The 144179-nt window shown below is 37.2% G+C and overlaps 1 protein-coding gene across 4 annotated transcripts; it reads right to left on the bottom strand.

Annotated features, from left to right (window-relative positions):
* Window positions 1-8055: 8055 nt before the first annotated feature.
* On the bottom strand, window positions 8056-81730 carry FBXL4 (F-box and leucine rich repeat protein 4). 4 transcript variants are annotated; one of them, XM_034962566.3, is made up of 10 exons: window positions 81534-81730; window positions 68810-68927; window positions 61785-61902; window positions 60556-61139; window positions 51468-51813; window positions 39507-39751; window positions 33241-33403; window positions 14569-14640; window positions 9387-9699; window positions 8056-8418 (listed from the first exon to the last, which is right to left on the bottom strand). In XM_034962566.3, the coding sequence occupies exons 4-10, from the start codon at window positions 61065-61067 to the stop codon at window positions 8255-8257; spliced, it is 1815 nt and encodes a 604-aa protein (XP_034818457.1). In that variant the 5' UTR covers window positions 61068-61139; window positions 61785-61902; window positions 68810-68927; window positions 81534-81730; the 3' UTR covers window positions 8056-8254. The 4 variants fall into 4 exon arrangements, with proteins under 4 accessions (XP_034818457.1, XP_034818454.1, XP_054969951.1 ...); XM_034962563.3 differs by having other exon boundaries at window positions 33241-33454; window positions 81534-81729; XM_055113976.2 differs by lacking the exon at window positions 68810-68927.
* Between the last annotated feature and the right edge of the window lie 62449 nt (window positions 81731-144179).

Genomic DNA, 144179 nt, shown 5'->3' on the forward strand with positions numbered 1-144179 from the left:
GAAACCTAAATGTCTTGATACATAACCATTTTGGGAAATTGCTCTGTGGTTGTTTATATGCCTTTTCTGTACCCAGCACCCTTACCTCAACTGTGCCTAGCTCAAAGCTATCAACGTATTATTGTTGTCAATATATATCAATTAAACAGATGGACGGGTGTTTTACCTTGTGTCATTCATTCCATCCTAGCTCACCAAAAGTAGTTTGGGCCTAAGAACTGTGGAACAACTGAAGAACTATAGTAATGAAGGGACTGGTTTCTACAAAAGGCAAATACATGATACTTTATGAGTAAAAGGAGGAAAACACTGTATCAAATTTTGGTTTAAGTAGCAAATCAAACTTTTAAGTAAATCTTAATTTGGAGGAATTATTGAGAAGGCAGAAATAAATAACAGAGTGTAGTTGCAGACTCCTGTAATCTCAGGGTTTAGAGTGTAGTTGCAGACTCCTGTAATCTCAGGGTTTAAAATGCACCCAAGTTGATGTCATTTTATAGCATGTGGATGGATTGTTAAGAGTTCTGTACACAGACAGAGAGCCAAATCATGAGTGAACTCCCATTCACAATTGCTTCAAAGAGAATAAAATACCTGGGAATCCAACTTACAAGGGATGTGAAGGACCTCTTCAAGGAGAACTACAAACCACTGCTCAAGGAAATAAAAGAGGATACAAACAAATGGAAGAACATTCCATGCTCATGGGTAGGAAGAATCAATATCATGAAAATGGCCATACTGCCCAAGGTAATTTACAGATTCAATGCCATCCCCATCAAGCTGCCAATGACTTTCTTCACAGAATTGGAAAAAACTACTTTAAAGTTCATATGGAAACAAAAAAGAGCCCACATCGCCAAGTCAATCCTAAGCCAAAAGAACAAAGCTGGAGGCATCACACTACCTGACTTCAAACTATACTACAAGGCTACAGTAACCAAAACAGCATGGTACTGGTACCAAAACAGAGATATAGATCAATGGAACAGAACAGAGCCCTCAGAAATAATGCCACATATCTACAACTATCTGATCTTTGACAAACCTGAGAAAAACAAGCAATGGGGAAAGGATTCCCTATTTAATAAATGGTGCTGGGAAAACTGGCTAGCCATATGTAGAAAGCTGAAACTGGATCCCTTCCTTACACCTTATACAAAAATCAATTGAAGATGGATTAAAGACTTAAACTTTAGACCTAAAACCATAAAAACCCTAGAAGAAAACCTAGGCATTACCATTCAGGACATAGGCATGGGCAAGGACTTCATGTCTAAAACACCAAAAGCAATGGCAACAAAAGCCAAAATGGACAAATGGGATCTAATTAAACTAAAGAGCTTCTGCACAGCAAAAGAAACTACCATCAGAGTGAACAGGCAACCTACAAAATGGGAGAAAATTTTCGCAACCTACTCATCTGACAAAGGGCTAATATCCAGAATCTACAATGAACTCAAACAAATTTACAAGAAAACAACAACCCCATCAAAAAGTGGGCGAAGGACATGAACAGACACTTCTCAAAAGAAGACATTTCTGCAGCCAAAAAACACATGAAAAAATGCTCACCATCACTGGCCATCAGAGAAATGCAAATCAAAACCACAATGAGATACCATCTCATACCAGTTAGAATGGCAATCATTAAAAAGTCAGGAAACAACAGGTGCTGGAGAGGATGTGGAGAAATAGGAACACTTTTACACTGTTGGTGGGACTGTAAACTAGTTCAACCATTGTGGAAGTCAGTGTGGCGATTCCTCAGGGATCTAGAACTAGAAATACCATTTGACCCAGCCATCCCAGTACTGGGTATATACCCAAAGGACTATAAATCATGCTGCTATAAAGACACACGCACACGTATGTTTATTGTGGCAGTATTCACAATAGCAAAGACTTGGAACCAACCCAAATGTCCAGCAGTGATAGACTGGATTAAGAAAATGTGGCACATATACACCATGGAATACTATGCAGCCATAAAAAATGATGAGTTCATGTCCTTTGTAGAGACATGGATGAAATTGGAAATCATCATTCTCAGTAAACTATCGCAAGTACAAAAAACCAAACACCGCATATTCTCACTCATAGGTGGTAATTGAACAATGAGAACACATGGACACAGGAAGGGGAACATCACACTCTGGGGACTGTTGTGGGGTGGGGGGAGGGGGGAGGGATAGCATTAGGAGATATACCTAACGCTAGATGACGAGTTAGTGGGTGCAGCGCACCAGCATGGCACATGTATACATATGTAACTAACTGCACATTGTGCACATGTACCCTAAAACTTAAAAGTGTAATAATAATAAAAAATATATATATGGAGAAATTAAAAAAAAAAAAAGAGTTCTGTACACAGGCGATGGCTCCTCATCTAGGCTGGTAATTTCATAGGGGCTGTGACACAAACCTATTTACCCAAACCTTCCATTATATTCAGCAGTGTCCTGAAATGATCAATTTTGAAAGTGAACTAATGAGATACTCAAACTTATTTTATTACTCTAAAGTACAGAATACAAACCACAGAAATCATTAGATATTGAACAGCATTTTTATGTAAATAAAATTAAAATATCTCAGTCGTCTGTATAGACAACTTCATTTGTAACAGAGACTTGTTTTATCTTTAGTGTATTCTACTCTATTTATCTGATACGACTATTTTGCTTTTAAATGTTTTCCTTAAAATTTTTATAACTAATACTTCACTAATTACTTTACCAAATACATAGATTAAAATATCCCTAAATGTCAATTTTAGCAGGACTACCTTTTTCCTTTCAAAATGTAGTCAAATATACCTTTAACAGTATTCATATGCACAAAATTTAAGCCAAATATTCAAGCTTACAGGCAAAGATCTTGAGCACACTTACTGCTGTGCCAAAGGAATAATCTTGGCCCCATCCCTACTTATAAAAAATATATAATAAATCATGATCTTTGATTAAAGCAAATGACTCTTAACAGAATGTGAGCTATTGCCAAAAAAATGATTCTAACAGCTATGGTTTTACACTCACAGCCTAGGTTTCTAGTAGTATGTTGTCAAAAAAAGCAAATGAGGTGATGATTGGCAGTTAATGGTCATTGACAAGATTTTAAGGGTAGTTAAAAAAGTTTCTCTGAAGTATCAATATCAAATGTGCTAAAAGGAGAAAAGTATATGCAGCACTGATGTGTCAAAAATGACTTTGAAAATGTAAATTCCTGTGTCTGTAATAGGTATCCTTTAATAGCTGAAAGTAACAAATGAAAAGCCAAACATTCACTATTAACATACATGGGGCCTGACACAGTGGCTTATGCCAGTAATCCCAGCACTACAGGAGGCCAAGGTGGGAAAATTATTTGAGCCCAGGAGTTCAAGACCAACATAGGCAACATGGAAAGACTGTGTCTCTATAAAAAATAAAAAAATTAGCCAGGCATGGTGGTGTCTGTAGTCCCAGGTACTCGGGAGGCCGAGGTGGGAGGATCGCTTGAGCCTGGGAGACTGAGGCCGCAGTAAGCTGAGATCATGCCACTGCACTCCAGCCTGGGGCAACAGAGTGAGACCCTGTCTCAAATATGTAACACACACATACATACATAAATATATACACACATACATGGTAGCCAAATGGAAATTTTACTGACTCTTTGATTAGTGTCATTACACTTCACATATGAGTTTTAGTCTTCAGTTAATTCCTGGGAAATGCCAAAAATAAAAATACTGCCACAGAGAAATTAGTTTTTCTCTGCTACATATTGGCTCAAAAGTAAGCACCTGAATATTAATTGTCTACATTTTGTATTTTTAAGATCTTATTTCAAAACAATTTACATTGAGAGTATTATTTATGCTCTTAAACAGGATCAGGGATATCTTTATTTCTAGACTCTGGGAAGATAATTTACCTGAGCAAAATGCAAAGATAAATAATTATACAAAAATTTAAGTCAGTTGTCAAAGCTAACAATGCATCACCTGGCTTCAAAATTTAACAAACAAAGAGTCTACATAAATATCTTTCTTGTCTACACATCTTTCTTGTTATGGTAAACACTTTGTTTTTTCTAACAAAACACTGCTCTTCATTTTAAAATCTAAATGGCAAAATGAGAATGATAACAGCGAATTAACAGGTTTGAATGTGGTTTATAAAATTAGGAATGGGCAAACATGGATTAACTGACTCGAAAATACTCTGGAATAGGGGTCACAAATTTGGTCCACAAGCCAAATCCAGCCAGCTCATAAGAACAGTTTTACATTTTCTAATGGCTGAACAAATCTAATGGCTAACACAGTAGTATTTTGTTAACACATGAAAATTATGTAAAATTCAACTTTCAGTGCTCATGAAATTTTATTGGAACATGGCCACACTCATTCGTTTAGGTATTGTCTATGATTGCTTTCACATTAGAATGGCAGAGTTGAACAAATGCAAAGGAGACTTATGTGGTGCTGTCATCATTTTGCACTGCTACTTGGCACACTAAAAACTACAGTAATGTAGTTACCAGCATTCTGAGTGCCACATATGTTGTCATACCACAATATTTTTAAATTTTTTATTACTAGTGCTTACCCATAACATCAAAACAAGAGAAAAAAAGAAAAGTAGACTTGAAGTGACATTTTTAAGGCACATTAGTATATGAATTTTTAAAAATCAGATTAGATGTCAGAGTATGATGTTTAATATGCAATGTCATTATAGCTGTTCTTAAAGAATACTATAGGGAGGTCAGATGCGGTGGTTCATGCCTGTAATCCAAGCATTTTGGGAGGCTGAAGTGGGTGGATCACTTGAGGTCAGGAGTTCAAGACCAGCCTGGACAACATGGTAAAACCCCATTTCTACTAAAAACATTAAAATTAGTTAGGTGTGGTGGCATGAGCCTGTAATCTCAGCTACTTGGGAGGCTGAGGCAGGAGACTCGCTTGAACCTGCAGGGTGGAGGTTGCAGTGAACTGAGATTGTGCCACTGCACTCCAGCCTGGGCAAAAGAACGAGACTCAGTCTCAAAAAAAAAAAAAAAAAACTCAAAAATGAAAATAAAGTTGCAGCCAAAGTGACTCAGATGTTAACCAAGCAAGGAAAACATTTTACTAACGATGACTAAATTGTGTTTGATTCCATCGGCTGAAGGACTGTGTCCAAAGTAAACTTAAGACTATTAAATTAGCCTTTTGTCAAGAATGGTTGCTTAAAGAATTGAGAACACTGGGAACAACATCAACAGTCAATAAAAAACAAGGCAAATGACCCTGAGTGGTTTTCCTTGGCTCTTGATGAGTCAACAGATGTTGCTGACACTGTCTAGTTATTGCTTATTTGATAAGTCAATGCCAATGTTGAAGTGACTGAAATTAGTCTCTATGAATTATCTGTGTGGCACAATTACAAGCATGAATATTTTATAAGAAGAAAACACAAATTTCATGCAACCTGAAGTAGAATCTGCTAAGATGTGTTACAACTGGTGGTGTTAAAAATGTGTGAAGCAAAATGATTACGTTTGTCAAATTTATAAAGCCTGTGAAAAGGTAAGAAGGTATTTAAAATCTATGGTTATTTACTGTATTATTCATCAGCAGGTACTTTGTGGGATATATTTGACTCAATTTTGTATTACTGAACTACTGGTATCAATGGTGAACTTCATTTGCTCTCATAGTTTCTGATAGATTAAACATCAATGGTTCAGTTATCTTTTGTCAGATACAGAAGATGAATATGCTGATTTGCCCAACCACATTGGCATAATAGTGTTAGTTCTATCGTGAGCTTTTGCGTTCAGGGCTGATATTGACATTTTTCTGAAAAAGAAGACATGTCCTCAACCACTATTATGGAACACTGAATGGCTTTGGAATTTAGCTTTTGCTCAAGACTTAATAACATTTTGAAATGAATTCAAGCCAAAATTACAAGGCAAAACGTGTTTACATGCAAAACATAAGTCATTTTGATGACAACATTGTTTGAATTACAAGTAACAACAAGCTGCTTTACACATTTCCTGTGCTATCAAAAGGTAAGACAAAGAAGCGGGATCTCCACTCTCACACAAATTTGTAGCTCACACTATAGTGCCTGCAGTATTTTTTGGAGTTTGCAAATGTAAAGGAAATTTCCATTTTTCAAAATCAATTTAACAGTGCAATTGAGGAGCTTCTGCCTAGTCTTCAATTGGAAGTGATTAAGCTGCAATGTAATAACATGCTAAAAGGAAAATATCCAGAGAAGAAGTAACCTTCCAAGTGATGAATATGCTCAACAAAAATCATATTCTCATGGATTAATGTAAGTATTTGACAATACCTATCTGCAAGGAATTTTCAGAAGTAAAATACATAAAATCTTATTACAGATCAGCATTAACAAATGAGTACTTACAATCAACTTTAATGACACGAAACCTTAACTTTGATCCTCCCTGTAAATATTTAATTCTTTTCATTAGTAAACCCATATTACAAAAAAAATTGTTCTCAATTATTGTTTTGAATTTTGTCAATAAAATTTTCGTGCAAATTTTATTTCTCTCTAGTTATTTAAGTATCTACATAACAATCTCAGTTTTACCTCTTAGCCCACAAAGCCTAAAATATTTACTATCTGGCCCTTTATAGAAAAAGTTTCCTGACCTCTGCCCTAGAGCCAGAAGCTACCCTGAACACTTAAAAGCACAGGTTTAATGCAATGCTTCAGAAGCCAGATGGCCTGGGTTTATATGTTGGCTCTGCCACTAGCAGCTGTATGATCATAAATAAATTCTTCAATCTTTCTTTGCCTCAGTTTCCTCATCTGTAAATGGGGGTAAGTAATGGCATTTATCTTACAGGGTTGTTGTGAGAATTGAATTAGTCAATGCAAAGCACAAGAAACATTCTCCTCATGTGACTACTGAACACTTGACATACATTGTTTTGTTAAAAAAATGAATTAATTCTGCTACTCAGAAAGTAGACAGAAAATATTTTGTGGCATGAAAAGGCACAGCTCTTTTGAACACAAAACTAATATTAACTGTAGTATAACAAAATTCATTGTCCTGTTAAGTGCAAAATCATTATAGTCCAGCATCCACACACCCTAGCATGATATATATCTCTCTATATATAATATATATAATTATATATAATTATATATGTATATAATATATACATGTATATTACATATAATATAAATGTGATATATAATTATATAATATATACATGTATATATTAAAAAATCATAAATGTGGGTATATATTATCTATAATATATATGTATATATAATATATACACATGTGTATATATAATATATACACATGTATATATTATGTGTATATATATCTCCACATTTATGTTTTTTTATATAATTCAGAAACCTCAAAACTTTACCTTTCACAAAATGTTAAGGCATCTGCTTCTAACAGTTGGAAAGCTTTTTTTATTTAGTAGTTTACCTCTTATTCTTGATTATACCCAAATTTTTATATTGGCATTATCCAGTAGTGAAATAGACAAAAATATCAGAAGAAAAGTGGAAACACTACAATTTTTTTTAAGAGAAAGGGACTTGCTATATTGCCCAGGTTGGAGTGCAGTGGCTGCTCACAGGTGCAATCATAAGTACACTAGAGTCTCAAAATCCCATCTCAAGTAATCCTCCTGCCTCCACCTCCTGTGTCGCTAGGACTACAAGTGTGTGCCACCACACCTGGCTAGAAAAACTAAAAATTTTCCAGTTGAACAGTTAATCCAGAGAAATAACCAAACAGCTGGAAAAGCATGTCTCATTCTCCAACTAGCTCTGACCATTTTGTACATACCGAACAAAACACTTGCCAGGTCACAGGCTTAATAAGACATCCTTACATGAAGGTGTAAAAAATTAACTTTTTTTTTGCATAAATGCCACAATACTTTATTGCTCAGTGTTCCTCTGAAAATAAGTTAGCATGATTCCATGTTATTCTTTTATCAATCATATTATTGACTAAAGCATATCACTGATTAACATAAGGTAAAAATAATATCAGCCACTCATATTCTTGAAGAGAAATGCTTGCAGTATTTTATGAAAACATTTGTGCACATTTTTACTTGATTTAATGGACAATTTCATATTTTTCTTTAAAATCTACAAATGTCTTAATTCTTACCATTAAAACAACTAAAAACCCAAAATCGATCCCAAAATTAAACCCCAACAAAGCACATTAATTTTAATACAGAACATATATTAAGTCACTGAGTAAAGCTCTTTTTTATGAACACTTTTGGAAAGCTTGCATTCAGTTCTAGCACAGCTCTGTTATCAATCTGCGAACAGAAGGACACATCAAGTAAAGAAAGATCTTTACAAGATTCCAGGAGTTTTCTTAAGGATGCCGGACTTACCATTCTTGTTCCTATTTAAGGGAAACAAAACAAAACAAAACACCTTAAGTATAACATTTATATAATGTGCTAACAATGAATCCATCCATGATTTATTGTTTGTAATGAACTTAAAATAACCCTTTACAAATTAAAATCATTTTTTCAAACATGACTTCATATTGAAATGGTTGTGTTAAAAAAGTAAAAGTTGAATTTTCCAGCCAATTTAGCATCTAGGACCTGAATCTTGCCAATATCCTACCCACTATCTTCATTCCTACCTCCTACCCCTTCAAATCAGCTCCTCCAGACTTTCCTATTTCTGTCACCCCAGTTCAAAATGGTTTTCACCATGCATTTGATGTAAAATGTGCAAGTGCGATATGACTTCACAAAGTATCAATTGTGTGGACAATGATAACTACTGTGACACTGCTAGCACCCCTGGCTAAAAGTAAGAAGCAACAAAATTACACAGGGTTCCTTTCTGATGAATGCAGCAAGGATTCAAGAAATCCCAGAGCTGGAAAAGATTTTCAATAGATCTGCCTGGGGTAGAACTATTCCTAAACACTAGAATTATCAGGGATAAAGATTTCACAATATTCCTTAATCAAGAATTTTAATTAAGAAACTTTAAAAAAACTAGCTTGAATTCATTATACAAATGAATTAATTTCTTCTCTCCTTAATAGAAATAGAGAGCGCAGCTCATGTAAATTCTCACTCTTACAAGTAGACCAAGAATTAATGGTTATAGTTTTTTACAGTTTCAACTATAAAATTGTTATTGTCCTCACTATTTTATTGAAGTACATATATAATTATTCCCTATATTAACTGATCTATCTTGCATTTCCTATCAAACCAAGCCATCTTATCAGGACAAAATTTTTATTGTATTCAAAAATTTTCTTTTTCCTAACAAAAAGTCTGAGATTGGCTTTTCTGTCAAGGAAACAGACATTTAAAACAAATTTATATATTGTAACCTTACCTAATATGTCCAGCTGCTGTAACCTGGTACAATTACATGCCAATTCATCAATGTCTGTGTCACATACAGATCTGTTAGCTGTAAGAAAGAGTTTTTGCAAGTTTGGGAGCTGGCGTGCCAGTCTGGTGAAGCACCCGGTGCTGCTCTGCAGAGTTGGGCACCAGCCAAGGTCAAGCTCCTCCAGTAGTGGACACCCAGAAGCCAGTTCTGCTATTCCATTCTCAGTAATATTCTTACATCTCCACAGATCCAGGGTCCGGAGTTTTTTACACTTGGCTCCTATCATGCTAGCTATCACATCATAGTCTTCAATCTGGAAATCAAATAATTCCAATCTTTTACATGTTATGCTCAGACATGCAAACTGTTTAGAGTAAGTCAGATTCTTAATTATAACCTATTGCTTTGCTTCCATGTAAACAAATCCACATCCTTGTTAATACAGATCTGCCCACTGACCTCACGGATCTGCCACTGTTTCATAAAACAGCCAGGAGTACTCATTTATTTAAAAATCCATTTAAGAGAACTCCAGACAGAAGATGTTAATGAATTAAATCCCAAAGCAGTCTGATGTCTTCAGTCTCTCATGAAGAATTAAAGGATTATATGTTCTTCTTTTATGCCCACCATTTCAACCTTGCTGCTGCTACTCATTGACAGCACCTACTTTCCTCCATTTTATATATGGCTAATATACTTTGGCAAGTATATATGATCTCCCTGATGTGCATCTGGTAGGCTCTAAAATACTATGTGGAAATGCTGATAATACTAATAAGGATACTAGTTTTGGGTTAAATGAGGCATCTGGGGACTGCATATACAACATGAAAATAATTTAGATTACAATATGTTAATCAACTGTCAGTTATTGGAGGTGTCCAGTGCTTACCTCATGATTACAGGACAAGACTCTACTAATCAAGGATTAAACATTTCAGTTATTGGGCTTTACATGCTTTAATAATGTTTCTTTAAATAGGTTATTTTAAGAGGTTCATTTGATTTTGCTAAAATCAGATATTAAAATTATCACCAGGAAAATTATCAAAAGGAAACAAAATAGTAAACAATTACAATGATTATTTCTTTTTGTTCTTTTGTTTAATTGTATTTTCAACAAACATCTACGCAGCACTCCAGATGCTAGGACCAGCAGTAAACTGAAAAAAGGAGACCCTTTCCATATTTCTAGGAAAGACACACAGACTAATTAAGGAAAAAATACATTCAAAGAGTGACATATAGTGGGAAAATAATAAAACAGAGTGATGTGAGAGTGATCAGAGTGTCAGGGGTTGAGGGAAGAGGTGGTAATTGCTGAAATCTCCAGGAATGAGGTTGATGCATTCGAGGAACAAAAATGAGATCCATACAGTCCAAGGGTGGTGAGGGAGAGGACGGGCTATGGAGGGCAGAGTCACGCAGTGGCCAGGCCATTTAGACCATGAAGGAGTTAGATTTTTCTTTCAAGTACTAAGGAAGTCAATGGAGGGTTCTAAGCAAAGGACATATTATTATTTACATAAAAACTGACACAAAACCACCTCTGGCTTCTGTCTGGAGGATGGGCCTATAGTGGGGAGGAACGGAGAAGGAAGCTCATTGAAGAGGTCTGCAACAGTGTAAAGGACAGATGACAGGGACTTGGATTAAGGTGGCAATGGTGGAATGGAGAAATCTGACAGATTTGGGGCTGCATTTTTGAGTCAGAACCAAAGGCTGACAGATTAGATATAGAGGTAATGATTTCTGAGGTTCTGGATGTCAGTGTATGTATGGTGGAATCATGCGGAAGTCTATGAGAAACAGGTTTGGGGGAACATATCTCCTTAAGTGAGTATACCTGAACAATACAAAACTGTGGGTTTGATAATTAGGGCAGCCAATTAGCTTACTTAGAAAAAAAAAATTTAAAAACTTTATGAAACCCATGATTCTGACTGTGCCCAATTTGTGCCTGGGCAATCTCAGCAGCATTTGAACAAATTCTCTACTAGCATAGAACACAGTGAGAAATTTCTTCAAGAGTTTTTTGTTGTTGTTGTGAAATTATCACAGCACTACTCATGCCAAATTCAGGGCTGGGAAAATAAAAACGAAACTAAATACTTTTTACTGGAACAAAGTCAACCTATCCCTCCTTTATTAACTATAATTCCTTCTAAATTTTAGATATTATGCAGGACTCTTTTGTCCCCAAAAATATTAGACATATTTATTTTCTTATTCATTATCTAATTTTAAAAATAGGGCAAATGTCACAGAGGAACTATCAGCAAGAATTTAAGTGACCTGACCAGGATCACATAATTAGTAGGAAACTTAAGAAAATAGCAGGTAGGTCTTAGGATTCTTTAATTTAGGCAACTTTAAATTACTTCAATCAGCATTATATAATAGTGGAATTTAAACTTTTTAAAGTCATTTTTAAAAGTAAAAAGAAATAGATAAAATTTGTCTCTTTCCCAATCAAGAGGAAAAATAAATATTTCTAAGTAGTCCTAAAAACATGTTTACGGCATTGACTAGAATATTCAGGTTTATTACAGGTGAGACACTACTCCTCAGAAGTTCTTGTCACTGCAAATCTGTCTAACTGGCACTTGTGGCACAAAGATTAGTTTCAGAAAAAAAGTGACACAACTAATTTAGTATCTACATTAAACTCACTACAGAGAAAGTATGCCATGAGGTGAATACTCAGTGAAGGTATATAATAGATCACAATCACCATGGGAAAGTCAGCACAGTGCTCTATGTATGTATACTGTGAACAGCTGCTTCATAAATATCACAAATCTAAACATTGCTATTATACTGACAGTCAACAATAAAATGTAATATGGAAAATGTAATATAGAAAAATGAGTTCAGTAGTCAGGCAAGGTTTGAAAACACTGGTTTTAGCAAAGGTAAACAGTTTCTTTGTTGTAGCACACACCATTGTAAAACTCTAAGACCAGGCTGGAGTGCGGTGGTATAACCATAGCTCACTGCAGCCTCAAACTCCTGGGCTCAAGCAATCCTCCTACAACAGCCTCCAGAGTAGCTGGGACTATAGGTGTGAGCAACCATACCTGGCTTCCTAATTTCATTAGGAATCTCCACTCCACCCCCAAATACACAGCCTTTAAAATTGATTATCCTTTAGAGGTAATTTTCCATGGGTCAACTCTGGAAAATGCTAACTTAAAATAATACAATTTCAATTATAAGCATATATATAATTCCAACAGTAAAGAGTCTATGGCCAGAGGCTTGATTTTCTAAGGAATGTTGCTCCAGTTTAAGGGGAGGTAAATAACAAGCAGAATAAGGTACATCTAAGCAAAGTTAAATGGTCCTTACCAATCTAAAGAGAGCAGGCTAGCAATAAGGAAGATCCAAGTGGCAGTAACTGGCTGGTTTGTTGTGACAGAAACTGCCATCAAATGTCATTGGGCCCATCAAGAAGAGTCACTGAAGAGACCCACAGAAGCCTATCAAATGGCTTACTATGGAAAGAATTTGACCAGAAGTGAGGAAAATCTAGTGGGCTCCCAAGACTGTTTCTAGAGACTGAGATGGCCTGAGCCCATACTTAGGGTTTAATAAGACCTAACCACAAGATTTTAAAGACCATGGGGACACAGAGATAAATATGTCATCATAAGAGGCCTACTTAGTCTACACTGCCAAATCTTGAGGCATTTCTGAAGCCACACTGAGCTCTAAGAGGTGTTCAAATGGTACTCATTTTAGGTCAGGGACCCTGTCTATTGACTCTAATAAAATATTTCTCAAAATGTAAGGTTACTTAAAGCAAATACTCCCTAGCATACCAGAAGTTTTCTAGAATCTTGCAATCATTTTGCTAATTCAAGTCTTCCTACTAAGTGAATGCAAGACAGAAATGGAATGGTCTGGGGATCTCCTAAACCTACATTGTTTTAGGGAACAGGGGAGGAAGTGAGGAGGAATGAATTCTTCCAGTCAGTTACACTGGAAGATTCACTTACGGTAGGTGTGCACACAAACACACACATGCACACCTTCTCCACACAAGATTTCTATTTTCCTTTATATCTCAGTATTATTTAAAAGCTATATAATTATGTGGTTTAGATTAAAAGATTTAACTCTTTCCATGAGGTCTTTCAAGGGCACATAAAATCGTATTTTAAATCTGGAAGGACTAGGCTGGGCGCGGTGGCTCACACCTGTAATCCCGGCAATTTGGGAGGCCGAGGTGGGCGGATCACAAGGTCAGGAGTTCAAGACCAGCCTGCCCAATATGGTGAAACCCAAGACCAGCCTGCCCAATATGGTGAAACCCAAGACCAGCCTGCCCAATATGGTGAAACCCAAGACCAGCCTGCCCAATATGGTGAAACCCAAGACCAGCCTGCCCAATAGGGTGAAACCCCATCTCTACTAAAAATACAAAAAAATTAGCCGGGCGTAGTGGCACATGCCTGTAATACCAGCTACTTGGGAGGTTGAGGCAGGAGAATTGCTTGAATCCGGGAGACGGAGATTGCAGTGAGTCAAGATCGCGCCGCTGCACTCCAGCCCGGGCAACAGAGCAAGACTCCATCTCAAAAAAAAAAAAAAAATCTGGAAGGACTTTGAAGCTTATCTAGTCCAACAGTCCCTAGGCTTTCATATTTCACAGACCAGTAAAATTTCCACACACAAAAAAGAGTTCCAACATAGGGTGTTAATCTTTCTGTTTTGACCAGTAAGGACAGTAAAACAAACACAAAAACAAACAGATAAAATAAACCTATTATCATTAAAATTTCAAGAAAAGTATCTCAGGATTTAAAAGCTAAAATGAGCTTAGTGAAAAACTTACTGAACTATTGGCATTTAGGTATGACTAACACCTTAGTTTGTGAAGAAACCTAGAGAGGTGATTAGCTTGTCGGAGACAACATCTGGCTTGAGGCAGAACTATACTCTATTCCACCACGCTATACTTCTCTCCTTGCTCTCATGGATAAATAATGTCAGTGTTTCAAAGACATACTTTCCAATTTAAGAAAAATGTTTGAAAGCAAGGGACAAAGAAGAGAACCATAAATCTGAAAAACTGTGGGTGTGTGTGGGGTAGGGTGAGTCAGGATACATTTCACCCATAGGAAGAAAAAGAGAACAAGTAATTGAGTAGTATAAAGAATTCTCAAACACTTACCATGACACAACTGCCTAAACTGAGGTGCTGAAGCTCTGAGCAGAAGTTCAAAATGCTGAGCAGTGCTGTTTGCTGCCATTAGGGACCACATCAGAGGCAAATATGGAAAGTGAATGAAAGTGAAACAAAGAGAAGAGGTCAATTAGACATTAAAGGCTGTCACTGCTTTTCCTGAAATGCAGCTCAAAAGCTAGGTTACAGAGTCCACAAATGCCATTTAATGAGTCCCCAGAGGCTCCACCATTGATTGGCTTGGAGTCAAGGTAATCATTACTAGTCTCCATGTAAGTAATCACTTTGTATATGGTTTTGGATGCCCTAAAGATACCTATATTCCCTATGACCTCTCGGTTCATTTCCCAAAGGTAAGCAATTTGAAAGTCTGGCTACAATTGAACAAGACAAGCTAAACCACTCCTCCCTCCAAAAACAAAAACAAAAAGACAAAAAACCCGCAGCAGGCTGGTAACACTCCTGAAGAATGGCTGCAGCTCTGACATTCACTGATCAGCTGCAGCTTGATGGAACTGCCAATAGAGTCACCCCAAATCAGGATTGAGCTGGTGACTTTAATGTCAAAGGATTCTCTTTGCTGACAAGGATACCAACAACCATTGAGCACCTGTCAGTAGCAACATGCTAACTGAAATATATATAATATGTACTTTCTAGTCATGTTCCTGCCATTTAAGCCCATCTATCCTGTGCAATGAAAATGGTCTCACCACTAAAGAAACCCAAAGACTGCTACATAATCATGGCACCCTAAAATATTTTTTTAAACAAGTCTGCTATGAAAAATTGTGAAAAACAAAATAATGCAAAATATTCAAATTTCTAATTTTTCTTTTATCAATTAAGGAGAAAACTATTCAAACTTACATGGCAAAATATCTTATACATTTTTAAATATATTTAAAAATTAAGATATTATACAACTTCTGTAAAAATCTGTTCCAAGTGATCAGAAACTAAAAACTATCAGTTGAGGGAAAGGTGAAGAATGTGTCAATGAAAATGTAAAACATTTGGTCAAATCCCAGATAAAGATTCTCATTGAGAAAATAAAGTAATAAAACATTTCTCAAATGTAAGTTTACTTAAAGCAAAAATAATAATAGTTACAATAGGCCACAGAGGACTATTATACTTAAGTCTAATTATTTCATTATTGAGCATTTCTTTGAATTTAAACAAAAAAAGTTTATATTGATTTTATACTTAAGTTTCAACATAACAACATTTACAAAACAATCCCATGTAGCTCTCAGAATGTTAACATTAGAAAGGGTATATTAAGAAAATTTAATTTTCAGGTTCTTCACAATACTTAGCCATGTTAATTAATTAACAGACAGGAACATAACATTAGGTTTGTTTTTTTTTTAATTACAGGACCATATCCATATTAAAAGGTTGTTTTATAAGATTTTCCCTTAAGTAAGATCCAGAGAATATTAGAATTTTTAGAAAGAATCTCATAAATTCTTGTTGGTAAGAAATTTTAAATTAAAAAAATACACATACATACAGATAAATACACACATACATATAATTCACAGAACTTGTTTGGTAATTTATTTTTAAATTACTTACTATGAAGAATCTCAAATAAACAAGTATAGGTTCCAATATAACACCCATGTAGCCACCACTCAGTTTTATCAACTCTTAACATTTTGACATTCTTTGCTTATCTGGCTACATTGTTGTATGGCTCCATCCATTCATATACTTCCTCAGAGGTAAACTTTATCATGACTTGGTGTTTAAAACATGCTTGAAAATATATAATTTTCCAATACATTATGTATCCATAAGTAGCACATAATATTGTTCTACATGGTTTCTATATAAATGGTATTACGATGTGAATATACTTCTGCATCTTCTTCATCAGTGTGAGGGATCTGTCCATGTTGATACATATAGCTCTAGTCCACTAATCTTTAATGAAACTTGTTTGGTAATTTAAATTACTTACTATGAAGAATCTCAAATATACAAACAAGTGTAGGGTCCAAAAGAATGCCCATAATAACCATGTAGCCACCACTCAATTTATCAACTCAATATTTTGTTTACCTCACTACATTTTTGTATCCCTCCATCCATTCACGTACTTCCTCAGAGGTAACCTTTATTATGACTTGGTGTTTAAAACATGCTTGAAAATACACAATTTTACTATACGTTATGTATTCATAAGTAGCATATAATATTAACATTAGAAATTGTATAATATTCCATTATGCAAATATATAATAGCATACACTCTCATTTGATTGATATTTAGTTGCTTACAATTTTCACCATTACAAACAGTGTTAGAATAAACATTCCTTTATGTGCTTCCTTGTGCATTTATAGAAGAGTATTTCTCTAGAGAACACACCAGAAGGAGAATTTCCAGGTGTTTATGTATTCTTTGACTTTATTTGGCTTTGCAAAATAGCTCTTCTGAGTGCTTAAATTAACCTCTTCTCCCATCAGTACTGTAAGACTGTTAGGTCCCCACATCTTTACCAACATACGTAGACTTTTCATCCTTTTTAATATCTGCCTGTCTCATGAGTACAGAATGGTATAATTTGCATTAGTATGATTACTAGTGAGACTGAAGATCTTTTCGTATGTTCATTGGCCATTCATATTTCCTGCTCTGTAAATTGCTTAATCACATCCTTTGCTGATTTTTCTTTCCATTGGGTTGTTTCTTCCTTCTTGACTTCTGGAATTCTTTATTCATGCTGGATACTAATCTTTGTCAGTTATATCAGCTATAAATACCTTCTCTGAGGCATGTCTTTTCACTGTTCACTGGATTTTCTGAGATGTGAACATTTTAAATTTTAATATGACTATATTAAATGTGCCATTAATCCTTTTCCCCCTTATGTTTGTATCCTGTTGTTTTTTCCAAAAAGTTCTTCTTTAGCTAAGGAAGAATCTAAGATTCTTTTTTTTTAAAATCAGAGTTTTAGAGTCTTTCTTTTTTGCACTTAGGTTTTTAACCCAACTACAATTGATTCTTATATGGTAGGATATCAAATTTCATTTTCCCCACATTGTTCCAGTTTGATTTATTGAAGACTTCATTGTATCCACTGATTTGTAATGCTTTCTGTCATATATAAGGTTTCCATATACGCATGAGTCTACTTCTGGGTCATTTTGTTTCACTGGTCTATTTTCCATTCCCTGCACCAATATTTCTGTCTTAATTATTATACTTCATAAGTCTTTAAATCTAGTATGGCAAATAGCTTTTCCTCATTCTTCAAACATCTCTTAGCTGCTGTTGGCCCTTTGCTCTTTCATGTGAAATTTAGAATCACCTTAAAGGTTTTAGTTTTTACCTTTTAGAAATAATACAAAAAGATTAATTTTTCTTAAATTAATCTCCCCTCCATGGTCATTAGTTAATTTACTAGCATTTTATCAATTTCTGTGTCATAATTTTTTTTTATATCTGATACTTCCTTACAGAATTTGTCTTTTTGTTGAGAAATATTTTTAATCGTTCTTTTACTGTCTACAGGTGATAAAATCTTAACAACAAACATTTATTGAGTACTTATTAACACGTCAGGTAGCATTGCTGTAAATTCTTTATATATATAAATCCTCACAACAATCCTATTCACTCATTCATTCATTCAATAAACAGTTATTGCATGCCTACTATGTGTTAGGCACCGTTTAGGCACTTGGGATATAACAGTGAACAGAACAGTTAACCTATAAGGTAAATACCGTTATTTACCTATCCTATCATTATAAATGGGGAATCAGAAAGACAGAAACTTAAATAACTTAGTTTAATGTTTACCCTCAATCTTTTTTTAAAATAAATGTTATTGTGCATATTTGAGATTTTTCCTCAATCTAGAACGAAAGTTTAGCTAGACTTCGAATTTTCGATGACAGTTACCTTCTTTCAACACTCTGAAAACATTACTCCATTGCTTATGAGTCTCTTACTTGATAAGAAGTCTACTGTCAATCTAATTGTTTTCCTCTGCAGGTAATATATCTTTTGTCTCTGATAGCTCTTGTCCCTTTATTTTTGATCTCCTGCAATTACATCACAATCTGTCTAAAAATGTATTTTCATTTATTTTGTTTAAAACCCCAAGTGCCCATTTTGATCTGAAGACTCATATCTCTCTTCATGAAAGATAATGATTCTTAACAATTCTCTCTTCAAATATTACTTTTCTACCATTCCTTCCATTTTTTTCTTCAGTAACTTCTATTCAATGAACACTGGAGTATAACACTGGAGTCTCCTAGTACCAGCGGTTAGAGTGGTTTGAAAAATATGTCCACGTGTTATTCTATATGCTTTCCTTCCAGAGGTAGAGCTTAATTCCTCTCCCTTTGAGAGAGTGGGCTTAACTTAGCGACTCACTTTTAACAAACAGTATATTGTAGAGGTGATATAGGTCACTTTCAATATTACATTTATGATGGTTAATTTTATGTATCAGCCTTACTAGGCCATGGGGTGCCCAGATATTTAAACATAATTCTGGGTGTTTGTTTGTTTTTGAGATGGAGTCTCACTCTGTCCCCAGGCTTGAGTGTAGTGGCACAATCTCAGCTCACTGCAACCTCTGACTCCCTGGTTTAAGCGATTCTCCTGCCTCAGCCTCCCAAGTGGCTGGGATTACAGGCATGTGCCACCACACCCAGCTAATTTTTATATTATGCAGAGATGGGGTTTCACCATGTTGGCCAGGATGGTCTCGACCTCCTGACCTCATAATCCACCCACCTCGGCCTCCTAAAGTGCTGAAATTACAGGTGTGAGTCACTGCGCCCTGCCAATTCTGGGTGTTTCTGTGAGGTTGTTTTTGGATGAGATTAACATTTAAATCAGTAGACTGAATAAAGCACATTGCCCTACCTAATGTGGATGGGCCTCATCTGATCAGCTGAAGGCCTGAATAGAAAAAACAGGCTGACCCTCCCTCAAATAAGAGAGAATTCTTCCAAATTCAGGAAAAAAAACAATGTCTGATGGCCTTCAAACTGGGACGCTGGTTTCTTCCTGAATTTGGTTATAAACTGAAACATCAGCTCTTCCTGGGTCTTAAACCTGCTACCTGTCAGACTACAACTACACTGTCAGCTCTCCTGGGTTTCCAGCTTGCCAATTCGTCCTGCAGATTTTGAGACTTGCCAGCCTCATATCATGTCAGCCAATTCCTTATAATAAATATCTTTATCTCCTATTGGTTCTGATTTGGAACCCTCCTAATACAGTTATAAAAAGGCTGTGGCTCCTGTCTTGGCTTCCTCCCTCCCAACTTGATCCCTTGGGGGGAAGCCAGCTGCCATGTCATGAGGACACTCAGGCAGCCTATGGAGAGGCCTGTGTGGAGGGAACAGGGGCCTCTGGTCACAAGCTGAAGGGGAACTGTAGCAACATCCCCCTGAGTTTGGAGGCTGAGCCACCAGCCATAGTCAAGCACCAGTTAACAACCTGGCTGCAATCTCCTTAGAGACCCTGAGCCAAAACTACCCAGCTAAACCACTCCCAGGTTCCTGACCCACAGAAAACGTGTGAGATAATACATGTAGGTTGTTTTAAGCCACTAATTTTGAAGCAATTGATATATAGCAATAGATAAATAACAGAGTCACTAGTATATAGTAGGCACAATATATATTTATTAAATGAGTAGGACTGCCTTGCCTTAGGAGTAAATGAGAGAGAGAGAGAGAGAGAGATTTATTGATTGAGATTGTGTGGGTGTGTATAAAACTTACAGCAGTGTCTGACATACCTTTTACAAATCTGAGTACATTCCTCAGACTTCTCTTCTAATTTAGTAATCCTGTGTCCAATTTAGAATTTATCACATCTATTCATTATTTCCTAATGACTATACTTTATTTGCTAGATTTCCAATCAGTTTTTTTCACAACTATGTGTTCTTGTTTTAGTCTATTTATGTTTCAAAATTTCTAGTTCTTTTTCACAAGGTACTTTCACTATTTCTTTGAACTGCCATCTCCTGACCCCATCTTTTTTTATTCCTCCTTGTCTAAGGGTCTTGCACATTGCTCCCTTCTAGAACCAGGACTTCTGCTGAAGGTATAGAGGTCCTGCTCTGCAGTGGCACTGCGGATACTGCAGGACCAGTAGAAGGCTTAGCTCAGTTCTGACCAGGAGGCATGGCCAATACCAGGTCACTATATACTTTTTGGTATATCTGCCCAAAACAAAATCTCTTCTTTCTCTAAGACTTCCATCCAAACTCCTGGGTGGGGTGGCTTGGAACACTGTCACCTAGCTGATTATCCCCAGACTGGGACAATAAGATTCTCATGATACAGTTTGAGGTAAATTCCCTATACAATCAGTTCTTTGAATTAAAAGTAAGAGTAAGGCCAGGTGTGGTGGCTCACGCCTATAATTCTAACACTCTGGGAGGCCAAGGAGGGAGGACAGCTTGAGCCCAGGATTTCAAAACCAGCCTGGGCAACATGGTGTGAACTCATCTCTACAAAAAATGTAAATAAATAAAAATAAAAAAAATTAGCCAGGAATAGTGGCACATGCCTGTGGTCCCAGCTACTTGGGAGGCTGAGGTGGGAAGATTGCTTGAGACCAGGAGGTCAAGGCTGCAATGAGCTGTGATCATGCCACTGTACTCCAGCCTAAGCGAATGAGCAAGAACCTGTCTGCAAAAGAAACAAACAAAAAAAGTAAGATAATGGTAAGAAAAAATATTTATTGTCAAGAATACTATATTAACCTGTCTGGACTGTTCTTCAGAGAAATCACAACTTCTGCTTATTATGTATCTTAAAGATTGTAACTTTAAGGCACAGACCTAACAGCATATCCTCCTAACTCACTTTTGAACTGAAGTCTAATTATGTATGTCTAGAAAACATTTGTGAAATGGTAGATGCATTATTTTCTCTGGGAGAATTTCAAGTCATAGAAGAGAAATTCACAGCAAATATTTTACAGTAACTTATATCAGTCTGTACATTAAACTGGGAATTAAAAAATCATTTAATATTAGAACTATCATTTTTAAAATCCTCAGCTTGAAAAGGAATTAACATAGAACAAAAGAGATTTATGTTGAATGATATAACTGATCTTTGCTGAATAAGAGACGTGAGATCAAATGCTGAGACCAAGATATTGCGAGATGGAAGTGATGGTAATGGAAAGAACAATGATGACCTTGGAAGAGATACTGTGAGGAATTAACAAGAGGTCAAATAGAAATAAATCAAAGGGCTGACAGGTAGCACTGAGGTGAGTAAGCACAAATTAACACAGTTTCATGGCTTTCTCCAGCAAAGCTCATCAGCAAAAGCCAGAGACTCTGGGAGTACCCAGGTTTAGAGAACATGCCTATGGAATCAGTTTACAATGTCTTTAAATCCAGTTAACCCGTTTCCTCCTAAAATATCTTTAAAATATTCTTTCTCCATGCTATTAGTATTCAGAATTAAAATGTTGTTACTGATGTCAAAGCAAAGAGAATAAACTACAGAGAAATTAACTCTTCATTTCCAGATACAGAAGGACCTGATTTTGTAGAGACCACCAACTCAATAGTTTGGAGCAGGAGTTGGCAAACTACTGTCCACAGGCCAAATCCAGCCTACTGCCTGTTTTTGTAAATAAAGTTTTACTGGAACACAGACATACCCACTCATTAATGTATTGTCTGTGACTGTTTTCACACTACAACAGCAGGATTGAGTAGCTGTGATAGAGCCCATAGGGCCTGCAAGGCCTAAAGTATTTACTACCTAGCCCTTCACAGAAAAAGTTTGCCAATCTCTACTTAGGAGAACAAAACAATTCTACTATAATGAGTATATGCAGCACTGCTACATATCTAGAACACACAAATGGATGGATCAAAGCTATATTATTAGGTGTACTGTGAAAATGGCACAGTATTTTATTTACTCAGAAATGAAAAGTGAAAAATTCTATGAACCTCTTATTTAAGACATAAAGTATCTTTCAGGTCCCCAAGTCTACACATTCTGCTGGTTAGGTCTCAAAAACTCATTCAATAGAAGTACAAGAGTAGTTCTACAAAACTAAAATATAATTAAAATAGCAGCTTTAATAGTGCAAGGCAGCAGATTCATTTTCAAATGAGTTTGTAATTTTCAAACAAAGGGCAACCTTACTTAAACAACTATGGCAAGGCATTCACTAAGGAGTGACTGGGTCCATGATAATTTCTTCTACAGAATTACCAAAACATACTCTAGGTGCATGCTGTCATCTAGCAGTAGAATACATGTTCATAAACAATGATTTATTTACATTCCACCTAAAATCTACCTATTAACCCTGTTCAGCAGCTTCAAAACCCAATGAATAACTTCAAGTAATAAATTCAACAACTCCCCACACATAAGAAGCATACGCTTCTTAACCTGGGACCAAATTGGAAGAGTAAACACATAATTAAATATTCAAGTCGGTCACATGACACTCAGCCATTGTGAAATGCCAAAGGTAAAGAAGTAAACAGCAAAATATTATAACAAGTTATAACTGGAGAGAAAGGCAAGAGACAAGTTCAACGTGAACAGTTTTTATTAATGCAATTAGGCAAAAACAACTGTAAAGCATGCTTATAGCATCAGGGTTCCGGACCTTCCTATACAACTCAGGAAAGGACTGTAAAGGAATTAGTCCATAAACACCATACTCCAATGATTATAACAGGAGGAAGACTGTTTCCCCCTACTTTCACAACTGCCTTCTTGTTTGTTTAGCAAGTTTATTCCCCCTAGTGTCCTTTAGTGAAGCCTCCAAATACTCAGACTACTACAATGACTACAATGACTACTGCTAAGAAAATGATTTCACTGCACTTTGGGAGGCTGAGGTGGGCAGATCACTTGAGCTCAGGAGTTTGAGACCAGCCTGGGAACATGGCAAAACCCCATCTCTACAAAAAATACAAAAATTAGCCTGGCACGGTGGTGCGTGCCTATAGTCCCAGATACTTTGGAGGCTGAGCTAGAAGGATCACTTGAACCTGGCAGGCAGAGGTTGCAGTGAGCTGAGATCACACCACTGCTCTAGCCTGGGTGACAGAGTGACACCCTGTCTCAAAAAAAAAAAAAAAAACAATGATTTCAGTTTCAAAAACAGTTTTAGTTAGTGAAATGATGGATAACAGATGTGGAAGTATGGTGTATGCAGATATGAAGTGCCATTCAGTTATAAAGAATTATTATTAATGCCTTTACTTGTTAAGAAGAAATTTATTAATAGATAAAAGGCATGAATTCAAATTTTCATTGACAGCTTTTTAAGAAACGTTACCCATAAACTTTATAACTTCCCACCCTCCAGGCTTCTAAAGTGCTAAGCAAAACTACTTAATAAAAATAACCAATATTTATTATACTCAAATATAACTTTTAGATAGTCCAGATTTATAGCTTAGAATTATATTTATGCATACCTGTACATTTTATAATATACTGAGCCCTTGTATAATCAGTGTATGCAGTAATATGTTTGCTATTTTACATTAATGTAAGTTTTTAGCTGTTACAACTAGTTTATGACTTTTTTTGCTCAGTGTTAAGAATTGTTGGTTATCTTTAATAAAGAATGTAACCCTTAATTATAACACTCAATATAGGACAGTAGGATTCCAAATTAGTATTCTCCATTCTAAAACATGATTCCTAGAAAGCATATTAATAAGGGACAGGTAACAAGTGTACATATTACAGACAAAGACTAGCTAAAATATAGACTAGTTATATAACGTGATCAGAAACAAATGTACTTTCATTGATTATACTACATTTCAAACACATCAGAGCACTATCTCAGAGTAAGGTGGTGAAATTTTATAAAAGTATATTCACTAAATGAAAATTCATAAATTTGCATAACAAATGTCTCCAAAGAAATCCTAAGAACACAACCACTCAATTACTGGAGTGTAAAATACATGTATAAGTGTAAATCTTTCTCTAATTAAATTTTTTTGGGCTCCACTCTTCCAATTTCAATAAACTTGGTGAAGAAGAATATAGAATAAAAGTTGAAAGCCATGTGCAGTGATTCATGCCTGTAATCCCAGCACTTTGGGAGGCTGAGGCCGGCAGATCACTTGAGGTCAGGAGTTCAAGACCAGCCTGGCAAATATGGTGAAACCCTATCTCTACTAAAAGTATAAAAATCAGCCGGGCATGGTGGCACACGCCTGTAGTCCCAGCTACTCGGGAGGCTGCAGCAGGAGAATTGCTTGAACTAGGGAGGCGGAGGTTGCAGGGAGCCAAGATCGCTCCACTGCACTACAGCCTGGGCATCACAGCGAGACTCCATCTCAAAAACAAAAAAAACAACCAAAAAAAAGTTGAAGTATTTTAAGACCTATTTAAAGTACTTGAAACTAAACATATGTAGAAATAATCACCATTTTAGAATATTTAAATTCAATTACTTTGTCCAGATTTGCTATGAACCATCTACTAGAAGTTATTCTTTTATACAGTTCAAATACACAATACGGTATAGATTATATACTGATACATAATCACCTTGAAAATAATATTGTCTTTCACAACTTTAAGATCAACATTGTGGTGGGGAGTTAGAATTCTGACAGATCTCTAAAAAGAAAAGGCTAAATATCATAAATTGCAAAAATTAATAAAGTTCCTTACACTGCCTTTGAGGAAAAAGAAGAAAGTTCTCTAAACCTAACTGTAGATGTTTAATAGCTACCCTAGACCACAGACTCAGAATTTTAGCTCTAACATACAAGTTTCAGTTTAAGGTTCAGATAATTTGTCAAATTCTTAAAATCCTTGTGTGTGATGAAACAAAATCTAAGACTAAATGTTCACACACCTTTGCCTTGCCCTGCAGTCTCATTTTGAAGCCTATTTTTATCACTGTATTGGATCTTTCCTACAATAATATAGTCGAATACATCTTTCCTCACAGATACTCGACTGATCAATTTGCATAACAACCTACAATGGATGCAGAGATTTGCAGTCAAAAAGACATGGGGCTGGATGTGGTGGCTCATGCATATAATCCAAGCACTTGAAGGCTGAGGCAGGAGGATCACTTGAGCCCAGGAGGTTGAGACCAGCCTGAGAAACACAGTGAGACCCTATCTCTACCAAAAAAAAAAAAAAAAAAAAATTTAAAGACATGGCAGTTTACATATTACAGTCCTATAACTTTAATTTGGCTTTCCTCAGGACATGCCAACTGTGAGAGGATGGGTTAATCAGCCATCTCTAATGAATGGTGTCCTTTCCAGGTAGATTTCTTACACCTGGCTTATTGGTCACTGTCATGGTTGTGTTTGATAAGGAGTCTGCCCCCATTAAAAGATGATCTTCCCCACCTCTGCACTCACAAGTTAGGCTTCTTGACTGTAACTGGACTACAGTCCATTCATTCAGGGCACACATACTCACCCCACCAAGTCACCTATTCCCATTGAAAGTTCTACAAGGCCAATCAGGATACAGAAATATAGCCTAGAGACACATACCAAGGACTCTAAGAAAGTTTGTTAGTTTTATCTGTGATAATTAAACTTATTATCAGCTATTAAAACTACTGATTCTTGATTGTGTTTAAGAACAAAGTAATTACTAATATCTTTCTGTTTTACATATTATCTAGCTATATTAACATTTCTATTTTAAATAGACTGCATTTTAGATGACAACTAACAACATCCTGCATTAGTTAATTTAGGTGACCAAAGCCGGTTCTTTCTATTTTAATTTCTCACCCTCGTCTTAGTTACCAGCACTGGCTCTGTAAGTGAGAAGCCACCCTCTTCATTTGCCAATCAGTTTGGTCTTATAGTCTGACTTTGTTAGTTGCAATGGCTCTTTTAAAAGAAAGCTCATCCCTGCTCTACTTACCAAAATACAATAATGTATTGTTTAAATCAAATAAGAATGCGGTAAGGAGACCACCATATACGCATGTCAGAAAACAAATTCGTAGCACTAAATTAAATCACACTCTTTCAAAAGACAGTTAATATACCTTTTGTAGAAAGCCCAGCTGCTTTCATTAACAGTCAGGCTGGTGTGCAATTTTACTTATATATATGTTCTGCCAAATAAACTGGCACAGAAAGAAAAAAATAGGAGAGTGTTAATATCCTACAGAAGTAAAGATCAACTTCTTTTGTTGTCTTCTAGTTCATGAAGATAAAAGCAGAGGGGTCCTTGAAACTGTCGACACAGCTGAGTAGGCCAAGTAAACAGATGCTGAACCATACTTATGGATTACTGTCATATACTAGTCCCCCACAATACCTATAATCAGTTTTTTCACTTCTTCAGATTCTTTCAATTTATGCTCTATCATTCTTGAAGTGAGGCAATCAAAACTGGATGCAGGTGTTCCATTTATAACTCCAACTTTTAAAAAACACTCCTGGTTTTCCAGTCTGCTGCTAAGCAACAGAATAACATTCTTACTGAGCTACCTATCATGCCCCACTTTCACCCCTGACTCCAGATTTTTTTTTCCCCCAAACAGAGAAAAGGTAAACACCTTCAAACTTCTAAAACTAGTCCAGATTGTTTTAGTACGCGTGGGACTTATCTTAAAGACACTCTCATGCACTATGTTAAAAAACTTTTCTTATGCTATCCTATACAAGGTGTATTAGTTTTCTAGGGCTGCTATAACAAAGTATCATAGACTAGGTAGTTTAACCATCAGAAATTTACTTGCTTACAATTCTGGAGGCTAGAAATCTGAGATCTAGGTGTCAACAGAGTTGGTTTCCTCTAAGACTTCTCTTACTGGCTTGTAGCGGGTCATCTTCTTCCATTGTCTTCACATGGTCTTCCTTGTGTGTGTGTCCCCTAATCTCCTCTTCCTTAAGGACACCAGTCATATTGGATTAGGCTCCACCCTAATGACCTCATTTAACCTTAATTACCTCTTTAAAAACCCTGTCTCAAATACAGTCACATTCTTAGGTACTGGGGGGTAGGACTTCAATGTACGAATTTCAGGGAGATACAATTCAGCCCATAACACAAGTATTTGAAAGTACATTACAGATATATGCCCTTTTAGGGGCAAATTATGTCTTTCACTTATAATGCCCCAGGGGTAAAGGGTTATTATGTTTTCAACTTATATTCAAATGGTTCACTAAAACAATTATGCATATAGTAGGGGAACCTGGGTGAAAATACATAAGAAATCATTTTTTTTTCAATTTCTCTGTAAGTCGGAAATTATTTCAAAATAAAAGTATTTTCAAGTATTTAAAAATCAATTTAATGTGTCCGATTTATTTTATTTTTGAGACAGGGTCTTGCTCTGTCACTCAGGCTGGAGTGCAGTGGCACAATCACAGCTCACTGTAGCCTCGACCTCGTGGGCTCAAGTGATCCTCCCACCTCAGTCTCCTGAGTGGGACTACAGGGGCATGTCCAGCTAATTTTTTAAATTTTCTGTAGAGATGGGGTCTTGCTATGTTGCTTAGGCTGATCTTGAACTCCTGATCTCAAGTGATCCTTCTGCCTCAGCCTCCCAAAGTGCTGGGATTACAGGCATGAGCCCCTGAGCCCAGCTGAATGGGCTAGATTTTTACAGCTCTACTTTCACGAAAATACATCATCATGTATGGTTAAAGAAGTACTTGCAATCAATGCTTTATCGTACATAATAAGAATCTTATGAAAAGAAAAGAACCAAAAAGACTGAACTTAAGTCCTTTAAATCATTATAATACCTAATTATTTCCATGCCACGGATGGTAGAAGAAACTAAGCACAACTAAAGTGTCCTTCCTGTCTAAATTCCCATCTGTTGCAGAAAGTGCTGTCTATTCAACTCTAAAAGATCCACCAAATTCAGGAGGAAAAAAAATTACCCTATTTACCAACCCATTTCACGACAGGGCATAAATCTCAGCTCAAGAGTAATTTCTTCTAAAAAGGTTTCCCAACACAGATCACCCTCCAACTAAGGACAAGCCTGTGACAATGCGAGCATATATTTGGGCTTACTGTATACCCGTCCACTCTGTCTTTTATTGATGTAATAGTATGTTGTTCTTTACTAGGCATGTATTTAATGCTCTGCGTCTAATGAAATTCAACAAATATATGCCACTGACTCTGCACATAGCTTACTTAGTGAATTTTCTTTGCTAAATTTATAAGACATTTGTTATTTCTCTGATGAAGTCATTTTTCATTGTAATCCTAAACACATCTAAAGAAAGAAAAAGATCTCATGAAATAAATTAAGAAACCAAGTTGAACTATATTTTACTATCTTATTATAAGGCTAAAAATTCTGAACAACCACTGATGCAGGGAGGGACCACATCAGCATATAAGACAATTCTGACCCTGCCACAGTTCTATTCTCCTGAGGTCTCATTCTTACTGAGTCATCAGGCCTGCTGCATGCCTGGCTATGGCTAACGACTTAAGAATACATCACCTAGCTATCAACAACACATCATTTTACATGTCAAAATTATTTTGAGGATTATCTGTCTCAATGCTGCTCTCCATTACAGTATAAAATTGAGAGTAGGCCTATATAAACTACTTACTTAAAGCAGTTAATTATGTATTGATTCTACAAACTTTCACTTAAATGTTTCTAAATGTAATTTGAATAACAAATTGTGATTTATAAATTCAGAACAACTAAGACTTCAAACTAAGCTTGTTCATAGTAAAAAGACAAAAAATCCATTTTCCTGCAGAAGATATTTATAAAACATAAACATAATAGTTTGTATTTTATCATGGATTATAATGTTGTATATGTTAGTTACTATGTTGTATCTCCTTACCAACTACAAATTAGAAATAGTAAGTAGTAAAGAAAATCCTTGTTTTAGGTAAATAGCCAAGCTATCAGAATAACTACTATTCTATGCTTTTATATATGTTATAATTTTAACTACAACACCAAGGCCACAAGACCTGAGTTCAAATCCTGACTCTATTGCTTGTGCCAGCAGGCAATTTATTAATCTTTTGAGACCTTAATTTAATTATGTGTAAAGATGAGAGTACCACCAACCCTATTCAGACTGGTGTAAAGAAATAATAATGCAAAATATCTAGGACAGCCAACAGAATATATTCAGTAGCTTTTTCCCAAACTTTGGGACTAAAAATCCAGGTCTTCAAAATCCTCAAAAGCTTTATGCACTATGCATACGGACTTGTCTAAGTCTTGCAAAATGGCATAAATATACTATATTTATTAATGCAAATTATGTAAAGGCACATAAAATGTAACAGTATTGTATCATAAACTGGTCTCTGTGAGGTTAATATGCTATAATACAATCCATATTTTTAATACTAATTTTTGCTTATTTTAGAATTTTGTAGGGTTCAGGAAAACAGGGTTAAAGCGGTACCAGATAATTTGTAGCCCTTTTAAAACAAAATAACCTCTCCAAGAAAACTGAAATTATTATCTTCTTTTTCTTTTCACGTATGTCCTTAGAGCAAGCAGAGGCATTTGAAATCAATTACTGCTCCTTCTTCAAAACAGAGTCTAGAATGAGAATATACTGCCAGTGATTTTGTGGAACATTTAAAGAGAGACCAGTCTCCTACACCTTGTCTTCTCATTCTCTGTTTGCTCTCATACACCATCATTAGGTGCAAGGTAAAAGGAGTGTGTGTATCAAAGGAAGAAGGAGGTGACATAACGCTTTGCTTAAGTGACAATGGAGGTGTTTACAGATTGCCATGAATACTAGTGCTGTAGCTTCTGTTTTTAAAGAAATCAGCTGATTATTTTGCCAACTCTCCTTTTTCTAATTTACTTAGTGCCCATGTGGGACTCTGATACAGATCCCAAGAATGAGGAGACAATAAGAGAGTGAAGTATAGGTAGAAAGCAATGAGTTCGGAGGCATTAAAAGTAAACACTGCCTGGGTAAGATTTTTCTAAATTTCACATTTGCCATTTATATCACTAAAATAACAGCATCTTTAATTTTAAGTCAACCATAGATCACTGAAAACTCAGTTTTATAATTTTTTTCTACATATTCAATGTCAGAAAAATTGTGTAGTGTTTATATTTTACCAGATGAGCCAATAAAAAAAATTTAATAGGAAGTAACAGAGGGTACAACCTAAATTTTATTTAATATATTCATACAATGATTTTACATCTGTATTTAAGTAACTGAGGGAAACCAGAGCTTATGCTATCTAGACCTAGGTACGTATGTATAAATTTCTACTCTTCAGATATGAAATCTTCTTAATCCTCATAAATCACACTTAAAAAATTTGGTCATATCTATCAGTCTGAAACAAATTTAAGAAAACTGTAGACTAATAATTCTCTGACACTTAGATCACATTACTATACAACATTTCAAAAACATCTCATGGGATATATTTTCACAAGCCACAATAGATATAAGATGCCTAGCAAGTTAATATTTTTTTGGTTTTTACCCTATTTTTCTTCTCAAAGGCTCATTTAATAACTACATTTAATAATTATGCATGCTATATTTCTTATTAAACAATCAGAAAATTTTAAATGAGGCATTTAAATCCTCCTTGCTCAGAGGATTTCGTTTATAGTACTTAGGCCCATAAAATAGTAAATGTGCCAGTAAAAAGCAGGTATGGCATAATTTCAGAATGAACAGTCCTACCCAAGAAAAGATAGCTAGCAATTTTATACCCACACAAATGGGGAGTCATTTCACCACAGACCAATGAAAACACAGGCTAATATCATCTGGCATTCAGGGACAATAATTATTTCATTTTACAAATAAAAAATCTGGAAATCTGAGACAATGTCTTCACCTAGATTACCAAGCTTATTGCTGGCAGGGCTAGAACTAGAATCAAAGTCTTCTCTCCACCCTGCCAGGTCACCTGTTGAAGTCTAGCTAAATATTTTGCCCAAAATTGAGAATAATGCCATCTTAATTCATTCGGTGTTGCTATAACAAAATACCTGAGGGTGGGTAGCTGATAAAGAAAAAGAGTTTATTTAGCTCACAGGTATGGAGGCTGGGAATTTCAAGGGGCATGGCACTGTCATCTGCTCGGCTTCTGGTAAGGGCTTTCCTGCTGTGTCTTAACATGGCAGAAGATCAAAGGGGAGGCAGACAGTGCAAAGAGGCCAAACACAAAGGGCATCCTTGCTTTACAACCACCTGCTCTCTTGGGAACCAAATCATTCCCAGTCTCCCAAGTCACTGGTATATCATTTTGGAAAAGTAATTTGGTTATCTTTATTCATTTACTTAACAAATATTTACTGAATGGCCAATCTTTACCAAGTACTATTCTAGATTCTGGAAATATGGCAATGAAAAAGACCAACAAGGCTTCTACCATTATATCCTAATGTGAGAAGACAGAAAATAAGCAAGAAAACAAGTATCATTTCAGAGAGTGACAAGGATGTTAAAAAGGAAATAAAACTTGATGATATGAAGGAAACAAACTAGAAGGGGTGCTACAGTGTCCAGGAAGCCATCTCTAAAAAAATATGCAAGTTGAACACTGAGCTGAAAAAAGGGCAGCCATAATGAGCTAGACAAACATTCCAGACAGGCAAAAAAACAAAAGCCCTGAGCTGGGACCGGGTCAGAACATTCAAGGAATAGAAAGAAGGCCAATATGCATGCAGCAGACGGAAAAAGCATATGACAAACAGTATGTACTACAGGGGCCCAGGTACATACTCTTTAACCTAGCAATACCACCTCTAGGACTCTATCCAACAGCAGTAATAATAAGTATGTGTAAAACCATGCACAGGCTCATGGTGAAACCCCGTCTCTACTAAAAATACAAAAATTAGCTGGGCATGGTGGCACGCGCCTGTAATCCCAGATACTCAGGAGGCTGAGGCAGGAGAATCGCTTGAACTGGCCAGGCGGAGGTTTCAGTGAGCCGAGACCATGCCATTGCACTCCAGCCTGGGCGACAGAGTGAGACTCTGTCTCAAAAAAGAAAAAAAAAAGCTATGCACAGAAGAATGTTAGTGCTAGGTAGTTTGTAAAAGGAAAACAACTGGAAAAACTAAATGTTGATCATTTGGAGAATGTTAAATAGATTATGGTATAACATACACTATTACAGTAAAAGAGTTAGATAATATATGCACTGACCCTGGAAACATGTCCTAGAGATATTATGTGAAAAAGCAAGTAGACTAATATATATGACATGATTCCTTTTTTAATGAGACTCATTAACTATGGTATTACAAATTTTAACCCCCAAGTCTGGTCCAGGATAAATACCACTTTGCTTCCTCCCACTGCAAGCAAATGTCCTCTTACATACTATCCTCCTATCTTTCTCTAATTCATTCCCTGCCAGCATTTTGGCTTACCTCAACCAACTGCTTATTTTTTTTCCTGGGGACATAAATAGCATCACAAAAATTTTAAGAGCATAGAGAAGAACATTTCCTTATAATTTAAAAGCATATTAGGTTTGAAATAACTTCACAATGACTGAATCAGCTCTATTGATTTCAGAATAGTCAGAAGGCATCATAAACTTGATTTAAAAATAAAAAAACACATTATTATGAGCAATTACAGAAAACCAAATCTTCAGTTGGCTACCATAATAGCAATGATGAAAATTATGAATTACTCTCACCTCTACTTTTGTTCGATAGAGAACAAGTCGTTTAAGGCTGCATAACTTGGCAATGTGGTTGAAAGCTTGAGGTGGTAGCTTATCACAGGAGGAGAGATTTAAGGCCTGTAGATTTGGACACATCTCAGAAATAACTTCTAAGCAAGTTTCATTAAGAAAGTGGCTGCAAGACAATTCAAGGCGTACTAATTCAGATCCACAAACCTTCAGAAACCTGCCAAAACAACATTCCATGTGAATTTTATAAAACTAAAAGATATTTTTGCAAGAATTTTGGAATTTTAGCAACTCTAAGTAGATACATTTGAAAGAATAGATTTCTATTAGGGAAAATGTAAAATTTGTTTTGCTTAAATTCTTATTCACTGCATACTGAAATATGAATGGTTAGGCTAAAAAAATCAACTTGAGAGAACAAAATGAATTCACATCATATAAAAAGTCAGCTAATGCTAAGTGGAAAATTAAGAAAGTAGAAGATATATTTTTCCCACTTACCTATAATTCACATCTGAGTTGGTAAAGCCAAAAAACAAAAACAAAAAAAAAACACAGCAAAACATAACAAAACTCTAAACTCTTGGGAGATATTTCCCCCTCAACAGTATCCATCAAGTACTGGATAATATATTTTGAACACTGCACACGAAAGTGACAACTTATTTAAATAACCTCAAAACAAATCAAACTAGGCTCCTCTCAGCTCAGAAAATGTCTATGTGGGTTTAACTACAGCACTGTTATGGTACTTGCAGCTGTTACTATTTAGCAGCTAGATTGCTTGATATTGAAAATATTCAATTGCAGCTTTACATAAAATATATAGAAATAAACCAAGATGAAGGTCACAAAATGCTTTATCAGAGTAGTTACCACAATATTTATGTCAGTTAGGTTATAGTTGGGGGAAAAATAGTCCTGTCTATGATCATCCCCTGAAAACAATCTAAAAGTAAACATGAATCTAGGAGTATTTGAATCCATGAAACTTTATCAACTAAGCAAACTGAACCCTCTTAACAGTGTACCAATTATGCCTGTCCAGGTCTCTTGACATAAATCTTCCCACCAGTGTCACATCAGTAATATACTGTTAGTCAATTTATGCCACATCTTTATTCCTAAATGATTTAATGAGCTTACAAATACACATACAAAGTAAAATTGACTAAATCAGATTAGTTGTGTAAATAAAAGAAAGTAACACTGGTTAAAAGATGGAGTTTTTTGCATTGTTTGACTAGTTCCTAGCAGAGACCTTGGAAAAGGCATCTACTCAAGTCTTAGCATTTCCTCAGCTATAAACGCAGACTTGAAGTATGTAACAACATTCACCACACTGCCTCGTGGGATTGAAGCTGAAATACTACGCAAATGCAGTTTTTAAAGGTCAAAGCACCCCATAAACATTAAGTATAAGTTAAATCTTGGCCAAATCACATTTAAACAATAAAAAAATTCAGTTGCTGCAAATTTAAATATTGTAAATAACCCAGTAGCCTGCACATCTTATTTACACCTGAACACCCGTTTATTCTAAATTCAAACTTGTATTATTTGATTTGTGACATTTCATACAACTGCACACTCCTTCCTTAAAACTCTGACACTCCTCACATAACTCCCTCTCTTGGATCTCCTCCAACCCCTCTCACTGCTGCTTCCTTTGCTAGCTGTATTAGCTAAACTGCAGTCCACATGAAGCACATTCATTCATTCATTCAACAAATATGCCTGAGCTTCTACTATCATCCAGGCAATAGTCTAGGCACTGGGGAGACAGCAGTGGACAAAACAAAATCCCTGCTCTCATGAAGCTTACTAATGTTTTGAAGAGAGAAGGAGATGATAACCAAATGAGTAAAGTAAGTCGCAAATTTGTGAAAAGTGCCCAGGAGGAAATAAAAGCAGGGAAGGGCAATAGAAAGTGTCAAGGATGGACAGAGTAGTCAGAGAAGCTTCAGAGATGTGGTGAGTAAAACCCTGAAGGAAGCGAGAGGGTGAGCAAAGCAGGTATCTGGAGGAAGAGCATTCTAGGCAAAGGGAAGGGCAGTCCAGGGCAGGATAACAAGCAGAGTGAAGAACAGTGAGACGGGGGATGCAGGAGGCGCAAAATGATGGCGAGATGAGTAGATCAGAGATGAGGGACAGTTGACGTAGTGTGTGTCACTATAAAGACTCTGGCTTTATACCAGAAAGCAAACTGTTAGGAGACAATAGGAAACTTCCCAACTTGATTTAATGAATGATGGAATTTGAAAGCAAAATAAGATAAAGTCTATACCTATACTACCTTTCTGACTTTCTTTCTCTCAAGAATCCCATATTGCATATTTTTACTCTGAGCAGATTATTTAATATCCTCATATTATCTCTACTTAAATTTTCAAAATGTATACTACCTACCTTTTCATATCTACATCCCAAGAGGGCAGAGACAGTAGCAGACTCAATTAGCTGAACACAGCTCTTACTTCTTTCCTTAATGCTTCTCATGCAGGTTTTACTTTAATGCATAATTACATATATGTATTTTTTCATCTCAACTGTGCCACTGATCATTTGAAAGGAGAACTCAGCTTGTTTACTTCCTGCAGTCAATTCATTCTACATTGTGAATGCTCACAAAGTATTTTTTTATACTGAAGGTTTTATGAGAGGACCTAAGTTCAGATAAACAATCCCAGACTAAGTCTCCTGCTATGAGAAAAGGAATCTCTGGAGAGAAAAGTAAATTGCTTATCATTATGAGGTGATTAATTTGTCCAAAATAATACAAGTACATAAGAAGCAATTTACTAAATGGTAACTTGCACCCTAAAATAATTAAGATCACATGAATGACTTGAGTTTACTTATCACAAAATAAAAGGTAATAGTCCTCAGAAATTGCCTGAAGTATAAAAGAGGAGAATTAGATATAAATATCTATGACTTCTAAATTCCTAATCTCATGTTTTTTTAGCTGACCCTCACCGAGTTTTCTAAAACAATATATTCAAGATAATTTTAATCCCAAATAACTTGGAACATTATTTAATATAGCTGATCCAAAATAAAGCCATTAAAAACAAAACTTCCTGCTTAACTGTATATGGGTACTATCCAACAATGATAGAAAGAAGGGAAAAGACCATCTTAAAATGGTCTCTACTTTCTAGAGTTGACAATCTAAGACACAACTGTATAAAATATAGGCAGGCAACTGAATAAATATATTAGTGGGAAATAAGCTCTTTATACCATAAAACTTTAGCTCTATGTCAAAATACCTAATAAAGTTCTCGAATCTAGAACGCATCCAAGAATGTTTCCTAAAGGAATGAATATAAACTACCGAGAACAAGTAAGAGGAGTTTAGAGTAAAAACCTACACATAACTGAGGGGGAGATCAAGGCCATTCAGCAAATATTTGAAGAAAAATGGTAGGGAAAAAATGAACCTAAGGCTTTTTGAACAGAATGATACAATTAAGTTCTAAAGCACAAACAGGCAGGCAGGGAAAGGAACATCTAAGACTTCAGGGAACCATACTAGAAAAGTGGAATTATAATAGATGTGATTTTAATGAGTAATGATATGCATGAACAGTACTCAAAGTAATAAATCACAAATCTGTAGCTAGAATAGGATTTTAATAACTGATTAAAAGTTTTAAGTTCTCTTTATTCCAATGTAACCTATTTCTCCACTATTCTGAATAATAAAAATTCTTAAAAAGTTATTTAAAATCTAGTTAAACAGTTCTAACTTGTGAGATAAGGCTTTTAAGCAACAAAAATAAACTGCATCCAACTTTTTCCCAAAGATTTGTTCAAAAAGCAGCTCATCAACATTGGTCTCTAGTTTTTAAATGTGCTTTTCTTCTTTAAAGTATTACAAATAAGTCTTCTTCATAGTAATGAGCATAAATAGACCATACTTATTCAAAGATTATTCATTAATAATCAAGCCATGCATATTTATTGTTTATTCTGGGAATGCTGCCTACAAGCCATAATAACTATCAATTCAGCAGTCAAGTCATGGGGGCCAACAGTAATCAGTAGGCAAAACTCCAATATGCCCCGCACAAGAAAAGGTTCTCTCTCCCTCTTACCTCAACTTTTTCTTTTCTTAATGGGAATAGTGACTACACTTAAAGGAATGCCATCAAGACTTATGATTTTACTGGCTGAAATACTACAGTAAAATATGAGAACTTAAATTTATATATGGCTTTTTCTGATTATTCAAACTGCTCTACAGCAACTACCCTGGGTGAATTGAAAATGGAAGATAAATTGTGGGTTAGAAAGTAGATAGAAACTCTAACTTTGCAAAAGATCTTTATCCATTACTGGTATGGCTAAGTTTTCTTCTTATAAGTGATGTTTCTTCTCAAGCGCCAGAAGCTGCATAAAGTTTTTAAAATTGATTAATATTAGCTTTATATTTTACTCGTTATTATCACAGTCATATGCAGCACTTTGCCAGTACAGCTGGACTTCAGCCATTCACGACTAATATTTTCTTTAATGTCTACACATTAGTTACTACCCTGTTACTCTGTTTATAAAAATAAGGGATATGTTTATATGTTTATCTTATTTTTTATTTTTATTTTTATTTTTTTTTTATTTATTTTTTTTTCATTTTTTTTTTTTTTTATTATACTTTAAGTTTTAGGGTACATGTGCACATTGTGCAGGTTAGTTATACATATGTTTATCTTAATATCTTTATCTTCTCTGTAGCCTGAAGACAGGAACTATATTATATATCTCATGTCTCTGTATATGATCAACACCCACTACAATGCCTTGCACACAAAGGGTGAAAACAAACGTTTAATAAATTCTTAATAATGGAAAACATTGGGAAAGAGCTATGAGGGTAATTAAAATACCCTAATGGTCTACATAATGTAAAATAATGCTTACTGACACCACTTGTTCTGTTTTCATATTCAGTTAGTTTTGGTTTATGATAATGTATACTCTAAATATTCACAGACTTCATTAGCTTCAGTTCTTTCTTGGTCCTATTAGCAGAGAAAAGAATTTGAAATATGTGTGTTTGGGGCAAAGGGAAGTAGAAAGGACTAAACTGTGTTTCACTGGACAGCTGCCAAATATCTAGCAATGAACCCCTTCTCCTGGTTCAATTTCTGGCAGAAAAGAAACTCAGTGCATCCATGGTTTCAACATGTGCTACTAGCCATTACTACTTGGTTTATTTTTCACTTTGATGCATAAACTATCAAGCTCAGTATTTGGAACACATTGTTACTATTTCAAACATCATTACTTCATTTAAATCTAACAATATCAAATCTTTATTTCTGGAACTGCATCTTTATTTTTATAATCTAAGTTGAGGAAACAAGGCTCCACATACGAATTTCTAATTCATAAACCACTGTTCTAGAATGTACACTGGGGATATGTGTAGGGACTGCTACAGTTCACTTTTTATTTTTTAAAAATAGAATACAAGAGTATTCATTAATTAAAAATAACAGAAAATTTCTCTAAAGTTTCTATTTCTTCATTATTTAACTTCAGGAAAATGCTGGGATTATATGTAACATACAATGAGAAAAACCATGACCAAGGTTAGGAGAAAAACACCTGTTTCTATCCTAAGAAAAATTACTATGGCATTACTAAATGAATATGCACTTGTGCAAGCTTTCAAATGCTTAACAAGTGACATTTAATAGTAAGGAAACTAAATGCTTAAATAGAAAGGAGCGGAAACACCTGGGCAGGTCTGCAAGTGTGGTCGTCTATTTAGCATGCAACTGCATTTTCAACATAATTAGTTTAAATGAGCTTCTAAATCTGGGTGATGTATTGCACATGTAATTAAGATTTAATTAAAAATGTTCTATAATAAATTGTTTTCCATTTCTGACAAATCACATTAGAGAGGTAGATTTTGATTTGGAAATAGTTTTTAAAATGTGTTAATCATCTGTGCTGCAAATATGAAAAAGAAGAAACAGGAGCTCTGCTGAAAGTTACTTGGGATTTAAAAAACATGAAGTAAAGGGTATAGTTTCCCTTCATATTCATATAAAATTTAGCTGAAGAGGATAGTGAAACACTTATTTTTTTATAAGCAGCAGCATTCTAAACATGACACTCAAAATATATTTCCTTTTTATTTTTGTAAGTACATGTTACATAATTTCAAACTTTTATTATGAAAACCACTACATAATAAGTATAACCTGCTGCTGGGGGGAAAAAAAAAAACTTCATCAAGGCTTTGTACTAACCTGCTAAATCCTGCAACAGAGATGAAGCCTCTATTGCCAGTCCAAGATAAATTAAGCCACTGGACAAGAGTGCAGCGAGACTGTAGAAATTCCAGAGAAGTGTCACCTAGTTTTGCCCAGTATGGTTGCAGATTGAGGTGGATGTATTGCAGAGGATCACAGCAATGCTGGCTCAGTAGTTTGCAAGTCTGTGCTAATCTACACAGGTCTGGTAGTGTAAGATGATTCAGAATCAGTTGAATAAGCTAAATAAGACAGAGAAACCAAGATCATCAAGAGTGAAAAGCAGTATCATTCTATGAAACATATAACATGATCTAACAAGGAATAAAAGTGTCATACATTTTATAACAATATTTTCACATAGTAAATAAACATCCAACAGAATTATCCAAATAAAAGAAATCATACATGCATTTGACTGTAGTGCATCTCAAGATTGTTCAAAGTATACTCACCTCACATTGCCTACTCATTTTCTTAGGTGCAAAGATACACTTTGGTAATCTATTGACTAATACAATTTGTCATACTCAGCATTACTGAACAGCTACTACGTGCCAGACACTGGCGACAGAAAAGAAAGAGTGCCCATTCTCAGAGTGCTTACAGTCCAGTGGGGATTGGTAAGGACAATGATACGTTTTAATAGCTTTGACAAAAAGATACACAGAATGCTACTAAAGCCTAGCAGACCTAGCTCCAAAGTGAAAGTGTACAGTGTACCTGTGCCAGGAACACTCAGCTTTTAAAAAAAAAAAAAAAAACTTTTAAGTTCTGGGGTACATGTGCAGAACATGCAGGTGTGTTACATAGGTATACAAGTGCCATGGTGTTTTGCTGCACCCATCAACCCGTCACCTACATTAGATATTTCTCCTAATGTTATCCCTCCCCTAGCCCCACCAACCTCCCACAGGCCCCAGTGTGTGATGTTCCCCTGCCTGTGTCCAGGTGTTCTCATTGTTCAGCTCCCACTTATGAGTGAGAACACGCGGTGCTTGGTTGTCTGTTCCTGTGTTAGTTTGCTGAGAATGATGGTTTCCAGCTTCATCCATGTCCCTGCAAAGGACATGAACTCATCCTTTTTTATGGCTGCATAGTATTCCATGGTACATATGTGCCACATTTCCTTTATCTAGTCTATCACTGATGGATATTTGGGTTGGTTCCAAGTCTTTGCTACTGTGAATAGTGCCACAATAAACATACATGTGCATATGTCCTTATTGTAGAATGATTTATAATCCTTGGGGTATATACCCAGTAATGGGATTGCTGGGTCAAATGGTATTTCTAGTTCTAGATCCTTGAGGAATCACCACACTGTCTTCCACAATGGTTGACTAATTTACACTCCCACCAACAATGTAAAGACATTCCTATTTCTCCACATTCTCTCCAGCATCTGTTGTTTCCTGACTTTTTAATGATCACCATTCTAACTGGCATGAGATGGTATCTCATTGTGATTTTGATTTGCATTTCTCTAATGACCAGTGATGATGAACATTTTTTCTTATGTTTGTTGGCTGCATAAATGTCTTCTTTTGAGCAGTGTCTGTTCATATCCTTTGCCCACTTTTTGATGGAGTTGTTTCTTTCTTGTAAATTTGTTTAACTTCTTTGTAGATTCTGGATATTAGTCCTTTGTCAGATGGATAGATCGCAAAAATTTTCTCCCATTCTGTAGGTTGCCTGTTCACTCTGATGATAGGTTTTTGCCGGAACATTCAGCTTCAAAGAGTCAGGGGCAAACCAGGTGAAAAGAGAGTCTAGTGGTAAAGACTGTGTTATGAAAGCCTCACAGAGGAGCTTGGATTTATCCTGAAAGCAATGAGGAGTCCTGAAGGGTTTTAAACTAGGGGTTTTAAACTAGAGTGACATGTTCACATTTGTGTTTCAGAAAGATCATTGTGGGCGTGCTACTGGGAGCAAGGAGGCAGGAAGAGAAACCAGCCATGGGGCTAATACAGAATTCTAGGAAATAGGAAATAAGGGGTCTGCTTAAGGCAGCTGGCAGTGATGATGGAGTAGCAAACAGATACAAGAATTATTAAGAAGGCAGAATTCAAGAGATTGTTATCTCTAATTAAAATTATCTTCTTGAACTAGTCCAAGGTTTATTTTTTCTAAACAGTTGGGGGCTTCTAGTTTCAAAGAACTGCTTAAATAGCCTATTCTGAACTAACAATTATAAAGAAAAAGATATTAAATATTTGCTAAATGTTAAAAATCTTATTTAGATGAGAGAGGGTTTTTTTAAATTTAATGTATTTATCTAGCTAAACTTTTTGTTTTGCAATTAACCTAAATGCTCTTCTTCAATTTATTTTGTTATCTAGGCTCAGTATTAATTTCAGGTCAGAATTTCACTGTTTTAAGCCAAAATATCACAAAACGCAGAGTAACAACAACATGATCTTTAAAATAAGTTTAAAGAGGGTGTAGCCAGAATCTCCCTTACTCCTGATGTTTCTTAGTAATTTTCTTAGTAATTTACTGACTTTCTAATCTGCTCCTTGGCTATTAATTCCCACTTGCCCATGCTGTTGAACCCAATCTCTCTCAGACACTGCAAAATCCCATTGTAGTGGTCCCTATACCTAGAATGATTGAATAATTTTTCTTTAACAAATCTCATCATCCAGATACACCTGTTGATGTGTAAAATATTACACAAACAAAAATCAAAAATTTCAAGTAAAAAGTAAACCCAAACATTAAAGAAAGGTCTAAAATAAGAAGTTTCTTCCTCTCTACACTCAGTTCTAACCATCCCTCTCCCCAAAGATAATCATTGTTTTTCTGATCTCTTCCAAATAAATGTGTATGAAATTGTGTTCTTGAATTTGCACTAAAAGAATGATACTATATACACCATTCAGCAACTTGCTTTTCTCATTTAATGATATATCTTATAGATCTTTCTATATCTGCACATACAGACCCATCTCCTTCCGTTTCATAGAAGTGACATAATTCAACTAGTTCCTCATTGATGTATGTCCTGCTTTTTTTCCTATTGCAAATAATACTGCAATATCATTGTGTGTATGTATTATGCATGTATGTTCATCTTGGCAAACTCTGAAAATATATCCTTATAGTAAATTACATGCATTTAGAAGTTTTGATGCAAGTGGAGAATTGCCATTCACAATGTTCCCATCAATTTATATATCCATAAAAATTGTATGAAAGTACCCTTTTGCTTATATCCTAGACAACACTGGTATCAAAACGTTTTTATTCTGAAAGACAAAAAAGGAAGAAAAGATATAAAACTGTTTTTATTTGTGTTTCTTTTTTTTTTTTAATGACAGAAATATAACACTTTCCCAGGGGAGTTGTCAATACATTTCCCGCTATCCTCTTGACCTGTTCCTGGACTCTATTCTGTTCCATTTATCTATATGTTATTTCTCCCATATCAGTAGTCCTCCAAGTAAAATAACTAAGTTTTTTAAAGCATATGTGTTGGAATGTCATGGATTGTTTGACTGCAAATGAGAATCAGGACTAATACTCCTCTATCACACTTCTTTTCCAGAATGTTCCTGAGTATTTTCATATTTTTAGGCAAACTTTTCAATTTTAAAAAATTCTGTTTGCATTTTAATTGGGACTTCATTGAATACACTGATTAAGGAAAACCAATATTTTTACTTTATTGTATTTTCCTACTCTAGGGCATGTTCTAATTTTTTAGCAAAAGTAAATTATCTGCAAAGTCTAAAGTATCTGTGACTCCCCTTGACTAATTTGGCTGTATACTGGACCACCCTGAAGATCACTGGCTGAAGGGATAAAATGCAAATCCCTTGGTGAAACCCAAACAGACCTCTATGACGCAGCAGAATAGACTCCACACTGCCAAAGACAGGGAGTCCCAATCACTGTCATCTATGTGCATGGAGCTGTGCACTGAGGCAGCCCTGAGCCTCCATCCAATTCCATCTCCTGCAGCCTCCCCTATCAAATCCTATGCTTTGGTCACACTGAAATACTGGAGTTTCCAAACAAGTCACACAGTTTCACTTCTCATCTTTGTACCTTCTCTTCCCTTTGCCTCAAGTGTCTTCTGGCCTTCATTCAAATTCTATGGGTCAAGCATTTTATCAGGTCTGGATAAAATTCAAAAAACTGTTTAAAATGTATTTGCTGAAATTATATTTCTATTTTACAGTTTTTGCAAGTGGGTAAGAATCAAAGCAGCGATTCACTCTCCTCCAGATGAATTGCTCCCACTGCTGCAACAACAGACCCTCCGCAGAGCCCTGAGGAGCAACACTGTCAGTATCTCATGCTCCTCTCTCTCCCCAAACCCAGCTTTTCCTTCATCTTTCCTCCCTCCTCCCAGTAAAGGCCAGTTTTGTCCAATCTGTGAAGCTCCTTTTCCATCACATGAGGTCTGGGTGGGATCCTGGTCCCATGGCTTAAAGACCAAATTACCTTGGACACTTAAATTCACCTTTATGTGGCAACTTTAGCTACTTCACAGGATGTGCCATGGCATTTTAACTGTAATATGTTGGAGAGGCATTATAGTTACTATTACTCTAAGACATTCAAAAGGCTATCTTACTGTTTCATGAAAGGTAAGCTATTTGTGTTATTTCCATGAAACCTGAAATACACATCAATTTGGAAAAGGGATATCTAAGTTGGTTAAAATTTGAGTCTATAAAGTTTTCTTAAAAAGAAAACTGATATACATTTTTAACCACACAGTAGTTTTCAGTGGGAGACAGAAATGCTTGGCCCTACTCTCACCCCTAGGAATATTTCGAAACTGGTGGGGAGAGGTTTTCGTGTCACATGGCCCTAGAAAGCTACTAGCATTTGACATCTGGGAGCCTGGGATGCTAAAATACCTCAGAAACACCCCAGTAGGGACACACCGAAAACAAGACTTCAGACTAGACAAACAAAAAAGTATTAATAATTCCAGGCCGGGCACGGTGGCTCATGCCCATAATCCCAGCACTCTGGGAGGCCAAGGTGAGCGGATCACGAGGTCAGGAGATCGAGACAATCCTGGCTAACACAGTGAAACCCTGTCTCTACTAAAAATACAAAAAAAAAAAAATTAGCCAGGCATGGTGGCAGGCAGCTGTAGTCCCAGCTACTCGGGAGGCTGAGGCAGGAGAATGGCGTGAACCCAGGAGGCGGAGCTCTTGCAGTGGGCCAAGATGGCACCACTGCACTCCAGCCTGGGCAACAGAGCGAGACTCCATCTAGAAGGAAAAAACAAGTATTGGGGGGGGAGGAGCCAAGATGGCCTAACAGGAACAGCTCAAGTCTATAGGTCCCAGCGTGAGCAACGCAGAAGACGGGTGATTTCTGCATTTCCATCTGAGGTACCGGGTTCATCTCACTAGGGAGTGCCAGACAGTGGGCGCAGGACACTGGGTGCAGCGCACCGTGCGCCAGCCGAAGCAGGGCGAGGCATTGCCTCACTTGGGAAGCGCAAGAGATCAGGGAGTTCCCTTTCCTGGTCAAGGAAAGGGGTGACAGACGGCACCTAGAAAATCGGGCCACTCCCACCCGAATACTGCGCTTTTCCGAAGGCCTTAGGAAACGGCACACCAGGAGATTATATTCCGCACCTGGCTCGGAGGGTCCTACACCCACGGAGTCTCGCTGATTGCTAGGACAGCAGTCTGAGATCAAACTGCAAGGCAGCAGCATGGATGGGGGAGGGGCGCCTGCCATTGCCCAGGCTCCCTTAGGTAAACAAAGCAGACTGGAAGCTCAAACTGGGTGGAGCCCACCACAACTCAAGGAGGCCTGCCTGCCTCTGTAGGCTCCACCTCTGGGGGCAGGGCACAGACAAACAAAAAGACAGCAGTAACCTCTGCAGACTTAAATGTCCCTGTCGGACAGCTTTGAGGAGAGCAGTGGTTCTCCCAGCACGCAGCTGGAGATCTGAGAACGGGCAGACTGCCTCCTCAAGTGGGTCCCTGACCCCTGACCCCCAAGCAGCCTAACTGGGAGGCACCCTCCAGTAGGGGCAGACTGACACCTCACACGGCCGGGTACTCCTCTGAGACAAAACTTCCAGAGAAACGATCAGACAGCAGCATTCGCGGATCACGAAAATCTGCGGTTCTGCAGACACTGCTGCTGACACCCAGGCAAACAGGGTCTGGAGTGGACCTCTAGCAAACTCCAACAGACCTGCAGCTGAGGGTCCTGTCTGTTAGAAGGAAAACTAACAAACAAAAAGGCCATCCACCAAAAACCCATCTGTACATCACCATCATCAAAGACCAAAAGTAAATAAAACCACAAAGATGGGGAAAAAACAGAGTAGAAAAACTGGAAACTCTAAAAAGCAGAGCGCCTCTCCTCCAAAGGAATGTAGTTCCTCACCGGCAATGGAACAAAGCTGGATGGAGAATGACTTTGACGAGTTGAGAGAAGAAGGTTTCAGACGATCAAACTACTCCGAGCTACAGGAGGAAATTCAAACCAAAGGCAAAGAAGTTAAAAACTTTGAAAAAAATTTAGACAAATGTATAACTAGAATAACCAATACAGAGAAGTGCTTAAAGGAGCTGATGGAGCTGAAAGCCAAGGCTCAAGAACTACGTGAAGAATGCAGAAGCCTCAGGAGCCCATGCAATCAACTGGAAGAAAGGTTATCAATGATGGAAGATGAAATGAATGAAATGAAGCGAGAAGGGAAGTTTAGAGAAAAAAGAATAAAAAGAAATGAACAAAGCCTCCAAGAAATATGAGACTATGTGAAAAGACCAAATCTATGTCTGATTGGTGTACCTGAAAGTGACGGGGAGAATGGAACCAAGTTGGAAAACACTCTGCAGGATATTATCCAGGAGAACTTCCCCAATCTAGCAAGGCAGGCCAACATTCAGATTCAGGAAATACAGAGAACGCCACAAATATATTCCTCAAGAAGAGCAACTCCAAGACACATAATTGTCAGATTCACCAAAGTTGAAATGAAGGAAAAAATGTTAAGGGCAGCCAGAGAGAAAGGTCGGGTTACCCACAAAGGGAAGCCCATCAGACTAACAGCTGACCTCTCGGCAGAAACTCTACAAGCCAGAAGAGAGTGGGGACCAATATTCAACATTCTTAAAGAAAATAATTTTCAACCCAAAATTTCATATCCAGCCAAACTAAGTTTCATAAGTGAAGGAGAAATAAAATACTTTACAGACAAGCAAATGCTGAGAGATTTTGTCACCACCAGGCCTGCCCTACAAGAGCTCCTGAAGGAAGCACTGAACATGGAAAGGCACAACCGGTACCAGCTGCTGCAAAATCATGCCAAAATGTAAAGACCATCAAGACTAGGAAGAAACTGCATCAACTAACAAGCAACATAACCAGCTAACATCATAATGACAGGATCAAATTCACACATAACAATATTAACTTTAAATGTAAATGGACTAAATGCTCCAATTAAAAGACACAGAATGGCAAATTGGATGAAGAGTCAAGACCCATCAGTGTGCTGTATTCAGGAAACCCATCTCACGTGCAGAGACACACATAGGCTCAAAATAAAAGGATGGAGGAAGATCTACCAAGCAAATGGAAAACAAAAAAAAGGCAGGGGTTGCAATCCTAGTCTCTGATAAAACAGACTTTAAACCAACAAAGATCAAAAGAGACAAAGAAGGCCATTACACAATGGTAAAGGGATCAATTCAACAAGAAGAGCTAACTATCCTAAATATATATGCACCCAATACAGGAGCACCCAGATTCATAAAGCAAGTCCTCAGTGACCTAAAAGAGACCTAGACTCCCACACAATAATAATGGGAGACTTTAACACCCCACTGTCAACATTAGACAGATCAACGAGACAGAAAGTTAACAAGGATACCCAGAAATTGAACTCAGCTCTGCACCAAGTGGACCTAATAGACATCTACAGAACTCTCCACCCCAAATCAACAGAATATACATTCTTTTCAGCACCACACCACACCTATTTCAAAATTGACCACATACTTGGAAGTAAAGCTCTCCTCAGCAAATGTAAAAGAACAGAAATTATAACAAACTGTCTCTCAGATCACAGTGCAATCAAACTAGAACTCAGGATTAAGAAACTCACTCAAAACCGCCCAACTACATGGAAACTGAACAACCTGCTCCTGAATGACTACTGGGGTACATAACGAAATGAAGGCAGAAATAAAGATGTTCTTTGAAACCAACAAGAACAAAGACACAACATACCAGAATCTCTGGGACGCATTCAAAGCAGTGTGTAGAGGGAAATTTATAGCACTAAATGCCCACAAGAGAAAGCAGGAAAGATCCAAAATTGACACCCTAACATCACAATTAAAAGAACTAGAAGAGCAAGAGCAAACACATTCAAAAGCTAGCAGAAGGCAAGAAATAACTAAAATCAGAGCAGAACTGAAGGAAATAGAGACATAAAAAACCCTTCAAAAAATTAATGAATCCAGGAGCTGGTTTTTTGAAAGGATCAACAAAATTGATAGACCACTAGCAAAACTAATAAAGAAGAAAAGAGAGAAGAATCAAATAGACGCAATAAAAAATGATAAAGGGCATATCACCACCGATCCCACAGAAATACAAACTATCATCAGAGAATACTACAAACACCTCTATGCAAATAAACTAGAAAATCTAGAAGAAATGGATAAATTCCTCGACACATACACTCTCCCAAGACTAAACCAGGAAGAAGTTGAATCTCTGAATAGACCAATAACAGGATCTGAAATTGTGGCAATAATCAAGAGCTTACCAGCCAAAAAGAGTCCATGACCAGATGGATTCACAGCCGAATTCTACCAGAGGTACAAGGAGGAACTGGTACCATTCCTTCTGAAACTATTCCAATCAACAGAAAAAGAGGGAATCCTCCCTAATTCATTTTATGAGGCCAGCATCATCCTGATACCAAAGCCGGGCAGAGACACAACCAAAAAAGAGAATTTTCGACCAATATCCTTGATGAACATTGATGCAAAAATCCTCAATAAAATACTGGCAAAACAAATCCAGCAGCACATCAAAAAGCTTATCCGCCATGATCAAGTGGGCTTCATCCCTGGGATGCAAGGCTGGTTCAATAAACGCAAATCAATAAATGTAATCCAGCATGTAAACATAACCAAAGACAAAAACCACATGATTATCTCAATAGATTCAGAAAAGGCCTTTGACAAAATTCAACAACGCTTCATGCTAAAAACTCTCAATAAATTAGGTATTGATGGGACGTATCTCAAAATAATAAGAGCTATCTATGACAAACCCACAGCCAATATCATACTGAATGGGCAAAAACTGGAAGCATTCCCTTTGAAAACTGGCACAAGACAGGGATGCCCTCTCTCACCACTCCTATTCAACATAGTGTTGGAAGTTCTGGCCAGGGCAATTAGGCAGGAGAAGGAAATAAAGGGTATTCAATTAGGAAAAGAGGAAGTAAAATTGTCCCTGTTTGCAAACGACATGACTGTATATCTAGAAAACTCCATTGTCTCAGCCCAAAATCTCCTTAAGCTGATAAGCAACTTCAGCAAAGTCTCAGGATACAAAACCAATGCAAAAAAATCATAAGCATTCTTATACACCAATAACAGACAAACAGAGAGCCAAATCATGAGTGAACTCCCATTCACAATTGCTTCAAAGAGAATAAAATACCTAGGAATCCAACTTACAAGGGACGTGAAAGACCTCTTCAAGGAGAACTACAAACCACTGCTCAAGGAAATAAAAGAGGATACAAACAAATGGAAGAACATTCCATGCTCATGGGTAGGAACAATCAATATCGTGAAAATGGCCATACTGCCCAAGGTAATTTATAGATTCAATGCCATCCCAATAAAGCTACCAATGACTTTCTTCACAGAATTGGAAAAAACTACTTTAAAATTCATATGAAACCAAAAAAGATCCTGCATCGCCAAGTCAGTCCTAAGACAAAAGAACAAAGCTGGAGGCATCACGCTACCTGACTTCAAACTATACTACAAGGCTACAGTAACCAAAACAGCATGGTACTGGTACCAAAACAGAGATATAGATCAATGGAACAGAACAGAGCCCTCAGAAATAACGCCACATATCTACAACTATCTGATCTTTGAGAAACCTGACAAAAACAAGCAATGGGGAAAGGATTCCCTATTTAATAAATGGTGCTGGGAAAACTGTCTAGCCATATGTAGAAAGCTGAAACTGGATCCCTTCCTTACACCTTATACAAAAATTAATTCAAGATGGATTAAAGACTTAAATGTTAGACCTAAAACCATAAGAACTCTAGAAGAAAACCTAGGCATTACCATTCAGGACATAGGCATGGGCAAGGACTTCATGTCTAAAACACCAAAAGCAATGGCAACAAAAGCCAAAATGGACAAATGGGATATAATTAAACTAAAGAGCTTCTGCACAGCAAAAGAAACTACCATCAGAGTGAACAGGTAACCTACAAAGTGGGAGAAAATTTTCGCAACCTACTCATCTGACAAAGGGCTAATATCCAGAATCTACAATGAACTCAAACAAATTTACAAGAAAAAAACAAACAACCCCATCAAAAAGTGGGCAAAGGATATGAACAGACACTTCTCAAAAGAAGACATTTATGCAGCCAAAAGACACATGAAAAAATGCTCATCATCACTGGCCATCAGAGAAATGCAAATCAAAACCACAGTGAGATACCATCTCACACCAGTTAAAATGGCAATCATTAAAAAGTCAGGAAACAACAAGTGCTGGAGAGGATGTGGAGAAATAGGAACACTTTTACACTGTTGGTGGGACTGTAAACTAGTTCAACCATTGTGGAAGTCAGTGTGGCGATTCCTCAGGGATCTAGAACTAGAAATACCATTTGACCCAGCCATCCCATTACTGGGTATACACCCAAAGGACTGTAAATCATGCTGCTATAAAGACACATGCACACGTATGTTTATTGTGGCACTATTCACAATAGCAAAGACTTGGAACCAACCCAAATGTCCAACAATGATAGACTGGATTAAGAAAATGTGGCACATATACATCATGGAATACTATGCAGCCATAAAAAATGATGAGTTCATGTCCTTTGTAGGGACATGGATGAAATTGGAAATCATCATTCTCAGTAAACTATCGCAAGGACCAAAAACCAAACACTGCATGTTCTCACTCATAGGTGGGAATTGAACAATGAGAACACATGGACACAGGAAGGGGAACATCACGCTCTGGGGACTGTTGTGGGGTGGGGGGAGTGGGGAGGGATAGCATTAGGAGATATACCTAATGCTAAATGACGAGTTGATGGGTGCAGCACACCAGCATGGCACATGTATACATATGTAACTAACCTGCACATTGTGCACATGTACCCTAAAACTTAAAGTATAATTTTAAAAAAACTAAAAAAAAAATATTAATAATTCCAAGGTAATAGCACTACCTGCCTAGACCAAAAATTACAGTTAGGAGAATATAGAATAGAGTTAGTATAGAAAAAAAAATGACACTTAGAGAAACTATGGATTAAACAGAATAAGCATTCATCTCACAATCTTATTAATATTCTTATTTTTAATAGCAAATCATCTTTAACATAACTAATAAAAAGTTAAGCATGTATTGCCCATAGTTAAACTGTAATATGAATTAAAGTGGATTGTTACTTATTACTGGTTTTTGTATTTGGTTATTATTAACTAGCAATATGAAAATATATACTTAATAGTTTATCCAGAAACACTAATGCCAAACCAAAACAAAAGCAGTGAAATTAGTTAAAACATGATTTTGTCTAGTTTTTCCAAAATCAAAATATACAACACATCAAATTATATATAACTTACCAATGCTCAATTACCGATGCTCAGTAAACATTAATATCTAAAGATTAAAAATCTATAGTGTTATATCCAATACTGCTGCTAAATATTTTTGGCTTACCTCATAAGGTAGTTTATCAAAATACCCATTATTTGGCCCTTCCCCGAGGACAGCACTGCTAAATTTTTTGTTAAGACTGTCCATTCCACAACCATCCTTTTCTGCATAGGCATCATCTTCTATATCATTGATGTCAATAAGTGAAGTCTTGAGAGAAATCACTGGCTTGTCCTTCACACCATGTAGCACAACTGCATCTAATTCAGTGTAATAATCCAGAAGTGAACTATTTACTTCCAGTCGTATAAGATTTGTGGGGAAATTTATCTGCTTAATACAAGGTTTAAACTGGCGAGCTTGGGAAGCATTCACCTTCGTAGGTCTCTCTGACCAAAGAATCTCCCATCTGCCAAAAAAAGAAACTTCACTATAATACAGTTTAGAATGAGATCTACTGGTCCCTTAGGGTTATAGACCCATGCCCAATATGTCACAGTGTGAAACAAAGTCATCAAAATAAATAGAATCCAATATAAGTACTGTTACCAAGATATAAAAAACTTTAAAAAACCAAATGCCACAGACCTTATTAATTTATTTTTATAAGTCCCCAAACAGTCCTTTTTTACAGATTTCACATTGATCAGTTTAAAAACTGGAACATGTAGTTAGAGGTATCTGAACAACATTACATTTTACAAGATAAGTAAACCCAAAGAATAAAACACACAAAGATGAAGCTCCCTGTGTGCATGGCTTAAACCAACTGCGGAAACTAAACTGATCATTTTGCTTCACAAAGGTCTCCTGCTTCAGCTTTTCCATTTCTGTCACTAGCCTCATATAAATGCAAAACTTTCATATTATCTTTTTCTCTTTATTTTATCAAATCATTGTTTCATCAAATTTTTCAAGAAACTGTTTCTTGTATATGCCCTTCTCCTGAATTTCCATTTTTGCTATATTTAAGTTATCCTTATATCCTTAGTATCTAGCAAATATCTAAAGACATAAAAGGGGAATAACATTCTCCTATTCCTCCAAATGAACTCCTGCTTCCCAGCCAGATTAATCATTATTTTCCATGCAATAAACTTATTTCCACCTTTATGTCTTTGCTCGTGTTATCTTCCTCCCCATGAAATGCCCAACCCACTATTATCTGCATATCTGTTCTTCAAGGCCTAACTTATATTCCATCACCAGATAAGTCTTCTTATAAAACTATTTTCCAAAATTATTTAAAGATTCTTCATAATAATAGTATCATCAGGTACTTAATATACTCATATGTCAGTTAACTATTTCTCTAATATTATTTCTAATAAAGAGAAAATTAGAAACATTTAAAAATACTTCAATTATCATCTTTCCTCTATTCCTAATTATTTACTTTTGCTAGTAAAATTTTTTAATAAAGATTTTACATCAAAGAATAAGAATATTTTTAAGTCTCTCAATACACACTACAAACTGCTTTCAAAAAAGCTTATGCCAATAGTACATAAGAATGATCACTGAAAGCATTAAAAATAATCTCTAGTTTCATAGTGAGCCATATCTCCTTATGATGTAATTTGTAATTCACTGATTACTAATGACACTTAATTTTTTTATATATTCATTAATCATATGGGATTTTTTTCCACCAATAAATTGTTCGTTTATTTCCCTGGCCCAATGACCTACTGAGATCTAAGTAAAAACTGATAATGGCAACGCATAGAAGAAACTGAAAGAAAAAAAAAATGTGAAACTCAAGGGAGAAATCAGAGCCAAAATTATAGAAGCCATCAACATATAGGTACTCCAACTGTTTTTAGGCTCAGAAGGGACCAAGAAAAGCATACAGCCACAATCTTGGAAGAATGGAGAGGGAAGTATGGCAATTTCTACCTTCAGGAATAAAAGCAAACTCCAAAGGAATTCTAATAAACATATCACGAAGGGAATCAGGAATCACAGAATAGGGAACTTTAGCAGTAGGGACTTTTATTACAGTTTCTAGAACCTTTAAAATCCCATACTTGTTATTTTTGCTGATTCTCTCCTGAAATGTAGGAATAAAATCCATCAAACATAAACAGCCTGTGAGTATTTGTATTCAGAGGCAACATTAAAGTAGCAATGGATAAATTAGTTACACCCTATAACCAATCTTGCAAGGCAGGGAAAGAGTTCCAAAGAATAGAGCAGGCTGTGGCAGGTTTAATGAGGAAAGAGAAGCAGGCTGGGTATCTTCTTCTGGTGACAAGGCAGAAAAGCAAACCTGGAATGCCATCCTGAACCTAAGAATGTCCCTAGAGATTAACTGCTAAAATCAAGGGTTCCTAACGAAGGAATTGATTTGAATACTCTAATGTAAATACATGCAGCAAGACAGAGCTAGCCATATAGGTGCTAGGGAACAGAAGCATGAAACATCTAAAACAATGCTGGTGAGAAAATGTATGCCTAATTTTGGATACCTTATTTCCAAGAATCACAGAGTAAATTATAGAATACATGAAGAAATTCAAATTTTAGTCTTACTTTTTTGTCGCCACTGCAAATTGACACCAGACGATGCTGGAGGAACATCTCCAAGAAACAAGGACCCCTCAAGACCCTGTGAAATAACCACCTATACTGGTTTACAGCACATGTGAACTAAACCAGCCTACTTTGTTGTTTAGTTTCAATGGGGAGTTTTGGGAGGCTTAAGAAGAACACTGAAAATATAATAAAGAAATAACCTCTGCCAAGTTCTTAGCAATAAATAAATATGCACACAATACAGGTCTTCATGTATAATTTGAAATGCATTATAATGTAAATCAAATTAAAAATTATAAATATAAACATAAAGACATTGATTAGAACATAAATATTCAATTTTAATAATGCATTAATCTACAAAAAGTCCTCTCTAGCTACCTTGCAGAACATGCAAAACAGACAGGGTTAAGACGATGCTTTACACTGACTTCCTTAACATTTCTAGCATGTTTAAACATATTAGGATTAATGTTATTTTAGCATCATTCTTGCTTCTGACTTCTATATCGCATAAAGATTATTTAGTTACACATATATCAGAATCTGCAAAAATTATACTTAAAGTAGAATATCAGGATTGTATCTGTTTTTAGAAAGATTTTAAAATATGTCTAAATATTAAAAATTTCCAAGTAAATCATTAGTTTTTATATTTTACTTTTATTTTTCTTGATAACCTAAAAAGTAACAAGAAAAAAAAAGACAGAAAAATTATTTGAATTAACTATGAGACCAATACAAATAGACTTTCTGCTACCTGCATTAAGGTTTTTGTTTAAAATTCCCCAATAGAGCTAAAATGTATCATTTCTAAGTTAAAATGAGAAAGGTATCTATCTTACTCAACAAGAGAATATGAGAATTTCTTTTTATTCTGGAAAACTAAAGCCAGAATAATAAAAACTAGTCAGTGAAAACAAGAAAACAAACATAAACATACGCACATGTACATATGGGTACACACACATATACACACACACACACACACATATTCTGGAGAAAGCTCAACTCTTTTAATTCTCTAGCCCCAGGGCAGTGTTGATATGATTAATCTCCTTTAAGTCATGGCTTTTGTAATAGTACATTTACATGTTTAATATTATTCTCATACACTGTATTTATTTACTGGACAAATCTGACAAACTCTAATGTACTCTTTAAGTATTTTAAATCTCAAGTATCACATGTGCAAAATTCAGCCTGGAATGTCTTTGAGACTGGGCTTACAGTCTGCATCTGGAGCATTCAATTCTGGGATAGTAACCAACACAGCCCATTTAATGTTCTTTCTGTTGATTGTACTGGATGACTACTATGTGTCCAGTGCTCAGAAACAAACCACTCTATGACTGCTGACCTGTTATACCACTAAGAAACTTTCTCCAGGGCAACCAGGAAGCAGTGGGTAGATGAGAGGAAGAGAGATGTTTCATTAATGGAAACCAAAGAAAGCAAGTTTTCTAACCTGTATTCAGGCTTGAAGCCAGGCAGATGAGTACAAAAAGCTTCCTTGCAACCAAAATTTATCCTAGCCAGTAAGTATATCTAGTAGCCAGCAAAGAAAGTTATCTTGCCAACCCTGTTCCATTTCACTAGCTGAAAGTGAAGGAATAATAGGAAAACAGAAATAAAAGTAACAAGTATTCTGACAGGTCTATCTATTCACTCCCTGCCTCCCAGCCCATCTCTAATTGGAAACTAATAAACTAGCATGTGCTTAAAAAAAGAATTAACCAGTGAAGAGCTTGGTCAATTCTGAGTTAAATGACAAACTCATGTTTCTTGGCCCACATGACCAAGGTCCAGGTCATGACAAATTTGTGAAATCGTTACTTAAGCAACTGGATTTGGTAGCAAATTCTATGAAAGCCTCTTTTTTTCTCCCTGCTTTCTTAATTTCAATATTATATAGTTGGAGTGCTTTGAACACTGAAAAAAAATTCCACATCATTAAATTTCATTCCCAAATAACTTTATTCCAATTGGTTTCTTTAATCTGACCTCTATTTGTCATCTTCTTCTTCCCCATTTCCTTGTCTCTCTCTTCCAAATGGTAACCCTGAGCTAGCCTATTTTCTGAGTCTTACATAAGCATCCATTAAGATATTATTCACAGGACTAGGGCACTCTATAAAACCTGCAACCTCCGCCTTCTGGTTTCAAGTGATTCTCCCGCCTCAGCCTCCCGAATAGCTGGAATTACAGGTGCCCGCCACCACGCCTGGCTAATTTTTGTATTTTTAGTAGAGACGGGGTTTCACCATGTTGGCCAGGCTGGTCTCAAACGCTTGACCTTGTTATCCGCCCCCCTCAGCCTCCCAAAGTGCTGGGATTACAGGCGTGAGCCACCATGCCAGGCCTTTTTCTTTTGCTCTTAATAAGGTACTAGGCAAGAAATGAAGAGACTTTAAGATCTGGTAGAACTACCTGTAACTTCTCCACTTCATTTACTGAACAAAGAAATGCAATCACATGAAATAGGAAAAGACTGGTTTTAAATTTTAAATGTTCTGGGACTAAAAGAAGTCAATTTCCTGCAAATTCCTGAGCTACTCCAACACATCCTTGTTTGTTAACTCCTAAGGGAGGGATATAAAATTAAAATAATAGGCACTGTAGCCCACTGGGTTCCCAAACAGTAGTACATGATGGAGTTTTCCATCACTAAATGTGAGAATGCACATTTAGTATGCACCTATCACACATATATGTTCTTATAACATTGAAAGAAATCTTTATTCAAGATTCTGATCATGCTGATTTCTTGGTATAAACTGAGTTGCTTGAGTAATCATTTCACAAATTTGTCATGATCTTGTCCTTTCAACTTTGTGGGCCAAAAAACATGATTTTGTCATTTAACTCAGAATTGACCAAGCTCTTCACTGGTTAATTTTTTTTGAACAGATGCATAAACTTTTATGAAATAATGGTGATGACAGATAACCTTGGCATTTTGTTTGTCTTTTTACTGTATGTTAATTTAGCAAAGTAAATAATCTGACAAGTCTATGAGTTCCCGAATTTTTATGATGATTATTATGTTACTAGTTTATTGTGACTGACTCCTCCCACCTGAACTCCATTCACATGCACATCCCCCATCTCATCAGTTCTATGTGCCACCCTGCAGATGGGCTTGCTTTGCTCCTAAGGGTTTACACTTACAACCTTCTTCACAGAACTACCTTGGGCTTCATCTAGGGAGTGACATGTGCCTAGAAGATTGACAGTCCCCCTTTCCCACCCTTCCAGCCCATGGTAAAAGTCTGGCTGGTGCAGGAGTATAAGGGCCCAGCTCTCTAGCAACTTTGCCTCCCAGCAGACTGGGACTTCACATGATATTGCATCCTTGCTTGATTTTTCCCATCATGCTTTCCCTACTCCTTTACTAGCTTCTCCTAGAGTATCTCCATAAAAAAATTTCCACAAAAATTTCCATAAAAATTGCACAGGAATAGTCACCTCAAGATATTCTTCTGGGAAGCTGGATCCAAAAAAATCTATAAAATCCCAAAGTCTAGAAACCCCTAGTTTAGATCTTAAGAATGTTACTCCCATGTCTCCAGTTGCCAACAGCTTATTCTCTGCATTCTTGGACTTTTCTCACTTCTTCAAACACCATGATCTTAGCTCATGATCTCACCTTCAAATGTGCTGTTGTCTCTCCTCCTTTCCTATCCACACTGGAGCCTCACTCAACCCTCAGGTCCCAGGTAAGTCACTTCCCCAGGGAAGCCTTCTCTGAGCCCATAGATTAGGTTCTCCCCTCTGCCAATACATGTTCCTCATGGTCCTCTTCTAGGCTGGCCTGTAAGCTCAAAAAAGAGCCATCTCTGTCTGACTCTCTACTTGGTTCCTAGCAGTGAACTGGCAGAGAGGGTGTTCAATAAATGTTTCTGATTGTATAAAAAATTCACCCAAATGTTAACAGTTACTGAATCTGGGCAGAAGAATTGCAGATTTTTTTCATATATATTTTCCTTTTTTTTTGGTATTTTCTAGATTATTTTTAAACAATGAAACATCTATTGATTTCATAATCAGTAAAATTTAAAAAGGCTTTTTCTTATATCTTAATAATATATTGGTCACCTTTTTTTCTCTTAAAATGTAATGGTATTTTCAGTAGACTAAAGCTGAAAATCAGTAAAGAAAATTAGAGATACAGGTATAAATAAAGTTTTAACTTTAATCACAACCATATACCAATAACTCTCAGTAACCCAAGAGCATGATTTGTACTTAAAATTAGTTATGCAGCTGTTAAGTTTTAGACTGGAGAAAACACATTACATGTTCCATTGATCTCCTCCCTAAATCTTTTCAGATTTTTGGAAAAAAGTAGGTAACTTTGTAAGAAGAATGTCAGAGTCCTAATAAAACAATTCTCATATAAGAAAAGATCCTGCCATGCACGGTGGCTCCCATCTGTAATCCCAGCACTTTGGCAGGCCGAGGCAGGCGGATCACCTGAGGTCAAGAGTTCGAGACCAGCCTGCCCAACCTGGTGAAACCCCATCTCTACTAAAAATACAAAAATTAGCCAGGCATGGTGGCACGCACCTGTAATCCCAGCCGCTCAGGTGGCTGAGGCAGGAGAATCTCATTAACCCGAGAGGCAGAGGTTGCAGTGAGCCAAGATCGTGCCACTACACTCCAGCCTGGGCGACAGAGTGAGACCCTGTCTCAAAACAAAACAAAAGATCCTACTCCATTTTTTCCTCTTAGGGAGAAAACAAAAATCTGATTTTAATTAAGGTATGCTGGCTTTCTGAGTTTAAAAAATGACTAATAACATTATTTGCAATGAATTATTAGGTAGTTCTGGAAAAAAAAGTAAAGATTATACCAGCAATCTCCAAGTTGAGCTGTACTCTGTATGTTTTCTGGCAGGCCCTGGAAGTATTCCCTTAGAGATGAGGGGACAGAGATATCAGAGGAGCTGCATGTTACGGAGGTAGCAGCTGACCTCTGCCCGCCTCCTCCTGCACTGGAAGCTGGCCATCCCTACAGTTGAACAGGTGCCCTGATCTGCTCTCAGGCTAGAATGAGAGCGGGGATTTTTATTTATTTTGTTCACTGCTCGCTGACACATCTCTAATACCTAGAACAACACCTAGCACATTAGGTAGGCACTAAAATATTTAATGAACGAGTGATTTAATAAAGTGATATGAAGTCCTAGAAACTGCTAAGATCCATGAGTAATAGAAAAAATGAGCAAATAATATGATCAGATAGTTAAAGGAAAAAGAAATATAAATGGCTTTTAAACATATGAAAAGATTTCAACCTCAGAGATAATAAAAGAATTTTAACAGTTAACATGAGATAACATTTTTCACCTATTAAATTGCAAAAATATTGAAATTTATTAACATACTCTGTAGGCGAGGCTTTGGCAAAACACCCATGTACATGCCCTGCTAGTGGGAATATAAATAGTACAGACTCTTTGGAGAGAAATTTGGCATTACATATGAAAATTACAACTGTTAAAAATTAAAATTAAATGTAATTAAGAATAAATTGTTAAAATGCAAAAAAAAATGTTAAACATTACAAAATTATCAAATTATCCTTGGTTGAGTAGCCTTCTTCTAGGAAATTTATCCCACAGATATACTTGCACACATGCAAAGTGACTTATGATAAGGTCATTCCCTGCATTAATGTTTATAAGAGCAAAAGACTAGAAACAACTAAGTGCCCATCAATGGGGGACTAGTTAATAAGTTGGGGTTCATACACACTATGCATTACTTGCAAATGCAGGAAAGAATGAGGAAGCTCTCTTTGTACTTACAAGAAAAGATCCAATATATACTACTGTGTGAAACAAGGTACAGAACAATGTGATAAATATGCTTACTTTTGTGTATAAAAATATAAAATTATATTTGTATTTGCTTGTGTCTGCACAAAGAAATTCTGGAAAGATACAAAATGAGCTGATAAAAGTGGTTTCTTCGAGGGAGGAATGGGTCCTAGGCACATGGAGAACAGGGTACATGTGAGACTGCATTATATTAATATTTTTTAAAATTAGGAGGTTGAATGACAAAAACGAGAGCCAAGGAGCTGTTATGCAAAACAGGCTTGTAGGGAGAATGCATGAATTACTTAAAGCAACATTGATTTTTAAATGAATATGGGTGTTGCAAAAACATTCAACTAACGTTAAACCAAATCCCCTAAGGACCTCCTCTGAAGTGTCACTCATAGGCCTATTGTGAGTTGTTGAAAAGATTTAAAAGTAGTAACATGATGCCTGTTTGAAAATATTTTCAAAGTCATATTTCATACTAACGTCTCAGAATGGCCCATGTCCCTGTGAGTTCAAATTGTGCTTTTTGGTTTTGGTAAATTTTATGAGATGCAAATATCATAAGCCATGAATATTACAGTATGAGGTATTACAGGTATAAAGCCTGCATTAAATCTTTATATGAGTGATCTCTCTTCCCCATCAGAAAACTAAGGAAAATTTTCAAAATCAAATTCAATTAAGTTACTTAAAAGAATGCTTGCAATAAAAAAGATCTCCAATATTAACAACCAAAACCTTTCTACCATATAACTTAGGTCATTAAAAAATTAGTCTTACCTTACTTCAGCTGGTGGATTTGGGGAATAAGGATTTGCAGAACAAGCGAGAATTCTAATGACTGCTCCGGGATGATAGGTTTCTAGAACATGAAGAGCTGTAGGATACACCTGTTGTTCAAAAGTAAGTTCCACATAGTCCTGGCTCTGAAAATTAGGTGGCGTCCTCTTGAATGGCAAGGAAGCACTAGGACACTGATCCCACCATGTCCCATAAGTTCGAAACACAGCTGTCTGAGTAAAGTCACCAGAACTTGGGAATACATTTGGTACACCAGCCAAATTCCACATAGTATAGGACATACTATTCTCACTTCCATAATGGGAACTGAAATCCACTACTTCTTTGGCATACTGGACTACCTCTGCATTGAGAGGGGAAGTCCGGCTGTTTGATTCTATAGTTCTATGGGTGTTCATCATTTCTCCTCTTGTAGCTGTCCTGGCTCGGCGCCGAAGGCATATATAATAAAACATGGTCAGAACTGTTAACATGGGAAAGACCGGTGACATCTAGATGTGAATTATGAAGCTTCAAAAGGTCAGGTGTCCTCAGTAAGATGCATGAACTCTTTGAAGGATGTTCTAAAAAAATGAATGGCTTGGTGAAATAAAATAATTTAAATAAGCAGAAAAATGCATGGATAAGGTAATGAACAGGCTCTACCCTCAATGTAATTTCTCAGAATGAAACTAAAAAAACAAGTTTTAAAATACAAATGTGAAGTCTGGTATAAATAAATGTTCTAATGTATTTTTAAGAAACCTAAATATTGTTATGCATACAATATGGGAAGCAAAACTATATTATAAGGCAATTGGAAGATATACAATCCAAAAAGCCGTATTTTATACAAAATTATAACCATCACTCAAGAAATACTAAGTCTTTGAATCTGAAAATTAAAATTATTTAAATTATATGGTGAACCACTAAAATACTGCTGTAAATTCAAAATAATCTTAAGACATTGCTGTAATTTTACATGTTAACAAAAATTCCCTACTGTTAATTATTACTCTCTTTCAAACATACAGAATTCAGATTTCACATTATGGGAATATAGTTCTTTGGTGCTGACAGTTAATCCAGATGAACTACATTAACTGCCTTACACATCACAGATAACAGATCAGTGTTTAATTTATAACTCCTAGCATTATTTGTTAGGGCAGTCCATGGCTGGCTGGCATCTGGTTTGTTGCCAGCTACTCTTAGAAATCACTCACCCCAGATAGAATGGTCACAGGATACACATGGGAAATGCAAAAGTTGGCATTCATCCATGTACCCTGAACTTTGCATGCTGACTTCAGGTACAAATGCTGACATGTGACATTCTTTTACCTGTAAGAAAAGAGTTTTGGAAAATATTTTTATGTCCAAGTCACAAAGTCAAAATATCCAAAATTATAAATAGCCCCTTATTCAACCCTTCAAATCAAACAGGCCACATTTTTCTATTTTGTACAGAATTTTAAATAATGTATTTTTTAAATGTTATGATAGAATATAATAAAGATTTAATAATGAACGCTATCTATAAAGAGGTTGCAAACTCACAGCTTTTGTTTCAAACTATGTTTGTATACATATTTCACTGAGGCCAAACAGTGTTTTTTAAAAATTTGATCTAGTTTGTAACCTTTAACAATCAACAAGATCCCAAGAAGCATGAGCTCTCTCAGTGGCCACTCTCGTTCCCAGCCAGCTCCACTCATTTACAACATAGGCTGGGGCCCATCCTCATTGAGTAGGTAAACTTTTGTTGACAACAAGGAACTATAAAACAAACTTATTTTTGTACCTGTAAAGTCTTGAGTTTAACTTCTAAGAAGGGAGATGTACCAACTTTTTTTTTTTCGAGACAGGGTGTCTCTCTTGCCGCCCAGGCTGGAGTGCCCTGGGGCAATCTCGGCTCACCGTAACCTCTGCCTCCTGGTTTCAAGCGATTCTCATGCCTCATCCTCCTGAGTAGCTGGGACTACAGGCATACACCATCATGCCCAGCTAATTTTTTGTAGTTTTAGTAAAAACGGGGTTTCACCATGTTGGCAAGGCTGATCTCGAACTCCTGACCTCAGGTGATCTGCCTGCCTCGGCCTCCCAAAGTGCTGAGATTACAGGTGTAAGCCACCACGCCCTGCCCCAACTTTTCTTTAATAGAGCAATGCACTAGTCTTCCAAAACTTCAGCACTAAGATTATAAAACATTATTTGCACTAAATGTCCCTTCCACTCAAAAACCTCCAATGCCTTTTTCTTATCTGCAAGATATAATCTAAATTATTTGGTTTGGTATTTTAAGGCTCTCTTCAAGCTGGACCAATCTCTTCTTGTCTAACCCAGCAAACCCAATCAAGTTCTAACCACTCTTCGTATTTTACGTTAAGTCTCGCTTCCTCTATCATTTCTTTTCCAACCACTTTTTTCCACATCAGTAGCCTTACTTTCTGATACCTACTGGCACTGCATTTTTATGAGATATATACCTTAGTTCCACTAGGGTTTATATTAGGAATAAATCTCTTGAAGGAGGGAATCTAGCCAAAGATCTTTATTTCTCAAAGTACACAGTACATAATAGGCACAAAATATTTGACATGTTGATAGAAAGGTGATGAGCAAACTAAAAATTATAAAAATCTAAAATAATTTTAAATTGTATAACAGCATCCCTTTGCCTCTCAAACCCAAACAGATCCAAACACACTGAAATATTTAAAAATATAAGCACTGAAACACTACTTAAATAACTGAACTTGAAAGAAGTGCAGAGAATCCACAGTAGTAAGAAACTAAGAAGAAAGTTAGCTGGGCATGGTGGCTCACGCCTGTAATCCCAGCACTTTGGGAGGCTGAGGCAGGTGGATCACCTGAGGTCAGGAGTTTGAAACCAGCTTGACCAACACAGAGAAACCCCGTCTCTACTAAAAATATAAAATTAGCCAGGCATGGTGGCACATGACTGTAATCCCAGCTACTCGGGAGAGTGAGGCAGGAGAATCGCTTGAATCCAAGAGGTGGAGATTGCAGTGAGCCAAGATCATGCCATTGCACTCCAGCCTGGGCAACAAGAGAAAAACTCCGTCTCAAACAAAAAAAAAAGAAAGAAAGAAAGTCAATGAGCAGAAAAAAGAAAGTCAATGAACAGAGGTCAGGGGCTGAAGCTAACATGACTCATGGAACCAGTTACAGGCCATAATGGTTACAAGGGGACTCCCTAACACCCATTCAGAGACGTTATTTAAAGACACAGGTCACAGTTGGAAGGACCTTCATAAAGCCAAAACTCTCAAAGGATCACCCTATCCACGAAACCAGGACTATAAAAACTTAGCTTACTGGCCAGGAAACCCAAGTAGCCATGACATCAACTAAGGCAATGGGGGGAAAGTCACCAGAGGAAATCAGAACCATATGAGGCATGAACCATGCATAGAGTGTGGGCCTAAATTCACACAACCTTCATGGTTTAGAATCCCACCCTATCCTCATGCAAAAAACTGAAAAAAGAAAAGTAGTCCTGAACTGGTAAAACTTTAGGACCTGGTAAGAGCAAATGTGAAAACTCTTTGCAGGAATGCTTCCAAAACATACAACAGACTAAACCTTTACTAATGATGCATCACAGTAAAAAGTTACAGACCAGAATAGAAAATGAACCATGATGAGAGATAGTCAGTGGACTCACCAAATGGAGGGATTTGCAGCACAAGAAATAACAGAATAACCAGAATAAGACTTTTTCCAAAGAAGGGCAACAAAGCATATATTAAAATAAATAGGCTGGGCATGATGGCTCACACCTGTAATCCCAGCACTTTGGGAGGCCCAGGTGGGAGAATCACTTGAGCCCGGCGGGGCGGAAGTTGCAGTGAGCCGAGATTGCACCACTGCACTCCAGCCTGGGTGACAGAGCCAGACCCTGTCTCAAACAAACAAATAAATAAATAAGGTGTTTCTGTAGCACACACTTAATGGATGTGCTCATGAGTCAATGAACCAGATTCACCTCAGGACATATAATAGCAAGTACTGAAGTATGTCATGTTATAATTGGGGGAAAAATAACTACCTGTTATATTACTTCTTTATTCAAACATTTCACCTACCACAAGTATAAATTTGTCAAATTAAAAATATATATATTTAAGGCTGAGGCTGGAGGATAACTTGAGCCCAGAAGTTCAAGGCTGAAGTGAGTCATGATCGTGTCACTGTACTCCAGCCTGGACCACAGAGCAAGACCCCGTTTCAAAAACAGACAGACAACTTTTTGCCACTCAAGTCTCAATCCTTAACAAAAAAAATTGAAATGGTACAAATCTTTCTTTTACCATATACACTTTATTTCAAAATAGGGCTGCAGATAAATTAAGAACCATTTTCCAAAGAAGTTGAGTATTCTCTTTTCAAAAAGAAAAAGAATTAACAAGTTAAACTGCAAAAATAAAATTTAGGAAATAAAGAACAACCTATAACATGTATTCAAATCAACTGACAAATCAGCTAATTTAGAAGACTATGGATGTGTTATTCCTGGAAACCATCAAGGGAAGGACAGAAAACCATCTGCCACAGTGGATGAATAAGTTGACTGCTTAATCTCTGGACATCACTTCTCACTCCACGGTCTATAAATTGCTTCAACTAAGCTCCTCCCCCTTTCTTTATAAAACTGTGTTGTGCATTTTTGGCAAAAAGATTTTAGACAAATTGTGAAAGTCGAATTCTGTTTGACATACCAAGCTACAAACTTTGAAACTGTTTCCCAGCTTTTACCATTGTAGATTATAAGATAATATCAAAAGCAAGACTGTCATATGGGCAATATTATGTTTAAGCTGTGTTAAAGTTAAGCAAAATTTTGCATTGAGGCAACATATGTAAAAGTGAGTTATAAACTGTAAATATATGTGTTATATGTTCAAACTTCTTCAATATAGAAATGTAAAATGGATGCTTTAGTTTTTTTCAACTATGGATAAAAATAATATTTAATGCTAATTTTTTCAGGAAATAAAGTTAAAAATGGCAAAAGAAATTTTTAAAGGAAGGAAATGCAGAGTCTGATATACCAAAAAAGCAAATATATTTATTCTTTTTCCAGCAGTGCTATTTGGAAAATGTTATAGAAGTTAAAACCTGTTTTTGAAAATAAGCAAGGCATAGAAATAAAAAAGAGAAATGTACAAACCCATTGCTAACGTCCTTCATTGATTCTAAACTCCTTTCCAATCTACTAAGATGACACATAAAAGTGTTTTAGGGGTGGGGAAGAACATATGGAGAAGAAAGGATAGCTCTCTCTACTTTTCCCTGGGAAATGAAGCTGAAAAAGGGAATGGAGCCATTGTCTCAGGACTCATGTGGAGAGCTACGACCAACGCAGAAGTCCAAATTGTCCAGGCGCTGTCTGGACTTTTGCCAAGGCATGGAGGCAATTTGTGGTAACCAATGAATAGCCCTATGGGCAATGAACCAAGTGTAAAAGATACAATAACTCTATTTTATGAGGAGAATGGGATTCAAAGATAAAATTATTTTTCCCACCTGGTGCAAATAAATAAATATTAGTCAGGAACACTTAATTTGTCCAAAAGAGTGATTATAAAATGGACCTTCTAGGAGACATTTTCTTTTTTTGTTCTTTCAAAAAGCTATTTTAAGGACTCACAACATATAAAAATATTATTTTCCATTTAGAATAAGTCAGAATTAGGGGGATCTTCATTTCATTTGTTGCTTAATCCAATCACTGATAAGCAATGACTATGAAGTGAGAAATTCTCTACACTGAACATTTATACTAGCACAATCAAGGAATACCAAAACAACAGCCATTTTAACTTGTATCATGAGACTTTCATACTCCTTGGGAAACAACTTGCTTTTATACAACATGATTTTATTATAATACAACTTAGGTTTAAACCACATCTTCCATATTATAAAATGCTTAACGAAGTTAAATAATACAATTACAGAGAAAGCAGTAATAGTGGAAAAGAGAAATTAAGAGGTATAGACAAGGGAGAACATATGTTTCCTACTGAGATTTGAAGTGAGATGGGGAATCGATGAGGCGGAGAGAAGCAGGATGGCAGGAGCTGCCGAGAAGTCGGCTTGTACTTCGAAGGGAAAAAGAGGAAGGAAAAGGACTGTTAATAAAATAACAAAGGCAGCAATCAGAATGAACCAGAGCCAGGACAGCGTAAAGGCTAGGTTCACAGTGAGATGAAAGAACCTGAAAACAAGTTTAAAACTCAAAAGAGGATTATTCTCAAGTTATACTACAGTGAAAAAACATGGAAAAACACAAAAAGGACAGGCAATAAGGCACAGGCATACATACAAGGCAAATTGTAACACAATATTTACTTGCAAAAGAGCCCACAGAGACATGTCAATGAAGTCATAGAAAAAAAAAAAAAGAGCAAGTTTAGACAGCTTTGCTACATAGTACCAAAATGTAATTAGAATGCTCAATGTGGTAATGAATCAAGAAAAAAGGCCAACCCTTAAATGCTCATTATTTCTGAATCCTGCTGAAACTGATCAAGACATACTATTCTGAGGAAGGACTTTTCTGGTTGAATCTAGAAATCAAAACAGGGGAATGAAAGAAAGCATCAATGGAGAAAAGAGGGGAATGATAATGTGAATTTGATGTAGCATCTGAAATTCCTATCAGCTCTCTTTCCTGGCTGGCCCCCTCTAGCTTTTACACCAACTTGTGCTCTTATGCCCCCTCTTGCCTCTGGTAACTTCTCAGTCTCCTCCCAGGTTTTCTTCTTCCTAATTCTTCTCATATACACAGAGGTACCATTAAAGGAAGGCTGTCTTTTTGATAACATGATATACAAGAACATTCGATCTAACTTTGAGCCCGCCTTCCCCTTCCCTTTCATGTCCACACCCACTACCCTTGCTGTAGACCCACCAGAACCTCCACCACGCCCTCAGCAGCACTCCTGCTTTCATGCCTCAGCATCCTGAAATCTTCAACTGAGGCTGGATGGCTCTGGAATGCCCCCTCTCTTCCAATGCTTGGCACTCTCTTACTCATCCTTCAAGGTCAGGTTCATACTTTATCTACCATGCACCTTTCCTCTGCTCTTATATGTTCGTATTATTTGCTATTTCTTACATGCTGAAATATTTCTCTACCTGAATAGACTATGAACTCCTCAAGTTCGGAGAATATGCCTTAATTATAACCATACCCTTAGAGCCTAGCACATGCCAATATATGCTCAATAAACATTTGTTGTTTTACGGAGACTGGAAGAGTAGATGGCATAAGAGAATTAAAATGAATAAGTTTAAAATAAACACAGAGATGAAACCAGCAACTCTTCCTAAGGCACATGTAAACCAAAAAATGACGCAAGAAATGTTCCATATCTTGATACAGAGATAAAGAGAGGAAATGGGTAATAAAAATTGAAACGCAATAGGTAAGAATTAAATGTATGAACCTCTTTGAAGCCATCCAAGAAGGAATAGTACATATATTGAAATTTTACTGTTCAAAGAGAATGAAAAAAGTAGTAACTTCTGTTAGTACAAAAGCAGCTTCTGAATACATAAAAGAGTCTTGACTCTGGTCACAAAGAAACTCTGATTGAAATTAAAGAAAGATTCATGAAAGAGATGATTAGAGAGGTAAAAGAAAGCCATTTCCTCAAATACAATGATGTTTTTGCACTCCAAATCTATGTTAAAACAGTACGTTGATTATGGAGAACTGGAAAAACTATGGCTGAAAAAGAATTTCTTAAAGAGATAACCTACAAGTTAAGAGAGAAGAGACGGAGAATCGCTTGAACCCGGGAGGTGGAGGTTGCAGTGAGCCAAGATCGCACCACTGCACTCCAGCCTGAGCAACAGAGTGAGAGAGAGAGAGAGACAGAAGAGACAGGCCGTAATATAACAGCAAAGGTAATAAGACAGCTTAATATTGTTCTCGTATTAGATGTGATATAAAGGAGCAAAGGCCAAGCATTAGAAAAAGCTCCGCTTTTTCTTCATCATAATTATTGATATTCTAATTGTACTAGATCTTAAAAAACTAACATTGAAAAAATCTAACAGTGTCAGCATGGAAACTACTCAGGATGGTATCTTAAGGCTTTATATGCCTCTCTCTTACTCTAAGTAAATTCTTCCCCAGTTAAAACATTTTTATTATGACTGTATTTTTTAATCAGTAAGGCCCCAAAGTAGAAAAAATAGGTGGCGTTCTTACCTGAAACATATGGATCAAGAGGAAGACTGGAGACTCCTATCCAGCTTCAAAGCTTCTTGAAAATCCAAGCGAATGAAGCAAATGGAGAAGGCAAGGGAACCAGGCCAGGAAGAAAAATCTAAAAGCAGAGCAAAAATCTCAAAAACCAGAGGTAAACAGTACCACTCTCTTCGAGGAATCAAGGTAGATCTCAAAAATGCAAGGAAATAATCCAAAAAGTCTGGAATACATTAGACTGTGCAAAAACCTCTGGTGAGTTAATGAATAAAGGGCAGGAACTAAGCAAGAGGTACCCAAGAAGTCAAGTAGGAATGAATTTATCAGAAAACAAGAGATAAGATTTAGAACCAATTTAAACTAGGAATTGAGAAAGGTTAGTTCTGCAGAATATGTTCTTTCTTTCCTAGACTTTCTTTAACAAGCATATCTAAACTTCTGAAATATTTCATAATCAATCTTTAGTAGCAAGAAAAGCAGAAAAAGGAATTGAAGGAATCTTTTTTTTTTTTTTAAGTAGAGCTATAGGATGAGTGGAATGGTTTTTTGTTTTGTTTTTTTTTTTTCTGATATAATGGATCTGGAAACCCTCTTCCTGCCCAACATGCTATCTCACAAAGTGACAAGAAAGGATATGTTTCTAATTACACAGGTACGATGATACAACATAACTTAGAAATAGATTCCACTGTTATATTACCTATACATTACCTTTTTCTTCAGTGTTTAACGATGGGTAAGAATAAGCCATCTGAATGAGAAGAACTGTGACTCTGGAATAACCCTAAATCTTTAGCAGATATGCAATGATATTTAACTAAAATATTAAAAACTGGAGATATCTGGTTGAGGATAAATTTAAGGAACTTACTGAAGAAAGAAAAAATGATATTTTGTTTAAGTCATACTAATTATGTGAATTTACTTTAGCCAAATACTAGCCATATATTTTTGTACATTAACATAGAGAACATTTTACCTAGAAAAAAATATAGTGGATTTACACCCTGCCTAACAAAAATCCAAGGACAATACACCTGTCATAGCTTGCCATTATAGCTAAAATAGCAACTAATTAAAATGGTGTAATACTGTTAAATTAACTTTAGTATAAAATGTACCCCACTTTAAGCATATAATTTGATGAGTTTTGACAATGACAGAAACCAACATAACCACCACCAAAATCAAGATACAGAATATTACCACTAGCCTAAAAGGATCCCTGGTCAATCACCCATCCACAACCTATGCCAAGCAAAAACTGATCTGCTTTCTGTCACTACAAACCAGATTGTCCTTTATTCCAGAATTATATGAAAGTGAAATAATATGGTATGTATGGCTAACCCTTAACACAGGTTTGAACTGTGTGGGTCCACTTATATGTGCCTTTTCTTCTGTCTCTGCGATCTCTGAAACAGCAAGACTGACCCATCCTCTTCCTCCCTCTTAGTCTATTTAACATGACGACAATGAGGATGAAGACCTTTATGATGACCTATTTCCACTTAATGAAGAGTAAATATATTTTCTCTTCCTCATGATTTTCTTAATATTTTCTTTCTCTAGCCTATTTCATTGTAAGAATACAGTATACAATACATATAACATATAAAACATATATTAACCAACTGTATATGTTATCAGTAAGGCTTCCAGTCAACCATAGGCTATTCAGTGGTAGTTAAGCTTATGGGGAGTAAAAAATTACAGCTGGATCAACTGCATGGGGGATTGGCACCCCAACCTTCATGTTGTTTGAGGATCAACTGTATTATTTTGTGTCTAGCTTATTTTGTTCAGTCTATCTTCCAGATTTACCCATGATGCTATGTGTTAAGAGTAGTTCAGTTCCTTTTTATTCTGAATCAAATCCCATTATACAGTTGACCCTTGAACGATGTATGCGATTGGGACACTGACCCCCTATGCAGTAAAAAAATCTGAATATAGGCTGGCATAGTGGCTCATGCCTCTAATCCCAGCATTTTGGGAAACTGAGGCAGGTGGATCACCAGAGGTCAGGAGTTTGAGACCAGCCTGGCCAATAGGGAAAAACCCTGTCTCTACTAAAAATACAAAAATTAAATGGTTGTGGTGGCACACACCTATAATCCCAACTACTCAGGAGGCAGGAGAATCACTTGAACCTGGGAGGCAGAGGTTGCAGTGAGCCGAGATTGTGCCACTGCACTCCAGCCTGGGTGACTTCGTCTCAAAAAAAAAAAAAAAAAATCTGAATATAACTTTAGACTCACCCAAAACTTTACTAATAGGCTACTGTCGACCAGAAGGCTTACCAATAACATAAACAGTTGATTAACATATTTTGTAAGTTATATAATTTATCTTATAATAAAGTAAGCTAGAGAAAAGTACTGTTAACAAAATCATAAGGAAGAGAAAATATATTGACTACTCATTAAGTGAAAGTGAATCACCACAAAGGTCTTCGATCTGATCTTCATGTTGAGTAGGCTGAAAAGGGAGGAGGAAGAGGAGGGGTGGTCCTTGCCATTTCAGGGTACAGGGTGAAAGTGATGGAGGAGGTGTAAAAAGAGGCAGGAGAGGCAGGCACACTCAGTGCAATTTTGTGGAAATATACTATAAATTCTGCCTGACTTTTTGCTATTTCATTTCTCCAAAAATATCTCTATACAGTACCAATCCTTCTTCCACCATTTGCTTTAGTTTCAGTGTCCATGTCATAGAAGGGTCCATGTTGTAAAAGAAGTCAAAACTGTCCAGAATAATTGGAACTTTCTGCCAAATTATCTAATGTCGATTTGTTTTCTGGCACTGCCTCTTTTATGTCTTCTTCCTCGTCATCTGGCACTAATTCAGAAACACTTGTCTCCACCAAGTCGTTTTCTGTTAACTCCTTTGGTGTGGAGTCTATTAGCTCTTGAATTTCTCTAAGATCCATATCTTGAAACCCTTCATCCTCCTCCCCCTGCACCCTTTTTTTTTTTTTTTTTTTTGCCCTATCTACAATCTCTTTCATGATTTCCTTGATTGGTTCTGTCATATATTCTGTGAAGTCATGTACACTATTGGTACAGTTTTCTTTAGTTTTCTTATTGTTTGAGTCTTGATGGCCTTCACAGTTTTTTCTGTAACAATGGCATATTCAATGGTGTAATCCTTCCAAACTTACAGGTTCTCTCTGTTGACGTTCTCATCCATAGAGTTCACAGTTCTTTCCATAGAGTACCATGTATAGTAAGCCTTAAAGTTCCTTACAACCCCCTGATCTGGAGGCTGAATTAGGGACATTGCATTTGGGGACATGTGGAATATACTTCGACACCTTCAGTGTTAAACTCGTGGAGTTCTGGGTGGCCAGGGACATTGTCTGATACCAAAAGAACTTTAAAAGGCAGTCCCTTATAGCAAGGTATTAATACTTCCTGACTTCAGGGACAAAGCATTGATGAAATCAATCAAGAAAAAGAACTCTGATTGTCCAGGCCTTCCTGTTACATAACGAAAAGACTGATAACTGGCATTTACCTTTTCCCTTTAAGGCTGGGGGTTAGTAGCTTTATAAATAAGCAGAGTCTTGATCATAAACCCAGATACATTTGCACAAAACACCAGAGTTAGTCTATCCCTTCCTGCCTTAAATCCTGGTGCTTGCTTTACTTCTTTAATAATAAATGTCTTTTGTGGCATTTTTTTTTTTCCAGAATAGGGCACTTTGTCTGCATTCAAAACCTGACTGAGGCTGGGCACAGCAGCTCATGCCTGTAAACCCAGTACTTTGGGAGGCCAAGGCAGAAGGATCACTGGAGACCAGGAGTTTAAGACCAGCCTAAGAAACATAGGGAGACCCTGCCTCTACAAAAATAAAAAATAAAAAATTAGCTAAGTGTGGTGGTGTGCACCTGTAATCCTAGCTATTTGGGAGGACTGTTTCCACCTCAGGAGGCTGGGGCTACAGTAAGCTGTGATCATGCCATTGCAGTTCAGCCTGGGTGACAGAGCAAGACCTTGTCTCAAAAAAAGAAAGAGAAGAGAAAGGAAAAGACAAGACAGGAGGGAGGGAGGAAGGGAGATGAAACGAAACGAAACGAAATGAAACGAAATGAGAGAGAGAAAGAATCCCATTTAAGCAGATATCCTTTCTCCTCAATTATTTTAATGGTATCTGGGAAATCATCTGCTGCCTCTTGAACAGTAGCAGCTGCTTTCCTGCTATCTTAACATACATAAAGCCAAACTTCTTTCTACAATTATCAAACCATCCTTTGCTGGCATTAAATTCTCTAGCTTTCTATCCTTCACCTTCTTTTTGCTTTAACCTGTCATACATTAACTTCACTTTCTCTCAAATCATATTAGAGTCTCCAAGCATGTCTTTCTTATAGCAATCCTGCACCCACATAAGAGCTGCATTTTCAATATGAGATAAAGTGGTATTTCACAAAAAGTGCAAGGTTTTGCACCTACTGGTATAGTTGTAGCAACAGCTACATAAATTCTCTTTTCTTTTTTCACAGTGGTCCTTTTGCTGGATTTGTTTATCTTGAAATGACAGGTAACCATAGCTGCAGACTGTAATCTATGGTACATAACAAGCAATTCCATTTTTGCTTGTAATGTCATGACTTCTCTCTGCTACTTGGAATCACTTCTGACATTACCAGTGGCACTTTCTAAGGGTCCCATGGTGTTATTCAAAGTTTATGGTATTACACTAAGCATGATGAAAAATACGTGAGAATCACAAGAAATCACTTCTTACTGTAATACACAATTTACTAGAGACAAACTGCTCATGTGTCGATGATTAGCTTCACACAGCATTGGAAGCTGATACCTGCAATATTTAAGCTCACTGCAATAGTAACTGGAGGTGATTATCAAATTATTACAGTAGTACAGTATGTACCACAGCTAATTTTATGCAGTTATGATTTAATACTGAATTTACATTTGTTTACATTTCTCTCAACTGCAAATGGAAGCACGTACATTCTGTAAGTGTGTGACTACCTTTTGATAAAGTTTAATTTTTTATAATATATATGTGTGCTATTCATGGCAGTAAATTATAAAATAGACTAGTATCTACATATATTTTATTTATTTGTGAAATACCTTTTTTTGATATTTCTAGGCTACGCAATTTGCAAGTTTTTCAAATTGTTGCAAATCTCCAAAATTTTTCTATATTTATTGAAAAAAACAGCATATAAGCATATCTTCACAGTCCAAACCCATGTTGTTCAAGGGTCAGCTACATTGGTATATCAATTCAGTTGTTGCTAAACATTTGGCTTGTTTCTAGTATCAAGCTATTTCCAAAGTGGCTGTAGCATTTTACATTCTGACATCAACATATGAGAGTTCCAGTTGCTCCACATCCTCATCAATAGTTAATATTGTCAATCTTCATCCATTCTAGTGGGTGGGTGGTGATACCCTGTGGTTTTAATTTGAATTTCTTAATTGATTAATGACATGGAACATCTTTTCACGTGCTTATTTGCCATTTATATCTTCTTTAGTGCAGTGTCTATTTTCTAATCTTTTTGTTGTTGTTGTTTCCTTACTATGGAGTTGTAAGAGTTCTTTACACACACTAGATACAATTTCTTTGTTAGACAGATGTTTTTGCAAATGTTTTCTCCCAGTCTGTGCTTGCCTTTTCATCTACTTGAAAATATCTTTTTTTCTCTTATGGGATACTTGTACATGTCCTAGCAAACATATTACCGAAGAGTAAGATCAAGTACAGTTTCAAAAGAGTAAACCCTGAGAAAGTATTTCATCTTAGACCTGGGAAGTATTTGCTCTTAAGGGAAGACCTGGGAAGAGTTAACTACAAATTAATCAAATTTTAAAATACCAAATTAGATTCTGCAAACATTTCTAGTGGGAATGCAAAATCATATAGCCACTTTGAAAAACAGTTTCACGGTTTATTATAAAGGTCCATCCGCCCTTACCAAACCATCCAGCAATCCCATTCCAAGGTATTTACTCAAGTGTACTAAAAACCTACATCCAACCAAAAACCTGTATACAAATGTTTATGGCAGATTTATTCATAATTGTTCCAACTTGGAAACATCTAAGATGTCCTTGACAGATGCATGTACAGTGTTACATCCATACAATGAGTTACTACTCAGGAAAAAAAAAAAGAAAGAACCACCAATCCAGGCAATAATATAGATGAATCTTAAAATGCATTTTGTTAAGTGACAGAGGTCTGATGCAAAAACTACATATTGTATGATTTCATTTATGTGATACTTTGGAAAAGGCAAATAGGAAAGGCAGATAAATCAGTGATTGCCCAGGGTTAAGGGAAGAAAGAGAAATTGACTAAAGTAACCACAAAGGGGCCACACAAGGAACTTTTAGGATGATGTAACTGTTCTGTGTGCTTTTGTTTTCAGTCAAAACAAGTCAAGCTGTAAATCCGATACTCTAGTATTGATTTGGTTATGCACACGCTAGCTTACTTGTCTGTTCTCTTTAAAGATATCTACTAGTTGGCATGTTCTGCCCACTTGTTCTGCCCAGGGCAAAGCCTGCTCACACAGCCCCAACCACTCATCTTGCCTTAGGAAACTACCTGTCTGGAAAACAGAATAGTGACCTTCATGACATGAAATACTTCAGACCAGGACCAAGATGGTCAACATAGATCTGCATTTATATGTCTGAATAGAATTAACCATTTTAAAGACAGGGAAACAAGTTAAGCAATTACAGCAAATGGCATTCAGGAAAAGTTAATGCCAAAATTAGGACAATAGTTTTTTTTAAAAATCATTGTTTAGTGTTAATAGGTTATAGGATCCATGAAATAAGCACAAACTAACTTAAAAAAATTCTTAGAAGAGGTGGTGACTGAAATAAATTGAAAATTAAGAGACAAATAAATGACCTAGAGCACATATACAAGAAACCTAACATCTATATAAGATAAAGACTGAAGCTAATTTAAGTTCAAGGAAATTCTAAAGGAAAAAAAAATGGCTCAAACTCTTATTCACATAGAAAAAACAAAATTAAATAAAAAATATTCTAGATATGCAAGTATACTTCCCATAACTCTTCCTGAAACTATTACTTAAAAATGTATGCCAGTTAAAAAAAAAAACAACAGAATTAAATACTTCAAAAACAGGGAAGACATACTATTCAAGTAACAGTGACCTTATAGTTAAATCTAAGTGATACAATACTAGCAAAATTTTAAAAAATGGTTAGAAAAAACAAACAAACAGAAGAACTACTAATATGGTTTGCATCTGTGTCTGCATCAAAATCTAACAGTGAAATGTAATCCCCAGTGCTGGAGGTGGGGCCTGGAAGGTGATTGGATCATGGGGGTGGTTTCTCATGGTTTAGCACTATGCCCCTAGTGGTGTTCTCATATGAGTTCTGAAGAGATCTTTTTGTTTCAAAGTATATAGCGCTTCCCCCACTCTCTTCCTTCTGCTCCTGCCATGTAAGACCCTTGCTCCTGCTTTGCCTGCCACAATGATTGTAAATTTCCTGAGGCCTCGCAGAAGCCTAGCAGATGACAGCACCATGCTTCCTGTACAGCCTGTGGAACTGTGAGCCAATTAAACCTCTTTACTTTACAAATTACCCAGTCTCAGGTATTTCTTTATAGCAATGTGGGAACAGAATATTACAACTGTAGAAAAGAAATCAAATCAATAAAACCAAGAATGTAAAGAAGGCAAGAGATCCAGGTCTCAACTTATTAATGGGAAGAATGAGGGCAAAAAAGAGTCAGTTATAGATGGTTTCAGAATTTCCAAACTTGCAGGAGAGGGGAAAAAATAGTTAATATGACTAGATTAAATTGTCCTATTAGGAGATAAACCCAATTTTGTACAAGGTAACCTTGTGATGGAACTGTTGTATATTTTGACTGTGGTGGTGTTCACAGGAATCTACATAAAATTACTTACAACTAAACAGGCACAGGGATGGGTACAAGTAAAACTGGTGAAATCTGAATAAGGTCTATAGATTGTATCAATGTCAATTTCCTGAGTATAATATTGTACTGTAGTTATGCAAGGTGTTACCATAGGTGGAAACTGGGTGAATGTACACAGGATCTAGATCTCTGTATTATTTCTTACAACTGTATATGAATCTACAATGATCTTTTTTAAAAGTTTTATAAAATGTAAAACAAAAAAAAAAAAGGACAAAATTCCAGGCCGGGCACAGTGGCTCACACCTGTAACCCCAGCACGTTGGGAGGGCAAGGCGGGTGGATCACTTGAGCCCAGGAGTTTGAGACCAGCCTGGGCAACATGGTGAAGCCCCATCTCTACAAAAAACACAAAAATTAGCCAGGTATTGTGGCATGCACCTGCAGTCCAGGCTACTTGAGAGGCTGAGGCAGGAGGATCACTTAAGTCCAGGAGATGGAGGTTGCAGTGAGCCAAAATTACACATTACACCACTGCACTCCGGCATGGGTGACAGAGCAAGACTCTGTCTCAAAAAAAAAAAAAAAAAAAAAGAAGACAAACTTCCAAATTGGCAAGGGGGAAGATTTCAGGGAGAAATAAAAGTTCAGCTCAGTTACATGAATGTTTGATGTTTATGAAAGGCAAGTAAAGCAAAATGGTGTAAAATGACTGAAAATAAACATAATAAACATATGGACAAAAAAGACCTATCAGGTACACACAAAACTGACAGAGAGGCAAAAGTCATATAAGACAATGTAGACTCCCAGCCAAAAAATCACTAAACAGGGCAAAAAAGATACTTCATATTCTTTAAGATAAAATCCACTAAGAACAATTACACATATTATCTTTAAGGCTGAATTCAACCAAAATCATAATCACAGTAAACATCTAACATACTTTGCTTACTAATTTGTCGGCTTTGAGAAAAACAACAAATTAAGGATATAGTATCTTACAACAAATGTGTCAAATCAAATAACAGGGAAAGGACAGTTTATCAAAATAAATGTTTTAGGAAAATGTCCAGCAATTTGGCAAAATAAATTTGTAATAGTATGCCATAGCAACCATTTTTAAAAATCTATATCTATGACAACAGAATGTGTACAAAGAGTATTTTAATAATCTTCGGGTGGAAACCCAGAGGCCGTAAAGGAAAACAACAGCAGAACTGGCAACATAAATATTAAAGATTTTTATAAAGCAAAAGCCCCAAGAAACACTAAAGAATAGACTATGAGAAAATACTAGCAAATGGTGAACCAAATCATTAATAGCCACAATATGTAAAGAGCTATTACAAATAATTAGAAAAGAGGAACATTTCAACAGAAACCTAAGCAAAGGATATGATCATGCAAGTAAAAACGAATACAAATGACCAACAAACATACAGATAGTCAACCCCATCAATAAGCAAAGAAATGCAATACTAAAACAATAAAATAGCATTTTTCATCCATAAAATTACTAAATATAAAAAATAATCATTTCACCTTAGCAGGTCTCTCAAGTTTCTGCATATCATATAAGTAGAGGCACTGACGGCCTTTATTTTTTATCTTTTCAGTGGTGTTTATATAGCAAATAGCCTTGGCAGATAAAGAGATGTCTCCCTCTGGTACAGAGGGCAGGTTTGTTTACCATGTGGGAAAATAAAGATAATGTCTCCCTCTCTGGCAAAGATCAGACAGCTTTATTTGCAGCCCACTATGAAAGATTCAGGTTCCCTAAACTAAGGACTCCTCTCCTGTAACATAACCTACTTCATCTGCTAGTGTCACTGGGCTCTTGTCACATCACCCTGTGGAAATCAGGGCTCCAGCAAATCAGCATAAGATGATCCTCTGGCTACCGTTCCTGTTGTGCTTTGTCTCTGAGTCAGGAGTCTCATATTTTCTGCCCGTTTCCATGAAACTGTTAGCTTGCAAGTAGGGTATGATCTCAGATCCTTGACAATTCTTGGCAATGTGATATGGCAAAAGCAATATTTTAACAAATTGTATAAATTTACTCTTACCAACAACTTTTGAGGAGCACTTTGGCAGAATCTCTCATAATTTAACACTTATGTGTAGCCTCTGACCTAGCAATTCCATATCTTAGGAAATGAACTAACATGCAAACATGACAGTATACAGAATAAACACAAAAATGATCCTTGCAGTTCTGTTTGTAATAAATTTGGAATAATGCCAACAGGGGATTGGCTAAATAACTTTTGGGTTATTCCTACAATGAAATACCAAAAGACTTACAAAAAAGACAAGATACTATTATATGCACTGACACAGAAGGATGTTTATCAATTATTATTAAGTGGAAGCTATAGAAAATTATAGATGGTACACTGCCATTTATGAAACAAAAGTAGACTTAAATATATTTTTAAAATCTGCAAGCAGTGATCATCTTTATGGAACAAGGTTACTGGGTAGGTGGGCACACAGCACTTTCACTTCCTCCTTTAAGGATTTCTGTATTGCTTGATCTTTTTTAAAGAATGCATACATTTATTTCATGGGCTAATAAGGTTTTAAGTGTCCAGTGTAAAATTTATTATATTTTAGATATCCAGTTGTGATGGTAAAATACAAATGGATATGAGGATATCTTCCTCATATCCCAGGGAACACTTCTACAGCCATTTATCTCTTAGATAACCATTTTTCTCTTAGAAACCAGGTACAGAACATCCTAAATCACAGGTGATGGGGAGAGACACACTACAGTTACTATGACACGGTGCAAAGTCAAAAGGCATGCAGATTTTTAATCAGGCTGCTTCTCTATGTAACTGTAAGGAGCAACTCTAGTCCCAAGTTCTGAATGAGCAACAGAAGGGATTTATTTACTAACAGTTAATGATTCAACTGACCATGGAAAAAGCAAGCTAAAATAAATGAATCTCAATAACTGGCAGGAAAATTTTAAAGGGGGGAGGGAGGCAAGAGGTAAAGAAAGGGAATCAACTTGCCCCCACTAAATGTGTTCATTTCAAAAATATTTAGTGATGTCTACAATATGCCAGGCATCGTTCAAATCCCTAGATATTAAAACACATTATAAACCTAGAGCAATAAGAGCATCACAGAAGCCAGGATCACCACAGGGAGCCAAAGAATACTAGACCGTTCAGAAAGTCCCAAGAATACACGGGAATTTAGGGCCTATGGTATTTATAGGACTGATCAGCAGGGAAAAATAGAATTCAACAAATGATGATGGAGTCACTAACAAAATTATAAAGTTAGAGCCTTCTTATCTCACATTAAATATAAATAAGATCATTAACAATACTAGAAGAAAACGGAGGTGGATATTTATATACAATTCATGTAGATAAAGGCCTTTTTTAAAGGACACTGAGTTAGATCCGCGAAGTTAAGATCGAGAATGTTAACCACAGCAAAATTAAGAGGATGAGACTAACACAGTAAAGAAAGAAGGGGCAGTTTTTGTTAACTGACCATATGTGCAAGTACCATATGTACCATTGTACAGAGTACTATAATCGCATTATTTCATCACGGCCTGAGTAAAGAAATTATCCATCTTACAATGAGTTGACTTATCTGATTTTCAAATAACAGAAGGGAAGAGTTTGAAAATGCAGAGTTCAGAAAAGCCAACTTTTGGCGCAGAAGTTTAAAACAAAGTTAGTACTCAGAACATAAGTATGGAAAGAAGAATCCAATTCAAGGAACTTTTAGAGTGCCTACTAGAGCATAATGCACATTTCCCTCAAGTCCTTAATCTGATAAAGGACTATTGGAGCGTTGATGACTCTGGATGAATCTCTCTCTACTCAACCAACAGATACAATATGCGGTACAGGATAATGGAGGCAGGAAGTGAGCCTGAAAGAAAAAAATATATACCTATAGCTGAACTTAAGAAACCAAGGAGTGCACGCAAGAAGCAGAAAAGGCAGCTTGTGTCTGCGAACAGACCAAAGCAAGCAGAGATCCCTGCACCTGGTGGTAATGTGCCCTCCGGAGCACAAAGCCAGACGGGCATCCTGCCAACGCAACAACCTGACCACAGGCTTATACCATCTTCACCTTCTATAATAGTTATTTGTATACTGTATTTCAATCTGTGAATGCATCTCGAAGGTTTGTGGCAATGATTACTGGGAAATCAAGGAAATGCAAAACCACCCGTTATAAATATGTCGACAAGGAGGCCAAGTAGATGGTCATCATCACACTCTAGGGGCACCCCTAAACCTAAACACAGAAACAAGGTTGTAGCTGGGCACCCTATAGCAGTCCTGAAGAAAGAAAACAGGCCTGGTTAGGCAAAAACCATCGGATGTCAGAGGGAAATCAAGGCAGCAGGCACAGGAATCACAAGCACAGGCGGGCATGTGGCCGACGCGTGGCTGCCGGGGCAGCACTGAGCGCGGGTGTGGGGCGACCCGCAGTCCCCCGCGGTGTAAACAACCCTGAGCCGCGCACACGTCCGGACGACGCCTCACAGCCTGCAGGCAGACTGTAGCGTAGAAAGAGCCCGAGGCACGTCAGCAGTTCTCAGGGGCCCCAGCAAGCCCCGCAAGCGTGAAGCGGAGGCGCGGGGGCGCGGGGGCGCGGGGGCGCGGGGTCGCGGGCGGGGAGGGGCGGGCAGCGGGGGCCTCTGCCAGGCGTCCAGACTCCCCAAAGCGCGGAGCTGCGCGCTGGCTCGGCCCCGGCCCCGCCCCGGCGCCAAAGGAAGAAGACAGAGACCCACGGGAAGGAGAAGTAAAAGAAGGGCCGTACCCTGCAGGGTCCGGGAGAGGCGCGCGCCGCGGGCTTCACCAGCGACCAGGCAGCGCGAGAAGGCCTGGGTGCGGGGGCGGCTCCCCGACTCTCTAGCTGCGGCACAACCGCCGCAAGCCCGGCCTAGCGCGACCCGGAAGGAAGACGCGGAGGCCGCGAGGAGCGGGGGGGCCGGGGAGGCGGGGCGGGGCCAGGGAGGCGGGGCGGGGCCGCGGGGTTGGGGCGGGGCCGGGGAGGCGGGGCGGGGCCTGGAGGGAGGCGGGGCGGGGCCAGAAGCAAAGCCGGGCGTTTCTCCCATGGGAGGTGCTCTGGGTCCTACGGACAGCCCGCTCCCAGGCCAGGGGGAGGAGCTTTCTGCTGGCTTCCTAGCTCCAGTGGTGCCCGTGTAAAGGGCCTAGGTCATACACAGCGGGTAGTGTCTACAAATCCTCTTCGGAATAATCCCTTCCGAGTACCGGCTCGCCATGTGTAGTGTGTTCCTACTAGGACTTCTTCAGTCCAGACTTGGTGGATCAGGTGATACACAGGTAATACGGCTGGTACGCATACGTAGAGGAAAAGTATAATATACATTATATGCACTCTGAAGGTATAATTCACCTAGTTTACAAACCTCCTCTTCCCTGCATACAAATCCTGCCTGCAGGCTCATTTCCATACCAACGTTCAGAAGCCTCTGACCATTACCTCTGATGAAGAAGATGGTCTGGCAGTCTCTCTTACTCATTTTGATTTATTTTTGGTAGATTCAGTATGGCACTTTATTTATTTATTTATGTATTTTTTGAGACGGAGTCTCGCTCTGTCACCAGGCTGGAGTGCAGTGGCGCGATCTCGGCTCACTGCAACCTCCACCTCCCAGGTTCAAGCGATTCTCCTGCCTCAGCCTCCCGAGTAGCTGGGACTACAAGGGCGCCAAGCTAATATTTTGTATTTTTAGTAGAGACGGGGTTTCACCATATTGGCTAGGATGGTCTTGATCTCCTGACCTTGTGATCCACCTGCCTCAGCCTCCTAAAGTGCTGGGATTACAGCCGTGAGCCACCGCGCCCGGCCTTGGCACTTTTTTTAGTTTGCATCATATTTATCTTGTTACAAAATATCCACTAAGATGGAAAATATTTAATAAAATGTTGAACTACACATTATTTGCTGTCTGAATGCTCCAATGAGGCAAACCAGTAAGGATATTTACTTATATATGAACAGAATCAATATATGATATGCAATATACATTGTATACAAAAAAATTAAAATTTTTATTTTCTTCAACTTTTTGATGCATAATAGCTGTACATATTTTCAGGGTATATGTTATAATTTGATTCATTTCTGTAATCAAATCAGCATAACTGGGTTACTCATTCCCTTAAATATTTATCTTTTCTTTGTGCTAGGAACATTCAAATTGTTCTCTTCTGGCTATTTTGACATGTACTATTGATAAATGTTAACTGTAGTCACCCTACTGATCTATGGAACACCGGGTCTTATTTCTTCTAAGTGTATGTTTCTTCTAAGTGTATGTTTACCTCCCCTTGCTCCCCCACGGCCCACCCCCCCAATACTTCTCAGTCTCTGAGATCCACTTTCTGAACTCCCACATATGAGTGAGAACATGCATTATTTGCCTTTCTGTGCTTGGCTTATTTCACTCATCATAATGACCTCCAGTTCTATCCATGTTTGTTGCAAATAAAAGGATTTTGTGGAGGGTTTTATGGCGGAATAATATTCTATTGTGTATATGTACCCCATTTTCTTTATCCATTCATCTGTTGCGTGGACACTTAGGTCAATTCTAAATCTTGGCTATTGTAAATAGTGCTGCAATAAACATAGAAGTGCAGATATCTCTTTGATATATGTATTTCCTTTCTGTTGGATCTATACCCAATAGTAGAATTGCTGAATCATATAGTAGTTCTATTTTTAGTTTTTTGAAGAATCTTCAAACAGTTTTTCACAGTGGCTCTAGTAATATTCATTCCTGCCAACAGTGCACACGGGTTCCCCTTTCTCCACATTCTCACCAGTATCTTTTGTTCCTTGCTTTTTTTTTTTTTTTTTTTTTTGATAAAAGCCATTCTCACTGGGGTGAGATATCTCATTGTTTTGATTTGCATTTATCTGAAGATTAGTGATAAGGAGCATTTTTTCATATACCAGTTGGCCATTTGTATGTCTTCTTTTGAGAAATGCCTGTTCAGATCTTCTGCCCATTTTTTAATTGGATTATTTGTTTTTGTTTTTGCTTTCCTATTGAGTTGTTTGAGCTCCTTATGTAAAATATTCTGGTTATTAATCCCTTGTTAAATAAATAGTTTGCAAATATTTTCTCCCATTCTGTGGGTTGTCTCTTCACTTGATTGTTTCCTTTGCTATGCAGAAGCTTTTAAGCTCGATGTTATCCCATTTGTCTATTTTCACTTTTGTTGCCTATGTGTTTCAGATCTTAACCAAAAAGATAAGATCTTGCCCAGACTTATGTCATGGAGACTTTTCCCTATGCTTTCTTCTAGAAGTTTCATAGTTTTGGGTCTTAAATTTAAGCCTTTAATCCATTTTGAGTTGACTTTTCTATATGGTGAGAGATAAGGTTCTAATTTCATTTTTCTGCATGTGGACATTAGTTTTTGCCAACACTGTTGAACAGACTGTCCTTTCTCCATTGTGTGTTCTTGGCACCTTTTGTAAAAAAAGCAATTGACCATAGATGTGTGGCTTTATTTCTGGCCTCTATATTCTGTTCCATTAGTTAATGTGTCTGTTTTTATGCCACTACCATGCTGTTTCGATTGCTATAGCTTTGCAATATATTTTGAAGTGACGTATTGTGATGACTTCAGCTTTGTTCTTTTTGCTCAACATTGTTTTCTCTATCCAGGATTTTCTGTGGTTCCATACAAATTTTAGGATTTTTTTTTCTATTTCTGGGAAGAACATCATTGATATATTGTTAGAGACTGCATTGAATATGTAGATTGCTTTGGGTAGGTATGGGCATTTTAACTATTCCTCCAATCCATAAACACAGAATATCTTTCCATTTTTTGCATCTTCTCTAATTTCTTTCATCAAAGAGTGTACAGATCTTTCACCTCCTTGGTTAAATTTATTCCTAAGTATTTTATTTTATGGGTTGTTTTTGTAGTCATTGTAAGTGGAATTGTTTTCTTGATGTCTTTTTCAAATAGTGTGCTTTCTGTGTATAGAAATGCTACTGATTTTTGTATGTTGATTTTACATCCTGCAAACTTACTAAATTTATTATAACAGTTTTTTTTAGTAAAGTCTTTAGGTTTTTCTATATATATAAGGTCATATCATCTGCAAACAAGGACCGTTTAACTTCTGTACAATTTGGATGCCTTATTTTTTTCTTACCTAACTGCTCTAGCTAGGATTGCCAGTACTATGTTGAATAGAAGTGAGAAAGCGGGCATCCTTGTCTTGTTCTGGTTCTTAGAGGAAAAGCATTCAACTTTTGTCTATTCAGTATATTAGCTGTTGGGGACTTGTCATATATGGCCTTTATTGTATTGAAGTACATTCCTTTTATACCTAATTCATTGAGCTTTTATCAGAGAAAAATAACGAATTGTGTCAAATGTTTTTCTGTATCTATTGAAGTGATCAATGTGGTTTTTGTCCTTCATTCTGTTAAAGTGATGTATCACATTTATTAATTTGCTTTATGTTGAATCATTCTTGCATGTCTGCTATGAATCCTTCTTGACCATCGTTAGTGATCTCTTTTGTTGAAGATTTTTGCATTTATATTCATCAGGGATACTGGCCTATAAGCTTTGTTTTTTTGTTGTGTCCTTGCCTGATTTTGCTATCAGGGTAATGTCTGCCCCATAGAATGACCTTGGCAGTATTTCCCCCTCTTCAGTTTTTTGGAAGAGTTTGAGAAGAATTGCAATTTGTTATTTAAATGTTTGGTAGAAGTAAAGCCATCATGTCCTGGGCTTTTCTTTAATAGGAGACCTTTTATACTAATTCAATCTGCCACTTGTTACTGATTTGTTCACATTTTCTATAGCTTCATGATTCAGTATTGGTAGGTTGTATGTGTCCAGAAATTTATCCATTTCTTCTGGGTTACCAAATTTGTTGGCATATCATTGTTCCTAATAGTTTCTTATGATCTTTATATTCCTCTGGTATCAGTTGTAATGTCTCCTTTTTTATCTCTGATTTTGTTTATTTGGGTCATTTCTCATTTTTTCTTAGTCTGGCTAATGGTTTGTTGATTTTACTTATCTTTTCAAAAAATCTAATATGATATTTTGAATGAAATCCTGGAACAGAAAAAGGACGTTAGTAGAAAAACTAGTGAAATTAGAATGAAGAGTAGAATTTATTTAATAATAACACACCAATGCTGATTTCTTAGTTGTAATAAACATACTATTGTAACATGAGCTCTTAACAATAAGGGGAAACTAGATGAGTGATGTATGGAACTCTCTGTATTGTCATTGCAATTCTTCTGTAAATGTCAGTCTATTCACTGCAACTTTTCTGTAAATCTAAATCTATTGTAAAATTAAAACTGGATTAAAAATAATATAATAAGTAAATAAGACTGATCTGTTTATGGTTGCTGGTGAGACTTCATTGATTTGATAAGCATCAACTCAATGCTCAAATTCAGTCTAACAGTGGTTTCTTAATCCTAGATAACTTCTAAATAAGTTTTTATTTAAGTATAAAGTATATTCAGAAAAGAATGCAAAAGATGAGTGTACATACCCTTGTAGTCACCATTCAGACAAAAAAGTAGATAATCACCAGTACTCAGAAACCTCCCAGATTCTCTCCTAAATCTCTTCTCCTTACTCCTGCCCAAAGGTAACCTGAATTCTAACACCAGAGATTAATTTTCCTAAGTTTTGTCCTTTAGGTAGATGGGATCATACATTACACACTCTTTTGAGTCTGGCTTCTTTCTCACAACATTAGCTTTGTGAGGGTTATTCATGTTGTCAAGTGTAGTGATAGTTTCTTGAGTTTCTATTACATAAATATACCATAATTTATTTATCTATTCTACTCTTGATAGACATTGAGCTGTTTTTAGTTTTGATTATTGTAAGCAATGCTGCTATTAACATTCTTGTTCTTATCTTTTGGGTGCCTATCTGTTGCATTTCCCTCCATATATTTTCATCTCTTTAATGTTTAAGAGACGTGGAAGTTGGTGCTATTATTTATTTAGTTTTTTTGCTTAGCTTTGTTTGTAATGGCACTTTAAGTACTGCTTAGAAATAAAAAGTTCTTATTTAAAGAAAGGAAAAGCCTAGGGGAATGTTAGATTTCTGTGACTAGATGGAATTTTGGTGATCGTTGTTCAATCTACCCTTCCTCCAACCTTTACATCTCAAGGGCCATGTTGTTGCCATGCTTTGTTTGCTGGGCAGGAGAGCCAAGTGAGGCCAAAAAAAAAAAAAAAAAAAAAGGGCGATGCTTATCAGTTAGTGATGGCCCTGATTTAATGGGTGAACTAATGCCTCGTTATTAAATGGAATGTTGTTTGGAAATGAATAGCATCCCACGCTGTAACAGCACTATCACAAATAAAGAAAGTCCCAACAAGGCTTAATTGTGCATAAAGTCACCAACTCAGCAAGCTAGTTATGATCTATTCTATGTGAGCTTCAAAAGTTGCAATGTTCTACTCAGATGGGGAGGCGGGCAAAAAAAGCAGCAGGTTCAAAACTCTTCTTTGTCCCTAACTCTTGAAACACTCACCATCATCCCCTTTACTATTTTCAAGTAATTTTTCTTTATCTTAAAATAAAATGTCTACCAATTATTAACTCTCAGGATTGTAAGTATGCATGACAATGTCAGAGGGTAGAGAATCAGAACATTGCAGAGGGCCAAAAATGTCTTCACAGTAAGTCCCTTTGGTTTTCTATCATTGATTTCTAAGAAAGTTCTTCTCTCAAGTCAAGGCCTTTCAGAAAATGCAACTCCATATATTATCTACATAACTCCACTAAAATAATTTATCCTTCTGTGAAATCTTAGGTTAACTAGTTTGCTGGAAAGTAGAGTTCAGTCAATCACATTAGTTCAAGATTTTTAATATCCCAGTGGCCAAAGAGCATGAATAGTAGCCAGTAGGACTAATTTTGTAGTCTACTTTTTTCTTTAACCTCTTATCGTCCATAAAAAGGTTTCACTTAATATTTATTAATCTAGAAATAGTCACAGTTTTTAAAAAGAAAACCAAAATTTTATTGTATTTACTTATTTATTTTATTTTGTTATTTATTTAATGTTTAAATTTACTTATTTATTAATTTTTTGAGATGAAGGCTTACTCTGTCGCCCAGGCTGGAGTGCAATGGCATGATCTCAGCTTACTGCAACCTCCACCTCCCAGGTTCCAGTGATTCTCCTGTCTCAGCCTCCCGAGTAGCTGGGGTTATAGGCGTGTACCACCACACTCAGCTAATTATTTGTATTTTTAGTAGAGACAGGGTTTCACCACGTTGGCCAGGCTGGTCTCTGCCTCTGCCTCTCAAAGTCTGGGAATTACAGGCATAAGCCACCACGCCCAACCTATTTATTTATTTATTTCTGAGACAGAGTCTCGCTCTGTTGCCCAGGCTGGAGTGCAGTGGCGTGATCTCAGCTCACTGCAGCCTCTGCCTCCTGGGTTCAAGCGATTCTCATCCCTCAGCCTCCCGTGTAGCTGGGATTACAGCCATGCACTACCACACTTCACTAATTTTTGTTTTTTCAGTAGAGACGGGGTTTCACCATGTTGGCCAGGCAGGTCTCAAACTCCTGGCCTCAAGTAATCTGCCTGCTTGGGCCTCCCAAAGTGCTGGGGTTACAGGGGTGAGCCACCACTCCCGGCCCAAAAACTAGAATTTCAAATAAGAAGCCCAAATCCATGGAGTCCAAATGCTTTTTATTATAGATGAGGAAACTGAGGCTTGGAGAGACAAAATGAATTCCCCAAATCAGAGTGACAGAGCTGTCAATGAAATCTAGTTCTGTGACTTTAAATCCAGAAATTTGGGGTTTTTTTAATGATGTCATATTTCTTTACACTTCAATAAACTTAACTAAATATGCTCCCATATTACCATAACCTTGAAGTAGCTGAATATAATAGAAGGAAAAATTGAGCTTGGAAGTAAGAAGACCTGCTATCCAGCTCTGCCATTTTAGTAGTTCTGTGATCCTAGATAAGTTGCAACTTCTCTGAGTTTTCTTGCTTTTATGAAACGTTCCTAACTCACAGGTACTGGAGAGATTTAAAAGAGATCATATATATGAAAGTACTTTGTGAGCTACAAGGTAGTATGAAAATGTGTGAATTTTATTAATATTTATTAAAACGTGGAAGATCAGTAATTGAGCCTTTCCAACACAAAATGTCAGAATAGAACCTTCAAGTTCATTCTAGTCTAACCCTTTTAATTGTCACCGGAAGAAAGAAAAGCCTAGAAAGACTGGATGACTTACCCAAAGATTTGTGACAAGTTGCTTGCAAAGTGAAGACTTGAATGTAGGTCTCTTAACTTGCAGCTTACACTGAACAATTTCTAATATCCTTAATAAGTGAATACCAATTACAAGATTATTTAAAATAATATGATAAAACTTAAAACTGACTTTACACAGGCCTACAAGCAATATCTTGAAATATATTTAAAAAACAAAAGCCTTTCTAATTTGTTCTGTTTATGCTGTTTTGATTTGATTTGTCCCTTTTTCTGTAGCCTGGGTTATATACTCAAAAACTTAGCATTAATCAAGATTGTCAGTGGTCAGGAGTAATGCAGGAGAAATACTACCTAGAGACAAAGGACCAAAGAGCCCTCTTCCTGAGGTAACTTTACACCCACCAACAGCTAGGAAAACGAAGCTTATGGCCAGGGCCTTGGTTAAGCTCAACTGAGGCTACAATTCCTTTCCTCCCTACTTTTTCCTTTTTTAAGTGGAGATGCTTTTGAAAGAGCTCCTGTGTATCTGTATTAGGCAGGTGCCTGTGGTCTGTTCATAGGGTGACATGGTAATCTATAGAAAAACAAGGATTTTCTGTCCATACAGGTAACTCAAAAGTGACAAGTGATTATCTGAGAGTTTCAACATGAATGTTCCATATAATTCAAGGTCTTCAACGTCTTGCAATTATTTTGTCCTCTGTGGAAGACTTGAGGGGGCTGGATTATCCAGATAAACTCTGGATTTTTTATATACATGGATTTTTATATACATTTTATACATGCCCTTGCACAACTGTTAATGTTCCTTCCCCATGTTAACACAATCCGTGAATTTAAAACAAAAAATGGAAAATAATGCTTTCCTGGGTTACCCATCTCCTTTGAAACATACAAAAGTGAATCCTGTTTTTGTTATTGAGCCATAAATATATTTCCCCTTATACTTAATATTTAAGTAATATAATGTACATAGTAAATACAAATGACTCAAGAATAATTTGTGTATTTCAAAATTAAATAATTATAATAATTAATGAGACTGTATTATAAAGTTTTCCCCAAACCCAGTACCCTTCAATAATGCATTTCCTTCATCTGGCAACCCTGTATCTCTCCTGAATAATTTGTGAAAGGAAAAAGGTAATCTGATAAGAGGCTCCCTAAAAGCGCATCTTTAAATATCATCCTTTGTGATACTATAACTGTTAAGGGGTTTCTTGGTCAGATTTTTCAGTGCCTTGTTGGGAAAAATTCCTCTGTTTCAGAGTCATTTAAAAAGAAATAAAGAAAATGATTTTTAAAATATGCTTTCCCTTTTTTTCTTCTGGTTATACGTTGGTAGAAGGTCTCTAGAATTTTGAGGTGCAAATGCCTTTGCCTCTTTAATGTGCTGATCAAAAATGTGACCAAGCATTAGGGAAATGCAAATCAAAACCACAATGAGATGCCATCTCATGCCAGTTAGAATGGCGACCATTAAAAAGTCAAGAAACAACAGATGCTGGAGAGGGTGTGGAGAAATAGGAACACTTTTATGCTGTTTGGTGGGAGTGTAAATTAGTTCAACCATTGTGGAAGACAGTGTGGCGATTCCTCAAGGATCTAGAACCAGAAATACCATTTGACCCAGCCATCCCATTACTGGGTACATAACCAAAGGATTATAAATCCTTCTACTATAAAGACACATGCACAAGTATGTTTATTGCAGCACTATTCACAATAGCAAAGACTTGGAACCAACCCAAATGCCCATCAATGATAGACTGGATAAAGAAAATGTGGCACATATACACCACGGAATACTATGCAGCCATAAAAAGGATGAGTTCATGTCTTTTGCAGGGACATGGATGAAGCTGGAAACCATCATTCTCAGCAAACTAACACAGGAACAGAAAACCAAACACCACATGTTCTCACCCATAAGTGGGAGTTGAACAATAAGAACACCTGGACACAGGGAGGGGAACATCATACACTGGGGCCTGTCAGGGGTGGGGTTGTTGGTGGGGATAACGTTAGGAGAAATAGCTAATGTAAATGACAGGCTGATGGTTGCAGCAAACCACCATGGCACATGTATACCTATGTAACAAACCTGCACGTTCTGCACATGTATCCCAGAACTTCAAGTATAATAATAAAAAAAATGTAACCAAGGATAAATAAAGCTCCTTATTATACATCATTCTCTTACTATTTTTTTCTTGCTTATCATTTCAGCCTTTAATGGTAAGAAATTTGATTGCTTTAGAGTAGCGGTCTTTTCCTCCAAAACAGATGACTCACAAAGCAAGCCACTAGGATTACAAGAGGATGATAATCCAGGAAGGGCTGCAGGCAGCATTTTAACTTCCGCCTGGCTCCTGGCCTCTTGCCCTTTGAGAATGCCTGTGGCTGCCAGGGCAGTATAAACAAATTGGAGCTGGATCAGACAAGATTTAATGATGATCAGTGTGATAAATTCATTATGGAACCAAGCACTTTATTTACTATTTACTAAGTAGATTGCTATTCATATAGTGTTGGACCATTTTATAGGATGAGAGGTCTTGAGCTAATTTCATATTTGTATGTTCTATTTCCCTAAAAATGAATATTCTTCCATAGCCATTAGTGCAGCTAGAAGGGAATCCTAATGCAATTACTTAAAAAAAAAAAAAACTCTTTAGGGGACTAACACAAGTATTTGAAACTCAGAAGAGTAGAGTTTTGAGCTACTTTCTTTGAAGGTAGCATTTTGATGGTAGGAGAGGCCATTTTTTGACAATAACAGTATTAGTATTTTATTCACTCACTAATAAGAATTTATGTTTACTTAAACTAAAAGTTAGATCTTACATATAAATTGTGTTTGGTATGATATTCTATTCCAATTTGTCTGTGCCTCCAACTGCTATCATAAGTATCTAAGCAGGCATTCTTTTACATAAAATGCCCAATAAATACCATTTGCAGTAAAAGTAATAAAAGTCCTATAGGCCACTGCTTCTCAAACTTTAATGTGCTTATGAATCTTCTGGAGATCATGTTAAAATGCAGATTCTGATTCTGGGTGGGGCCTGAGTTCTGAATTAATAACAAGCTCCCAGGTGATAACAGATGTCACTGAACCCAGAACTACACCCTGAATAGAAAGTTGTAGGCCATTCCACATGCAGAATATTTTATCTGAACTACGAAGACTGACCATGAACAGGTACTAAAATTACAAAGCAATGCCTTAACTTTAGCTGGAGACATGGGCAAAGCAAATGGATAGAATCTTGTTAAATATCTGTGTTGACTCATTTGGACAGTTTTTGGATTTCCTTGGGAATGGAGAGAGGTATTCCATATTGTATTTCCATTTTACTGTAAAGGCAGGTGCAAGATAAAAACCTAGGAGGTGATGGCACAAGTGGGCATTCCTTTCATTTCAGAAGACTAAATATCTGGCCCTTCTTGCAAGTAATTGAGCAACCCAGTAACCAATATCAGCAGAATTTGGGAGACAGAATTTTGGCATTACCAAGAATACATGAGCTTCATCAGTTTAACTTTCTATATGTAAAAATTCTAAACCAGTAACGTCACGTCTCCAGCTGCTGTTGCATTTCGGCCTGCCTTTGTTTTCACCAAGTGTGAGTGCAGCACAATGCCACAGAAATGAGGGCATAAGAAAAACATCAGATTTATTATTCATAGCAACAGCTCCAAGTCCAGACAGCTCCAAAGTAAATCTGAGCAAGGACTTGCTGTGACTTTGTGACCAAAGACTTAATGTTCTCATATCATTAGTGCGCTCTGGCACTTTATCAAATCTGTAATATTGACTAACTACCAGTAATTGCTGATTTATGGGCAAAGTTTTCTCAGCCTTGTTTTCTTCAGGACTCTAACAGACCTTCATCTTCTGAAAACACGTTGAATCAGTAAGTTCACGTTCTCTTTGAGCTTTGCTGTTTTTATATCTAAAAAGATGATGTCTTGCTCTTTTACCTGTTGCTGTCAACACTTTACTTGCCTTAAGTTATCTGTTTGAAAAAAACAGCCACACTTCTGCGCATTCACAGAGGGCAATTAATGAGAATATGGCATGTGGGGAATAAATTTTATTGTTCTATAATTTTCAAAAGCTCTTTACTTAAGTGCAATAAAATAATGATACAACTAAGAATGATTTCTAAAGAGCATCTAGTCCTTGGTGACAAATAGGTTTCACTTCCAGTGCCATACAATAGAGAAATGTAAGTAGATGTGCCTTTCATTTTCTAATCAAGATCTAATACCAACCACACTTCTATTCCATGTTCTTCTTTCCTTTTTTCTTTTTTTTTCTTTCCTTTTCCCCATTATCTGGCACCCTCTATGTAAGATAAAAGTATCAACCAGGCACCAAAATTAAATGTGAGGAAGGATTATACCAAGAGCCTAGGACAACTCTACCAACTTCACCTTACCTTCAAACTTCTCCTACCTCTTGTTTTATCATTAACCAGCACCAGGGGCTCCCCAGAACACATCCATAGCAACTGTTGTTCTCCAGCATATTAAAAGGGACACGTATTGCCTTGGGTGCTTTGTAACTCATTCCACACTCATGAATGACCACATTATAGCAAACTTAAACCATACTATAGAATGTTTGTTGCCAATCCACAGCTCACAATAGTGGGACACATAGCCATGTCTCAGGTTCTCATCTATATCCTTTTCCAGGAAAAATCCTGTCAGATGTCTCCTCCATCACTTTTCACCCTTCATTAGCATTAGGAGGGAAGCAGAGGTTGGTGACAACATCATCTGGGACCTTACAATAACTTGGAACTGTCCAAGCATAGAAATATATGTTTTCCAACTTATTTCTGGATTCAGGAGAGTGTTAATTGCAGCCAAGATGTCTAGAGCTGATTTAGGTCTCTCTCTGGCAGTGTGACCTTGGCTGAATTACTTCACCTTCTAGATATTTTGTCAAGTGTGGATAATGGTATCTGCTCTTAAATGTAGTTAATCAAAGAAAATGTGCAAAAGAACTATGCTCTCTCCACAGGAAAAGTTCTAGTCTATATCAAACAAGAGATTACTAAGACACTGATATTTTCAAGCTGAGTTAAGGGTAATTGAATTTTCCACAGTAAATGTACATGTTCGGTGATTCTGTTATTGGTGGGCTGATTCTTGATATGTTGATGAAGACCAATGTATAGTTTTCTTGATTAACCCGTGGCTTGGGACTTGTTACTTCAAGCACCAATCAAGGTTCAGATTTTTTAAAGCATTTCATTCAATATATCAATTAATCATCTTAGGAATTAGTGTAAAATTAGCATGTATCTCTGTTTATGGAAAGAGATGGTTATGTTAGTTGGAATGCTGCAACTGAAAAAAAATCTCAAATATCAAATAATTGATATTAATATAATTGAATGGAAGATGTATATTATATTGTTTGCGAGATATAATTCATAAATGTGTACTTGTTTTAAATAACTATTTTATGTGGTTTATCTCAGTTCCAAAATAGACACTATTCCATATATCTAGCAAATATTTTGAGATAGCAAAATGCTAATACATTTTTAAAATTAAAGTAGGAGCTATAGTAAAGTATTGAAATTTCTTTCTTGCTCTTTATTATAATATTTGCTATCACTTTTGATGTTCAAATTTTCACATTTAGCTGCTATAAGGGTTTATTAATTTGTAATCAGACCTGAATAATTAGTATAAACTTCCAGTTACTATCCAGATTTAACACTAGATGTGTGTCTTAACTTGCCATCACTCAAATTCCTTGGTTTTTCCCAGGTAGGCCCTTCAGACCCTTTTCAAATTTATACACAAAGTTAAGTCCAAATACTGGGAACAATATAGAAATGCTGAAGGAAATGACATATCAATGTATATTGCATGAAATATACATGTGCACGCACACACACACACACATATACATGAACACACACCCCTAGTCTCAAGTCAAGGCCTCTCATCAGCTTAAAATACCTAAAGCTTATCATAATATATAACATATAAACCTTATTATAATATTATAACCTAATTATAATATTTTACGGTTCCTTTTCAGTTAGAAATTTAACTCAAATTTAACTCAACAAATTTGTTTTGATGATTTATTATGTGAAAGGCACTATGCTGAATGTTGTAGGAGAAATAAAGACTAACAAGGACCTCACTATCAAGCCAAGGACATAATCCATGTGTACAAATAACCCACAAGAAGAGGGTTTAAAAGTATCATGAATAAAATTCTATGGGAGCATAAAATAAGACAAGATTACCACTAGGACCAGCTTTTTAAAGCAGTTGGCATATTGAACTGAGCTTAAAAGAAATAGGTACAATTTCTAGAATTTCCCAACAAAGACAGTAGCATGAACAAAAGCATTCAGGTGTACTGTGGTTTGAATTTTTGTCTCCTCCAAAACTCATGTTGAAATTTAATTGCCATTGTAACAGTATTAAGAGGTGGGACTTTTAAGAGGTGATTAGGCCATGAGGACTCCACCCTTATGGATGAGATTGGTGCCATTATCACAGGATGACTTCAGTCCTCTCTTGGCCCTTCCTCCTTCCACCATGAGATGACACAGCAAGAAGGCCCTCCCCAGATGCTAGCACCTTGATATTGGACTTCTCAGCCTCCAGAGCTGTCAGCCAATAAATTTCTCTTCGTTATAAATTACTCACTCTTAGGTATTCTATTGTAGCAGCAAAAAACAGACTAAGACAAAGGGAGAAAAAGGCTGGAGTATTTTGGGATTGGTGATTAGAGAGGGATTATGGAAAAAACAGTAAAGCATCTCCTTCCTCAAAGTGTTCTATCCAGAATTTCACCTGCTTTCATCAAGACTGTGAAAATACTTTTTGAGTACAGATTGGTATGTGAAGAAATTCTAAATCAGAAAGTGATTTTCTAAGGAGCACATGCACAATAATTTTAATTCTTTAAATTGCCCAGGACAACTGAGGATTGCATTCACTAACATTATAAACATTCACTGAGAGTCTACAGAGTACTCAAAAAAATGGAAAAGCGAGTCATCTGGTAATGCTATGTTGGTAACCATTTGACAAGCTCAGTATACAGAGAAGATGTCTGGGAAGGCATAAGAGGTCACTGGGGTAAGAGTCTCTCAGCTAAGAATGCAAGTGCCGGCACTAGGCATTACTTTGTACTCCAGTTGAAACCCACTAGGGAGGGGGAGTGGCAGTTTTAGATTAAAAAAAAATTGAGAAAATAATCCTCAGATGGAGGGGTCTCTCTGAATTACCTTAAGTAATTGAATTGTTACCATAATTCATTCAATTATTCAGGCCATGGGCAATCTGTAAACCAAACTAAATGTTTCTTCTCCCCTTACTCCTCACATTCAACTGGTCTCTAAGTCTTGCCCTTTTGCCTTTTAAATATTACTTGGATCTGACCCTTCTGACCTCTAATTTATTTCCCTTCTGTTATAACTGGTTTCCCTGCCTTCATGCTTTCTTCCTTCTAATCTATGCCTCACATTGCTGTCAGAGTTGTATTTATGAAGTGCAAAATGGATTGATGCAAAAGTAATTGCGGTTCTTGCAATTAAAAGCAATTGCAAAACCATGATTCCTTTTGCACCAACCTAACACACAGATGGTTAAAACTCTTCAATAGCCTCCCACGATCTACAAGATCTGGCCTTGAATTCTATATATGGTACAAAATATCCATGACACATTGTTCTCCGCTCCCTGCCTCTGTCTCTAGATTCACCTCTACCTTGTCATCCTGTGATCAGCTATATAGAATTATCATGAAAATAAACCCATCCTCCGGAATTTACCCTTCAATAACTTTGTGCAATAGAAATTTTCAAGGCAGATCTTCACTGGATTAACGAACAGTACCTCTGTGTGCCTCAAGGTATTTTTCAAGCAAAAGAAAACAAGTTAAAAAAAAAAAACCTCTATCCAAACCTTCTAAATTCATTTTGAAAAAGCTTACCTAGTGTAATTCCACGGAGAAAAATCCTTCAAATGGAGTATTTGAAATATTTGAAATCTATATTTTATTCTAAATATTTGCTTTACGTATTTATAAATATTTGCTTCTAGTTAACAAGTCTATTTTGTATTTTCCTTGCACTTGCTTCTGTGATTAACATTGGTATTTTTATAGTATGAAGAGAACCAGAACTCTAATTTGTAAGATTGTATAAACAGGATAAAAAGAATTTGCCTAAGCATGACTTGACTTCTAACTATTGTACAAGAACCAATTGTGCTGTCAGAAGTGCCCTATACACAAACTTAGAAATGAAAAGGGAACCAAGAGACTATTAAAAGAACTCCAAGAAAATACTTTGCACAACACTATATTAATAAAATCTTAAAGAAATGAACAGTAGTCTAAGAAAATAAATTACCAAAATTGGCCCTTGAAGAGGTAGAAAACCTAAATAAATCAATTTTCATGGAAAAAATAAAGTTGTCACAGAACTACTCCTCAAAAATGTGCAGGACCCAGATGGTTTTACAGATGAATTATTTCAAACTTTCCAGGAACAAATTGTTTCTATGCTATATAAACTGGTCCAGAACATAGATAAAGAAAGAAACTGTCTCTATTCTTTATATGAAGTCAGCATCCATCTAACAAAGAAAGCACAAACTTCAGAACAATCGCCCTTAAAAGAACTGACTCAAAACTCCTAAACAAAAGATACACTTAATTACTTTAAATATTTTTAAATGTTAGGGAATGACCTAGTAAATTAATTTCAGAAATGCAAGGTTAATTTGATAGTAGAAAATTTATTAATAGATCAAAAGAGAAAAATCATATCATCATCCTGTGATACAAAAAGGTCATTTGTTTTGATAAATTTGAACTAGGAAGATGCATGCATATTCCATGTTTGCCATAACTATCATCTACTTTTAAAATGGGTATGAAGTGGTTAAACAATAAAACCCTGAGACTCCACAAAGCATCATAAACTCCAAACGTTCTGTACAGTGGAGGAATTTGTTTTGGTCTAATTCTATCTATTCCTTTCTCTCAGAAATGGAGAATGGGTTGCAAAGTGCTTCCCACAGCACTGCCCTGGAGCAGAGAGGGTATAGAGTACAGGGAGACAAGGTAGGGAGCAGAAAACACTGCACAGATATAAAAACCCCACTCCTAGGAAAACAAGCAGCTACAGCAGGCATTTTGCTGAACGTGTTGTCAGGGAGAAATACAGCTGATAAAGAAGCAAATACTGATAGAAAGGCTTCCCATGCTCTGGAACTGACAATAACAGCTCTGGTATGAAGCGGTGATCTGTAACACACAGACTATAGAGAACCTGAACAGTGTGGAACACAGAAAAAAAATTCAATAAGCCAGCTCGATACAAGAAGAGTAGCCAACTAGAACAGGACAGAAACCATTACCTTAGCTACACCTGGAACCATACTGGATATGCACTGTAGTTTTGAATATTTATTGATAGTTAAGTTCGTTGTACAACCTGTAGGGTAGGAAGGAGGAGTGTGCTTGTCATGTTACAAAAGTCCATGAAGACTTAAGAGCCTGCAGGATGTTCAGCCACTTTTTAAGGAGAGTCTACTAAACTGTGTTTTATCCCCCCTCAAAAGCTGGCATGAGATATGCCTCCAGCTTCAAGCAAAACAACTCTGCCACTTTAGCAACTGCAGATTGGAGAAGAGTTTGATATAGGAACCAAAGGCAACCTAATGGTTGAGCCAAACTTTGTTTAAATGGAGCATTCTTTTTTGACTGGTGGTAAATCCACACAATCGTTTCTTATGAGAACAAAGATGTCATGAGCAAGGGTGAGCTGCAGTTCTGCTTATTGAGAGAGCAAGCCCAGATTTGAAATATAATAAGGATATGCTCTTCATTATCATTACTATACACCTCCACAGATGTACACCTTCCCTCACACTGCCCTTTTTAGCTTCTCCTGGTACTTTCTCTACCCATCCTTGCTCTTAGAGGAAAACAGGTACAACATCTACATGGATTCTCTTTAAAAAATAAAAAAGTCAAAGCAGAAGAAAGAACAATAATCCCTAGATAGTTGTGAGTGGCACAAGAATGTGTCATGTAAAGGTAGCATGGAATAAACAGATAACTGAGAGAGTAAGATAATGGATGGTGAAGGTTCAGGATCAGAGAGAGAGAGAGAGAGAACAAGAGAGAGAGACAGAGAGAGAGACACAGAGAGAGAGAGACAGAGATCTTGAATAAAAGACTGATAAGCTCCTAGGAATTTCAGGCTAAACAGTAGAAGAGGAGGATGACTTAAGATGAGTTCCTGTGTACTAAGTATCTCACCCCTCAAATTTTGAGACAGACTCAAATAAAGATCAGAATTCTTGACTGGGCCACATATATCAAAATGCAACATGTATGTAAATGTTTATGGATGTTTCCATTAGTGTCTGAGAGCATTGAGCGTTGGGATATAATAACAATAGCACAATTCTAGTCCCAGTCTTCCTGCTGTAGACCTGGCTCTGACATTGATAGATCTTGGGCAAGTTACTCACTTCTCTGAACTTCAGTTTATTCATTTGTAAAATGACCAGTCTCAGCTAGATGATAAGTGCAGAATTGCAGTCCCTTACTGCTCTAAAATCCATATTACATTGATAGTAGAATACCTTTGTGATGCTGATATGAGGAGCTGGATTTACTAATAGGAAGTGCTCTGGCCAGATTTTATTATTTGAAGTAATGCATCATGGATATAGCCAGATATGGGCAATAATAGGATAGACACAAATATGGTTTTGTTGTACCCTCTTCTCCTAACCAATATTTCAAGCTTAAATAAAAATATAACTAATGAATGAAAAAATAGTGAATTTAATTTCTGTGACTTTGAAATATATATTGTAGCCAATTTTAAGGGATAGTATGGAAAACATATACACACACATACATACACACACATATGTCCTGAATTTGTTGCCTCAAAAACAGAACTCTAGGTAAGCATTCACACAGGTCTCCTCCAGTCACTCCAGAGGCACTGATGGCTCTCCACCATTCACAATTCAGAAAGGGCTGACTTAACTCATTTTGCCATTCCACACCAAAAGAGGGAGATAGATTCAAATGTGTACAGAATTTTTAAAAATAATTTTCCTTTCCATAGTTCCTCTTATGATCTACATGTTGGTAGAGTATTTTACTAATTACACTGAGAATTATGCTACTTCACATACTGCTAGAGTAGATTTCTATTGTTTTTGCCTAACACTCATTCACGTTCCTCTAGTGACAGCACCTGCGCTTTCTTTTCTTTAAATTTATTTAAAAAAATTTTTTGAGGCAGGTTCTTGTTCTGTCACCCAGGCTGGAGTGCAGTGGCACCCTCATGGCTCACTGAAGCCTCTAACTCCCAGGCCCAAGTGATCCTCCCACTTCAGCCTCCCAAAGAGCTGGAACCACAGGTTTGCACCACCATGCCCGACTAATTTCTTTATTATTTATTTTCTTGTAAAGATGGGGTTTTCCTATATTGCCCAGGCTGGTCTTGAATTCCTAGGCTCAAATGATCTTCCCCACTCAGCCTCCCAAAGTACTGAGATTACAGGCATGAGCCACCGCACCTGGCCCACCTGCACTTTATTTAGGGAAAATCCACTGAAGAAATTCAGATGGGGCTTACCCCATCCCAATAGCTCTGGGTTGGCCACTTGAATCAGGATTGGCCCAGCAGAGCACCGTGTCCCTCTGGCCAGTGACTGGTTCATCAGAGTCAGTGAGTGTTAGACTTAGGTCTCTTGAAGAAGTTATTGGGAAACAGATGCTGTTTTTTTCACTGGAATTCTTAAACAGGACAATGTAAACATTGAATTGGAAGTGACCATCCTATGGAGAGAGTCAGTCTGAGAATAAAGTCCAATGAGGAGCCTGGAGAATGAGATCCAGTTAGGTCCCCTGACTTCTCTGCGATATCTGATAGTCAATCAACTCTCCTTCCTGAGATTCTCACTTCTTTGACTTCACATCATATATATAGCCAAATATAGTTACAGTATTGGAGATATATAGTTTATAATGATATATAATAGTATACTATATGTATTATATATTATACATAATATATAATTGATATAATCTATTTTATTATAGATAACACGTTATATATAATAGTATAATGATAAATATTATATATAATTATATAATGATATATATTATATATAATTATATATTGATTATATGTAGTGATATATAATATAATATATCATTATATATATATTTAGGCCTTGGATAGAGAATTATATATCATATGGCCTAAATTTAAGTATTCTCCAAGGTTTTTCATCAGGTTTTATTCTCACTCTATTCTCTTTTGGTAATATCATCTTCCATTTTAATTCAAAAACATTCACTGTGTTTCCACTCTGCTAAGCATGACAGTTAAAAAAAAAAACAAAACTACATAATATCCGAGTAGCAGTTACCCATGTGGAGAAGCAATGGAAAGGTATTCCAGGCACAGAGGAGAGTATGCACAAACACCAAGAGTTGTGAAATAGTGTGATACATATGGGGAACCACAAAGAGCCCAAAGTAGCTAGAGCATAAGACTGGGTGGAAAATGACAGATTTCAGCTGACAAGTTGATCATTTTAGCCTCTTTTCATCATAGATGGCAGAGCAGTTTGTCCTTATGGGAATAGATAATTATTCTGAATTTGGATTTGCTTTCCCTACCCACCTTTGACACCTGATGCCTTTGCCATAAACTCTTTTCATTGACTCATTGAATACATTATAACCCTCATTTCCTTCTACAAAACATTTTCACCAAACAAGAAACTCACTTCATATTAATAGGGTTGATATGAGCCACTGGCATTGCCCCATTATCCTAAAGAGGCTGCCTGTGTGGAACAGAGCATGGCCTATTGAGGACTTGGATATGTCCCAGCTGGTTGTACTTTTGAGGATAATGCCCAAAGCAGATGTCACTTTCTAATGTTTTCACTCTTTGATCTCCTGACTGTCCCATAAATTAGAGGAAAACTATGGCATAGTAGATGATGAAAATAGTTTATAATGTAATAAACATAAATTTGACTGAAAAGATGATATTTGAAATCTAAGTATGTGATTACTTTTTAAAAAATAATTTGTTGGTTTGCGTGCATATGCATCTGTATCAAGAGTCAAAAAAACTGATATATTCATAATTATGGTTTATTACAGTGAGAAGATACAGATAAAGATCAACAAAGGGAAAAAAGACATAGGGCAAAGTTCAAGAAAGACCAGGCACAAGCTTCTAGGTGTCCCCTCCCAATGGAGTTGCACAAAGACACACTTAATTCTCCCAGCAACAATAGGTGACAACAAATATGAAGTGTTATCAAACAAGCAACTCAACTAAGTCTTGGGTTCAGGGTTTTTACTGGGGGTCAGTCATTGTCTTAGTCTGTTCAGGCTGCTATCACAAGATGCCATAAACTGAGTGGCTTATTGTCTTTGTCCATTTTGTTTTGTTATAATAGAATACCTGAGGCTGGGTAATTTATTTGAAAAAAATAGGTTTTTTTAGCTCATGATTGTGGTGGCTGGAAAGTTCAAGTGCATGGTGCCAGCCTCTGCTCAGCTTTTGGTGATGGCCATGTGCTGTGCTGTATCAAGACACGGTGGGTAAGCAGAAAGGCAAGTGGAATGTGCAAAGAGAGACTAAACAAGTCACTTCATAACAACTCATTCTTGAGAGAACGAATCCATTCCCGAGAGAGTGAGAACTCAGTCACTTACTTCAAAGATTAACAGGCATTAATCCATTCATGAGGAATCTACCCCGATAACCCAAACACCTCCCACTAGGCTCTACCTCCCAACACTGCCACACTGGCAATTAAACTTCCAACGTGACTTTTGGTGGGGACAAACAATAGCACTTATAAACAACAGAAATTTATTTCTCACAGTTCGGGAGGCCGGGAAGGTCAAGATCAGGGCACTGGTAGATTCAGTATCTGGAGAAGGGCCATTTTCTGGTTCATAATATCTTTATAGACAGTAACTTCTCACTCTAACGTCAATGGCAGAAAGGGGCAAGGGAGTGCTCTGGGGTTTCTTTTATATAAGGGCACTAATCCTATTCATGAGGGTTCCACTAGCATGACCAAATCACCTCAAAAGGCCCCACCTCCAAATATATCACATTAGGAATTAAGTGTCCACATATACAACATTTAGTCTATTGAAGTCATGCAGGCATGCAGTGACATATGACTGATCTCAGGTATTCAGACCTCACCACCTGCCCAGAGCAAAAAACAGGTATAAGCATTAGTGAATTTTCAAAAGGGTAATTTGGGAGGGTCAGCACTCCTGAGCCACTTCGTGGGGACCCAGCAAATGGTCCATGGCAGTGGTGGCCGAGGACAGGAACAGAGATGGTGATGACGTGGAGATGGAGAGGGGGCTGCTTGACCCAGCCCACTCTATTTCAAAAGAAAAGTTGGCCGGGCACGGTGGCTCATGCCTGTAATCCCAGCACTTTGGGAGGCTGAGGCGGGCGGATCACGAGGTCAGGAGATCGAGACCATCCTGGCTAACATGGTGAAACCCTGTCTCTACTAAAGATACAAAAAAATTAGCTGGGCGTGGTGGCGGACGCCTGTAGTCCCAGCTATTCGGGAGGCTGAGGCAGGAGAATGGCGTGAACCTGGGAGGCGGAGCTTGCAGTGAGCCGAGATCGCGTCACTGCACTCCAGCCTGGGCGACAGAGCTAGACTCCGTCTCACAAAAAAAAAGAAAAGAAAAGAAAAGTTTATAAACTCTGATGATTGATTAATATAATACAGTGTATTAAGAAGAAAAAACAAAAATTAAAGATGACTCCTGTGTTTCAATTTTTAATTCCTGTCTAAAGTACCAAAGACACATGATTGGAGTACCATGGGTAAATAATATTATTCATCCTAATAAGAAACTTCTCTTTGAATTTTTAGTGTATGATTAAATTATTTTCTTCCATTTGGCACAAGATTCTCATTATACTTAGAACCATTATCCCCATTGGGAAAAGAAGTTTTCTTGCCCAGAATTAAGCTGATTGCCAAATTACCATTTGTGCTGACAATGTGTAAGTGTCATAGCTTTTGTTTCTAAGTTACTCTTGCTCCCTGATGAACGATGATTTAGTTTGTGTAGCTGTTTAACGCACCAAGTTTTAAAGCCTAGTCATAACTTTTCGTTCAAGATGTTTGACCTTTTTATCCACATTTAAATATCTGAAAAACACTTGGAAACCTCAGCTGAAAGATCAAATAAAATTCTGTCACCAAGGTTCCTGACCTTTCTACATTTCTGAGAAAAGGAATTAAGACTTCAGGCTTTCTTAATACACATTTGAAACTAAGTTCATTGATTGAGGGCTTTCTGTTCTGCATTTGTCTCCTTGGCTGCAGCTAATGTCAGTGTGAAATCTGTGGCCCTCCATCTATTATTTTCTCTTTTTTCTCCAACTTTTATAAAGTTCAAATGACTTTCAGTGGAGTAAATGAATGAAAAAATACAAGTCCAGATTCTGTATAGGTCTGAGTAGTAAAATGGTCAGGATCTTAAATTAAAATGCTAAAATATCAATAATCCTAAAACTGACTTCTAGAGAGAGGGTTTACTTGAATCTGGAACCTCATTCTTGTTTTCATTTGGTAAAACTGAATATTTTCTATTTCTTCATGTATTCAGTGAATGATTGCTTGTTGAGGCCTACTCTGTGCCAGGTACTCGGTATACCTCAGTGAACAAAACTAAGACTTTTCACTCATGAAGCTTACACCAGAGTGGTGATATAAAACAATAAGCATGACAAATAAGTACATCTATGATAGGTGAGGAGGTGATTGGTGCTCTGAGAAGAAGAAAATGTAGAGCAGGGTAGGAAGGAATAAAGAGAGTAGGGTGGGGTGGAGGTGCTGCTGTTTTAAAGGTGGAGATCAAGCCAACCTCCTGGAGGTGAGAAAGGAGCACAAACCTGAAGGATGTGAAGGAAATGCCAGAAAGAAAGAGCATTCCAGGCAGAGGGAAGAGCAGGGCAAAGACTCTACTGTGGGTCATTGCCTAGAATGTTCCAGAAACAGGAGGCCAGTGTGAGTGGAGTGGAGCAGGCCAGGAGGATAGTGGAAGGAGAGGCAGTCAGGGCAGCACCATGGAGGATCAGATCAGCAGGGCTTTGGGAGCCCTTGTAAGGACCCTGGCTCTACTCTTTGAATAGTCTGTTTTTATATTAATGACTTTCTTTTGTTTGTTTAGCAGAGGATGTAGGCTGTTGCAAGCATAGGCAATTATTAGGTACTCAGACATACCTGTTGACAAACTCAAGACCCCATTTAACAGATTAAATAGAATCATAGCTGTACATTGATGGCATAGTATCATCATTATTGATTTGCCGGTCATTCTCTCTCCAGATTGAATTTCTCCAGGATAGGAATGGAAACTTCGTTATCTCCGTATCACTAGTGCCTGATAGGACATAAACACAGGGCCTCACATTTTATCACTTTAGTTTTTGCTGTCTCATGTCATTCCTTTATTACATCACATGCATTATTCTTTTCTTGTGGAGTACATACTTCCTGAAGTCCAAGATTATCTACATTAGTGACCATAGCTATGCAATCTTCTTTTTCTTTTCATTGTCAGATGAATTTTCTGCTACTGAAGCTTATATTTTCAGCATCCCTCCAAGACATTCATGTCTATTTCTACCTCTATGCCTTTACACATTCCTCTTGCACTACATTTTGTACCTTTTTTTAGTAGCAAAATCCTCTCCCTTGCTAATGTCTACCTCAAGGCTCATCCATCTCCAGTGATGTTTTTCCCAACATCACCTACTCTTTTTTGTTCATTTACTCAGTGCCTTCTATTTTATCACTTTAGTTTTTGCTGTCTTATGTCATTCCTTTATCATATCACACGTTATTCTTTTCTTGTGGAGTACGTACTTCCTGAAGTCCAAGATTATCTACATTAGTGATCATTTGCGGAGTGTTTATGTCCAAGCAGGCACTAATTTTACAGAGATAACTAAGTTTCCATTCCTATCCTGGAGAAATCCAATCTGGAGAGACAATGACTGACTAGCAAATCAGTGATGATGATACTATGCTATCTACGTACAGCTATGATTCTGATAGTGACAACACCCTGAACAGAGAGGAAAAAGGAACCAGTATGTATTAAATGCCAGTTACTGAGGATATTCTCACGTTACCTCATTTAATCCCTGCAATAGTCTGGCAGATAGAGGTTACAAACCTCATTTTAGAAGATGAGGAAATTGAGGTCCAGAGAGGTAAAGTGGCTTGTCCATGATTGCTAAGATGGATATAATGAGTCCTGGGAAGTAAGTAGGTAGGCCTTTGATTTTTGCTTAACTACACAATTCTTCCACTTTCCTATTATCCTTTACCAGTCCAAAGAACACAGCAACTAAGAAATATGTTTTATGTCATCCAAACAAAATAGCAATTTATTTCATTTGTCTTAATGTTGCCTTTCAAATATCAGAGGATATCCATAGTATAGATATATTTCTTTATTTTATAAACTTCAATCTTTTCTCTCTTCAGACATTGATATAAAAAAGAAATCTAATTTTAGCCCTATTTTTCTCCTATAGTTTCTATTATCTGTTTGTTTAAAGATCAGTTGTGAAACAAAACTGTCAAATTCAAATCCTAACTCTGCCTTTTATTCATTATAAGTAACTCAATTTAGCAGTTTTAGGTCACTTCATTTGTAAAATAGAGATACCAATATGAGGACCCTGCCAGAATTAATATTTTTTAAATATCTGCTACTATGTAACTGAAAAATACCATTTTAGTGAACAGAATTACAGATTTATTTGCAGGCATACAAAAGACTATAGGATACAAGCTTTAATTGATTAGGTGGTTTCTCAAGTAACTTATGGAAATAAAGACCATCGATAAGAGAACAAACAAAGGCTTTTTATTCAGGACTTGCTATAATATATCGAAGGAGTCAGCCACCATCACTTGCATTTTGGCAAAGATTCACAGGCAGGCAGAAGAATGGGAAAGCTTTATAGTTGAGAAAAAAAAAAAAAAAAACCTTTAGGTATGCCCTGATTGGAGGTTGTTGGCATGGAGAAGCTGTAGGCAGACTAACTAAAAGTGGGACATCCCACATGATTGGTTAAGGGTTCAAATTTGGCTTTCTCTGGTTGGTCCTGAGTTGGGAGCAAGAACAAAAACTATGAAACTCTCTGTTACTAATCAAATCCTGGCCATTTGGGGCCAATTGTTACAAAGGTTATTATTTGGCTTCCAGAATCAATTGCTAGAGATCGTGGTCTTACTTCCTACAAATCTGACTTACAGCAGACTGGCTTCCATGCTGGTTATTGCAGATAATGAGTTAGTTTCCTGGACTGATTGCTGCACACTGTGGGCCAGACTTCTATTTTTATGCACAGCCTGGCTAATGCCTGTTTGTATATTCAGTCTCCCACTGTAGATCTATCAACAGTTGAGTTAGCAGGTCTGCATGATTTACAAAACTTTATGTGTGCTAATGTATTGTTATTTTTAAATTTTGTTCTGGAATAACTGAAACTCAAGGTGCTATACATGAAACTATATGGAACTTCTGAAAAATGAAATAACTTTTAAAAATCTTTATGACAAAAATCATAGCCACCAACACAGAAAAGGTAACTCAGATATGTTAGAGAGAGTCATAAGAATCCTACCAACATTGTAGTGTTAGTAACTATTCTTTTGGCCACTTCACATGAAGGTGGCCAGAAACACAGAGTGGACATTTGTTCTTCACTGGATAATTCCTGACTGGTGATGCTTCTCTCCTCCATGCTCAGTTCTCATTGTTGGGGTGAGGTGAGGCTCTCCTTCTGGCCCTAGGGGGTAGTCCCAGGCCTAAGCCAATCAATACATCATATTTTATGACCACAACGATTGGTTCAAATAAACTCATGACCTAACCTGGTCCAAAAAAGTAAATTTCAGGATTTTTAATGAGGATTCTGGAACTAATATTCTCACATTTTCTTGTTGGGCATGAGCCAGGAAGACTGTAACCCCAAGGACAATTGGCAGCCATCTTGCATAAATGAAAAGAATGTAAGACTGAGAATAAGATCAACATAAATAAAGCATAGTCCAGCAGTAAAGAAAGAGGAACCAGAGAGCAACTGATGACATCATTTGAATCTGAGTATTTTCTATTTATAGCTTCATAGTCTTTTCTTAATTATAAAATGAAACATAGCAAAGCATAAAGACAATATAAAGTGGGCTAAAGTAGCAAATAATCTCAATGCTCATAATCCTATCATCCAAAGGTGACCAAGGTAACATTTCAGAGGGCAGAATTTCAACAGGCAGAGTCAATTGGATGAAGACACTCTTATAGCTGGAAAATGAAGGCTGTGTTTGGGGCATAAACCAGAAGAGTAACACCATGTCATACTTATCATCAATAGCAATACACAGAAATTACCATGCAAGATGAGACCATTTCTTCAGCAAAAGCCCTGTGACAAAGATGATTATTTCTTTAGGGAGCAGCTTTAACCACAGACCAAAAGACAGGGTTTGACTATAGACAGTGTAAGAAAAATAGCTGGTCTAGTCCAGGTTTGACTAGACAAATTCATACATGGAATCTCACTGTCAATGAAAAACTGCAAAGTCGATAGCTGAAGCCAAAGCAAGTGCCATTGATCTGAAACAGTATGCCCTCAGGAAGCTTTCCATCAAGAAATGTACTTCTCAGCCCATACAGAAAGTGAAATAGGTAGCCATGCACATAGTGTGATTTCAGGACTACAAGTTTTCATTTAATCAGAAAAGTGCTTTCACTTTGGACCTTTTATATTCCCTTCTACTTAAGCCAAAATCTCCCATCCCAGAGAAATTTTAGTGAGTTAGAGAACAAAGCCTAGTGCATTTGTTATATATATATATCCTCTAAAAGAAATGAAATTTGAGCCAGTGTTATGTAAGTGAGCCAGAGACAGGTCTTGTTTATTAGCCTAGAATGGCTCCAATGTTACTTCCTCACAGTAGGCTGGAACCATTAGCCCAAAGCCAACAGCAAACCCAAATTTCCTCACATCCATTAAATATAGTCCAAATAAACATATTTTTAGCCATTCAGAGCCTACCTACTTATATACTCCATGAAACTGCACCCAACATCTGCTCGCCATAGATAAGACAAAGCCTGTAGCTATAAAAGATGCCAAAACTCTGTTGCCTTTCAGAGTTCTCTGACCTAGAAACACCCCACCTTGTTGCTGAGCAACATCACTTAGACCTGGAAGCCCCCTCTCTGATTTTGCCCTCTCCCTTGTGAGTTTCCCTGCCCTATACCCTTTTTTAGGTGGTGGCCTCTTGCTGCTGTTACTGGAAGGTCACTCGCTAGAAGGGACTTCCCCTCTCATGCAGCCCTATCAAGGCACTACCCAGTAACTTTATTTTGTGTTGCTACTTCCCATGATCCCATCTCTTTCTTGTTCAACCCCCCAAATCTCTGAACTTACCAGAGCCAGCTGAGTCCAGACTTTCTTAATTCATTTGTGCCATCCTGTGCAGAAGAAATATGTTCTCAAAACCTTATAATGAAATAAATTTCATTGTACATTAATATTAATATACTTCTTCTGCTCATCCAAGTTCTGAACTGACTGAGAGATAAAAGAGTCAACGGGATAACAATCAAATTTCCGATGGAACTACTGAAGACCATGGCATTCCTGTGGGCTTCCTAATGCTGCACCCAGAATTAGGCAGATTTACACTCAGTGTCAGGAGGAGCTGAAGATCCAACCTTCCCCCTCCAGGGGCAGATCAGAGCTCATGCTTTCTCCAGGCAGATGTACCCCAAAGTGATAGTCAGAGAAAAGGATAGTCTTTTCCCAAGTGCACCAGGCCCAGAAACCACTGAGTGATGGGGACAACATAGGCTGAGGGTTTCCTAATGGATGGCCCCCCACGCACATGGAAGGAAGCAGGAGCATTAGGAATAAGTGTCATCCCCTAACAATTATATTCTCTTTTGTGATTACAACTTATTATAAAAATAGAAATGTTTCTATGGACGAAGTTCAAATCCAAGATGATATGATTTTACTTAAGAACCACCAAACTTTTATAATCATATATTTAAAGGAGGGATGCTATTACTCCTTCTGATAAAATGCATATTTAAATACTCAAATTATATCAGTGAAGGCTACTAAATGTATTTTCATGTTTTGAATAATAATACACTAGCCAAAAAATACATCAGCTTAACAATGCAACACAATGGCCTGAAAAACCTTTCGTTTCCATGAAAATTTCATATTGTATTCTATGCTAGGAAACCAAACCACAGTTTTAGGTTTGTTTAGAGCCTTTTCCAGTGATTGTAGTTACTTCTGGCTTTTGAAAATGAACAGTTCCATCGCAGTTCAAAGAATGAAGAGGCACCAAACTCCAGCAGTGGTGACAGCCTAAAATATAGCAACAAAGGAGAGGAGAGCATGTGTGGGAACACATCGCCCTAAGTGTCTCCCAGGCAAGTTGTCATATGATGTTTATCAAGTGACAACCTCGATTACAAATTCTGTAAGCTCACATATCTGCCTGGCATGCTTCTGTATTATGAGGTATACTTGTAAATATCAACCAGGCTGAAATGAAGCATATAAAACTTAAGTCACAGGAAACAAGAAGGGAAAAGTTTTGAGCACATGAGAACAAGGGGTTATGTAAGGGTGCTGTGGCTTTAACTGTAAGCCCTGAAACCCTGAGCGTGTTGTGACACTGTTGTGACATTTAAGAAGAGTTACACCAGACAATTTAGATTTCACTGTGACATATGCTGTATAAATTCTTTAATGTTTAGCTTATCTTGCACTAAACAGCAGAAGAATACTTAGTAAGTGCAAGTAGGTCAACATCACTTTAATTTGCATTATCAGTTCAGAAGAACATTTTACACTATATGTGTTGTGATAAAACACTGTGTCATTTCTGTCACCCAATGCAGAGTATTTTTAGGTCTTTGCACATTATGTGTAGAGATATTTGGTATTGCCTTTAATGTAACTTGCCATCTGTGTTCTAGTTTCTAAGCATTGGCAGAAGCGAGCTAAAAGCATTGGCCAAACTTCAAGGGGTTAAGATTTTTGCTAACAAATATGGACTATTTGATATGAAAACCATCATTGTTTGATATGTCAAATAAAACATTTGTCAATCAAAAGTCTTTAAGCACTGGGCTATGTGACATTTACTCTTTTATAAACCAACAAAGTCCCTGGTGGCATGCCTTTTTTCCTCTCATTTAAATAGTGGTAGGAGAACAAATCATACTTCAGGGCAAGTTGATAACTGCCAGTCACGATTCCTGCCTTGTTTACTATAATGAGGAGGGTAATAAATGCATCTGACCATTTCGGCTGGCATTTGCATAGATGAATGATTTGTCCAGTCAGTCACTCTCCAGTGATTTGGGTCTTTTTGTCAGCACAAAGAGCATTCAGTCTCTCTGGAATTTACAGCAGCCAAGCTCTCATTAGCAAACATCCTTTACCATGAATGATTCAAATAATTACCACTGAAATAATAAACTGTTTCACAAAAACATTTTATTTGATGGCTCCAAACATCAACTTTTCTGAATTGTTGACATTCAAATAAGCCAGAGAGCTTCATTGTTAAGGAACAATGGCACTCTTGTTAAAGGGTGGGCATTGTTTTACCTCCAATAGACCTTTAAACTTGGCTGGCTATCAAATGCGTCCCTCAAACTGCCAGCCAACATTGTGGGTAATCAGAGGGCATGTACCAGATGGAGCAGTTAAAACTTTACATATTCAAACTCCAGGAAATATTCTTTAGATTTTCTTTTGAGGTTGCAAACCTAGAACTCCAGATTAATTAGCAGCTGCTACTTTGTATCTTTTTTGCACCTATTGGAGCCAAATAATATTAAATGTCCTCACTTATACTGAGCTATTCAAGTGTGAGTTCTTTGCTGTAATGGTATTCTATGTGTATAATTAAGTGTTATTTGATATAGTTTTAGAGTTCGAACAAATGAGCAAGCAACAATTATACCTTATTATGATCTTCTCTAGTGCGTAGCCATAGGGTTGCTCTCAGTGCATTACCAAATGCATAGCACCAGCCAGGCAGCAGTTCCTGTTATCAACTTTTTTCACCCTTTGCGCCATGCATAATTTAGAGAGTTTTATTAATTTTGAAGTGGTTTAATGTATGCGCATGTTCTAAAGATCTAGGTAGATTGTACGACTAAGTTTAGCTTTCATAGAGCAATTGTTTATGCATGTAAATGTCTGAAAAATATTTTCCCTCAAATCTTAAAAAGCTATGGTTTCATTTAAATAGATTAACTGGCACATTGCACCTTCTTCCTTACCTGCAAGGAAAAATTCAGGAAGGGAACGAGTGGAATATATTTCTGTGCTTTGCAAATTTCCTCATTACTTTGCTTTCACTTTCAAATTTAGACATGTTATATATAGCAAGAATGGAAAACTGTCAACAATACTGAAATACCTTGATGTTCATACAAAATTACAACACGATACAGGAAAATCATGATTGTTGGCAAGCAAAATTTTAAAATGTTAACTTTGCAGACTATCTTAAGATATTAATAATACCAAGTAGATTATATAGACCCAATAGCCTCACTCTCGTAGAAGTCAAGAATGTCAAAATTACCCTTTAAGATGTGCCTGATACAGACGGCCACTTAAAACAGCATGCAATTCCTGAAGCTTCCATTTCTATCTCACAAAGTTAGATGCAAATTAGAAACACAATTTGTCAAACTTAAAATAATTTACTTTCCTTTATTGGGACATTGTGTCCAAATTCTCAAGTTTCTCCTTTGCTACTAGCTCAGAGCCTTTTACTCCAAATGGTTGGTGGCTTTTTTGTTTTTCCTTCCAGATGCTGCCTGTCCTGGCTGGTAATCATAGGCAAGACTACAGAGCCCATTTTTCATTTTGCTATTTGGCTTGTCAAATCAAAGGTCAAGAGATGATGAAGAAACCTCAAAATAGCCCAGGATTGGCAGATTTTCTCCTAAGTTTTCTAACAGAATTTGGTGCTTATGAAAGTAAGGGAATAAAGAAGTGGCTATAGCCATAAATCATGAAGGCAAGAGCTTTCTAAGTTTTGCACGGTTTCACTGCCTAGTGCCCAGAGACCCAGAAAAGAAAAGTGAGGTGTCCTACCATTAATAGTGCCATCCCCATGGTCTCAGGGCTGGGGGTATGTGAGGCCAGCTTTCTGACGTCAGCTCATCGTTCGTGATTGGAGATGCTGACAAAGAATAAGTACAGCTTAACTCTTTAGCTGTGATACTTTTCAGACATGATTTGATATTCTAGGGATATAGAATCACAGAATATCAGTGCCAAAAGCAACATCAGGATCACAGTAAGCAGCAGAACTTGTTGTACTCAAATTGTGTCTCTTGACAGCTCAGGCAGAGGTCACTCTCTTAGTTAGACCATCGTGATATGCCCTAAAGGCCCAAGCCTTATTTGTGATTACCTTTTTCATTACAAGTTTACCCAGACAGCATATGCTCTATACATGTACAGACTTTCTTTAGTCTTAATAAAAATGATGACACTCTGTGTCATCAGCTAACAAAAGTGACTCTTGGCCAACAGGCCTTTTCACGGCCATGTCACTCTAGGTGCTTGGACAAGAATCACACGTGGTAGTGTTGTTAGTTCTTCCCCAAAGTCCTTCAGGTTTAAAGCAGAGGTTCTGTTTTTCTAACAAATATTCCAGAAACTGCTACTATCAAGTTGCTAAGATGTTTTTAACCCCAGATCTTCAACTCATGTAGAAAAAGTATTGTCTTCAGTTCCATTTGGAAGGGAGAGGAGATAGACCAGTAATTCCTTGTGAAACAGTTAATGCAATCTCTTGAGTTGTCTCAGAATATTGATGTGTTTGATGTGGTTTGGTTGTAAGATTTAGGCATATATTTTGTCTTTAATAAGTGCTTTTATAATATTGAATTTTGCATTAAGTTGTGTTATGGGGCTGAATTGTGGCCCCCAAAATTCATATGTTGAATCCCCAGTATTTATGCAGTGTAGTACAAATGCAGAATGTGACTGTATTTGGAGTTAGAACCTTTAAAGAGATGACTAAGTTAAAATGAGGCTGTTAAAATGGGCCTTAGTCCAGTCTGTCTGGTGTCCTTATAAGAAGAAGAAATTTAATCACAAAAGGAGAGATATCAGGGATACGAGTGTGCACACAAAAAACCATGTGAAGAGGCAGCAAGAGGGAACGTAGGCATCCGTAAGCCTAGGAGAGAGGTCTCAGGGGAAACCAACCATGCTAGCAGCTTAATCTTAGACTTCTAGCTGCCAGGATGCTGAGAAAATAAACCTCAGCTGTTTAAGCCATCCAGCCTTTTCTTATGGCAGCCCTAGCAAACTAATACAAGCTTCTTAAACGTATAACTTTCTCTAACCTCTGAAATAACCCTTGTTGGGCCCTCTACCTGAAATATGCTTTCCCTCCCTCTCCCTTTTGCCTGACTAGCTCCTATTCATCTTTCACATCTCAGTTTAGACAGTGCCTCCTCCAGGAAGACTCCCTTCACTACATAGCCTAAGCCTGGTGCCCTTCCTATGACAATGGCATGTCATGACACTTACATGGTGCTAAGCAGGAAACCTGAATTCACACTCTTGTAAGCAGCAGCCAAGCATAATAGGTTTGGCATTTGACCTTGCTTTGCCCCATTTTTAAAAAAATGCAATGTTACAACTCTCAGTGACATTGTCAGCTTGCTCCTCTGTAAGGAAAGCAAAAAAATTCCAAGTACATGTGTGCTGCACTAGCTTTGGTAAAGTATTTTTTCAGTCAGGATTGGTTAAAAAAAAAAGAGTATAAACCAAAGAGAGTTAGGGTAGGCAAGAGAAGTTTCAACCAAAATGTTGGCATAATGTAAACCCGCAAGTGGGAACAATGTAAGTGAGGGAAATTTGGGGAAGCTTTCTGTTAGAATACATACACAATGGAAAATCACCAACTTTAGAAATAGAATAAATAGTAATATAAAAGTAGAATTGTTAAAGTCCTGGACTTATGCACTTAAACTTGCAAGATTCCATGCCATACTGACTGTTGATCTACTAGAAGCACATACATATATATATATATATACAGAAATACACACATATGTACACACAGACATGTACTCACTCACATATCCATGTACACATATACATGAACATGTACATGTACATACATATGCACACACAGCTGAGGGAGAGGCTAACTGGACACTCCCAAAAAGCAGCTGTTGCTCATCAACATTTTATCTAGTAATATGTATTTGTTTTGTTCAGCCTTGATTAGCTGCTTTGAGGCTACTTTTTCATATCCAATCTGATGTGGAAAGTCTCCCAGTTGGGCAGCACTTAAATAAAGCAAGAAATTCATCTACTAGAACTACCTCCCTATCCTAGAGTTCCCAGTGTGTAGTAACAGATTCTGCTGCATTCACAGGGCCTATTGGCATGGAACCTTGAACTTACAAAATGCTCAATAAATACTGTCTTTGAAGTGAAATGAACTAAATGAAGGAGAAAAAGAGTACAATCAAGAAAGAGAGGACAACAAGAGCAAGCTTTCTTGTTTTTGTTCATTCTTCTACTACTTGCTTTAAACCCAACAGGTTCTAGTATTTACATTCATTCTCTTAGTACTTGATCTTCTCCTAAATGACCATGTTTATAGTATTTCTTTTTCATTTGGAAAGAGATGGGTTTGAATCCAACTTTTCAGAGTTTGAATGGCAAAGTCTGCCTTTCCTAGCTTACTAAATAAATATACAACTACATCCCTTCTGATAACTTCTGTTTGACTCTAAATAGTCATCATGAAATAATTATAGATGCTTTCTTCTGTTACGTGAAATAATTGCCTCTCCCACCCCCACCCCTGACCTTATTCACTAAGCTCTAATCATCACAAAAAAATTTATTTATGCAAGGAAATAGCAAGCTATTCACTCAGCTCATTTTATTCACCATTGTCTTCTGATTTCTTCACACTACTTAATTTAGCACATCAAGGTGAAACGATTAGTTTATCTCACCTTGACACGGCTATAGTCCACTGACAAAACACGTTTGTGACATTCTTGTTGGATACTTTCTCTCTAGTAATAGCTATCTCCTGAATTACCATTGGTTGGTATTTCCAAGTCAGAATAAGTATGTGACCAGCAGGTAAATCTGGCTGATAATAAATCAGAACAAATAAGGGCATCAAAGAAAATGCATTCCCTTAAGACCACTATGCATGATAAGGCATTGTTTCAGATCAACATCTGCTTTTATTCTTCATGATGATAAGAAAAGCCCAATTAACACCCACAGTTTAAAAAGATGCAACTTTTTATTTATCTAAGACTCTACTGCTAAAAACCTTGCCAGATTTACAATTCTAAAGACAACAGCTTTTTGTAAATGTGTTTTATTTGCAGTTATAATATCTATAGTTAAATCAGTTCATTAAAAATAGAGTTGTAAACTATCTCCCAAGCTGCCATATTTGAGGGTTTAAAACAAAAAAAAAAATGATTTAGATTATATTCTTACACTGCATTTAAGTAGAACTGTGAAGTCATCTAGTATATAAAACAATATCCTTAGATAGGAAATCATTCTTAATTAAGATGGAGGTTAGGACCATTTAATTTTATATTACACAACTAGTCACTCAACTCACTGTCCCTAAAGCACTTTACCATGGCGGGATTCACTACACTTAGCTTTCAAAGAGTTGTTACCTGTCTGGGTCTCAGGGCAAATGAGCAACAGTATATAGTCAATGAAAAAACTGACACCTTCTTAAGACCAGAAATAATCACATAACACGCTAGCTGCAAAGCCTTCCGTCTGGGTGATAGCAGGCTGTATTTTGCCTTTTGAATTACATTATTTCTTACAGCCCTATTTGGCTTCATTCTTTTCACAAGAAAGCTAAGGAAATTTTTTCTTTTAATAAGAGCTGAAAAAATCCTAGATTTTCCCAGAGGCTGTGTTATGTGTGAGGGTGCCCAGGCAGGGGCAGGAGTGCTGGACTGAGAGCTGGGACATCTGGATCCCACTTTGCTAATTGTGATTGGAGTTTGCCTCTTAATCGCTCTCTACCTTTATGTCTTCATTGTTAAAATAGGAATACTAATAGACGCCCTGCCTGCATAATTGTTATGAAGATCAAATGAATTAATAAATGGGAGAGTGCTTTGGAAAAGTTAAAAGTGCCACTCAAGCGTTAGTTATTCCTATTTGGCTTTCATATTCTTTGGAAACCCCGTTTATAATAAGGCTTTCCTGGAAAAGTAGCTGTTTCTTGAAATCCCATGAAAGCTTTGTCTTTGTATTATCTCTTATGGGTTCCTTTGGAAGTTCAGCAAGTTTCTCTGTTCCCTACTGTGCTGTGCATACATTGCCCAGAGTGATTCCAGGGCCAGCCCTGAAATGGGCAGCCTGCTCTGCACATGGTCTGCTCAGTGAGGGCTGGTTCTATGGTGTCGAAATTAAAAACACATATGCTGTTTGTAGTGTTTTTCCGATACATTTTCAATAGAACATTTTGAAATGACAGAAATGCACAAAGAAAGAAAAAACATAAACTACCCTTAATCCTACTACCCAAACACAAACATTGTTAACATTTTAATATACCTCATGTATATCCTTCTGGCTTCTTTCCCACGTATATATAGCACACATTGTATATTTGACAATATATGTGTTATTATGAACTGAATGCTTGTGTACTCTCCAGATTCAAATATTGAAGCCCTAAGCCCCAGTGTATTTGGAGATAGGGCCTGTGGAAGGTAGTTAATATTAAATGAGGTCAAAAGGGCAAGGCCCTAGCCTGATAGGACTAATGTTTTTATAAGAAGAGACACCAGAGAACTCCCTGCCACATCCCTTCCCAAGCCATGTGAGGTCACAGCAAGAAGGCAGCCATCTGTGAGCCAGGCAGACAGCCCTCACCAGGAACCAGATCAACTGACACTTTGATCTTGAACTTCCAGCCTCCAGAACTACCAGAAATAAATTTCTGTTGTTTAAGCCACCCAGTTGATGGTATTTGTTATGCCAGCCCAGCCCAAGCAGACTAATTCACACATATTAATACACTTCCACATCATTTAGGGTTTTTTTGCTTAATACATTGTGAACATTTCTCCATGCATTGACAATTCTACAGTGTGATTTGAATTACTTTAAAATATAGCAAAATATGGATACAATCTAATTTTTTTTAGCAATTCTCTACTGTTGGACATTTAGATGATTATAATTTTGAGCTATTTAAGTAATGCTGTGATAAACATCCTTGGATATTTATCTCTTTGTATAGCTTTCATTCCTCAAAGTAGAAGTGCGGGATTAAAAAGAATGAATACTTTTAGAGCTTTTTATATTTATTAAAATGTCCTCCAGAAAGACTGTATGACTTCACACCCCTACCGATAGCTATTTGAGGTTGCCTATTTTCAAGAACTCTCACCAACAACAGGCGCTATCACTGTAAATTGATATTTATCAATTTGAAGGCAAAAAGGTATCTCATTGCTATTTTAATTTGTATTTTTAATTACTAAGCTATTGAATTATTCATATATGTTTGTTTGGAATTTATTCTGTAGGGATAGAAAGGAAAGAATCTCCCTCTTAACATATTATTACAATTATAAGCAATTTTATTATTAAAATTTTAATTTTCTAATATGTTAGATACTTACTTTGTTTTATGAGACACACCAAATGTAATCACCAATCCTGTGATTTTCAACAACACACTGACATAACCTCTCTGCTTTGCCTTTCATAATTCTGAGAAAAACCCAGAAATATAAAAATGTTTACGGTTTCATGGAAGCCAGAATTTAAAAATTTAAAAATTTAAAAATAAGTGAGTTTAATTTTATTACCTGAGTGCTTTTTTCTCTAGCTTTAGTTATCTATTTCTCTTCATCACGGCACATAATAGATGAAAAATAAATATTTGTAACATGACTGAATGGATTAACAGGGGAATCATCTACTGTTTTCTCAAGTAGAAACAAATAACAGCCAGCTCTGTTCTAAACCACTTTAAATTAATGACTATCATCCCCTCCATGTCTATCCCTCATGTAATCCTCCTTTACATTCTGCTCTGTAATGTTAAACTTGACTTTTTTCCTCCAAGATCTCCTGAAAGGCCACATTACTAATGAACAATGAGTGGCTAAGGGTTCCAGGGATTGCTCTTCCAATTCTCTAACTCAATGACCAAGGCTTTGGCTCAGTTTCAAGTAACTAGGGGGAAAATTAGGGAAAGTGTGTACGGTTCACAATTTCTCCAAGTCAGGTGGAGAACAAGTGGCATGTAAAGCTCTCTATTTATTCTTTTGTTTAATCAGTAATTGACATAGAAAATTTGCCATAAATTGGCACTGGAAAATTCATTTTTTTTCAGCATATTACCCCAGGAGGCTTTTTGATCTTTATTTTCTTTTGACTGTGACTAACCTTGATCTACCCTTCACTTTTGTCCATTCCCAGTGAAAATATATTTTTATAAAATTAGCATCTATTTTTTGGTCATTTGTAAAGAAGCAAGTACCGAGAGAGCTGTCATAACATTTTTGATACAGTTAAAAAAGAGTTAAAAGAAATTTCCTTCAAAAAGACCAGTACAAAAGTACTCCTACATGTACTAGGCTTTCAGATGCCTCAAATATTTTCATGAATGAAAGCCCTTTTGGTTATTTTCATTATAGAAGAAATTCTTTTATGGAAAATTCAAACTAACAAAGGAAGCTCAGATTGCAATTCTAACATTTTTTAGCAGAGTTGACCAAACATGAGTCCTAAATTGACGTATTATGAAACACAATAAATAAGGTTTCAAAGGCTGGCTTAACACTGCAAAGCTTTTTTGAAACAGATCTCTCCTTTATGTATCTATCTTTCTCAAGTTCATGGATCATGAGAGGACATGGAATTTGGAGGCCTCTGGTTATTCTGACAATAGTCACAGCTACTGGGGAGCTGAGCAATGAGAGTCAGTCACTTCCCATAGAATCATCTGCAGTAAATTGTCCTCATTGCCAGCTTGGAAGTGGAAGAGGCTTTATATTGCATGATCTGGCAGAGTTATTAAAAGACTACATTGGCATTGTGAAAGGTTAATTGCTAATAGATAAACAGTTCAACTCAAACAGTTTCTGTTGAATTCTTACTCTGTCCAACGCACAAAGATGGTAGTGTTGACAGCTGTAGCATGGGTGGGGGTGATGGTGATGGAGGTTGAGGTGGTGGTATGTGTGCGTCTGTGAGGGGGAGAGAGTTACAAAAAGGAATGACCTAGTCCCCGACCTCAAGTATGGTCAATGCTCTAATGGAGGCATGGCCAAAGGCTGTGGGAGCAAAGGGGCAGGAGACGTCTATTCTAAAAGATGAGGAAGCAGTGTGGATCACCCAGGAGTTCAGTGGTTCTCGTTTCAGGGTACAAGAGATCAAAATTAAACTCAGTGGAGTGGATCAAGAGGCAGAGGACAGTTTTAGAAAGAAAGAGGTCTTGTAGGTAGCCAAAGGAGTATAGCTAAGACAGATTAAGAATTAGTCAATGAGAGAGACAGACAGACAGACAGAAGAAGAACAAGAATCTGGGCCAGCCCAGGACATTCATGTAGGTAGATTATTATACCTTAGAACCTGAAAGGAGTTACGGCTAAACTCCTGGAGAATGTTTGCTCTAAACTAGAATGTTTGGAGAATGTTTGCTCTAAACTAGAGTGTAAGCTCCATGGGGGTAGCCAATTTTTCTGTTTTCTTTATTGCCCCCATCCCCCAAAAAGCACCTGGCACTAGTAAGCCACAAAAATATCAGCAGAAAGAATATACGAATATATGGGATGGAAGACTTATAGAGCCAGAAGGGAGGCCTGTTTTCAGAAGCTGGGGTTTGAGGAAATGCCTCCCCTCCTCCCCTCAAGATGTCAGGTGGTAGCATAAATTGTGAACAGTAAACTGAAAAATGTGAAAGATATAATAAGATATTAATTAGAAATATTTTTTATTCCCCTGGAATTGGCATCTAGGACCCAAGACTGAAACTAAAGAGGAATCAATTACCTCATATTATAAAGAGATCAGAAAACAATTAAAAACAAATACCTCCTCAGAGCTTATTAAGAATTGGCCAAACAACAGGGAGGGAGAATTCAAAGGAATTACTGGAGTCATAAGTTATCAACTCAGTGGGGAACACTGTGAGTTTTCTTTCTATTTCCTCTTTCCTAACAGTTTCCAAATTAGGAAGATGGCTTTAAGAGGATTGCTTGTAGAGATTGTCTGTCAAAAGAAGAGACTGGCCTCTCACTCTCTGGTTGAACATGTACTTACATTACTCGCAGTGCCTTTTTGAGTAGAAAGAACAGAGCGAGATGGCAAGGTGAGGAGAAGACTATACAAGTGGCCTTACTCCCACCATTTGGTCTGGCAAAGATGGCTGGGTTCTCCATGGATCAAATGGACACAAAGGACATAATTAGCTGAACTTAAGGTAGCTGAACTTAAGTCAAGAGTGAGAGGACACTGGAATCAAGACATAGTGGGGTGTATTCCTAGAGAAGAAAGTAGGGGCATTGGAAGAGATGAGCCAAGTGAGCCTCAAAAGTCAGGGCACGGTGCAGTGGGAGATGCAACATCCCTGCAAAGTCTCCTAAAGAGCAAGAACCCTCATTGTCGAACACCTGGAACACCTTCATCTCATGAGAAAGACAGGATATGGATACCTGCCACCCAGAGGGTCATTCCTGGCCAGGAAAGAAGAGACAGCTGACAGGCCCATGTCTACACCCAGGTAAATAAGAGCTTCTGTTCCCTTTCCATTGTCCTCCTCCTTGTGCAAACCTGTGAGAGGAAAAGGGGAAGAAGCCAAGTCCCTCTATCAAAGCTAGGCTGATGCCAGGCTGATGCTGGGGAGGGAAGAAGAAGTGAACACTAAATCAGATGTGAGACTGAAGTTTCAATTAGAATGGACTTTTTAATCGAAAGAGACTGTTGATAATGTTTTTATGGAATGATGAGAAAGAAAAATTTTTCAGATTGTAGTTAAAAGCTGTGATTTGAAAGGGGAAAAGTGATTATGTTTCTACTCTATCAATACCAGACTGCTCCACAATTGATTATAGGTATAACCATGGTCTTTTACCACTAAAGAATCAGTGAGGCTCTCAGCTAGGAAGCTAGGGTGGTGTTGCTATTCTAATGCTGCCCAAAAGCCTTATCTTTCATTATACTGATTCTGCCTCATCTATTTGACATGTCAATGGTTCATCCAACAAATATTTATTGAACATATACTACTATGAACAAGGCATTTTTCTAGGCACTGGATAGACAAAGGCAAGCAAGACAGCCACTAACTCTGCCTTGCATCACAGATCCACACTAGAACTTGCTGGGCTGGCAATTTCTTTGTATAGAAAATTATACACTAATTGCACTGAGATTGCTCCTTCGATTTCTGCAATGGTTCAAAGTCTAGGTTTTAAAATGCAAAGACTTTTTGCCTTGTAGACATTGGGGCATTTGTACCGATTTTTAAAATTCCTTTTTGCAACTACATAGTTCTCAGCAACGATGATAGGCTGGATTAGGGCTTGGCAAACTTTTCCTGTAAAGGGCCATATAGGAGGTAGGAAATACTTTAGGTCTTTCAGACCATGCAGTCTCTGTCACAACTACTCAGCTCTGCCTGTGTACCATAAAAGTGGCCAGAGGCAATATAAATAAATGGATGTAGATGTGTTCTACTCAAATTTTACTTATGGCCACTAAAATGTGAAGTTCACCTGATTTTCATATGTTGTGAAATATTATTCTCTTTTGGAATGATTTTCAACCATTAAAGAATGTATGCACAAACTATTCATAGCTTGTGGGTTGTAAAAGAACAGATAGACAATTGGATTTGGCTTACAAACCATAATCTGCTGGTCCTTTGACTAGAGGCATGACCCTTTATATGCAAATTTATTTTCAAATGACTCCTACAAAATCCTGCTTTTTGTTAGGTTTATGAGTTTCTCGTGTCCATGAATGTCTGTGGTGCCCATGACAAGAATGGAATTATAACTCTTCAGGTTTTAGGTTTTACATGTTTTCTGTGTTGACTGTGATTTGGAAGGTTCTCTTGCCCCATTACTCAGAAGTTCTTCCTCTGTGGAATATCTCCCTCTGTTATTATTGCTTGGATTAAAAGTGATCTCCTCACATGAGTGTTCTGCTGTTTCAAGCTAAATGGCATTTCCTGGAGTGAGCCATGTTCCTTCCCACCTCTGGGCTTTGCTTGTACTGTTCTTTGACCTGAAATGTTCCCCTAGTGGCTACCACCCTTCCTTTACTAGGCTAACTCCTTGGGGGATCTGTAATCCATTTAAATGTCAATTCCTCAGAGAAGCATCAGATCATAATTATTTTTGTAATGTTTTGATTGATGGCTGCCTTCTCTTCTAGATGGTAGCCTTCCCAAGGGTAAGCAACCCTGGCTCTTCAACTCACCATTGCCTTCCAGTGCCAGGTGTGGTACTAGATATAGAGTCACAGTCTGGTAGTCATGAGGGCCAGGGAGTTTGACTGCTTGTTAAAACACTGGTATCAGCATCTTCTAACTATATCACCTCCCTAAGCCTGTCTATTCATCTGTAAAATGAGATTAAAAGTATACTGACTCTATAGAGTTATTATGAACATTTAATGAGATAATATGAATATAGTATGTGGCTTAGTGTCTGAGATACAAGTTATTATTTGTAAAATGATCAATTGTTTTTATGATTGTCATTCAGTGAATATTTGCTGAATTGAATCAATAATGAGAGCCATTAATATTGGGTGCCTACTCTGTGACAAGTACTGTTGAAACAGCTTTACATGCACTATTTCATTTCATCTTTTCTACCACCCAGAGAGGAGGGTACTACTCTCAACTCTATTTTGCTGATAAGGGAGCTGAAGTACAAAGAGGTTAAGTAACCTGCTCAGTCACACTATAATTAAATATGTAATTAAAAAGTGAAGGAGTTTCTCAGATTATGGCATATATTATTGGTTTCCAACGGGTTTATTATAAATGCTTTTTTATCTTTCATACTCTCTTTTCTTTTCTGGCCAAAACAAAATCATTAGCAAACAGCATAACCTTATATGAAAACATTTATTTTATATAGGTCTGTACTAAAAATAGATAATTTTAAAAAGCATGATCAAACTGATGTACCCTCTTCTGTGGTCACATATATTATTTCCCATAATTCAATAAAGTGTGGCATTTGCATCAAGGTCATTTTGTTATTTGTCTAAATTTGGACACAGGCAAATTTAGAAGATACCTTAAAATCTGCCAACTTTGAAGTGCATAAACACCACAGCATTGATGTAAATATAAGTCAGCTAAAATATATCAAAGTAGGAATTCTAGGAAAAGGTTGATTGAGGAAAAAATTATAGACATCTATATTTGGCTATATTCACACCGATCTATGTAAATAAGAAACTGTCTACTCGTATTCATAAATATTTAATTCAGCAATATTATAAATTTGGATTCTTACCTGTGAGTAGATCTGACATATTGCTCACCCACTAATTTAACTTTAAAAAATAGTTCTTTAGGCAAGTAGCCCACTTAAAGCATTTTATCCAGAAAGCAATAATTTTTCCAGTTACTTTAACAATACACTGAATAGTATTTCTTTCTAAGGTAAAGTATATAGAGAGATTCAATAGGCAGAAAGGTTACGAGCTCAAGGCTCTTGAGTTATACTTACCTGAATTCAAATCCTGACGTGACTTAGTCAAGATATTTAAACTGCCTAAGCCTCAGTGTTTCCATCTGTAAATGGGATAATAGTAGTATCTACCTCATAGGGCTGTTGTAACTGTTTAGCTGATGTCTGTGATAGGCTCAGTACAGGCCAAGGATTACAGTTGCTAATTTACATTTAAAAAAACACTTCTGGGCTGGGCGCAGTGGTGCATACCTGTAATCCTAGCACTGTGGGAGGCCGAGGCGGGTGGATCACTTGAGGTTGGGAGTTCAAGACCAGCCTGGCCAACATGGTGAAACCCCATCTCTACTAAAAATACAAAAATTAGCCAGGTGTGGTTGCGGGCACCTGTAATCCCACCTACTTGGAAGGCTGAGGCAGGAGAATCGCTTGAACCCAGGAAGCAGAGGTTGCAGTGAGCCGAGATCGTGCCATTGCACTCCAGCCTGGGAGACAAAGTGAGACTCCGTCTCAAAAACAAACAAACAAAAAACACTTCCAAACATCTCTATAGATGGCTTCTGAATAGCACCCGGTAGATATTTAAAATATCATTGTTGAAGTGAAATGAAATTCAAAAGGTAAAGTGTTCAGTATTAAACAGCAGAGTCTTTGTATGGGTTGCCATTTAGTCTTTTCCAAACACATCAAAGTGTAGGTTGCATAAGACTCACCTGGGGAATCTTTTTAAAAATCAAGATTCTGGTGCTCTGAATCTTCTGAATCAGTCAGTAGGTCAGGTATTAGGCTATGCGTGCATATTTTTAAAAGCCCTTACAGGGATTCTGATGGATAGTCAGATTTTGGAACATGACTTGAAATGCACTTTCAATTCAGTAAAAGTTTTCCCCAGCATTTCTGTTAGCCAGATGAGCCTTCAATAGATGGTAACCCCATCCCAAGTGTTCCTGGATAAAGAATGTCCATATCGCAGCATCTACAGCCTCATTACAGAAGTGTCCTTTTTTAACTCTCTAAAGCTTTGGCCAATATGAGGAAGTCCCAGAACAGCATGAGAGAAACCAGAGGGAAGAGTACCTGACCCTGAGTGTTTTCCAAGGTGTTGGCACCTTCACCCCAGGGATCAGTTGCTCCTCCCCACCAGAGAGTGGGAACGAGTGGCATAGAAATAAGATAAAGCAAAACTCTCTCACATCCTCATTGGATTTCTGTTCTTCTGTATGTCCCTGCGCCATCCAGTACAAATCAAAAGCAGTCAATACATACTCATTGACTAATTATCATAAGCTTAGAGTCAACCTCCCATCATATCAGCAAAATACGTATCACCTATGGGATGTGAATTTCTCAAGTAGGTTTAATTAATATGCATCTTCATTGAATCCTCTGAAAAACTGCATACATTTTATTTTCTCCTGCCTTCATGTCTCCTCTTTTTGTCACCATATGTTTCAATCGCCTTTCACGTGTTCTCCTTGGTGAAAGTACCCTATTCTCTCCTGCTCTCTAACACCTTCAGGCCTGCCATACAGTCACATGCTATGGGATATAAATAACTGAAAAACATTCATCTCTGTGGTGGCAGAGAAGCTGCTGCCACATTTTTTTTTTCCTGGAAACCTGCCTTTGGTGTGACAGTATTCTACAGCAGTTTGAAACATTTTCACAAAACATTTCTGAGTGAAGCAGGGAGAGGGGATGAGGAAGTTAAGATACTGCTGTGGCCTTCACACATCAGTTTATAACTTGCCTAAATATTTATTTATCATCATGTCAACAGGGCTTAAACATGAGCCAATAATTCATTTCAATCCAGATCTGTATTCTCTGAAGGGTTCTTTTTAGGAAAAAAATATTGCTCTGTGCTTCTAAACTTTTACTCCTTTATCACTGCGAAAATATCTATTATTTATTTAAATTAGTGGGGTTTTTTTTAAGAAACTGTGACAAAGATGTAAATTCCAAATGAGCAGGCAGAGTGTGTCTTTGACCACAATTTTATCTCCCTGCTTAGCACAATGACTGGCAATAGTAGGGCTTCAAAATATATATATTTTAGCACATGCCTGTAGTCTCAGCTACTCAGGAGGCTGAGGTAGGAGGATGGCTTGAGCCCAGGATTTCAACATTGCAATGTGCTATGATCGCACCATTGCACTCCAGCCTGAGTAACAGAATAAGACCCAGTCTCTTAAAAAAAAGAAACAATAATAATATAATATAAATATAATATATTATATTATAGTATCATCAATGAAGACTCACTTTAGAAAGGAGGTGTTCCACGGTGACAGATCTATGCAAACATATCCCCAAAGACAAAAGAAGCTGAGAAGCTGAAGAAAGAGACTGACAAATCTAGTTTCTCAAAGAGAAACATTTAATAGGGACTTACCAACAGACACGATGTCTCAGTGGCTGGGAGACATCGTGTTTTTGGTGAAATACGTGCAGGTGGTCGTGTTGCATACTTTCTTTTGAAACTCATGATCACTGGGGAGTAAGCATCTTCATGAAGAGTTGTCCATGCTACAGGTATTGTTTCTTTACAAGGGGTTATCTATGCTATGAGCATAGTTTGAAGATCTTGCTGCAGAATACCGTGGCATGAAGGGATGAAACATCGGTCATCATAGCAGTTCTGCTTCCAGATGGCATCACTGTTGCCATGCAACAGGTTGTTTTCCTACAGGAGGTTTGGAGGCTAAAGAAGACAGAGAGTCCTTTGGAAGCCCATTTTGGGGGAGAAAGAATGCCAGATAGATGGGAAATTCTTTTCTGCCAGCACATATGCACATACACACTTGGGGGGGGGGTTGGGGGGAGAAAGAGAGAGCCCATAATGAGATAAAGAGGATAATATGGTATTTGTCAGTGAAAGGAATTATGTCCCCCTTCCCCTCCTTGCCCGTGACATCAAGGGGAGTATAGATAATGTATATGTGCTTCAAATAGAAGTTCCTGGAGTGGCTCCCCCATTGCTCTAAGGATGAAGTCTTAACTTAGCATGGTTTGTAAGGCCTCACGTGATCTAGCTCCTGCCTATTTGTCTAACTTCAGTCTCATCCCCACCATTCTATTCTAGCCATATTGAATTTCTTTCAGAGTCTCTTGCCTATGGGTCTTGGCATATGCTGTACCATCTGCCAGGAACATGTTCCACCTCTTCACTGGCCAATTCTTTTTTATCCTTGAGGTGTCTGCTTAAGTGTCGTTTCTTCCAGGAAGTCTTCCCAGCCCTTTGGGTTGGGTTCCCTTCCTGTGTTTCCCCATTATGGCACCTCCTATATTGCATTGTAACTGCTTGAGTAGTTGCCTCTGCTGAGACTGTGAGCTCCAGGGGACAGTGACCATGACTATGTTGTTCATCACTGTGTCTTCAGCATTAAGCACAGTCCAACACACAGTCAATAAATGTTTGTTAAATGAATGAAGAAAAGAAGAGGGGAAGGGAAGATATGTGTAGCCTGAGCTGACTCAGTTGCTGTTGTCTTGGTTTTCCTGGCTCTTGTAAGACAGACTGAGTGGAGTCCCAGAAGATGTGAGAAGGCAAACACTGAAGCAATTGAGTCCAAAATTATGTTTAAGAAAGAAAAGAAAAAATAAATAAATGAAGTCAATAGGTTTTCAAAAACAAAGACTGTTTGTAGTTAATATACTCATTACTAGTTATATTTGCTATTAAGGAATTCTTATTAATTAAAATTGTCATTTAATATCAGACAACATTCCATTTTTCAATTTTATCTTGACTAATGAGGAAAGAGGAATATGCCAACCAACATAATTCCACACAACCTATTTTCTTGGAAATTCATAACACAGATAACTTGATTTAGGTATACAGAAATAATCAAATAGAGTTTTTACTTAATTTAAAGATTAATGTTTTGAACATATTGCTCATTCAATTCAGGAACCATTACTTCTGATCTTAGCCACCTGTAATCCTGTCCTGAATCCTTATATGCTCAGAATGATGTCCAAACAAAGAACATTTGTTATCCTGGTTAAAAATGGCAGGGGCGAGGAATCCAGTCACAGAAAAGTAATCCATCTCACCATGTGTTTCCTGACTGGCTTCATTTTTTCATTCCCATACAATGTGGTGTTGGGTTGTGGCTCTCCTACAAATAGGCTTTCAGTTCCACTGAGGGAATGCAATGGTCTGTAGTCCACAGAAATGGCAATGAGAGATCTGACAAGAGCCCTGCATGTCCTGAGTGTGTAAGAGTCCCAGCTGACTTAAATACCTCCCTGCTGCCTGAGTGGAGTTATTCATTTGAATTTTGGTTCCTCTGTTTTTCAGTCTATAATGGGAAAATGTTTAATAATTTCTTGCAATTTACTCATCTTATTTTAAACTCTTATGTAACCTGAATACTTGATATTATAGTATAACCACTTTGTGTTTTTCTATCATATAATTGATCAATGGATTTCCCAATAAAAACTATTTGTTCAGAGATTAAAGAAAAAGAGAAACCTGACAAGGAGCATTAATTTGATGAGGAAATCTATTTCCACAATTATCTATTTTATATTATCAACTGCTTCATCACCAGGGCACCTAACACATAGATATCTGACAAGTATTCATTGATGCATTATTCTAAGCATACTAGGTACTAATCAAATATTCTTTATCAGCCTATGATAATTTTCATCTCTGGTATAAGAGGTGGCCAATAAGGTTTAATTGATATAGAAATCACAAAGTTAAATCTCAAAAATCATATAAAGTTTCAAGAAATTGAAGGATGGAATAAAAGTAGGCATTAAAAAGATGCTAGTAAAACATTAAATGTCATACCTTTGAAATTACCTTGTTTCTTAATTAGAATTCTTCAAGCATATCAATTGAACTTGTCTTCACCGAGAACCACACCCTAGGCAAATTCAAAGTATGGAAGGGAATTATTTTCTAGTTAATGAAGCATGTAAGTTTATTTTAACATTCAAGGTTATGATGGGTGAAATGTAAACTGAGAAGTTTTCCTTTTTATCGTGGGTCATGGTATAATAGCAGTACTTACTTTATGAAATAAATGTCCAATTACCATAAAACAAATGGAAGGCCATTATATTTTGCTTGGTTTTTGTATGCAGTCTGTGAATTTTGTTTCCTTACAAATTAACATGCTGTAATACTTTGTATATGTAGTTAATCCAGGGAACCCAACCTTATCTTTTCCTCATTATGAACTGTTTGGGCTCTTTTCTAGCAATGGTAACTCAAGACTTTCTCATCTCTGAACCTTTGCATAAACCATTCTCTCTGCATAAAATGGCTTTTTCCTTTCCTCTGCCAATCTATGAATTTTTTTTTCCAAGACTTTTCAAAAACTCATCTCTCCTAATATGCTTTCCATGTCACTTTCTTTAATCATTTATAATTATACATATATGAAGGTTGGTGTCTTAGTTCATTTTATTTTGCTATAACATAAGACCTGAGACAGGGTAATTTACACTAAAGAGGAATTTACTGGCTCACAGTTCTGGAGGCTGGGAAGTCCAAGATCAGGAAGCTGGCATCTTGCAGCAAGGGCTTTCTTGCTGCATCATCCCATGTCAAAGGTAAGAGGGCAAAAGAGGACAAGAGGAGGTTGAACATGCCCTTTTACAAGGGCAACATTCCCACCCATGAGGGTGGAGCCTTCATGGCCTAATCACCTCTAAAAGGTCCCACCTTTTAATACTGTTACAATGGAAATTAAATTTCAACATGAGTTTTAGAGGAGACAAACATTAAAACCATAGCAGTTTAATCAGTCACCTTAATTGGCTAGATAATCCCAATAACAAGTGAATCATTTATCTTTGCCTGGCATAAGATTGCTAGACTCAGCTCTCTGCTGTATTTGTTTATGGGGAAGTGGGGAGCAAGAGGAAGGACTAGTTAGGACAGTTGCAGAGTGTGTGGCTCAGTGCTAGCTTATTACCCTAGGAACAGAGTTTGCATTATATATCAATATTAGCTTTTTAGCTGTTCTTTGTCATTGTATGTCTATTTCATTTGTATTTGCCTGTCTCCATCATTATATTCTATTTATTTTATCCATTTATGGTGAGTCTTTTGAAACCAACAATGTTAGAATTATTATATGTTTCTATGAGTAGTGCGAACACATTGGTTGATGATGCCACAGTGACAAATTCAATTGCCTTCAGGGCCCAAGCAAGTTATATAAATGTGTAAAGAGATACAGTGTTAGACAGGGAGCAGAGGCTATGTAAACTGGAGGTGCCTGCCCAGCCTAGGGGCATTCAAATGCAAAAATTCACAACACCCCTGCCAGTCCAATTTGGCCTTCCACTCACTAGTTTGCAACCCCTGATGCCCTTATTTCTTGCTCTTAGCCTGTGAGGGATGTTGGTGGTGACAGGGTGATTAGCTACATTTTGTTGGTGAAGGAATTGAAGCACAGAATAGTAACTTTACAAAAGTCACACAGGAAATCAGCTTCATGCCTATGTCTTGTTCAAAGAGAATAGATTGTAAAAAGGTAAAATGGAAAGCATGACCTAAAACCTGAAAGTGAATGAGCAAGTGTCTTTCTCTTACAGAAAAATATTTTCTAGTATTTGGAAGCAGTTTACTTGATCATATAATAAGTTTTAAAAGCATAATTAAATCAGTCTCCTTTAATATTATTTGTGTGTGTGTATATGCACATATGTGTGTGTGTATATATATACACATACATACACACGTATTTTATGATTAAATTATAATTAATTTGGGAAATTTGGTATCTCATCATTCCTAAAAGATTTTTAATAATATATAAATTACCTTGCATTATAGAAAACCTAACTTTCAGGAGGAGAATTGTCCCTTTCCTAGATGTCCTACAGGTTTTTGCCCCCAAGGTTATGTTTTATTTACTATTATTATTATTAGCTTTGAGGGGAAAAGAAGGTTGGGTAACAGATCCTAGAATCCTCTTTTAATGTGAATGCTTTGAAATTTTTGTTCACTTCTACCACAAGCTGAGAAGTAGACAAAAAATATTCTGCAAATCAAGCCCGTTAAAATTTCACTGCAAAGCATGGACTTGACTGACTGCAAGTGGAGCTGTCAGCTCATACAGGCGTCACTGTCAAAGGGCCGTGTCATCTGTCAGTGTCGGTTCCAGCTCACTGTTCCACATAGAGGGAATGCACTGTTGCCTCCCAATTGATAACACGCTGCCAGAAGCATGTTACTTTCTCATCCGTCTTCTTGTAGCTGTCAAAAATGGAATCCATTAATTAGTTTGTTCTTGTGAATTTTAGTTGTTCTGAAGACATGTAAATTTCAAAGTAAGACAAATAAAAATCCCAACCCAAACCATGATGCCAATAAGAGCTCAAAATCCCAAAGTGGCAACTATTACTGACAGTGGCAAAAACTGACCAGCTAAACTCTGCCTTAAGTGAATATAATGATGTGGCTAGTTTCTCATCCCTTTTAATGAGAGCAAGCTTCCCAAGGCAGCAGAGGGAGAGAGGGAGAGTTAGAGAATCAGGCGGGAGAGACGCCCTGAACACGACTCTAACTAGTCAGGCAGTTTGACACAACTTAGAGAGCCTGGTTGCTGCTGCTACTGCATGATTGCCTTTTTGTATTTTATTCCTCTCCAGTGGATTTCAAAAAAAGTTTGATGGGCTTTATTTTCCTCATTTTGGGGGTCCCACAAAGCACAGGGAATTCTGTAAATCCTGTATACGTGAGACTGGGCACCTCATGTGTAATTCACTTCAGCACTCCAGTCTACAGTATATCTAGGATTTGAAGGAATGTTCTAGAAGAAACTTGAAACAAATACGTTGAACAACCTTTATGTCTGATACAGTATATTGCAAACATAGTATGGTTTAGCTCAATCCAATTTTTTCTCTTTTCATCTTTTCAAGTGAGTGATAAAGGATTGCATTAACACTAACTTATTCTATTCTATTCTATAAGCATTTATTAGGTGACTATTTTGTATAGCTCACTGTGCTAGGCACTCTGGGAAATACAAAAGGGATTAAAATACAGCTTTTGCCCTCTACAAGTGCCAACTTTAGAGGAAGAGGCAGGCACATACACAAAGTGCCCTAGGGTACCAAATAATGAACCATGGCAGAGAGGAAAGAGAGATATGCTCTCCATCCCAGGGAATCTGAGAAGGGTTCCTGGAGCAAGCAATGCTTGAGCAAGGCTTTGAAGGAAGGGTTGGTCTTCACATAGCTGTTGCTATGGTTTGAATATTTGTGCTTCCCTGAAATTCATAAATTGAAATCTAATCTCCAAGGTGATGGTATTAGGAATTTAAAGGCCTTTGGGAGGTGATCAAATCATGAGAGCAGAGCCCTCATGGCTGAGATTAGTGCCTCTATACAAACAGGCCTGAGAAAGCTGGCTTGCCTCTCCCACCATGTGAGCACACAGCAAGAAGGTGTCATCTATGAGGAAGCAGGCCTGCAACAGACATCTAATCTGCCAGTGCCTTGATCTTGGACTTCCCCAGCTGCAGAACTAGGAGAAATGTATTTCTGTTGTTTATAAGCCATCCAGTCTATGGTATTTTATTACAGCAGATGGACAAACTAAGATAGCTGTAATACCCCGCCTTTTTCCCCTTTCATATCATGTATAAAGGAGAAAGTGTGGAGCAAAGAAGTTACTCTGTAAATGACTAGGAAGATAGAACTTCCACAGGTGGAGATGAGCGGGGAAGAGCTTTGCATTCAGAGGTGCCGATGTGAGGGCTAATTCAGCACAGTGCAGGGAGGGTTCTAGGATGGAGACATCCTCCCAAGCACTGTACATTTTACCAAAGCCAACAAATAAGGTGGCCCTTTCCTGAAACATGTGGGGGAAAGCAGTTTATTAACAGGTTGCAGGAATACATCTAATGATTTGTAGCATAAGTAAATGGTAAATACAACCAGAAGAATCTTTCTAAAATTTTAAAAATTCCTTACAGGTTTATGCATTGCCAGCTGGGATACAATATAGAATGGAAAAGTATTAGAATTAATGAAAAGTAAGATAAAAAATAATTTAGCAGAATCTTTTTTAAGCTCTTCAAAACACTTAAGGAATTTGTGATTCTTTTCTAGTCAATAGCATAGTAGTTTAGGGTTATTTAAGCCCCAGGAGGGAAAGGACCTCGTTTTGCTCATTGCTGAATCCATATAACCCAGAAAAGTGTGTGGCTCATAATAAGAACTCAATCAGCATTTGTTGAATGTACTTCTGGCAAAACCTATCAACTGTAGCTCAGCTGAGTCTTAGAAGTGGAACAAACACTGCTGTGCTCAGGCTCATTCTGCCATCATACATGAAGAATAACTTTAGTTTAAGCTGAAGTTTTACTAGAAGGATAAGGGCTTTGTATTTTAAAATATGGACATTTGTCAACTAATTTGGTCATGGTTACTTCTTAAATTTGAATAAAATTGATTTAAAAGGAAAGAAAACAAATTGATAGCTTAGAAAAATGAACTATCAACAAAGGAATTTTGCTAATGCTAAAAATGTTTGAAGTGCTTATATTTCTTTCTATAAAATGCTAACAGTAAGGTTTACCTAGAACAAAGTGAGATTGTCAACTATCTGATTTATTCAGTCTCCCTAACTAGCCAACTTAAATAATTCAGTCAGCAAAGTGTATTTGGTATAAAGAAAACTAGTTCGACTGCCTTCACATCTAAACAAACCAGATAACTATAACCTCTAAACTTCACCTTGGGATATTTGGGCCCAGTCTCTGTGTCGATAGGCTACATATGTTAACTAGTTGCTTCATTGATAACTGCAGGTAGTTTGCTTATATGCTTCTAATAAACAGGAGTGAATGTGGTAACCTCTCTGGACTGAATCAGTGAGGAAGAAACACAAAAACACTTGAGGAGTAACTGAAAAGAGCATAGCACAGATGTAGGCAGGAGCAATATTCAAACCATGCAACAACTGACCCCTAAGAATGGACACTGGCTGCAGCTATGGTCCAGAGTCTGGGAAGAACCCTTTTGGGTCAGGCATTGCTGGATAGTGAGGGAGACCAAGGCAGCAAGTTGGGAGCACTCGGTATAGGAGGGTGGGTAGTGCTTGTGGCAGCAGACGTTTACCACTGGTACAAAAATATCTTGATCTCTTAACAGTCAGTACAACCAAACCAGTGTACACTTGTTGAAAATTACCTCCTTGATATGGACATAAAGTCTGGTTTTCATCCATGAGGAGCTGCTATTAGTGCTCAAGTGTTCAAGCCCATTCGTAAGAACATTCCAGCTGGACTGAACATTGGGCCAAGCAACCAAAGGGGAGTGTCCAGGAAATTGACAGCTCCCTGGTTGTCTGTTGGTAGATCCAGTGTGATCTCTTGTTGAGCTTTGGTTGGATCAAATGATGCCTACTGGGGGCACACGTATCACAGAGAGAGATCAAAAGGTTTCCTTTAACCAATGGGGATGTCATACTTTAACTTCTAGCACACACCTCTGACACAATAGTACTTGTCACATCAAAATCCAGTTCACTTAACTCAAGTTCTACACGTGTACAATAAAAACTGAAATTGACTGGGTTATTTGGCCATTCTAATTCCCTACAGTCTGTAGCAATACCTTGCTTCCCTCAGCCTAACCCTTCTCTCTTTCCCTCTGTACAATTCCACTCCCTACACCCAGCCTTCTCTGAACAAATGTTTATTAAAACCCACTATATGCCAGGCATTGTGCTAGGTACAGGAAATAATATTAACAAGAAATCATTTTAATGCTTACCTGTACACCATTAATTCAGTTAAAGTCTATGTCAACATCCTTCCACCCATAGCAAGCTACTCTTACTATGTGTGTGAGGGGCACAGTTTCCCACAGGAGATGGATCCTGTTGGGGAGGTAACTGCAGGAAGAGGGATTCTTAAAGGAGTGGTATTTTCAATGAGGAAATGTCATCATCGATACAGTGGGTGAAAGCCTGGCAAGTTGCACTGAAGGTACTGAAGCCTTCCTTTCGCACACACCTGTTTCAGTGGCCCAGATAAGAATGGACCACTGGCATGATCTTATCTATGCAAGCGCCATCTGAAGAGCTGATCTCAGATGCCCCCACATATCAAAAGCCAAACCATTAACTTGACTTTGATTCCATCAGAGTTGAGTATCAGTCAACAGTAGGCTGTATTTACCTGCTAAAAATCTTTTTAAAAAATGAACACACTTGTGGATGTTAGAAACCCATGAATGCCATTTTTCAGTAGACGAATTTCTTAGAAGTACCTGATTGCTCATTTAATTTTTAAAATAATGAACATATTTATTCTTGGCTATGAACTCCTGCCATAAAATAAGACAGCAGTTTAGTTATCTATAAATAATACAGCAAGGTCTGTTCAACTAATTTCTATATGTAAGATTTCCCCTTCTAATTGAATGCTTTTCTCTTTAATTAGTCAGTTTTTTGTGACCTTTAAATTCTGTTGGAAAAGTTAATCCTCTGGTTAATCTGGACCAATTGGTTTCTGAAACACCATTCAGTAACAAACCATTATTTCTAGCTCAGCTTTTAATTGGTTAGAATGTTATTGCTGCAAGATCCGGTAGCTGTCAGATTTGCCTGCTAGCCAGTCTGAGCTTTCTGGACATATTCCAAGTCATTAAAGCAACATCTCCTGTTCAAGCCAGGGATATTTATCCTAAACCCAAGCCTGATGCTCTCTCCTGCCCTTATTTAATTAAGGTTTAAAGATTGTTGGAGGGTGCCCTGATGAAGACTGGGGACAAGTACACTTTTGAGAAAAAAAAAATCTGAGATTCCTTATGTTAAATGCTATTTTTGAATGATTGGGTGAAATAATTATACAAATCACAATTTAGCACTGATGCAAACTATGTTTTTGTTAGATATTTTATCACTTTTACCACAGCTTTGAAATTTTCCCTGTATTAAAAGGTCCAAGGGAACCCAACTGTATCACAGAATTAGAATAACACTAATCAAATATCAAATCCATGAATAACTTATTGAAATTATTTCACTTTTATAAAGAATAGATCTTGTGCTTTCTTTTTAATTGTCCTATTCATCTCTGAAAAGTCACACCTTCTCAGACACTAATAGGAGATGAATATCCTATATCATCCATGTATATTTTTCCAACTATGTACACAGAGATAGTACTGCCTAAGGGCTTGCCATCAGAATCCTGACTAAGCTTTCTCCTGACTAACCTGAGTAACCTTGGTTAAATTCCTCAAGTTCTCTAGCTCCCGTTGCCTCTTTGATAAGAAAACAGTAAAATACTATTTGTGTTATAGTTTTGTAAGTGGTGATTATTAATCATAAAAAGAATATGAAATGCTTTGAAAACACTGATATTCATGAAGTCCAAGTTTTATGAAGATTAAATCATCACACTAAAGGAGCTCCTTGAGTGACAGGCAGAATCAGGTTTATTCACTTTTAAATGGGAGAATCTGTTTCCTCTTGAGATCTTTCTCCCCTCGATTCCACCCAATCCATTCCCAACTCACTCTCTTCTAGAGCAGCTGGTGTCACAGAGTTCCTGCTTCAGGATTCTTGCCTGCTCCTCACAATCTCTGCCCTCATTATGCCTGATTTCCTCAAGAGGTGCATGGTAGGGAGGATGCATCTCCTCACTCTTGATGTTTCCTTCCAGGTGGAAATGTTCCATGAGTAAAGCCGTCCTGGTCCCCTTCCCTCTTCTCACTTAGTCAACGCTTTGGTTGGCAGAGTAAGTTACTAAACAGGTAAATGTGGAAAGAATGAATTGGGTATGCTTGGCTCAAAGCTTCCCTCATTGTCTCAGTACTATTTGTTATCTGTGGGTTTGTGGAGTTTACCTGTCACCCAGAAGGTAATTCTGAGGCTGAGCATTACAAAGCCTATTTGTCTGCGTATATGAGCTGTATTCTCCACTGTAAGCTATATCAGTTTGGTCTTCTCTCTCCCTTTCTTTTATATTTTATTTCTTGATTGATTCCAAACTCAGATGAAGATAAGGGGTACTATTTTTTTTAACCCACCTCAGACCCTCCAAACTTACAAACCTGTATTTTTATTCTTTACATCCCACCCACTGAGCTCCAGATCCATATACCAATTGTTTTTAAGGAATTCTGTCCATATGTTTCATTAGTATGTAAAGCACATGTAAAAAACATCTAAACTAAACTCAATTACTAAATTAAACTAAACTCTTTACCTTTTACCTAAATCTGCTCCTTTTTTTTCAGACACCATACCAGAAACCTGGGAGCCATCATAAATTCTTCTCCATGTATCCAACTCATCACCAAGTCTTGGTAATTTTGCCTCCTCAATCCAGTCTTACTTCTTCATCTCAGATGCTTCTGCCCTAATTCAAGCCCAGCTGCTCAATGCCTGCTCCTCAGACACTGGAGTGACCTTTTAAAAATGTAAGTCACTCCACTCTTAAAGCCTTTCCTCAGCATCCCTTCCCATTTAGAACAAAATCTAAACTCATTCCTGTGGCCTATATGATCATTCCCTGTCCATGTAAGTCTCCCACCCTCTCCTAGCACACTCCCTGGCTCACTCTGCTCCAGCCACACCAGCCTCCTTGCTCTTCCAGAGCTCTCCAAGCTCTTTCCCTCTTGGCACTCTGTGCTTGCTTTCACTCTGGAATGCCCTCCCCTCTTCTTCACAAGACTAGTTCCCTCACAATATCTAGCTGTCTGCTCAACATCATCTCCTCAGAGGGAACCTCTCTGGCCATTCATCTTACCTAGCCCTCATCCCCAGGCTAATGCTGTCATGCTTTATTTTTTTTTCATATCACTTAATATGAACTGGCATCATTGCTAAAATTATTTACACTAGAGTGTAACTCAATAAGGACAGGGATTTTCTCTGCCTTTGCACTGCCATGTCTCCAGCACCTAAAATAGTGCTTGGGGGCATAAATGGCACTCAACAAACACAGGTGGAAAAAATACATTGAATGAACTATTTCAACTAATCTTTCCACCTGAAGTTACAAACCCCTCTAATCCCTTCTTCATGCTGCAGTCAATACCCTGTCTAGGGAACAAATATGACTATGTGTGTAAATCCTAACCGAGAGCTCTTTGGCATGTGACACAAGATTCTTTGTAAACTGGCCTCTGGCTGCCCCTCTGGGCTCACCTCCTTCCACTACTCTGGACACTTGCTCTGCTTCAGTCACTCTGATCTACCCGCCACCTCCGACAAGGCACATTCTTATATTTTCCTAACTTTAAAATAAATGGAACATTACTCTGTCAGGAATGTCCCCCATCTAACATATTCCTATTTATCCTTCAGAACTGAAAGCATCACCATCCCCTCCTCTGTGAAGCTGTTTCTTGCTCTGTCCGCGCTCATCCCTGCTAGTTGGTCATTCTCTTCTTTAACCGTCTAGAACTTAGAACATAGCTTTAATATTTCACCTATCACATCGAATTGCAACCGTGTATTTGCATATCTTGAGACAAGTACGCTGAGGGCAAGGATGTGAGTGGCATAACTGCAACACGTGGGATAATATATGGCACATGCTGGGGGTTCAATAAGGGTTATTGAATGAATAAATGAGTGAGTGCACAATAGCAAAACCACTGGGACACTGAGTGCAATGGGCTCGTCTTCTTTTATGTCCTGGCTCGTTTCAGCTCCCTATCTCTAGACTGACCCAGTATGGACATTTTAATCATATTGATTCTTTCAACACACCAGCGTGGAATGCTTTCCCATTTGTTTGTGCCGTCTATGATTTCTTTCAGCAGCGTTTCGTAGTCCTCCTTGTAGAGATCTTTCACCTCCTTGGTTAAGTGCATTTCTTTCTTTCTTTCTTTCTTTTTTTTTTTTTTTTTTTTTGAGACGGAGTCCCCCTCTGTTTCTCAGGCTGGAGAGCAGTGGCGCGATCTCAGCTTACTGCAAGCTCCGCCTCCCGGGTTCACGTCATTCTGCCTCAGCCTCCCAAGTAGCTGGGACTACAGGCGCCCACCACCACGCTCGGCTAATTTTTTTTTTTTTTTTTTTTTTGAGACAGAGTCTCGCTCTGTCGCCCAGGCTGGAGTGCAGTGGCGTGGTCTCGGCTCACCGCAAGCTCTGCCTCCCGGGTTCATGCCATTCTCCTGCCTCAGCCTCCCAAGTAGCTGGGACCACAGGCGCCTGCCACCACGCCCAGCTAATTTTTTTGTATTTTTAGTAGAGACGGAGTTTCACCGTAGCCAGAATGGTCTCAATCTCCTGACCCCGTGATCCGCCTGCCTCAGCCTCCCAAAGTGCTGGGATTACAGGCATGAGCCACCGTGCCCAGCCTGTTAAATGTATTTCTAGATATTTTATTTTTGCATGTGTGTGGCTATAATAGATAGAATTGGATTCTTGATTTTGTTCTCAGCTTGAATGTTACTGGCGTTTAGAAATGCTACTGATTTTTGTACACTGATTTTTGTATCCTGAAACTTCTCTGTAGTCATTTAGTATAAGTCTTTGGATGGAATCTTTAGGGTTTTCTAGGTATATGATTATATAGTCAACATCCCTTCATAACAAAAATCCTCAACAAACTAGCATCAAAAGAGCATACTTCAAAATACTAAAAGCCATCTATGACAACCCTACAGCCAACATCATACTGAACGGGCAAAACTGGAAGCATTTCCCTTAAGAACTGGAACAAGACAAGTGGTGAGGTCCACTGTCAGAACTTTCATTCAACATAGTACTATAACTCCTAGCCAGAGCAATCAGGCAAGAGAAAGAAATAAAACACATCCAATTAGGAGAAGTGGAAGTCAAATGATCCCTCTTTGCTATATGTGATTCTGTACCTAGGAAATACAAATTGTTTTGATAATCTAGACCTATTCGACAAAAAATTTCTTTATCTAAAGGTCCTTAGGATACAATGATTCTATTAAAAATTAGTGAAGTTGTTTTCTGGAACCCATTCTACTGCTGGGCAAACTCAATCTTAATTTTATCTTTTCTAAAGCATTAGTGATGAATAACTTCATTAGCATAGGTAGTTGTGACTATATTTTTTATCAACAATGCCTTATAAAGAGAGACAGACGTATCCAGTGGTGCTGAGATGAAAGAGGCATTAACTTACGATTGTTCTGTGAAAACAAATCATTTGACAGTAATATGTATTGTAATAGTTTGGAAGGTCATTTAAAATAATTCATTCACATTCAACTAGAGATAGAAAATAACCTGGAATATAAGGCAAGTAAGAGCTCACTTAAAAATTCGACACAAATATACAGTTAGATATAAGAAATAGGTTCTAGTGTTTGATAGGAGACTACAGTGACTATACTTAACAGCAATATTATGTATATTTCAAAGTAACTAGAAAGGAAACTTAAAATGACACCAACGCAAGAAAAATGATAAACACTCAAGGTGATGGATACTCCAAATACCCTGACTTGATCACTAAATTCTATGCAGGTAACAAACACCCCCATGAACCCATAAATATGTAAATGATTATATATCAACAAAACAGAAAAAACAAAGAGCAATGTTTAAAAAACTACTAAAAACAATTTCTTGTTTTTTTTTTTTTTTTTTTTTTTTTTGAGACGGAGTCTGTCTCTGACGCCCAGGCTGGAGTGCAGTGGTTCGATCTCGGCTCACCACAAGCTCCACCTCCCAGGTTCACGCCATTCTCCTGCCTCAGCCTCCTGAGTAGCTGGGACCACAGGAGCCCACCACCATGCCCGGCTAATTTTTGTATTTTTAGTAGAGACGGGGTTTCACTGTGTTAGCCAGGATGGTCTCGATCTCCTGACCTCGTGATCCGCCCGCCTCGGCCTCCCAAAGTGCTGGGATTACAGGCTTGAGCCACCGCGCCCGGTCTAAAAAAAACATTTCTTATTCTGGTACTTCTACAGGATGGAGGAGATGTCTTCAAATACAGGGGAAAAAATAATAGTGGAAATACCAATTAGCTACCAAATCTATACAAGAATAGATTAAAATGAGAAAAATTTAGGTATCTTTAAGGATTAAGATATATGTATATAAAATGACTGTGAATGCAGTAAGAAATAACGTGTTGTTTTTTCTGTATCTTCTAATTTTTATCACTTATTAATAGAATTGTGATAAAAAAAGATAGATCCTTGTTAACTCTTTGCCTGCAGAGGAAGAATTTCTAAGCATGACCTATCTGCCAGTTAAAATCAATTAAGTACCAAGAGAGTCATAAACTGGCCCAGGGCTGAAATACGTTGTAAAACTCCCTGGAAAATTCAAACAAAAAAATGCTAATTTCTCACCATAGAGGGGGAGCAGCCTTTTAATTGGATCAGATTATTATTTATCTCCTGGATTTTAAAGACTGACCAGAACAGTAAGTACCTCCAATAAATTTCAACCCAATCAATGTGACTCAAAGATCAGAAAACTCTGCCATTCTTTTCCCTGACAGGTAGCAAGGATCAGTGAACTAAAAGACGGCTGGTGTCAGAAGTACTGAATAGTGTTCGTGAGACAGTACCTGCAGGGAAGCCTCACAAAAATTACAGAACTTCTCTGGGCCTCCACTTTCTCTATTAAAAAAATAATATTTTGTAGAGACAGAATTTATATGATGACTTTGACAGGTCTATAACAAGCATAAACACATACATATGTATACATATATGTGTGTGTGCATTTTTTAACTTCTCACCTCAGGTCTTAATTTCATTAGAAGATTGGTAATAAATAACACAAAAAGATAAGTATATTCTTTCTAATGTCTACTTCCTTCTTTCGGGGGGATCTGGGCATAAAGCTGATCACCATTTTCCTTCTTTTTTCTTTGTTTTCTTTTTGAGATGGGGTCTCACTCTGTTGCCCAGGCTGGAGTGCAGTGGCATGATCTCGGATCACTGCAATCTCCACTTCCCAGGTTCAAGTGATTCTCCTACCTCAGTCTCCTGAGTAGCTGGGATTACAGGCACCTGCCGCCACGCCCTGCTAATGTTTGTATTTTTAGTAGAGACGGGGTTTCGCCATGTTGGCCAGGTTGGTCTCGAGCTCCTGATCTCAGGTGATCCGCCTGCCTCGGTCTCTGTAAGTGCTGGGATTACAGGCGTGAGCCACCGCACCCGGACCTGATCACCAATTTTTACAGTGTATAATATTAGTGAGGAGACAATGGCTGAGTTATTTCATTACATGGTACCTTGGTTTATTTTTGTGTCATTAAAAAAAGTTCACTCTTTTCTGATTATGAAATTTACACATGCCCACTGTAGAAAAATTGGAAGGAAAAAAGATCATCCATAATCATACCACAAAGAAGAATTACAACTAACATTTTGGCAGATGTCTTCTAATATTTTTCCATACTTTTTCAACTTGAGATTTTACGATAAGAACAATTTTATACTGAGCTTCTAAAGTTAACCTTGTCAGCTTTTCCCCATTAAAAACTTTTGTCAACATGAATGGATTATTAATAGGTATGGGGAAAGGATCTCCCTTCTTTCCCTGCCCCTTCTCAATTCTTTTCTTTCTATTCTTTTTCACTGTGTTTCTTTCTTCTGTTACGCATGCCTAGGTTTACCAGTAACACCTGAGATATAGTTTGATTCTCTGGTGTTTTTTCAGAATCCAGGACCTTGAAGTCTCTATGGGAATAATTCATTGTGACAAGTGAGGGATCTAATGTAGATGTCACAGTCACTGATTTAGTCATAAATCATAAATTGCAAGGTATCTCAGGCACTAATCCTAAAAACCCTAAATGGAGAACCCGTATTTTCTCCCTCCTGTACCACTGGAGACCATTCAAGATAAATAAGTAATGGATAAACCTAAGGGAGTGGGGAGGATAAACAATGATTGCAAAAATTACAGTTCTTACTGTTTTAATGTGAATTGATGCATTTCACTAAATAAGGTAAATTCTATGGTAAAGGACAATAACAGAAGGAAAACCATTTAGTTACCTGAATAGAATTAGTGGGTGGTGTGATAAGCACCAGAGGCCAGGAATATTGACTTTTAAAGCTGCCTGATCCTTTGTGTCTATCACATGAAGATGTCCGATAAATATTTGTTGGAGGCATGAATGGTAGTACCGTTTACTACTATGGTAGTGCTGTTCACTCCCTCCTCTACTGGGGGGCAGTAGAAGTAGTGGTTAGACCAGACTGGTCAACTCAATGCCATCTAGTTCCTTCTACACTCACCCTTGTATCACAGGAAAGCAGCCCGGGGGCTATATTTTCCAGAATTATTTACTAACAGGCTTCCAGATTAGATTCTGTCAG

Source organism: Pan paniscus, chromosome 5, assembly GCF_029289425.2.
Source record: "Pan paniscus chromosome 5, NHGRI_mPanPan1-v2.0_pri, whole genome shotgun sequence".
NCBI lineage: Eukaryota > Metazoa > Chordata > Mammalia > Primates > Hominidae > Pan > Pan paniscus.

Excerpts from the sequence above, each read along its gene's own strand:
- FBXL4 (XM_034962564.3), bottom strand. The coding sequence starts at position 61,067 with ATGTCACCGGTCTTTCCCATGTTAACAGTTCTGACCATGTTTTATTAT. Across the intron at positions 39,752-51,467 it reads TTGATAAACTACCTTATGAG|CTTATTCAACTGATTCTGAA; the intron begins GTAAGCCAAAAA and ends TGTCTTATTTAG. Across the intron at positions 33,455-39,506 it reads TCTGTTGCAGGATTTAGCAG|GTTTCTGAAGGTTTGTGGAT; the intron begins GTTAGTACAAAG and ends TTGTTTTGGCAG.